We start from the raw sequence: 140,206 nt of genomic DNA on the forward strand, positions 1-140,206 counted from the left end.
CTCATTTACTGGACTGCTTTAGATGTTCTGTTGAAAAGAGATTAAAGGAAGATAATTACTTATAAGAGAAGATAAAACACATTTTATTTTTTGTGAACATACAATATCTCTATAAAAGCTTATCTCCAAATCCTCTAAAACATTAGCTTGGTCTTTAAGAACCAAGGAGAAATTACTCTGATCTTCGTTTAGATGGGTCTGACGCAGAATTACTAGCCTTGAAGCGAAAATGTAGATCATTGGAAAGAGGATGGTGAAAACATACATCCATAAGGAGAAGTGGAAACTCACTAATAAGGAATATAAGAGCACCTTAAAATTAAAAAAGAAAGAATTATTATTCAATGTTAACGGGGAATCAATGGATACTAAGCTGCTTTTTAAGGTTCTTTCCCATCTTAACAACAGGGATAAACTTATATCTTTACTTGATGATAAACAGCCAGCTATTCAATTAGCGATTTATGTTAGTTCTAAAATCGCTAATATTAGAAGCCTTTTTAATCAGACCAACCTTGAATGGGATCCTTTAGATTATTCTTTAAATTTCATTCCACTAGACAAAATCTGGGAAGAGTTTTCCAATATTTATTTATTTATTGCATTTGTATCCCACATTATCCCACCTCTTTGCAGGCTCAATGTGGTTTACAATTCATCATGGGTACTGGAAATAGAAGAGAATATACATTTGGTTTACAGAGGGTTTTGTGTTACAACTCCAGGCTCCGCTCATTCTGCCTCGCCTCACCCTATGCTTGGAACAACCTTCCTGAGCCCATACGCCAAGCCCCCTCCCTGCCCATCTTCAAATCTCTGCTTAAAACCCACCTCTTCATTGCTGCGTTCGGTACCTAACTCTTACCGTTCAGTAAATCCAGGCTGCCCCAATTTGACCGTTCACTTGTCTACTAGATTGTAAGCTCTTTTGAGCAGGGACTGTCCCTCTATGTAAATTGTACAGCGCTGCGTAACCCTAGTAGCGCTTTAGAAATGTTAAGTAGTAGTAGTAGTAGTACATGGTGGTGAATACATGACAGTGTTAAAGCAAAAGACATTATAAGACAATTCTGGAAGTTTTAAGATTGTACAGTTACACATGTTGATCTTTGTGATATATCTTGTCGAAGAGATATTTCTTGGCTTTTAGTGAATACTTTATTTAAGGTACAAATGCAACAAATAAAAATTAAATTAAAAAATTCCACAACTTTGTAGCTTTGCAGGCAAAGCCTGCAGTATGAATAGATTTATAATGAAGTTTCTTACAGCCTGAGTTACTTACAACCGATGTAGGAGAGTAGATCCAACTGCGAAGTTTTACTCTGAGGAAACCTTTGGGTGTTCAGGGACAGAAACAACTAAGCGTGCATTCTTATAACAACTACGTGATTGATAGGTTTTGTATGACTTCCCAGAGAGAATTCTAAAAGTTAACAAGCAGTATTCTCACTGGCAAACGAAACAACTGAGTAAAACAGAGTCTTGCTGTACCTTCTGCATGGTTTCCAGCTCAAGATTTCCTCAGTTGACAGAATTTTTTCATTTTTACCAACCTTTTAAATGAATGGTGACTACAAAGTTCAGGATATAGTTTTCATCTAGGAATAAACATAGAAACAGATATGATCACCAAGCCCCTCTTTTCTGTTGTACATATAAGTACTTCACCCCTATACTGCCCTACTCTCTCAGGTTTTACCTGCCCAAATGTATGACCCTGCATTTTTTTTAGCATTACACATTAGCTGGAAAATTCTAGACGATCAAGTTTTGTTAAATCCCCCCTCACCTTGTCATCGTAAGATGGTCAAACGGGTAGAAAAGTCATAGGGAAAGGAATGGCCAGCAGATTGAAGGAGATGATGATTCCTTTGTATAAGCCCTTGCTGGCCATTCCTCTCCCTCTGCCTTTTCTACTTTTTTGACCACCCTAAGTCATCAGATATGATCACCAAGTCTCTCAGATTTTCCCTACCCAAATGTATGACCATGCATTTTTTTTAGCATTACATATTAGCTTAAATTCCAGACCATCAAGGTTTGTTAAATCCCTCCTCATCTTGTCAATGCCATTCAAGGTGTCTACTCTTGCATATTTTGATTTCATCCATAAAGAGGCAACCCGTATCAAACAGCTCTTCTGCAATATCACTTACAAAAATGTTTAAAAGACCCAGACCAAGGGCCAGTCCCTATGGTACACTTTTCCTCAAGAGTCAATTTCATTTACAGTAGGGTTCTGTTGTCTTCTACTCAACCAGTTTTAACCTAGTCATTACCTTTAAGGACTATACCAAGGGTGTTCAGTTTATTTATAAGGCACTTATGCGAAACCTTGTCAAATTCTTTCCTGATATCTAAGTTTATTGTGTCTAGTGCTCTCCCTCAAGCCAACTCTCTGGCCACCCAGTCCCAAAAATGAACCAGATTCATCTGACAAGATCTACCTCTAGTTAAAGCATGCAGCCATAAATCCTGCAATCCAAAGAATTAACTGACAATGAAACCCAGAATCAATTCTCAATCATCATCTCTAAGTATAAAAACATACTTTGATCTCCATATTCATTCTTTCAAATCATTTCCTCTGCTCTTGATTCACAGTATCCTGGCATTGACTGCTACACTGAGGAATATTCTTAATTTTATAATAATATTACACACCAGTTATGTAGAGAAAGCAAAATACATGTGGAAGAACATTTTCGAAAGTACATCTAAGTTAGAACATTCCAAATAGATGCCCATCTCCCATGTAGTTTGAACCAGAATACAGCCTTAAAATCAAGTTCTCTCTCCATCCCTGGCAGCCATACTCATACACTCTTTGTGACCTACACTGTGGATTTCACACCGACCCGTTCCACCTTGTTGAACCTGGAAGTTGCATCAGAATTGGCAGGATGGGTCAGTGAGAAAGCCCCAGATGGAGAGAAGATTTAAGTTTAAGGTATACTGGGGGAGGAGGGAAGGAATGAGAGAGCTCTGTGGAACTGCTGTTGGGGTAGGGAAGTTAGGGAGAGATGAGCAGAAGAAAGAGATAAGGAAGCTGTAGAAATCATCCACCTGTCTCCCTCCTCAGACTTAGCCACAACCAAAGGTCTCATTGAAGATGTAGGTCTTTAGAATCACTTTGGATTTTGTGAGTAAATGCTTAAGTTGTATGGGCGATGAAAGAAGATTCCATAAGGTGGGTAAAAGAAAAAAAAGGGCAGAGTGTCTAGTTGTTTTAAGACCAGCCAAGGAAGGTGGCAGTATGTAGAGTCAAAATGTAGCAGATGAACGAAGGAAATGAAAGGAGGAGCAAGATGTCACGTCTGTCAGGAATGGTGAGCCCTTAGACCAAAGCCGGAGCTTTGGCAGACAAATCGTCGGGGCTGGCACAGGTAGGAATCAGAACAGACTGGATTAGGATAAACTAACAGACTCAACAAGGCAGGACAGAGGTAACTAAACACAATGGACAACACAAGAACCGAATCCAGATGAGGCAAGGAAAAGAAGGCAAGGGCCAGAACTGGAACTCAGATAGGAGGCAAGACTCGGAACTGGATTAAAACTGGGACTGGGGCCCAGAAATGCAAAACAAGGCAAAACATGGAAGTAGATTAAAACTGGGTCCAGAAAACGGCAAGACAAGGACAAGGCAAGGACTGGATCCAGACAGGAATAGAATGAAGGAGACAAGACAAAGCACAACTAGACAGGCAAGACAGGATAGGAGCTAGGCAACAAGAATAACAGAAGCAAGACAATATACAAGGCAGGGACAGGATTCAGGATTCTCGAACAGGCTTGGCTGGAACAGGATTCAGGATTCTCAAACAGGCTTGGCTGGAACAGGATTCTGAAACGGGCTTCGCTTGGCTGGAACAAGATTCTGGAACAGACGACTGGAATAGGATTCTGGAACGGGCTCGGCTTGGCTGGAACAGGATTCAGGATTCTCGAACAGGATTCAGAATTCTCAAGCAGGCTTGGCTGGAACCAGATTCTGGAACGGGCTTGGCTTGACTGGAACCAGATTCTGGAACGGCTTGGCTTGACTGGGATTCTGGAATGGGCTTGGCTGGAACTGGATTCTGGAATGGGCTTGGCTGGAACCGGATTCTGAAAGGGACTTGGCTTGGCTGGAACAGGATACTGAAAGGGACTTGGCTTAGCAGGGAACTGGGACAGAACTAGCTCAAACATAGAGCAGGAGAAGAACCTGGCTCAAACACACACAGGAACAGAACTTGGCAGAAACAGAGCTCAATAGCCAGGAAACAAACATAGCAGGCAAAGGATTAAGCAGACTAAGGGAAGCCAAACAAAGAAGCAACATGCTTACCAGCATCCACAGCTGGAAGGGAAAAGCTAGGCAGATTGAGAGGCAGCAGACACACCTGCATACCAGTGAGGTAATTAGGACAATGCTGGCTTCTACAGACTCTCAGAATTAACATATAATAACTACACACACAGGAAACAGAACAGGGAACACAGAAAATGGGAACAGAGCTTGGCTAAACACAGAGATTGGCTTAAACACGGAGCTTAACTATAGCAAGAGTCAAAAGCAGGGCTAGACTAAAAGCTGAAGCCAAGGGAAGTCAAACAGATACAGACACCAAGGGCAGGGTGTGGCTCTACAGCCAGGCTTTCAGGAAACAAGATTCAAAAGCAAACTCACAGAAACAAAAGGAAAGCATTGAAACACAAGACTCAGAAAAATACAGCACAGACTTTCAGGAGTAAAACACTCAGGAACGAAGCCAAGCATGGATATGATCTAAACAGGTAACACAAGTTTAAGAGACCTCTTGCAAAGACAATGTAGCAAAGCTCCCTGGGTCCTTATAAATGAGTAGGCTGCTGATGTCACAAGTAGGAAATGAAGCAGAAGCATGGAGACCAAAGCGAGGCTTGGCTTACAGGAAGAACAACAGGAAATGAAACAGAAGCAGGGAGATCAAAGTGAAGCTTGGCTTACAGGAAGAACAACAATAAGGAAAAAGGCAGACTGGAGAGGTCACAGACCTAGATACTGAGAAAGAGTAGGTCTGAACATAAGGGCATGGCCACAACCGTGACACAAGGGGTTAAGAGTGAAGATAGGGAGGGAGGGCAGCCCATATAAATAACTTTATAGGCAAGGACCAACATTTTAAATTTAACTAGAAAGGCAATAGAAAGTCAATGAAGCTGATAGAGGTAAAGGGTAAAGTTTATGGATTTGATATACCACCTTTTTGTGGTACTTTCAAAGCAGTTTACATTTAATACATACCAGTACTTTGTACCTAGTGGGCCAAAATCTAAGTGAGATAGTAACATAGTAAATGGCAGAGTTGCATCAATGGGCATGACTGAGAAGATGAACAGTAGTTTCGGAACTGACTGCAGGCATTTCGGGAGTTCCTGCATATACAGAGTTACAATAGTCTAATCTTGATGTAATGTGTGCATGGAGCACAATAATGTGGAAGTCGTAATCAAGAAAAGAACATAATGACCTGAATTAAAAAACGAAACTGTGTTAGGTATCTGAGCCTTGTATACATAGATATAGATATAAATGTCTGAGCCAAATATATATAGACAGAACGTTGAAGGACTCCACAGCAAAGATGATGAGGGAGGGAGGATATGGGATACACAGTAACGCAGTAAATGATAGCAGGCAAAGACCTGCATGGTCCATCCAGTCTGCCAACAAGTTCTCCAGAGCTGCATCTTCCACTCTGTGTGGGCGCCTGTCCCCTATGCCTAAATGCTGGTTGTCAAGTATCTACCATGTTAACCATACAGGCATCCAAGCATGAATGGGAATGGTAGGTGGTTATAACCAAGACTCCAAGTACCAGTCAAGATGTCATCCCTGTCCTGAGAAATGCACAGCAGTGCAGGAAGTTTGAACGCGTTGAAATTGTCTGGTTTACTCACGCCTTGGGACAGCTAATATATAGCGAAATTCTGGCCAAGGTCGGTGTGTTGGACCGATTACCTACACGCGATATCTTCCCTGCATTTGAAAATTTGAAGTTAAGTTTCCTGGATCCATAGTCAGTTCTGTGAAGGTTTAGCATCTTTTGCACTATAAAATGAAAGGGTTTTTTTTTAATGTCAATGATGATAAAGGAACCTATGATCTCTTTCAACCTGTGTCATTAAAGATAATCATTTGGGTTGGAGGTTGGGTGGATTTCAGAGGCGTTTTCCCTTTTCATACTTTTTGAAATGTTGATGCACTTCACAGAACTTTCATCTTTTCTAAGCACAATATTTGCCTCTATTTTAGAGAGAAATCTTTTGTAATAATAAAGTGATCTACAACACTGGAGTTAAGTGTAACATGGTAACATACCCTCCCCTCCCCCCCCCCCCCCCCCCCCCCCCCCGTTTACAAAGCCGTGCTAGGGGCTGCCACACAGCAATGCTAATGCAGCTTTGTAACCAGGGGGGATAGTAAGTGACAGCAGATAAAGACCAGAAAGGTCCATCCAGTCTCCACCATTATTTGACAAGGCTGGGCAAAGGGATGAATGTAATATTTCCTTTATTGATTTATTAGGTACTATAGTATTTGCTGACGTATCTGAGCAGAATATCAGCCACAGAGGATGTCGTAAGAAAATAACTTTACAATAGAAACATGACAATTTAAGAGGACTTTGGTATTCCATTACGTAGTGAGTTAAGCAGAAATCCAACGTTGGAGCAATGTAAGAGTTGAAGACATTGGAAGTGTCATTGGAATGTTTGTATTAGTCCAAACCAAAGATTATCGCTACACGCTATATATATATATAACACATTTATACCCACATTTTCCCACTCAGTTGCAGGCTCAATGTGGCTTACACAATACCGAAGAGGCAGGCTCCGGTTCAGTAAGATACAAATACACAACATAGTAGTAAGCATGTAAGAAACATAAGTATAAGGCAACAAAGAAATAACGAGGGGGGTGGTGATAGAAGTCCAATACGGTCCATAGTTTTGCTATGTCACAGGAAGTAGAAAGTTAACTTGGGTCAGGGGGGTAGGCCTTCTTAAACAAGTTGGTTTTCAGTAATTTCCTGAAGTTAAGATGGTTATGGATAGCTCTCATGGTTTTGGACAGAGCGTTTCACAGTTGTGTACTTATGTAAGAAAAGCTGGATGCATAAGTTCATTGGTATCTAAGTCCATTGCAGTCTGGATATATATGGGTGTTTTTTTCTCCAGGACCACAGACCATAAGAGCTTAGCCCTACTACTTTTTTTGCTGTAATGTTTTAGACATCTCAACCAAATGCGTTTCGACATTAGACCATTATTAAAATGACTTGGGGAGAATCCACTGCTTATTTCTGGGATAAGCAGCATAAAATGTATTGAACGTTTTTTGGAATCTTGCCAGGTATTTGTGACCTGGACTGGCCACTGTTGGAAACAGGATGCTGGGCTTGATGGACCTTCAGTCTGTCCCAGTATGGCAACACTTATGTACTTGGGATTCTGAATGGAATCTTGCTACTCTTTGAGGTTCTACATGGAACGTTGCTACACTTTGAAATTCTGCATGGAACCTTGTTATTCTTTAGAATTCTAGAACCTTGCTACGTTTTGGGGTTCTACATGGAATGTTGCTACTCTTTGGGTTTCTACCAGGTACTTGTGACCTGGATTGGCTACTGTTGGAAACAGGATGCTGGGCTTGATGGACCTTTGGTCTGTCCCAGTGTGGCAATACTTATGTACTTATGTGCATTTCTGGTCCGGTTTTTATTATTATAAGATAAGAACAACTAAAGAGAATGCATAAACTTAAAAAATATAATAGTCTTAACTAAAAATGTGAAGTGGTCAGTAGCTAAGAAAAAATCAAGTTCATTGCAGTTGAATTAAATGAATGTCCAAATAACTACAGGGGCAAAAAAATATAGAAGTCAAATATGTAAAGAAGCAATCTAGCAACTTGGTAATAATATAGTGAGGCCTTTGTACCAAAGGTACTAAAAATGTCAACTGAGAGGTAGGAATAATAGCTACTGCCCCACCCAACTGCTCACGTCTTATCAAAGTTTCACTGAAAAGTGTTTAGAAGAGCAAATATATTCTATTGATTTAGGGCAAAAACTGGAAGAATTGATGGGGTTGCAGTTTCCAGGACATGAAGTGTAATTTGATAAGTTACCTAATGGTTGGAAAATAGCATGGCTACTCAAATGAAAGATCTACAGAACAGAGTCATCAATTGATCACGTACTTTAAGCGATAAAAAGACTGAGAAATTAAAACATCAGCAGAACAAGGAAGAGAGATAGAGAGTCATGGGGAAAAAATGAGGGAGAGAAGTAGATATGAAGAAAGAGAGAAGCTTACTTGTTTCATTGAACCATTTGAAGGCTCGATACTCATGAGTTTAAAGACTGTACAACTTTCCTAACATGGTTTAAGAAGCATTCTCTTCTGCTCATCATTGGACTTGAGATGGATCCCCTACTGGCAGTAAAGGTGGGATGCTTGGTGGGACTGATGATTTTGACCATTGTTTGTGGTCTTATACCAGCTCATGTCAAGTGGTTCCAGAACAGATCTTCAAAAGGTAATAGTTTTGTCTTTGAACTGTGACTAGGTAATTTTACAAGTGGAGGAAGGAAATATCATTAAAAGTGTCTAACACATTATGGAAAAGCTGCAAGATTCCAGGTCACAAGTACCTGGGATCTTGCCAGGTACTTGTGACCTGGATTGACCACTGTTGGAAACAGGATACTGGGCTTGATGGACCTTCGGTCAGTCCCAGTAAGGCAATGCTTATGTTCTCGTGTAGGTCTGAGCTAAATCACTCAAAGATAAAAAAAAATATTAAGAACAGAACAAGAATTACATAGATAAGTTGGGAGAAGTCAACTACAATTAAATGCAATGAGTATAAAAAAAGAAGAAATGCAGAGATTAAAGGAATAAGAAAAGGAAAATATGAGTACAAGAATAAAGAAAAAAAGGACAACAAAAAGGTAAATAGAAAGAAAATATCAAGAAAGGAACATAAAAATGTTGAGGACAATATCCAGAATGAACTGGCCACTAAAATGGAATTTAGGCGGCTGTCCCTTCCTGAAAAAGTACATAAGTATTGCCATACTGGGAAAGACCAAAGGTCCATCGAGCCCAGCATCCTGTTTCCAACAGTGGCCAATCCAGGTCACAAATACCCGCAAGATCCCAAAAATGTACAAAACATTTTATACTGCTTATCCCAGAAATAGTGGATTTTCCCCAAGTCCATTTAATAACGGTCTATGGACTTTTCCTTTAGGAAGCCGTCCAAATACTGCCAGTTAGCGGCCAAAAGATAGCAGGTTATATTCCATGATATAACTATCTGCAGATTTTCGAAGCTAGGCTGGCCAAGTTTGGCAGCCATATTTGGCTGCCACAATAGTTGGAATAATTTTGGCCAGTCCGATTTTAATCGGCCAGTGCTAAATATCAGTTTGGCCAGTTAAAATCAGACCGGCCAAAGTTAAACCGGATATTCAATGCCGGTCACCAGAAACAGCCTGGCATTGAATATCCAGGTCCAGCGTGGCTGATCTGATATATTTCTCAGATGAGTAGAGCAATGAAATTAGTTTTTTTTTTCCTTACTGTTCCGTAACTTAGGAATGCGAACACCCGCGCAGTCAATGATTGCCTCTTTTGGTGCTGGGATCTTTCTTGGTGCCGGCTTGATGCATATACTCGCTGATTACCTCAGGGATATTGACGTGGAACTGAGAAACAGGTTGGGGAAAGTGAGTAACAAGACGTGGTCTGGAAACTTTTTCTTTTTTTACTCTTCCAGTTTTAAAAGTGATTTTTTTTGTCATCTCATTATCAAATTTCTGCGTATTATTAATTTCGTCAGAATAAGCTTTGTTATAGTAATAATGGGCTAAATTCAGTAAAATGCATATCCCACCGATCCAACATAAACCCCCACACCCAGCAACACAACATAATCAATGATCGTACTGGACAATTTATTATCCTCCTTACCCTCGAACCCCTAACCTCTGATTCACTTCTACCTCTTTTGACCACAACATAATCTTGTATTTATTATCAACCGAAAGCCACATTGAGCCTGCAAACAGGTGGGAAAATGTGGGATATAAATGTAATAATAAATAAAATAGGGCTGAAATTTTGACACCCAAAAAAAAATGAGAACTAACCGCTAAGGGAAAAATTACACTGGCTTCCACTTAACAACGCATCGCATTCAAAGTATGTTCTCTAGTTCATAAAATCATTCACGGAAATGCCCCAGCCTACATGCCAGATCTGATAGACCTGCCACCCGGGAACGCTAAAAGGACATCCCGCACTTTCCTTAATCTTCACTTCCCCAGTTGCAAAGGCCTAAAGTACAAACTAATGCATGCGTCAAACGTTTCTTACCTGAGTACACAGTTATGGAATGCATTGACGCGCAATTTAAAAACTATTTATGAACTAACTAACTTTCGCAAATCCCTGAAGACTCACCTCTTCAACAAGGCACACCAATAAGAACAGCTACTATAAATGTAATATACCGCCACCTTACCTATTATCAGCACTGTTTTCTACTTTTATCTAATGTTTAAACTTCGACTACGCTATTCTTTATGTTCCAATAACGGTCATCTCCCAATCTATTATCTACCAATAACGATACATTGTAAGCCACATTGAGCCTGCAAAAAGGTGGGAAAATGTGGGATACAAATGCAATAAATAATAATAATAATATTCTATGAATGGCATCTCTGACTTGAGCGAAGTATACAGAATAGCGCTTACCCCTGGATTCTATGTAGCACAACTAGAAATCAGCGCCAAAATCCAGTGCATGTAGCTTAATTGGCTTAACAAGGTAATTAGCATTGATAACGGCAATTAACAAGCAATAATGACCACTAATTGTCAATAATTTGAATTGATATGCACAATTCACTAAGTGTATTATGTAACGCGGTGTATCTAATTTCTATTGCACGCAGGCAAAAAGGGGCGTGCTTATAAGCGAGGAAATGTGCATTTCACGGACGTACTGAAACGTGCACACATAGTTATAGAATATGGCCCTCTGCACCTAAATCTATGCACTGGGATTTACACCATGTTTTCATTGGTGTAAATGGAAGAGTGTAGTTTTAGGCGCTGGGATATCAACCATGCGTATTCTATATATTGCACCTAAACCTAGGTACAGATAACACTGGACTACCGGTGTCATATGAAGCGAGGATGCCGTTGCTTAAGGCATCGTGATTTGCCGTAAGTTACTTGGCCCCCTGAGGAAGCTAAATTGCAGAGTGAAACAGAGAGCCCCATTGGGCAAAATTGAAAAGCTAAGTAACATTATTTGTTTAAGCATTCGTTAAGCATCACAATTTGGATGTCGTTGGGGACCAGCTTGCTCAAACTTCAAACGGGAATGCCAAACACACCAAAAAGTGTTCCCTATGAAGGAAAATGTTGTCCAAGGAGTAGGGAAGGGACGTGGAACAATGAATCCAGGCAGGATACCAAATGCTGAGTGGATAATTTTTTTTATTGCCAATGACTTATGTTCTTATTTCTAACTTCCTAGAAACTGTCCAGATCTATGTTTTTCTGTAAACCGCATGGAACTTCTGTGGGCTATCATAGTACATAAGCCCTATATCCAGCAGAAAAGAATGAGGGCTTCTTCTCTAGATGTGGATTAATTAGTGTCAACTGGAACGTAATACCTAACAGGCAGACTGTGAAAAATAATACAAGGAATCGAGGACTGTTCCAGAGTTTAAAAAGGCATGAGATAAGCATGTGGGATCACTTAGGAACAGGAAGAATTAGGGGTTACAGAGGATGGGCAGACTGGATGGGTCATATGGCCTTTATCTGCCGCCATGTTTCTATGAATCACAATCACAGCCACTTTTAGAGGGACATATTGCAAGTTAACACCACAATGATTCATACACCTGAAGCTGCCTGGTTTGTCTCTTTCTAAATGTATACTCATTGATAGAGTAAAATGTGGCATGGACCTTGAGTATTTCCTTTCTCCTGGATTTCTTGGGGAAAGTAAAGACATGAAGACCCAAGGTCAGTGTCAATATGTCCTTCGTCACCTAGCAATAAAAAATACCATAATCAAATTCTGGAGATTATCCGTAGATAGTCTGAATTCATGTACAGGTAATGTGGCTGTTTGAATGTATTTATTTATTTACTTACTTATTTTTTTCATTCATGACGATATACCGCTTTAACTGACAAACAGAACAAAGCGGTTTACAAATAAAAATTAAAAGCAAGGAAAAGAACTACAATGATCCAATAGGAAAGGTAAACATTCATTCGAGATCTGCATCACCCACTAGTATATGCCTGTTCAAATAACCATGCCTTCAGAATTGCCTTAAATTTCTTTAAATTGGGTTCACTATAGATGGCTCATGGCATGGAGTATAAAACAAAAAGTGAGGAGAATGGATGAGGATACCAACACTTGTATATTTATTCACTTAAAAATTAAAAAATAACAATGTACATGAAGATGGCATGGAGTTCCACAAATATGATGCTACAATGAAAAAAGCACTATGACGTATGCTTTTTAACTGAGCTAAACTTGGCCCTGGCAAAAACCATATGATGATCATTAATAGATCGTAACACCCGAGGTGTGAAATATGGAATGATCAATGAAGATAGATATCAAGGTCTACCTTGAGGGAAAGATTAAAAGCATGAAACAAAATTTTGAACCAGTGATGATCTTTCAAAGCAGATGTGACGTGATCAAATTTCCATTGTATGTTTTCCAGTTCTTCTTACCCTGGCCACATAAGATAGGTATTGCTGATAGTTTATATCCCTATAAGGTAGTACGTTTTCCTGTTCAGTGGCCCAAGAATCAGGGGAGCCAGGTCTGATTCCCAAGGCAGCTTCTTGTGACTCCGGTCAAGTCCTTTAATCCTCCATTGTCCCAGGTACAAATAAGTACCTGCATATAATATGTAAACTGCTTTGATGGTAACCAAAGAAAGGTGGTATATAAAATCCCAACCCCATCCCAACAATTAGATTCATATTTACTGATCTAGTCCTTGTTCTATCCAACTACAGTATGAATTTTTAGTGTTTCATTTCTCGGAGAAGTCAATTGGGTCACTAGAACTGCAAGCCACACAGAAAGCGTGAATCCAACCAAGACTGGAGTGAATCAACCTATCCTGAAAAGCTGGAGTCAGTTGGCGATCTTGCTTGCTAGATATATTTCCTTTGGTAGATTTTTCTGCCTGGTCTGTTGAGGTACCTCTGGAACATGTGTAAGATGCAATGTGGTGTTGAAGAGCTGGGCAACAGGAAGAGTAGTCACCACCAATCAGCTTCTGCAATGATAGTCTTCTCAAATAGTTGACAGAGGGCAGAGAGAGATGAAATAAAGGAATTGTGTCAGGATCCTGGGTAGCTGACAAACATCTTTAGATGGTTCTTCTGTTTATCACATTCACAAATAATACTACTTTCTGTTCCTTTTCATGAGAAGGCATAAGTGCAACTTGATTGTAAAACATTAGTAGATCTCAGAGTCATGTTAGGTTCCGATTTGGAAATCCTATATAATTCCTAATTTGTATTTGCATGGTTTGGAAAATCAGTTTTGATCTATTCAGCAAATTGCATCCAAGGGTTTTGAAAAGACCCAAAGAGATGAAAATGCAATGAGTTCAGGAATTTGAAAGCCTATCTGAGGGATTGAGGTCATCGTTTAACTCCTCATATAAGGTCATAATGGTCTGTGAGCTCAAGTAGTTCCTGTTGATCACCTCATCCTTAAGATGAACTAACACAGTATTCCAAGGCCTGAAAATCCAAAGCCATGTTTGCCTTTTTGCTTTCCTCAGCTATATCTCTTTCTTCTCTCTTTCTTGCCAGCTCTTCTTTTTCTCTCCTTCTTCTTCCTTGTCCTATCCTCTCTTTTCTTCTGTTGTCTCTTCTCTTTTGGTCCATCTTTATCCTTCATGTTTTTTTGCATATTTTGCAGCTAACGCGTCTTTAACCTCTACCACATATGCAATGAAGGCTTGATGTTTCTTACAGGGTACATGCTAACTTTTGACAATAATGTGTAGTCACTAAATAGCATGTAGTTCAGAGTAATAACTTCACATGCTCATTATATTCTCATGTACATACCTTTTGCTTATTAACATGTGGATAGATTTCATGCTTTAGTATTCATAAGATAAAGTGTTAGTGAATGTTATATACACATTAGATGGGCAATAATGACTAGGTTTAGACCAAGGCTGGACAAACAGTAAGAACTTAAGAGCCTTGACAAGGGTGAGGGTGTCTGGTGTGTGAGATTTAGGGCTAGATTTACTAAGACGCATACACATGTTAACCCACATTATTATTAATCAACCAACACAAATTAAATTTAATGAAGCATGTTAATGTTCAATAACACATTGGAATTGAAGGGCTTGAATACCCAGAAAAAAATGTGTTGACAGATTAAATTTAACAATCTGGCTGACAGAATCATATAAACGTAGATTTAAAAAAATATATCAGAAGGCTCCTAAATTTATAGAGCATGAAAGTGATGGTGCAAAAGATTGGAAGGGGAATGAAGCTCTTGTTGATCTTGAGCACTATATACCTCTCTTAAATGAGCTCATAGGCCTAACGTTCCACACCTGGGCCTAAAACACCAAACAGCAAGCTAAGCCCTAAATTCTGAAAAATATTTAGGTGCCTATACTTTATGGAATAAAATTCCCTAACTTCAGTGCCTAACTTAGACACTGAGCACTCTTTCAATAACATGTTTTAAATCTTTAGTGGATACGACGCTATCAAGCATCCTAAGGCCTTTTGCGCTTTAGAGAATCTACCCACAGTATTTCCCTTTTAGAAGTTGCATCATCTCAAAGCCAGCAAGAAAACGGCCTTGAAGGCTTTATTTTGTGTCATTAGTTTGACCTACATTCATCTGGTGTTTAAATCTTCATTCCGATTAACTTCAAAATAATTTCAACTCGTCTACCATAATGCATCCTCTAAGTGGAATGGGAGACAGCTGACATTCGAGTGCAGTCGTTATTAAAAAATAGCGCATAAGCCCTTATCGACACCTATTTTTTAGGTAAAGGGCTAACACGCTAATCAGTTAGCATATGGCAATGCAGCTGTGCCCACTTTCCATCCCCAGACATGTCCCCTCTGCGTGAAAATAAAATTTATTTTTAGCGTGTGGCTTGCAAGTACATAGCCTGTGGAAAGCCCTTTACAGCTACCCTTTGTGATACCTTTAGGAAAAATAAATGACTGTTTCTAAACATGCCAACATAAACATGTATATGCCAGCACATGAATATTAATGTTGTTATTTCATAACGTAAAGGGTCATGTGTCCATGTTGGCCCATTCATATTTTAGACATTTGTGGTTCTAAAATCAGATGCTCCTGCCACATGTAACAGGAACCTAAGTGTCTATTCTTAACCTGGATGTCTCAATTCTGATGTGTATAGCCTTTCTAAAATGTCACTTCACATTGGTACTAGGCTATTTAGTGTGACCATTAAGCACATCACCCTAAATTCAGTTAATCTCTAAACCATAGCAGTAGAGCTTCCGGGGTATGTACAACTTCATACATGCAGCTTTCTGTTCCTCCTAGCTGCTCTTCATCATCAAATATGGGACTTCCTAGTTGTAACAGGTCTTGAATAAGGCTAAGGACATGAAAATAAGCGACCTAATCAACTTTCGGAAATCACTGAAGACTTAGCTTTTCAATAAAACATACCACAACGACCCATCACTTGAACTGTAACGCATTACTACCTTAACTATCATTTCATTATCATTCTTGTTATAACTAATGCTTTATTCCAATACGTTAATCTTAGTCTTCTGTAATTATTAATTGTATCTTATCTCTGTTATGGCAATAGCCAGAGCGGATTATTGTAAGCCACATTGAGTCTGCAAATAGGTGGGAAAATGTGGGATACAAATATAACAAATAAATAAATAAATAAAATAACTTTTTAATGACAATCTTTCTGGGCTGGAGTCAGCTGGTCAGTATTTTGCCCGTGAGGTTTTCTTGAACTTTATATGTTTTTGTTGTTGTTTTTTTTTGTTGGTTTGTTTTTTTGTTAACCTGGTCATCTTTTTATATTTCCATCTGTTGATGGAAACGTGCCAAATTCTTTTCAATAAAAATCTAAATTCTGTGAAAGTATAGCTTTATATTATACGGTACATTCAGTGCTTTCAGATCCACCTGCTTATTCAGTATGTTGGCATGAATCCAAAGCAGCGTCTTTTTTTTTTTTTTATGTTAGTCAAATTGCCGATATCATTCTTCAGGTCTGCTGCTAGCTTTACTCAGCTAATTGGCCAGGAGCCCTGAGGAGACTTCCAAAGCCTTGACGGGTATAATTAGTGTTAACTAACCCTTAAGGAATTAATCTGCAAAAGTTATAATTAATGCTAGCTTTTTTGTACTCTGTTTCTACCAAACTTTCCCCTAGGTCCCTGTGAAACCAATTAAACAGGGAAGCAACCTTAACAGCACGATTTAATGAGGATTTGCTAAAGTTAACTTTAGAAATTACACTGAACACTGTGTACACAGAACAACTGATTTCTGCCTGTCTGTGATAGGCCTCAGAGCAGAAGAAAGATGTTTGCCTTGAATTTTTCTGACATTCCTGCAGTGTGTAGAAAGGTCACTATTTTTTTTTTAATGAGACTTACTAATTAATTATAAAGACACACTGATCAGATCCAGGAAAACAAGGTAGTTATACCTCAGAAGGGATAGCTTTGGTCATTCCTGGTTTTAATCGCCCGTCTGCTGTGATTATTGGGGGCTGATGATTGACTTTCAACTCTTAACCCCTAATTCACCAGTTCAGTATCCATGGTTGTTTTAAACATTCGTTCTCATGGACCCATATACTCAACAAATATCCAGGAGACAACGACAATAACCCAAACTACATCTCCCACTAAATTCCCTTACACGTATCCCATGTACCATCCCCCCTCCCGCCTCCACTACCCTTCTCCTACGCTCACCTACCCCTTGCTCACACCTTCTCCTACTCCCTTCTCCCTTGCCCATCTCCACCTACCTATCTCCTCTTTCATTATTCTGCTATACTTATATTTTCATGTGAGCCGCATTGAACCTGCTATGAGCGGAAAATGCGCGGGGTACAAATGTAATAATAAATAAATAATAAATTACTCCATAATCCCTTATTTGTCCTGTCTCAAATAGATTTTAAGCTCAGTTGAACATTGACTGTCTCTTGCATGGGTTGTGTATAGCTAGATTCTATTAATGGTGTTGAAAATATTGCTTCCCCCCCCCCCCCCAAATAAAATGCTGAGCATTATTCTATAAGCTACGCCTAAAGTTAAGAGCAGTTTATAAAATAGCACTTATGTCCAGGGGGTTACACTTAATTTTAGGTGTGTCCATTTGCACTAACTAATTCATGGTGTACACGCTTTAGGTACAGAGCTTCCTTATTCTATAATTGCACAGAAAATCATGATCTGCCCTGAACCACCCATGACTCTCCCATTTCTTCACCCCCTTTTTCGAGATGCGTGTAAAATGTAGCTGCAGACCACAGGTCTAAATTTACATGTGTACCTCTTAGTTATTTCAATTAGTGCCATATCTGGATTTTCAGAAGGCGTTTGACAAAGTGCCGCACGAAAGACTCCTGAAGAAATTGCAGAGTCATGGAATCGGAGGTAGGGTATTATTATGGATTAAGAACTGGTTGAAAGATAGGAAGCAGAGAGTAGGATTGCGTGGCCAGTATTCTCAGTGGAGGAGGGTAGTTAGTGGGGTCCCGCAGGGGTCTGTGCTGGGTCCGTTGCTTTTTAATGTATTTATAAATGACCTAGAGATGGGAATAACTAGTGAGGTAATTAAATTCGCCGATGACACAAAATTATTCAGGGTCGTCAAGTCGCAGGAGGAATGTGAACGATTACAGGAGGACCTTGCGAGACTGGGAGAATGGGCGTGCAAGTGGCAGATGAAGTTCAATGTTGACAAGTGCAAAGTGATGCATGTGGGTAAGAGGAACCCGAATTATAGCTACGTCTTGCAAGGTTCCGCGTTAGGAGTTACGGATCAAGAAAGGGATCTGGGTGTCGTCGTCGATGATACGCTGAAACCTTCTGCTCAGTGTGCTGCTGCGGCTAGGAAAGCGAATAGAATGTTGGGTGTTATTAGGAAGGGTATGGAGTCCAGGTGTGCGGATGTTATAATGCCGTTGTATCGCTCCATGGTGCGACCGCAGCTGGAGTATTGTGTTCAGTACTGGTCTCCGTATCTCAAAAAAGATATAGTAGAATTGGAAAAGGTACAGCGAAGGGCGACGAAAATGATAGTGGGGATGGGACGACTTTCCTATGAAGAGAGGCTGAGAAGGCTAGGGCTTTTCAGCTTGGAGAAGAGACGGCTGAGGGGAGATATGATAGAAGTGTATAAAATAATGAGTGGAATGGATCGGGTGGATGTGAAGCGACTGTTCACGCTATCCAAAAATACTAGGACTAGAGGGCATGAGTTGAAGCTACAGTGTGGTAAATTTAAAACGAATCGGAGAAAATTTTTCTTCACCCAACGTGTAATTAGACTCTGGAATTCATTGCCGGAGAACGTGGTACGGGCGGTTAGCTTGACGGAGTTTAAAAAGGGGTTAGATAGATTCCTAAAGGACAAGTCCATAGACCGCTATTAAATGGACTGGAAAAATTCCTCATTTTTAGGTATAACTTGTCTGGAATGTTTTTACGTTTGGGGAGCGTGCCAGGTGCCCTTGACCTGGATTGGCCACTGTCGGTGACAGGATGCTGGGCTAGATGGACCTTTGGTCTTTCCCAGTATGGCACTACTTATGTACTTATGTACTTATGTACTAATAATTGGCACTAAGAGGTAGAATCTAAATATGGCGCCTGGAAAATCGTCGTGGAAATAATTTTTGCCTAAGCATATTCTATAAGATTTAGGCGCAGTATATAGAATACGCTTAGTTGATATCCCGGCACCTAAAACTAAGGCGTCCAATTATACCGATGAAAATATGGCGTGAATCTCTGCATGTAGATGTTCGCAGACTGGGCAGTATTCTATAACAATGCGCATAAATTAGGAATGCCCATTTCCCCGCCCATAACCATGCCCCTTTTTGGATGCACACATTAGAATTTTGACGCAGCGAGTTACAGCATACGCTTAGCGAGTTATGCATGTAAATTCTAATTATTGCCAATTAGTGCTTATTATTGCTTGCTAAGTGCCGTTAACAATGCTGATTGGCTTGTTAAGCTAGTCACGTTATGCACTTTGTTATGGAATAGGCTTAGATTGAGGCACAAAACGCTAGGCACAATATATAGAATCTGGCAGTAATTGGCAAATTTTATGCGTGGGATAAACATAAAGGAATCCTGTTCAGAAGGAATGGATCCTCAGAAGCTTAGCCGAGATTGGGTGGCGGGGCTGGTAGTTGGGAGGCGGGGCTAGTGCTGGGCAGACTTCTACAATCTGTGCCCTGAAAATGACAGATACAAATCAAGGTCAGGTATACACAAAAAAGTAGCACATATGAGTTTATCTTGTTGGGCAGACTGGATGGACCGTGCAGGTATTTTTTCTGCTGTCATCTACTACATTACTATGTTCAATTATGATGTGTGTGCAATTGGGGCATTCACCATTTGCGTGCATATCTCAAAGCATCCTTTAAAGAATTAGGGGGAAAGAAACACCACAGAAATAATAAGTAGTAGTACTAGTAAAGGGAAAGGGGATGGGCCTTTCTGTGGTTACAATCACAGCGGTTTAGGTGGTGGGAGGCAGGGATAGTGCTGGGCAGACTTGTACGGTCTGTGCCCTGAAAAAGACAGGTACAAATCAAGGTAAGGCATACACAAAAAAGTGGCACAGTGGGAGGCGGGGCTGGTGGTTGGGAGGCGGGGATAGTACTGGGCAGACTTATAGGGTCTGTGCCAGAGCCGATGGTGGGAGGCGGGGATAGTGCTGGGCAGACTTGTACGGTCTGTGCCCTGAAAAAACAGGTACAAATCAAGATAAAGTATACACAAAAAAGTGGCACATTTCTTAGGCAGACTGGATGGACCGTGCAGGTCTTTTTCTGCCGTCATCTACTATGTTATGTTACATATTATATACAGGTACTTATTTGGTGCTAATAGCAGCTCAGCTTAAATAGGCTCCAGTATGAAAAGAGTGTGAGGTCGATAATCAAAGCGATTTAACGGTCAGAAACAGGTCCTAGCCAGTTAAGTTGCTTGTTTGGGGGGCTTAACCACTCATTTTCGGCAGCACTCAACTGCTCAGTGCCACTGAAACATAGCAACATAGTAGATGACGGCAGATGAAGACCCGTATGGTCCATCCAGTCTGCCCAATAAGATAAACTCATTACATATGACGTGAAGTGATACATCACATGTATAACTGATCTTGATTTATCCTTGCCATTTTTAGGGCATAGACTGTAGAAGTCCGCCTGGCACTGGCCCCATCCCAAGATTTCTGAAGTTGCTGTCAAAGCCCCTGAATAGCTCCGCTCCAGCCCATCCAAATCTATTCAGCCTCAATCAGGGCACAGACCATAGAAGTCTGCCCAGCATTGACTTTCCTACTTAATCTCCGCTACGTTTCTTTGGATCCAATCCTTCTAAATAGGATTCCTTTGTGTTTGTCCCACGCATTTTTGAATTCTGTTACCGTTTTCATCTCTACCACCTCCTGTGGGATGGCATTCCAGGTAAATACCACCTTCTCAGTGAAAAAGTACTTTCTGACATTATTCCTGAGTCGGCCCCCTTTCAACCTCCATTCATGCCCTCTGGTTCTACCACCTTCCCATCTCTGGAAAGGTTTGTTTGCGGATTAATGCCATTCAAATATTTGAACATCTGTATCATATCACCTCTGTTTCTCCTTTCCTCCTGGTTAGGGCCTGGTATTTTGGGTGCATTCCTGGGGTGTAGTGAACATTTAACTGTTTAAGTGCCTTTAATAAGCACGAAGCCACTAAGATTAGGTAATAAGCCACTTAGACTACTGCAATGGAATTTACGCAGGATGCAACGAACAGACCTTAAAGAAGCTTCAGACCACCCAGAACACGGCAGCTAGGCTTATATTTGGAAAAGCGCAATATGAAAGCGCAAAACCCCTCCGCGAAAAACTACACTGGCTCCCCATCAAAGAACGCATCACCTTCAAAATCTGCACTATGGTTCACAAGATAATCTACGGCAAAGCCCCTGGACACATGACAGACTTGATCGACTTACCAACCAGAAACACATCAAGATCAACCCGAACATATCTAAATCTCCACTACCCAAGCTGCAAAGGCCTCAAATACAAATCAACTTACGCGTCCAGCTTTTCCTAAATAAGCAAACAACTCTGGAACACATTACCAAAAGCCTTGAAAACGACGCACGACCACCTAACCTTCCGGAAATCACTAAAAACTAACCTATTCAAAAAGGCACACCCTGCCGATCCAACCTAAATGCCTGACCTCAGCGACACATCAAAATTAAAGTACGTAATGGACATAATTCAACTCCTCCGCTGCACATTTCCCTAAATGTGACTCCACCACATGAACTTTATCCTACCACGATATCACTTTGTATTTGGTCTCACCGGAGCCGGCAAACGCCTCCCGGTACTATGTAAGCCACATTGAGCCTACAGATATGTGGGAAAATGTGGGATACAAATGCAGCAAATAAATAAATAAACCAGCCAAGGTGAATGCATAAAAGTCAGTACTACTTAATGTGGTACATCATAGCCAGATAAATGGTAAATATCGTATGTAGGGCCTCTTCCATCAAGCCACGCTAGCAGATCCCATGTGGCAATCCCAACGAAAATCGGTCAAAGTGAATGGGCTTTATTGGTATTACTGCACCGGAGACTGCTAAAAGAGCTGGTGGTTGGGAGGCGGGGCTGGTGGTTGGGAGGCGGAGATAGTGCTGGGCAGACTTATACGGTCTGTGCCAGAGCCGGCGGTGGGAGGCGGGGATAGTGCTGGACAGACTTATACGGTCTGGGCCCTGAAGAGCACAGGTACAAATCAAAGTAGGGTATACACAAAAAGTAGCACACATGAGTTGTCTTGTTGGGCAGACTGGATGGACCGTGCAGGTCTTTTTCTGCCGTCACCCAGAAATCAATTCTTGAGCCTGGGCATGACCTGGTACTACATTTCTGGCCATAATGCTGGTAGCGTTCAGAAAAAGGCTGAGTGCCGCTGGCTGAATACTACTACTACTACTTAACATTTCTAAAGCGCTACTAGGGTTACGCAGCGCTGTACAATTTAACATGGAAGGACAGACCACTGTATCTCTATTTGCCTTGGCCTGTGTCTGAAAACTTAAAACAAGTTGCTATCCTTATTTGCATTGGTCAGTCACAGTATCAGTGACATAGCTGTCCTCCAGCATATGTATGACATTCGTGCAGATCCTAAGCTTCACCACTGCCTCTGGTAGGTTATCCCAGGCTTTGTTATCTTCCTCTTTGATTCTAAGAAGACCAATATTTAGTCTAATATCCAGGCCTTTTCCCCTTTCTTACTACCGAGTTCTCTCATAATCCACACATCTTTCCAACATGGTGAGGCTATGGCCTTCCTCAGGCTCCTAGAAGGTTGGGCTTTAACCATGATCTCTCTGTAAAAGTTACCCCGGCCTTTCTAATGTCTTTTTACACCTGTACTATTGGTATTTAGGATTGCAATTGTGCTATTTTTTGTGCAGATTACCCTAGTTTCTTTGGAAACCTGATGTAGACATTCAATTGGCTTTGCATTCTCTTTCTTTTTGGCCATCTAAAGTTTTGTATTGCTAAGACAACAACCAATCTCCTTCCTTCATATTTTTGCTAAACAATAGCTCCCTAACCAATACAATCTTTGAGAGAGAGAGAGAGAGAGAGAAAGAGAGAGGGAGAGGTTGACCTTAGTCACAATCCCATTATTGATAATAATTTTCTATCTTATATTCCAGGTTGGTTATCCAATGGCGGAGCTGATCCTGTCTCTGGGTTTCTTATTGGTGCTAATCATAGAACAAGTAGTCATTCAGTTTTTCCACCAGCAGGTACCAGAGCAGAATGGGGTGAACATTGTAGTGACACCTGGAGCTGCTCATCTAGAGACCAAGCAAGATCTCAGTAGGAAAACTGAGCCACTGGAGGATCCGAGTGATCCTCATGTTCACCTCAACTTTGAAGTTCATGTATCATTTCGGTCTTTAATCCTCTTTTGCTCTTTGTCCATCCATTCGGCTTTTTCAGGCCTCTCCATTGGATTACAAACTAATTATTCTTCTACCATTCAGATCTGTATTGCTGTGATGATCCATAAGGTTATTATTATTTTTAGCTTGTCCCTTAAGTTGGTCAACAGCAGGATCCGTCCCCAATGGTTGTTGGCCTACATTTCCATATTTTCTCTCATAACACCAGTTGGCATTGGGGTTGGCATTCTGATTTCCATGAAGCGGGCTGCAGAATTTGCCTTGATTCAAGCAATCCTAGAAGGCATAGCAGCAGGAATTTTTCTTTATGTTACCTGTTTGGAGATTTTGACCCAGGAATTGAACGCTCCAGGGAAGCCACTGCTGAAAACCCTGTTCATAGTCCTTGGATTCTCAGTTATGGCTCTTATTGCCATATGGACATAACAGAACGATAATGGTATGAGCTAGACCTGCAAGGAATTGTTTTTCAACCCAGAGACCCATGTACATGTACCTAAAAGAACTGAACTGAGTCTATTCAAGGTCAATAACTAATAATTATAGACATGAGGTTATAGAATTACCAATTATGGAGGAAATTCTATAAATAGGCACCCCGATGCTATACAATGAGAGCTAATTCTATAGCAGCACCTGGAATCCCAGATTCTACTATAGAAGATTAGAATAACCCAGTATCAACACATATTATATTTATATGTCCACAGTTATACCAGCCATAGACTTGGCATAACCATGGACGCTTTGATGCACATCTTAACATTATTCTGTAAGTTATGTGTGTGGGAATCTCACCCATTTCTTGCCCATCTGTAGACTCCACTTGCATGTATGCACTATAGGAGCTAATTTTCAAAGCACATAGATTTACGTGGCAGGGCATAATTGAAGATGGGCGGCCATCTCTAAGGATGGCTATCTCTAATGGTGGCCCCGTGAAGCGGCGTACCTGACCGTATTATCGAAACAAGATGGCCGGCCATCTTTCATTTTGATAATACGGTCGGGGCCGGCCAAATCTCAACATTTGGCCCGCCCTTAGAGATGGCCGGCGTTAGGGATGGCCGGCCTTGGTTTTCACCGATAATGGAAACCGATGCCGACCATCTCAAATCTGGCCAAATCCAAGGCATTTGGTCATGGGAGGAGCCAGCATTTGGAGTGCACTGGTCCCCCTCACATGCCAGGACACCAACCGGGCACCCTAGGGGGCACTGCAGTGAACTTCATTAATTGCTCCCAGGTACATAGCTCCCTTACCTTGTGTGCTGAACCCCCCCAAATCCCCCCCCCCCAAAAACCCACTTCCCACAACTGTACATCACCACCATAGTACTTATGGGTGAAGGGGGCACCTACATGTGGGTACAGTGGGTTTTGGAGGGCTCCCATTTACCACCACAAGTGTAACAGGTGGGGGGATGGGCCTGGGTCCACCTGTGTGAAGTGCATTGCACCCACTAAAACTGCTCCAGGGATCTGCACACTGCTGTCATGGAGCTGGGTATGACATTTCAGGCTGGCATAGAGGCTGGCAACAAAATGTTTTTAATTTTTTTTATGGTGGGAGGGGGTTGGTGACCACTGGGGGAGTACGGGGAGGTGATTCCCGATTCCCTCCGGTGGTCATCTGGTCATTTGGGGCACCTTTTTGAGACTTGGTCCTGAAAATAAATGGACCAAGTCAAGCCAGCTATATGATGGCCAGAGCCGGCCTTCTTTTTCCCATTATCGGCCGCAGGCGGCCGTCTGTTAACCACGCCCCTGTCCCGCCTTCTGCACACTGCCAAAACGCCCCCTTGTACTTTTGCCGGCCCCGCGACGGAACGCAGTTGAAGCCGGCCAAAATCGGCTTTCGATTATACCGATTTGGCCGGCCTTAGGAGAAAGCCGACCATCTCCCGATTTGTGTCGGAAGATGGCCGCCCTTCTCCAAAAATAAGCAAAAAAGTTGCATAGTAACCCATGTAATTTTGCAAGTCTATGTGCTTTGAAAATTAGCCTCCATGCCACTTGCATGATTCTGGAGGAGTTGTCTAGTGGTTAGTGCAGTAGGCTAAAACTCTAGGAATCTGGGTTCAGTTCCCACTGCATTTCCTTGTGACTTTGGACAAAGTCTGTTAACCATCCTTTGCCACAGGTATAAAAGATTGTGCGCCCCCTAGGGACAGAGAATGTATCTGCATATAATAAATGTAAACTGCTTTGATTGTACCACAGAAAGGGTGTATACCATATCCTAATATCCTTACATTAATGCATGCGAGGGGCAGGCAAATGCAAGCACCCAGTTATAGAATTGCCTTTTATAAGGGGAGTTCAGTGCATGGTGTCCAAAGTTAGACACCAGAAAAATCTGTTCTAAGCTAGTACAGTAAAGTCTCGATTATCCAACGTAAATGGGACTGACTTGTTGTCGGATAATAAGTATAACAACAGTAGCCCTTCAAACATTACATAAGCAAAGGCAATAAAGTTTCCAATTTTGCGGTAAAAGTAGGGACCCGGGTTTGAAACTAGTTGTCTCAGATGCAAACCTTTCCTCTGTGCTGCCTCTGGACTGAACTCATCAGATATTTCCTACATATGATGTATGAGCGTCAAATGGTTCATCATTCAAAGTTTGAATCATCATTCAAAAGATCCTACCCATTGTTGATGACCTGTCATATTCCATCATCATCTTCAAATCTGCATCTCAACCTTTCGAACTGTCAAAGACACAAGCCAAGCTGCTAGACATTGTCCTTACTATTGCTCAAAGGCAAATTTTACATCATTGGAAATCTGCAAAACTATTGAATGCTCATTTTTGGTGGAATACAGTCCTATACACTGTGTCTTAATTTAGAAGTGTCTCATAGAATACGCCTAGGTGCCACTACCGGACCCAACGAGATTCTAAGTGCCATATATAGAATTGGGTCCTTAGTGCCTTCTACCTAATTAGAAGGTGTTATATGTTCCCCCATTAAATCCATATTAGTGTATTCTAATCAGAGCGCACTCGCTAGATAATGCTTCCACGTCCATGCCACACCCCCTCCCAAAATTTACGTACGTAAAAAGTAAAAAGCACACGATTTGCATGCAATAAAAGGCCCTTTTTTTTCCACGTTAAAGTGTGTGTTAGGGCTTTGCATGGTTTAGTAAAGGGCCCTTTAAGGGTGAATTGTACATATATTGCCAAAAAATCAGCCGTGAAAAAAGCGTTATTCTATATGCCACGCTTAAAGTTAGGCACAGTTTATAGAACAATGCTTACACCTGGGAATCATGCTTAAATTTAGGCATGGACAGTTGCTTCAACTGAAATGCAGTGCAAGCATATGCACCTAAATTAGGTACATAGTAGATGATGGCAGAGAAAGACCTGCACGGTCCATCCAGTCTGACCAACAAGATAAACTCATATGTGCTACTTTTTGTGTATACCTGACCTTGATTTGTATCTGCCTTTTTCAGGGCACAGACCCTAGAAGTCTGCCCAGCACTAGCTCCGCCTCCCAACCACTAGCCCCGCCTCTCACCACTGGCTCTGCCACCTAATCTCGGCTAAGCTTCTGAGGATCCCTTCCTTCTGAACAGGATTCCTTTATGTTTATCCCACGTATATGTATCCTCCCTCATGCACATAAATGCTGGGAACACCTCCATTCTGCCCCGACCCACCAATTTCCATGCCCTCTGTTATTATTTGCATGTAAAATTTAGGCACGGAACCCGCGCCTAAATAATGAAATCTAATTAGTGCTAACAACTGCTTGTTAAAAAGCCAATTATTAATGCTAATTTGCTTATAATTCAATTACAATGCATGTGCAAATTGGAATGCTTGCCCATTCTTGGTGACTTTTATAGAATTAGAGGGTTAGCTTGCATAAATTTAGCCAATAGGAGGTAGGACGCTTTTGTCCGATTTTTAATGCTAAGCTTCTAACTTAGGTGCTCAAAGTTAGGAATTCATCAGTCTACTACAGGGGGGTACAACCACAGTCCTCGAGGGCCATAATCCAGTTGGGCTTTCAGGTTTTCCCCAAGAAATATGCATGACATCCATTTGCATGCACTTCCTCTGTTATATGCAAATAGATCTCATGCATATTTACTGGGAAAAACCTGACCTGGCGAGGGCCGAGTTTGGACATCCCTGGTCTACTACCTAGATGCCTATGTTTGGCTGCAAACTGTCTTACATTTAAGAAAGAAAGATTTTACTGCCCATAGTGAATAAAGTGCCAGGGTTTATTTTGCCTTTAACTTGACTTCCATTTTCTTCACTAGAGTCCAGGAACTGCTCTAATAATCCATGTTGTAATCTTTTATTTGAAGCTCACATGAAGGATTGCAAATGTCATAAATCATTGACTGACTGCTGCGTTTGTTCTATGTACCTAATTGATTATTCTGTGAATTAATGGCTTCTTAGTTTATCTGCTATTGCATGATTGGTGGATAAATAGCTTTAAATCAGAATGTGTGCGATTCAATTTTAAATGAAAAGAAAAAATACATTACTTTTTTCAAATAAAGTTAATTGGTAAGTCTAAAGAAGTTACAAAGGCAATTCATAAGAATTGGAAACAAAACCTGAATGAATGCAATAAGAGGAATGAACAACTTCAGAACACAGTCTACTGCACATGTATGAATGATTGAAATATATGTAGCACAGAATCATACCATTATCTAGGATTTGTTCACTGGGAACTTGGGGTGTCTTTTACTAATGCGCGCTCATGTTTTTAGTGCGCTTTAAAACTGGGCATATGCAAAACGCTAGAGTCCCCATAGGAATCAATTAGCGTCTCTAATGTTTAGTGCGTGCCTATTTTTAGCGCACGCTAAAAATGTGAGCACGCCTTAGTAAAAGACGCCCTTGAAAAATAAAGACTACCAACCCATATAACATATACCATGTTTCTTGACCCCCCCACCCTACTCTGTGGAATTCTTTTCAATTGGAACCACGCAAAGAGAATTCATTTTCAAAACTTTAAGGGCTTGAAGACCTGATTTTTTTTTCATCAGGCTTTTCCATAGTTTGCATCAAGATTTATGACAGAGGGCACATCCAGACAGTGTCCCTGTGTGGTTTTGTAAAAGGGGGGGGGGGGGGTAAGTGTATTGGAAAGACCTATGTAAGGGCATGCTAAGGCCAATGTTTACTGCAGCTTAGTAAAAGAGTCCCTAAGTTACTACCCCCAGTCTGATTACGCCTCAAGTCTCATCCAGAATTTGAGGAGTTCAGTATAGCAGGTTAGTGACAGTGAATTGTCATAGCTGCGGACTTAGACACCATATTGGATGACTAGATGCATTGGAGCCGACTCTGTGGGTGCTTGAGCACCCCCAATATTGAGAAAATTCCTTGTATGTGTCCAGGGAGGGGTTATTTTCATTGGGCTTAGTACCCCCAATAATTTTGAAAAGTTGGTTCCTATGACTAGATGGATTTGAAAATTGACCCCTTAGGGCCCGATATTCAGCCAACAGTGATCAACGTTTTGTTGACCATCGCCAGCGTTATACCTGCAAATTCAATGCCAGGCCATATCTGGGCTCCGACATTGAATTTCTGGGTTTACAGAGCTGGCAAAAAAACATATCCAGTTAAGGGGATATTCAACACTTAACCGGTCATGAAGAATCATATACAAATAGGACTGATTCTTCTGTGGTTCTATTTATGCTGTCACCTTAGTCGTAGAAATCACTATTAGATAAGATAATGTACAATGATTTCTTCCCCTGTGACGTTTCCCAGAAGGATTCCAGGGAAATAAGAACGTATCTGTGACTACTTAAGAGCTTCAGGGAGAGTACAGGTATAAAAAGACAAGGTGATATGTTAGTAGAAAGCATTGTTTCTCAGACATTAACAGCATAGGGTTGATTGCACTAGGGATTGTCTTCGTTTGTGCTTTGGTTTGCTCTGTTGGATTCTTATATCAGGAAGAAAAAAATTGAAGCTACTATTTATCTTGCGTTTTCCTTAGATTGAGTAGATTGAGTGTCTCTAATGTGAAATAGGGCCTCTTTCTCCTGATATAAGTTGATGTTTTTACTTTATTCTTTTGTTGTTTCTGTTGAGTAAAGTGGAGTTATTTATGTTCTAAGTCTGGAGCTATTAATCTGTGACATCAACTGTGTTGTTTGAGGGCGGGAACTTCTCGCTGATCTGCTTATTGATTCTAGATAAAAATTAAGCAATGCAGGTATCATTCTGGAACCTACACACCATCAAGCTGCCAGCTATAAGTGATCTAAGACTTCTGTCAATCAAAGGATATAGACAGTGAGTACCGAAGTGTTAATAACAGGTTACATGTAGTAAGTTTTCAACTTCACGTTAATTAGGGTAAAGTAGAATTATATATATATGTGTGTGATATACAGAATTGCATATTATTTTATCAAGATCTAACTTTCAAGTCATAGAGGACCCAAATATATCTTCTTCGTAAACTGTACCATCATTATCCGTGATAGAAGTGTACGAGACATAAGAGAGAGAAGGGACAAAAGCAAAGGCAACAAGGAACGAGAAAAAAAAAAAACCATGACCCAAGCAGCATAAAGTATAAGATCATTATCCATGAATCACAGTATCAGGAAAATATTTCCATATATCATAGCAAATAAAGTACTCGGGAGATTGGTTGTTCACAGGTACAATTTTCCCTTTCAAAACTCATTATATACGTTAAGAAGGCCTAAATGACTATAACCAAAGTGTACTCCACAATATATTTGGTCAAATGTTTGCAGTCTTTCCCTCAATGTTTTGTATGGCACAATAAAATATAGTCCAAGGAAACAAATAGGCAGGCGATTCTCAAGATCCACGGAATAGAAAAAAAGATGCGACTCGCCAATGGCAATGTTGAGAAAAATAATTTATTCACCATATTATTTAAAATAGGCCCGTCACGGCTGCCTTTCGCCCTCCTAAAGGGCTGCATCAGGGGCTAGCATAGAACAACCCAGTGGTGCAGTAAAATCAATTCCACCGCGAAATGCTGCTGCTGGTTCTCAGGAGAGGAGTTGATTTAGTCCAGCAGGTGGAATTGGTTTTACTGCACCACTGGGTTGTTCTATGCTAGCCCCTGAAGCAGCCCATTAGGAGGGCGAAACGCAGCCGTGTCGGGCCTATTTTAAATAATGTGGACAATAAAATAAAGGAAAGTTATTAAGGTAGAGGGAGGAGAAATTCTATGTTCCTTGCGAACACAAATCAAGAAACACATTTTAGTCCATAAACCTCAAAGTCTTAAAATAAGATACTTCAGACATTTAGATTATTTTTATTTAAGATTATAGTAATCCAACCATTAAGCAGGACTAGTCAGTCACCTTGGGCAGTAGCTTCTGGTGGTGGTGGTGGGGGGGAGTGCTGAAGATCAGTTGCAGTCAAAGCAAAACAATAGATTTTGACAGCCACTCAACGCCCCCGAAAAACAGGGGCCGCTTTATTAGCAGGGAGAGTGGCAGTCTTCAAACAGTTAATTTACCCAGATTACTCTGGGGGAGAGGGTTTGATATCATGGTGATCAACAATTGCTAGGTTAGCCAAAGGGTCTAAAAAGTGATTGGTTTGTCTAGGTTCTAATGCCATTGCACCAGCCATGATTATACCCTACAATTGTTTTGGAACCAACCAGATAATGAAAGGCTAATGAGACTGCTTTAGAACTATTTCTGAATATTTATGGACAACGGGATCACTCAATGTATGATTAGACTCTGAAATTCACTGCCAGAGAATGTGGCGAAAGCGATTAGCATAGCAGGGTTTCCAAAAGGTTTGTACATGTTCTTGGAAAAAAGACCATAAACCATTATTAAGGTGGGCTTGAGGAAAATACACTGCTCATTTCTGGGTTACGCAGCATTTTTAATTTTTATTACATTTGTACCCCGCACTTTCCCACTCATGGCAGGCTCAATGCGGCTTACATGGGGCAATGGAGGGTTAAGTGACTTGTCCAGAGTCACAAGGAGCTGCCTGTGCCTGAAGTGGGAATCAAACTCAGTTCCTCAGTTCCCCAGGACCAAAGTCCACCACCCTAACCACTAGGCCACTCCTCCAGGTAAAAAAGGTAAATGAAATCTATTTACCTTTTTGGGATCATGTCAGTTACTTGTGTCCTGGATTGGCCAATGTTGGAAACAGGATACTGGGCTTGACCTTCACGCCGACCCAGTATGGCGATGCTTATGACTGGGAAGGGCCCACTGAGGCTCGGGGAACTTTAGTGTATGGGATGGGGAGACAGCGGTCGGGGGGAGGGACCCAACGAACTTTACTGCCCGAGGGCCAAATTCACTGTCAGTCTGTCCCTGCTGGGCACCTTGATTACATTATATACTAGCATAAGCCAACATTACATAAGTACATAACAACATAAGCACCGCCACGCTGGGAAAAGACCAAATGTCCATCAAGCCCAGCACTCTGTCTCCGACAGCGGCCAATCCAGGCCCCAAGAACCTGGCAAAAACCCCAAATTTAATAACGATCAATGGACTTTTCTTTAAGGAATTTATCCAAACCCCCTTTAAACTCAGCAAGGCCAGTTGCCGTCACTACCTTCTCCGGCAATGAGTTCCAGAGTCTAACTACGCGCTGAGTAAAGAAAACCTTTCTCCGATTTGTTTTAAACCTACCACATTCTAATTTCATCTTGTGTCCCCTGGTTCTATTATTGTTAGAAAGTGTAAACAAACGCTTCACATCTGTCCGCTCAACCCCACTCATTATTTTGTAAACCTGGTGTAACTGAAGGCACCTAAAATGTAGCAGGGGCACGTGTAACTTACAGTTTTCTGTAAGTTATCCCCTTTGATCTATAACAGTCATCAAAAATTGCAATGCACAATTTTATTTAATTGGATAATGAATCCACAGTTATAAACCTAAATAGAGGTATCCAGTTATAATATTGCCTGTTTTGTGTGGTCACTGTATCAGTATTAACATTTAGGTTAGGCCTTCTACTTGTCAGGCCTAAACTAAATGTATACGTTATCTGAATAGCAGCTAAACATCCTATCTGGATAATTTTGTGGCCGAACCTTGCTCCACTCTGCCACTGCCTCTTTTTTTAGAAGAATAGTACAGGGACATCCTGTCATATTTTTGGCCCAATGCATTTGGGTAAGGTCACAATTTTATGGATAAGCCAGTTAAGTAGTGGAGTGGAGGAGTGGCGTAGTGGTTAGGGTGGTGGACTTTGGTTCTGGGGAACTGAGTTCTTTTTCCACTTCAGGCACACGCAGCTCCTTGTGACTCTGGGCAAGTCACTTAACCCTCCATTGCCCCATGTAAGCCGCATTGAGCCTGCCATGAGTGGGAAAGCGCAGGGTACAAATGTAACAAAAATAAAATAGATACTGTTGGAGATTCTACATGGAATGTTGCTACTGTTGGAGATTCTACATGGAATGTTGCTATTCCACTAGCAACATTCCATGTAGAAGGCTGCGCAGGCTTCTGTTTCTGCGAGTCTGACGTCCTGCACGTACGTGCAGGACGTCAGACTCACAGAAGCAGAAGCCTGCGCGGCCACATTGCTGATCTGCAAGGGCCGACTTCTAGTGGAATAGCAACATTCCATGTAGAATCTCAAATAGTAGCAACAGTGGAGGAGTGGCCTAGTGGTTAGGGTGGTGGACTTTGGTCCTGGGGAACTGAGTTTGATTCCCACTTCAGGCACAGGCAGCTCCTTGTGACTCTGGGCAAGTCACTTAACCCTCCATTGCCCCATGTAAGCCGCATTGAGCCTGCCATGAGTGGGAAAGCAAAGGGTACAAATGTAACAACAACAAAAAAAAAAACTGCCACCAGTGACTGAATAACCAGCTTTGAATACTGATCAAAGATATTTTCAAAAAAAGAGAGCCATCACTGAGTTGCTTTTCAAATTTGCACATTTCATAAATAAAAAAGAAATTTGTTGGGCCTCTACTAGGTTCAGCATGACCAAATCAATCGGAAGAATGGCAATAAAAGTTATCACAGAGATACTTCAGCCCTTACTCACTTGCAAAGAACCCAAGCAATTTCAGACCTCTCTAAGGGGTCCTTTAGCTAACCAGTGGTACATAGGATGAGCGACACTCTCCGCCGTCCTACTGTAATGTCCTGATCTGTGCATGCAAACCGCATGTCTGGGAGTGTAGAGTGGGTAATTCTGTACTAATCAGTTAGAGGCCCTTTTACAAAGTGGTTGTAAGCCCAACGCGGGCTTACCGCTCGCTAAAAGGGAAGTACTGCTGGGCTAATTCAGCGGCCTGGTGGCAGTTCCCTCCCCCAGCACGTGCCATTTATGGCACTGCAAAAATATTTCAATTTTTGTAGCTTCGGTGTATACCAGGCGTCTAGCCAGACTTCAGTGGGAGGGGGGTCCAGAGCCCGAGGTGAGGGGGCACATTTTAGCCCCCCCCCCAGTGCCGCCACTGCCCCCCCCACCATTTTTGACCCTCCCCGCCACCGCCTCAAACTTTGACCCCCTCGGCGCCAACCCTATCAACCCCCCTTCCCGCCGCCACTGTCACCATCAGATACCTATGCTGGCAGGGGACCCCAACCCCCACCAGCCAAAGTCCTCTTCTTATGGTGCGGTCGTGTTGCTGGCTGATGTGCAAGACATCATTCTGGTTCTGAGCAGGATGTCACACTCACCAGAATGAAGCCTTGCACATCAGCCAGCAACGCGGCCATGCCGGAAGAAGAGGACCTCGGCTGGCGGTGGTTGGGGTCCCCCACCAGCAAAGGTAGCTGACGGAGACTGCGATGGAGGGTTGGTGGTGGGAGGGGGGTCGAGAGGGTCATCGGCAGGGGGGTCCAGGGCCCAGGCCACTCCTAAGCCCGTAAGAGTTATCAGCTTGGAGTTTTTGGCTCACGTGGAGGTTACATTGAATATCATCTGGAAGGCGTTCCAGGACCTAACGGTGGTGGTAAATAATTTTGCTTCAGATATGATCTTGTTAGTGAGCCACATGGATGGTCTGATCGAATCCTTTGAGAGTGAAAAGTTGATATAGCAAATGAAATTCTACTGAAGTAGGAAACGGTTGGGATTTTGAGGATGATAATAGACCCAAAAAATTTGGACAAAATGAATATTATTACAGATGATTAATATCAAGATTGTTGTTTTCCCAGAGTTCCAGGTATGACTCCTAATGTTTTTTCCTCTGAAATGATTCCTCTTAGTATATTAATTCAAAAGGAGTAAAGCCTGTGAAACTGGGATTACTTTAATCAGTGGGAATTGGATTGGAAATTCAAATCTACCCACAATACACAAACCCTACAGACAACCCATTTATAACTCACCAGAACAAAAGAACAACAACCAACTAAAAGGAAAAACAAATACATACGGAAATAACCAACAGAAAGGGAAGAAAGGAAACAACAAAACCAGACACCAAGAAGACAGACAACTAATAAAAATTAACACATCCACGATCCAAACCGAACAACACCATCCAATCCAAATAGGGTACGCAAACGCCAGATCGGTAGTAAATAAAACAGAGATTATAATAGACTGGATCACTACAGACAATCTTGACCTCCTATTCATAACTGAAACCTGGATCCACGACCTCAAAAATCCCATAATCTTAGATTTATGCCCACCAGGATACAAGATTACCCACTGGACAAGAAACGGAAAAAGAGAAGGTGGAATAGCCATAATATACAAATCCAAATTCACCATCACAACCACAGCTGAATCCATTCTACCACAATTTGAAATCGCCTCGGTAAGAATAAATCACCCAAACCTGCAGGAACACCTTAACGCAATCCTACTCTACAGACCACCAGGCAACTGGCAAGAATCACAAACACACTTCCCAAGGATCGTCTTCCGCAACCTGGTACAATCAATGGTATTCAGTCATCTAGATTACTGCAATGCACTCTACGATGGCTGCAAAGAGCAAATAATCAAGAAACTTCAGAATGCTCAGAACACTGCAGCCAGACTCATATTCGGTAAAACAAAATATGAAAGTGCTAAACCCCTGCGAGAAAAGCTGCACTGGCTTCCACTCAAAGAACGCATTACGTTCAAAATATGCACCTTAGTTCACAAAATCATTCACGGAGACGCCACAACCTACATGTCAGACCTGATAGACTTACCACCCAGGAATGCTAAAAAGTCATCCCGCACATTCCTAAATCTTCACTTCCCTAACTGTAAAGGTCTAAAATACAAATTAACGCATGCGCCAACCTTTTTCTACCTGAGCACACAATTCTGGAACGCACTGCCGCGCAACTTAAAAACGATCTATGAACTAACTAACTTCCGCAAACTACTGAAGACCCATCTCTTTACCAGGGCATACCACAAAGGTCAACAAAAATGAACTCCTATACATACATCCAGAAAAGCCTTACAATATCTGCTTAGTAAACTACTATCATGTTTTATCACTCTCACGCTCTAACCTGCACTATCATGCTTTATTATGCTCTATCATTATCTACCTTACAATATTTGCTTGTTAAACTACTATTGTGTCTTATCATTACTATGATACCTAAGATCCTTCTGTTATACTAAATGCATATTTTCTTACATAATTCCACTATTCATGATGTATTGTAAGCCACATTGAGCCTGCAAAAAGGTGGGAAAATGTGAGATACAAATGCAACAAATAAAATAATAAATAATAACAAATGTTTGTATTGTTGAATAATTTCTAGTTTTAAAAGGGAAAAAAAACGAAATTAGGTGTATTACTTCCACTAATATTGGACAATAAGTATGTTTCCAACGAGGTCGATAGACTATACACCATTTTGGGTTTGGGGAAGCCAACCAGACGATCAATGTGGAATAATGATTCAGATAAATAAATAACTGGGGATAATCAGGTTAATACCACATTTTCTTTGTTTACTGTTGTTTAATTGATCTCCTTGTCTTGTTTCACTCTCCCTATTTATTTTGTGGTCTAAGAAAGAGAAAGATGGTATATAATCCATTTATCTAGTTGAGATAGAACAAGGCACACCCATTAAGGGGTGCCACCCACAACCAGGCTGAAGGCCAGTGAAGACAGGGGAGGGGGGGAGGGAGGAGTGAGAAGTGAGAGGGACATGAGGGAGGCATTTCGAATCAGGAGGCAGGAGAAGAGCAGCGTTGTCCCACCCGCCCACCCAAAAGTGAAGCACCGTTGTCGCAGCGAGGCATTAGGCTACAATGCTTACGCACAGACAGCAATGGGTACACAGCAGCTTGACAGCTAACAGTTACAAGTGTTGAAGTAACTACTGCGGCATAATGAGTTGTGCGAAAGTTATAATGTTGATATTAATGTGGGGCTTGCAAGCTAGCAGCCTTATAATAAGCAAGCAACGTGGGCACAGCTTGTCACCTAGCTTAGACGGCCAGGAGGCCTAGAGCATGGCCTTGTAAAATGTGGTAGGTGCCTCCTTTCAACGGGAGGCACCCAAGTGACAATGGGAGCCACAGAGGCTTGGGACGGCCGGACCTGTGGCTCAGAAGATGAAACTACGTTTAAGAGCTGTGTCTGTGTACCCGGGTAGAAATATAGCCAAATGTTTATTTGAAGATGTAATGTATTACGGTTAATTTGTAATGTTCAATGTTCCTGGCTGCGGCCAAAATAAATCCAAATCGAACAAAGATATGGCGCACAGTCTAGTATTGGGGGGGGGCACGGGATGGTATGTCTGAGTGTGTGCCGAATGCCCGTGTTGTGTTTTCTTCTACTATTGTATTAATGTACAGTTATCTCTGTATTACTGTTTGCAAGTGACCCTTGTAAAATGAAAAACTGTAAATAAATGATTTTTAAAAATTTCAAGTTTTTTAGCATTTTTACATGTTTTGTGTTTTTTTTTTTTTTTAGATAATATCCAGTGAAAATGACTGGAAGAAGGAATGGTACGTCTATAAAGGAATTTACATTCTTGGGGTTTCCAAGCCTTCGACAGATGCACAGTTTAGTCTTCCTAATCGTCTTAATCATATACATTGTAACAGTATCTGGAAACACTCTTATCATTGTAGTCATTGGAAGACAACCTCATCTCCATACTCCAATGTACTTTTTCCTCAGTAACCTGGCTCTACTGGAAATCTTTTATACAACCAATATTGTTCCTAAAATGCTTGAAGGGTTTCTGGTAGAACATAAATATATTTCTTTCATTGATTGCATGGTACAGTTATATTTCTTTCTTTCCATGGCTTGTGCTGAGAATTTCCTCCTCACTGCGATGGCCTATGACCGATTTGTGGCCATCTGCAAACCACTGCATTATGCAACCATAATGAGCAACAGAGTTTGCTTCAAGCTGGCTTTATGCTCTTGGGTTTTGGGTTTCCTGATTCCCATTGTGCCCGTCTTAATGGTTACCAGAGTAGATTTCTGTGGCTCAAATGTAATCAACCACTTCTTTTGTGATGTTTCACCTTTAATAAAATTATCCTGCACAGATTCTTATCAGATCAAATTAGTGGAATTCACTGTGGCTTCTTCTGTATTGCTGACTTCGTGCACGATAATATTATTATCGTACATTTACATCATCTCAGCTATACTGAGAATCCCTTCTGTCTCTGGCAGACACAAAGCTTTCTCAACCTGCATTTCTCACCTTATCATTGTTTCAATATTCTTTGGTTCGGGCATCCTTATTTATATAGGTCCAACAGCGTACCAGTCTTTTGATCTGAATAAAACAGTGTCTGTGTTATACACGGTGATTACACCCTTATTCAATCCCTTCATCTACACTTTCCGAAATGAGCAAGTAAAAACTGCCTTCAGAAATACAGTGAGAAGAAGCATCCTAAGGCACAGAGGATGTTGCTACTGGTTGTATTGCAAAGAGGAAAGACCACAGTCAATGAAAGAGAAAGCAAGTACATGAAAAGGGAAAGAGACAAAAGTGGAAAGAAAATGAACAAAAGAGCACAAGAGCTGCCAAACTTGATTTCTCTGGCTCAACAGTGGTGTGGAGATTTGGAAGAAATACACATCAATCAGGACACAAGAAGAGTCAACCACTACCTTCATGACCAATACAATTTATAGCAGTCATGGTTTTGGGCATGCACTGAACCTGAGGGTATTGTGCCTGATAGTTATGCTTGATAACCCATGAATGAGATGTATTCTATAAATATATAACTTTCTGATGTCGTCTCCGGTGCTTATTTGAACCAGGCTGCTGAGTTTCCGACATAGCTGTTCACTGGGATGCAGTAATCAGTTGTTTTATTGCTCCTGCGTTTGCTGCTCTTGATGCCAATCTATCAGAGAGTTGAGCATGGGAGCGTGCTTTGCCTACTTCCTGACAATCTGGCACTTATTTGAACCAGGCGTCTAATAGTGTGCCACCATTTGGCGTGTCACCTAAGGCGCAAGTCAAAGGCGTGCACCCTTAGTACTCACCTTTGCGCATCAACTTGTGAAGGACTGGGGTTATCTTAAGTTGATAAATTATCTTTATGTATACTAAAGTTCTGTTTAAGTGGCTTGGTATTTAAGAAGTCAGCTGTAGCTCTTGTAGTTTATTTTTGAACTCAATAAGTGCTATTTTGTTTTTATTCATGTGGCTTACAGAGTCCTGTTATGGCATCAGATACAATTAGTGATGTACAAAGGTTAAATAAGGGGAAAAAAGAAAAGAGGTAGGTGGATCAGGATAGGTAGGCAAGTATAGAAGGTAGACTTTCTTAACTGGGTTGGGTCGGCAAAGTCATTTAGTAAGGCTATAGGTTTTCTTTGTAGGCCTTGTTGAAGAGATATGTCTTCAGAGATTTACGAAAGTTGGTTATTTCATCAGTGGTTAGGATTTTCCCTTTTAAGTTGTATTTTATTTTATACTTAATTTTTTTCTGGACTGCTTAGATCAGTCCTTTCTCAAAATGTGGAATTAATTCCTGTACTTGTTTCAATGGGGAGACATTACAAGATTTATGTCAGGAATTCTACTGACAGGTTCAGTCTGGTGGATTGATCAACTCAAATGCAAAGAAACATGGTAACATAGTAGATGACGGCAGAAAAAAGACATGCACGGTCCGTCCAGTCTGCCCAACAACTCATGTGTGCTACTTTTTGTGTATACCCTACTTTGATTTGTACCTGTGCTCTTCAGGGCACAGACCGTATAAGTCTGCCCAGCACTATCCCCGCCTCCCAACCACCGGCTCTGGCACAGACCGTATAAGTCTGCCTAGCACTATCCCTGCCTCCCACCACCGGCTCTGGCACAGACCGTACAAGTCTGTCCAGCACAATCCCCGCCTCCCAACCACCAGCCCCGCCTCCCGAACTTGACTAAGCTCCTGAGGATCCATTCCTTCTGCACAGGATTCCTTTATGCTTTATGCAGAGGATGGGCAGACTGGATGGGTCATAAGGCCTTTATCTGCCGTCATGTTTCTATATTTAAAATGATTTTATGGTAAAAGTTTCTATTGGTTATTATGATAGCTTACTGGTTGTGGATATAAATGTACATATGGAGAATAGATACAATGCAGCAGGATTTTCTTGATTCTATGGCCCTGACCATTACCAAGTTTAATTGTTCTCATGAACAAGGTCATTTACTAGGGGTTCCTTTTACGAAGCTGCAGCAAAGGGGGAGTCTGCACTAGCATCAGCGTGTGTTTGTGACCATGCCAAGGTGGCAGTAAGGGCTCCTGTAGTAACCCAGTGGTAACCACGCACTGCCCAATTACTACCAGGTTAGCGCCATGGTAAAAAGTCAAAGGCGTACCGGAAATGGCGCATGCATGAAGTAGAAGAAAAAGTGGGTTGTTTGACCACGGAAACCAAAAACTGGAAAGATGGATTCTTCAAGAAACAAACGTTTATTAAATCAAAAGACTCGACACAAATGCTGTGTTTCGGCCGCTAGGCTTGCATCAGGAGTCTACAAAAATATATATATTGTGAAGTCCTTCCTTCAGCTCACAGGTCAGGGAAAAGCAAGGCGCAGTGCCCCGTAGGGTGCACGGAGTCAAAAATAACATGGCGCCGTGCCCCGACGGGCATGCGCTATTAGGCCAGCCGGGAGCGAGCGAGGCGGGGGAAGAGGCAGGACCCCGACGCTCATGGCTCCCTGCTGGCCATAGGAGGGGCTACCCAAAAGGGGTTAAAAGCCCCGGAAGAGGGTTGGAACGGCCTCTTCGGTGGCCAGGGCAGCGGACGGCACCCAGCCCGCCCTCCCCAAGAAAAAAAAAAAAAAAATACCGGCCATGATGTACAAATGTATAAATTGTCGCAGCTTTTGCGGGGTACCCAAGCCGGATGGGGTTAAATAGGCAGCTAGCAGCTGCGATTACGGTACGGCCCCCTTGCTGTGCGGCGGGGGGCTCTGTATAAGCTTAGCCAGTCTTGCTAGTGCAGCGGACTTGGCTTGGGGGTTATTGAGCCAGAGGCTGAAGCGGCTTGGGTATGCCCAGGGTTAAGATATGTTTGTATTTGAAATAAAGCTGCGGCCTAGTTGTGCCACTTAAAGAAATACTATGTGTGAAGTCTTTATTGGGGGTCATGGGGGTAAAGAGAAGAACGGTGGGCCCGAGGGGTCTCGGTTGCCTATGTTATGGTTTCTAGCAGTCCCAGGCTTCCCTCCAGATCAGGTTAAGCATCACAGCTCTCACTTCCAGATCCAGTTCAACACCACACTGAAAATCCAACTGGGTTGTAAAGCAAAATCCACAAAAAGGAGAAAAAAAAAAACCCTCCAACCTCCTGGGTTACCAGCTCCCCCCTGAGCAAGGTGCTGGCTGGCTTAGTTCAATTGTAAAGAAAGGGAAAAAAAAACCTACTCAGTTCATCACTTCAGCTCAGCGCAGTTCCACCAGTCAGCTGAAGTGCAACCCACCCCCTCCAGAAAAAGGAAAAACTATAAGCCAAAGTGTTCAGTTCACTTATTTCATCAAACTCTAATGCAAAAGTTCAAAGTCAAGTCTCTCAGTCTCTCACCAAAACACTGTAATGGTCCTGCACACTGCAGGACTAGCAGAGCACCACCCTCTTCACAGCATTAACCTCTGTGACCACCCACCCTCTGCCCTCCAGTGCTGAAAAGGTTACCTTTTAGGTGTTTGCCTCCCAGCCCATATGGGACAGATCCTCTGAGCAGGGCCATTCACTGGGGAACTCTCTCCCTTTCTCTATACAGTCCATGGGCTCTGCTCCCTCCTTCTCTCTGCTCACTGCTCACCATTCTCAGGGACTCAAGCTCCCCTCCCCTCTCACAGCTGGGAGGTATCTTGTACCGATTGCATACCCGGGAATTGTGCTTCATCTTTCAGTGGCCCCCTGCTGGTGACTGGCTTCAATGGCATCCCTTTTCCCGAGCTGCATCCCTTCAGCCTCCTGGGGAACTCTGGGTAAGGTAGTTCAGGACCCGCCCGCCCTTGGCTGGAATCACTGTGCTTAGCTCTATCACTATATATATATATATATATTTACAGTTTGAAACAATATATAAAATGACAAAGAGGACAAAAAGAACAGGAATATTAAGACATTAAAAAATGTATTTTAACATAACCTTAAATGAAAATAAATATTTTTTTAAAAACGTATAAAAATATATATTTGTATTGGGAATAGCAAAGAATATATACATAAATATTTTGCATGACGATATTTGTGTGCGTGAATAAAAAATGTATATACTTCCAAAAGTATAATTAGAATAAGAGACAATTATCTATACATATACATGTGCATAATGTCATCATACAATTATGTTAAAAAATGAAAAAAATGAAAATCAAAAAATAAAATTATTTGCTTTATGCAAATCATCTTGCACCGAGCGAGACCAGTGACAAAAACATAATAACAAAATTGTGCCTTGGAATCTGCAAAGTATCTGAAAGCTTTGCCAGAACTACCACCAGCGGCCTCGTGGGGCCGGCTGTAGCTCCAGGTTACTGCGTGGCAAGCCCATTGCACCACCGTAACCCTTTCATAGCGGGACCCTTATTTTCCCTCTTTCCGTGGACTTTTTAGTCTTGGATTCCCCTCCTTCTGTGGACTATGATTAAGACTTTATTTTCTGACGTTTGAGATTGTATTTTCCTTTTGACATGTTTTCTGAATGTCTTCTCAAAGTGCATTTTTGTCTTTGATGTATTTTCGAAATGCAAATAAAAAAAATAAAAAAAAAAACAAAGTTCATTGGATCAGTGAATTCCAAAGTTTATGTGCTAAACTACCATCTTGTTCTTTCTTCCACCTGATATTCAGGCAGCAGTGAACAGCATTTTTTTTTTTGTCTGCCACGGCGCTAAAACTGGGAATTCAATGCCAGACTCTGTGCAGGCTTTGGCATTGAGGGGGTCTTTTACTAAGGCATGCAAGGATTTTTAGCGTGAACTAACATTTAGGGTACACTAAATGTTAGAGGCGTCCATATATTCCTATGGATGTCGTTAACATTTAGGAAAGCCTAAAGTGACTAGCCAGCTCATTTTCAAAAGAGAAGGCCGGCCATCTTCCGACACAAATCGGGAGATGGCCGGACATCTCTCAGAACCAGCCAAATCGGTATAATCGAAAGCCGATTTTGGCCGGTTTCAACTGCAGTCTGTCAGCGGCGTAGCGAAGGCGGGACATGGGTGGGCATGGTCGTGGTTAACAGATGGGCGACTTCAGTCCATAATGGAAAAAAAACAGCGATGACGAGCATTTTGTTGGCTTCGCTTGGTCCCTTTTTATTCACGACCAAGCCTCAGAAAGGTACCCCAACTGACCAGATGACCACCGCAGGGAATCGGGGATGACCTCCCCTTATTCCCCCAGTGGTTACCAACCCCCTCCCACCCTAAAAAAAAAAAAAAACTTTAAAACATTTTTTGCCAGCCTCTATGCCAGCCTCAAATGTCATACCCAGCTGTCACGCTTTCACAGCAGGAAACTGGGTTTGTGAGCCCTTGGGCCACTGCCGAGGAGTGGCAGTGGCAGGAAAAACCACCCCACACCAGAAGCAAGGCAGAACAGACGTACCAGCAAATCCAGGCTAGGTCTCTAGGCAGTCAGCCAGCAAGCAGAAGACAGGTCCAGGCAAAGGTTCAAAAGGGAGGTGGCAAGCAAAGCAAAGTCCAGGTCCAGGCAAAGGGTCAAAAGGCAGGCGGCAAACAAAAGCAAAGTCAGGTCCAGGCAGAAGTTCAAAAGGCAGGCAGCGAGCAAAAGCAAAGTCAGATCCAGGCAAAAGTTCCAAAGGCAGGCGGCAAGCAAAGTCTAAGTCCAAGTCCAGGCAAGATTCAAAAGGCAGGAAACCAGCAGAAACAGAATCAGGTCCAGACAAAGTCTCTCAGGCAAAAGTGCACAAGCACCCACATACCAGGGCCTAAGAAGCAATGCAAAGGCAAAGCCAGAGAGTTTCAAAATGGCTAATAAGCCCAGACAGGTAAGACTCAGCTGCAGCAATCACCAGGAAGCTATGGTGGCTGTGTACGCTCAATCCAAGCAAGCAAACCTGGCAGCCTGGAAGATCCGGACTGGACTCAGCTAAAATCTGGAATGGGTGATGGTCCATAGCAGCCACCTGTTCTGGCCACCAGAGGGTGAGGAAAGCACAGACGTAACACCAGCTCCATGACAGCAGTATGCAGGTCCCTGGAGCAGGGCAGTGGGGTTTGGGGGGGGGGGGGGGGGGGGGGTTAGGGGGCTCAGTACTCAAGATAAGGGAGCTATGAACCTGGGAGCAATTTGTGAAGTCCACTGAAGTGCCCTCTAGGTTGCCCGGTTGGTGTCCTGGCATGTGAGAGGGATCAGTGCACTACAAATCCTGGCTCCTCCCACGACCAAATGCCTTGGATTTGGCTGGGTTTCAGATGGCTGGTTTCGGTTTCCATTATCGCTGAAAATCGATGCTGGCCGTCTCAAACCGGCCCCAACCGTATTATCGAAATGAAAGATGGCCACAGGCCACCCATCTCGATAATACGGTTCGTCCTGCCCCATCGCGGCGTCGTTCTCTGAGATGGCCGGCTGCATTCAGTTATGCCCCTCTAGGTCTCTTCAGCTTGGAGAAAACACGGTTGGGGGAGATATAATAGAGGTCTATAAAATAATGAGTGGATTGGAACGGGTTGACGTGAATCACTTGTTTTTTTCTCTCTCTCTAAAAATACTAGGACTAGGGAGGGCACGCAATAAAGCTAGAAAGTAGTAAATTTCAAACGAATCAGAGAAAAGATTTCTTCACTCAACATGTAATTAAACTCTAGAATTTGTTGGCAGTGAATGTAGCAAAAACAGGCTTTAAAAAAGGTTTGGATGGCTTTCTAAAGGAAAAGTCCATAGACCATTATTAAAATGGACTTGGGAAAAATCCACTGCTTATTTCTAGGATAAACAGTATAAAGTGTATTGTACTGTTTTGGGGATCTTGCCAGGTACTTGTGACCTTAATTGGAAAAGGATGCTGGGCTTGACGGACCTTCACTCTGTCCCAGTATGACAATACTCATGTAACATATAGTAGATGACGGCAGAAAAAAGACCTGCACGGTCCATCCAGTCTGCCCAACAAGACAACTCATGTGTGCTACTTTTTGTGTACACCCTACTTTGATTTGTACCTGTGCTCTTCATGTATTAGTGCGCGCTAAAATCGCTAGTGAGCCTTAGTGAAAGAGGCTGTAAATTACCAGTATTTTTAAAAGCTGGATAGTGCATTACTACTACTACTACTACTACTTAACATTTCTAGAGCGCTACTAGGGTTACGCAGCGCTGTACAATTTAACAAAGAGAGACAGTCCCTGCTCAAAGAGCTTACAATCTAATAGATAAGAGTGAGACAAATATAGGACAATCAAGCCATTGTGACATCACTGATGAGGTTGGCTCTTAGGCATTGGTGGAATGAGGCATTATGACATCACAATCTCAGCTCGGGATACCAGAGACTGAAACTCTTCACACTAAGGGGGGAAGTGGGCCAAGTATAGGCAAATCAAGCCATTGTGACATCACTGATGAGGTTGGCTCTTAGGCATTGGTGGAATGAGGCATTATGACATCACAATCTCAGCTCTGGATACCAGAGACTGAAACTCTTCACACTAAGGGGGGAAGTGGGCCAAGTATAGGCCAATCAAGCCATTGTGACATCACTGATGAGGTTGGCTCTTAGGCATTGGTGGAATGAGGCATTATGACATCACAATCTCAGCTCTGGTTAAATCACTGCTATATGTAATACTACTACTACTACTTAACATTTCTAGAGCGCTACTAGGGTTACGCAGCGCTGTACAATTTAACAAAGAGAGACAGTCCCTGCTCAAAGAGCTTACAATCTAATAGATAAGAGTGAGACAAATATTGGACAATCAAGCCATTGTGACATCACTGATGAGGTTGGCTCTTAGGCATTGGTGGAATGAGGCATTATGACATCACAATCTCAGCTCTGGTTAAATCACTGCTATATGTAATACTACTACTACTACTACTTAACATTTCTAGAGCGCTACTAGGGTTACGCAGCGCTGTACAATTTAACAAAGAGAGACAGTCCCTGCTCAAAGAGCTTACAATCTAATAGATAAGAGTGAGACAAATATAGGACAATCAAGCCATTATGACATCACTGATGAGGCTGGCTCTTAGGCATTGGTGGAATGAGGCATTATGACATCACAATCTCAGCTCTGGTTAAATCACTGCTATATGTAATACTACTACTACTACTTAACATTTCTAAAGCGCTACTAGGGTTACGCAGCGCTGTACAATTTAACAAAGAGAGACAGTCCCTGCTCAAAGAGCTTACAATCTAATAGACAAGTGAACGGTCGGTCCGATAGGGGCAGTCATATTGGGGCAGTCTGGATTCACTGAACGGTAAGGGTTAGGTGCCGAAGGCAGCATTGAAGAGGTGGGCTTTAAGCAAAGACTTGAAGACGGGCAGGGAGGGGGCTTGGCGTAAGGGTTCAGGAAGGTTCTCAGAAAAGTCAATATTCAGACTTAACTGGCCATGGGTTAGCATATAAAGACAGGGCAGCTATTTTAGGCGGTCCTGTTTATGCCTGTGACCATGTCTGTCTGGTTAAATAGCTTTGAATATTGAGGGGTGAGTGATATGTTCTTTACCTGCTAGCTGTGTTTAGTCTCTTCTGTCTTATAGTTTGAAGAAAACAAAATCAATTACAGAACTTAACTTTCTATCAAAATAATACAGTCGGTCTCCTGTGTGTGAACGCCTCAAGCATAGTTCTCAAAGTTCAATCACCTCCCAAGGGTGATTTTAGAGTTTAAATGTGCAGAGAATGATTTTACTCATCCAAAATGTGGAAGAGCACAGAACATCAGACAGCCATTGAATGAATATATCCGTGCCGCCGCGTCATCCTCCACCATACGAGAGAGAAATTTATCAGAACAACAACACGAAGGGTGATTATTTTTTTTTTATTACATATTTGCTGTCATTGCTCTTATCATTTCAGATACTTCAGAGCATCTAAGGAACCTCAGTGCAGTCAATCACACCTAGGGTATTCAAATTTAGGGGGGGATAAGAGGTGAGAGTTGGCAAATTAGTCAGAAAAGTAGGATTTCTGGACGGGAATTTGAAGAAAGTTGGTGATGATTCATAGGACTTTACGGCACAGTTTGGTAGAGCTAAAGAAAACCATAAAGGTTGGGGTTTGATGATTTTGTCCCGACAGGAGCATGTTGGGTTCTTTAGCAATAGGGATAGTGAGATAGTCAGAGGTGGTATGTCTCAGTAAACATGCACAGTTAGGGAACAATTCTACAATGTGGCACTTGGGGACACATGGTGAGAACCCATACTGTAATGGGATCTGGCACCCAGATTGTGTTAATACCAGCATAACCAAAAGAGAATCCACAGACGTGGAGAACTCAAGAAGTCCCATGGAGAAACTCAAATAGCAAAAGGAAGTGGGAATGGAAACCTGGATTCCCGAAGTCTGGACCACAGCGGTTGTGAAAATAAAATAAAGTTTATTAACCAATAAAATGACTCGACACAATGTTGTGTTTCGGCCAGAAGGCCTACATACTAATAGCATTTATATAGCGCTACCAGACGCACGCAGCGCTGAACATTTGACGTAGAGAGACAGTCCCTGCTCAAAGAGCTTACAATCTAGGTAAAACAGACAGACAAAACATTACGAGCAAGGGAATTACAAGGTAAAGAGGAACAGGGGAGGAGGAGGACAAATGAGTAGCGGCTAGGAGCCAAAGGCAGCAGTGAAAAGGTGAGCCTTCAGCATAGATTTAAAAACAGGTAGAGATGGAGCTAGACGTATGGGCTCGGGAAGACGGTTCCAGGCATAAGGTGCAGCAAGATAAAAGGAACGAAGTCTGGAATTAACGGTGGAGGAGAAGGGGGACGACAAGAGAGACTTGCTCAGAGAGCGGAGTTCACGGGGAGGAATGTAGGGAGAGATGAGAGATAATGAGGGGTCATAGAGTGGATGCATTTAAAGGTCCGTAAGAGAAGTTTGAACTGTATGCGGAAGCAGACAGGGAGCCAGTGAAGAGATTTGAGAAGTGGGCTAGTGTGGGCATAGCGATTCTGGCGGAAAATAAGTCGAGCTGCAGAATTCTGGACAGATTGGAGAGGAGAAAGATGATTGAGCGGAAGACCAGTGAGAAGTAAATTGCAAACCCTCATTCAAATAACTGTGAATAAACCATTCATCTCCCAAATTAACAGTACAGTGGGGAAAAATGTTTTCTTAAGCTTTACATATTTAATGTCTGAACTCTAAATAACACATCCCCCTACAGATCTGAATTTTGAAACAGAAATTGTTTCTAATAATGGCAATGCAAGCCCCTCCCCTCATCTTTAATATACATCCAAATAACTTTATTGGCATGGCAATTTTACACAAGTTGCCAGATTAATGCATAACCCTCCCAAAAATATTTATTTTTAAAAGGGATGAAAACATTTCCTTTCTTGCCTTTTCCCCCCACCCCCAAATGGATTTTGGTTTACCAAAATTGATATACTGCACTTCCTGGCAAGCATAACAATCTATATGCTATATAGAGTTTAACTGGAAGACAAAAAAAAGACAAACTGTACAGCCTGGGCAGGGGGTAGGAAGGCCCGAATTAAGGAGAATAATCTCAACCTCTTCCCTGCAAAGTGCTTGGGAAGGAGGAGCTGGAGCAGAACACAACACTTGACAAGTGATGGAACTGCGTTCCGGGCCATTCCCCCAGAAACCAAGCCCTGTATTAGGAGTCTGTATTCTGTAGTAGAAATTGAAAATCCCAAAATAGGCGATGTTCGATCGGACTGATTTGTCTGCGATCTAGCAAGAGCACTCTCACTAACTATTACTACTACTACTATTTAGCATTTCTATAGCGCTACAAGGCGTACGCAGCGCTGCACAAACATAGAAGAAAGAGAGTCCCTGCTCAAAGAGCTTACAATCTAATAGACAAAAAATAAAGTAAGCAAATCAAATCAATTAATGTGCACAGGAAGGAGGAGAGGAGGGTAGGTGGAGGCAAGTGGTTACAAGTGGTTACGAGTCAAAAGCAATGTTAGAGGTGGGCTTTCAGTCTAGATTTAAAGGTGGCCAAGGATGGGGCAAGACGTAGGGGCTCAGGAAGTTTATTCCAGGCGTAGGGTGCAGCGAGACAGAAGGCGCGAAGTCTGGAGTTGGCAGTAGTGGAGAAGGGAACAGATAAGAAGGATTTATCCATGGAGCGGAGTGCACGGGAAGGGGTGTAGGGAAGGACGAGTGTGGAGAGATACTGGGGAGCAGCAGAGTGAGTACATTTATTGAGTATTAATGTTGTGTCGAGTCATTTTATTGGTTAATAAACTTTATTTTATTTTCACAAGCGCTGCGGTCCAGACTTCGGGAATCCAGGGTTCCATTCCCACTTCCTTTTGGTATTTAATACCAGCATAACTCCATTTCACCAGCAGTTACACCAGCCATAGACCTGGCGTAGCGGCAATCACATAAATGGAACAGGTACATGTGTAATATAGAATTCTATAAGTTGTGCACATAAGTGGGAGCCCTGCTTGTTGCCCACCTATTCTCCACCCATATGGGCGCCCCCTTGCATATACTATTGCAGAATAGTACTGAGGTGCCCTGTTTGCACTTCTACTGGTAACTGTTGACTTACACTCTTAAGTGCTAGTGATATTCCAAATATTTGTGTGCACATGGGGTGCACAAAATATGGGTTCCTAAGCTATAGAGTTGATGTTTTATTGCATAAATTAGTGTGCCCTGCAAATGCACGAGCATGGCAGTCTTTACTGATTTGTCACGACAGCAGGTTAGTTCATGTACTAACCGCACAGCCTGTTATGGGGTGGGAAACAGGTTACGGGCGGGGAATGGGCATGGACCTTGCCTTGCAGTTAGTACACAATACCTTACCGTGGTTTTTCTGTGATCCTACTTGCACGATTAGTTATCCAGGCATTGGCACTAAATAGGCAGTGGTCAGATAATGTTCAGGTCTGCTGCACATCTATTCCCAGGCCACTCCAGCACTAACCAGATAGCGCTGAGGCAGTCAGACACAATATTCAGAGACTCTAGTTGGTTAAGCGCCAGTAGATAATATGTTCTGACCTGGTCAATATTATTTAACCAGGTAGTCACCACTCCTGCCTAGTTAAGTAGCACTGAATATTGACCCTCTGGGTGATTTAAATAATGAAGATTAGTTAAGCACCTAGAGAAGCCAAGATTTATTATAGGGCTTATTTTTGAAAGAGAAAAATGTCCAAACAGTGTCATAAAGCAGCATCTGGATGAATTTATTCACAAAACATCCAAATCCAATATTTTTGAAAGCAGATGCCTAGTAGAAAAAGAACAACGATGGATTCATAGATTGAAATCTTTAATACCCAGCGGCTTAAATCACCGCGTAGAATGGAGAGTTTTTCTATAGGCCCCTTTTGCCCATTTCGTATAACGGAGGTTCCTTTAAATCATTATTGAATCTTGATTGGCTAGTGGAAGTCAGAGAGCAAAACTTTAAAAACCTACCGCCATTTTGAAAGGTCTTTAAACTAAGAAAGCCAACGGTACCATAAGGTAGGAATGATAATGCATGTAATATATATATCCGAGAATTCTCTACTCTCTTTTGAAACTTTTGACGTTATATATTGTTACAGACTGCTGCGAGAAGACTTGGGAGTTCTGCTCCTTAGGGAGCAGTTAGCGAAACGGGAGCTCGCTGTCGGGCTTACCTAACAGTCTCTGAATACACCACAGCTAAGTACCAGTTTATCAAAGGCTTCAATATATATACATAAACTTGATTAAAAACATAGTAGTAGTGAGGTTTTTCTGACTTATGATGATACTCGTCAGCGTATTTATTTCATGAAATGATTCAAAGTATATGCTGTGCAAGGCGGTCTGTTTTTTTTTTTTTGTTACATTTGTACCCTGCGCTTTCCCACTCATGGCAGGCTCAATGTGGCTTACATGGGGCAATGGAGAGTTAAGTGACTTGCCCAAAGTCACAAGGAGCTGCCTGTGCCTGAAGTGGGAATCAAACTCAGTTCCTCAGTTCCCCAGGACCAAAGTCCACCACCCTAACCACTAGGCCACTCCTCCACTGTTGCTACTGTTTGAGATTCTACATGGAATGTTGCTATTCCACTAGAAGTCGGCCCTTGCAGATCACCAATGTGGCCGCGCAGGCTTCTACATGGAATGTTGCTTAGTGGAATAGCAACATTCCATGTAGAATCTCCAATAGTAGCAACATTCCATGTAGAATCTCCAGAAGTATCTATTTTATTTTTCTTACATTTGTACCCCGCGCTTTCCCACTCACGGCAGGCTCAATGCAGCTTACATGGGGCAATGGAGGGTTAAGTGACTTGCCCAGAGTCACAAGGAGCTGCCTGTACCTGAAGTGGGAATCGAACTCAGTTCCTCAGGACCAAAGTCCACCACCCTAACCACTAGGCCACTCCTCCACTCCAATTGTATTTACAATTTCAGTTACAGCTGGAGCCGGGTGTCTGAAGTCTTTTCCTCACAACCATAGAGAGTTTCACTTGCTGATGTTGAATTATAGTCATTTTACTATCTATGCAATTAGTCTGCAGTGCATCTAAATCACATAGGGGTGTGCCAGGGTATTTCAGGGGTGGATCAGGGTGGGCTTCGGGTGTTCCTAACACTTGGATATTTTATAGCCCTAATGGAACAAAACAAAAACGTCTAGGGCTCGAACTTCAAAGTTTTGATCTAGACCTGCTTTTAAAACGAATAAGGTCCAAAGGTGCCCTAAATGACCAGATGAGGACTAGAGGGAATAAGGGATGTCCTTCTCTCACTCCTCCAGTGATCATTGACTCCCTCCCATCCACTCCTAAAGATGTGAATAAAAATAGTACTTACCAGTACAGTTTCAGATGTCATAGCCAGTTCTATTGCAGCAGCAAGCAGGCCCCTGGAGTAATCTAGTGGTCAGTGCAGTAGACTCAGGCCCAATTCTCACTCTACCTTTCACACTTGGGTTGGAAACTGTGAGCACTTCAAAACTCACAAAAAAATCGACTATACCCACATATAGGTGACCTCTTCACCAGTAAGGGCTATCGTAGTGGTGTACAGTTGGGGGCAGTGGGTTTTTGAGGGCTCAGTAGACAAGGTAAGGGGGTAACAGTGAGGTGTATATTTGGGAGCTTTTATACGAAGTCCACAGCAGTGCCCCTTAGGTGCCCCATTGCTGTCCTGGGATGTCTGTGTGGCCAGTCTACTAAGAATGCTGGCCTGCTCCTACATCCAAATGGAATGATTTTGTGTGTTTTGCACTTACACTTTTTTTTTTCGAAAAATGGAACAAAAAGATAATTGCACAGAGCACAAAAACATCTAGCATGTGGCCATTTTTGAAAAATAAAAAATATCGACATTTTGCTGTTTCAAAAATGGCTATATTTCCTATTCAGATTTGGGACTTTTAGCGCAAAACGCCCAAAGTCTGACTTACACATAGAAATGAATTTTCAATATGGTGTCTGTTTGTGAAATATAAATAGAGCTAGTAAAAATATTCAGGTCTGTAAACTTTGTCGAATTGTTTTGGCAATCATTGATTTAAGACGGTTCATTAGTATTTGCATATACCTATAATAACATCGTTAGGTACGTGGTGTGAACATTTATTATCAAGTTTCAGCCATTCATTACTAAACCATGCCAGCTGTTGAATAGGGATGCACATTCATTAGCATGCATTTGGTTCATTAATGCGTCAATTTATGCAGGCACACGTGGAGGGGCATAATTGAACGGGGCGCCCAAGTTTTCCTGAGGGCATCCTCACAGGACGTCTCCGCGAACGGGCGGGGAAGCCCGTATTATCGAAACAAGATGGGCGGCCATCTTTTGTTTCGATAATACGGTCGGGGACTCCCACATCGCAACATTTAGGTTGACCTTAGAGATGGTCAACATAAATGTTGAGATGGTCGTCCCTGGTTTTCGGCGATAATGGAAACCGGGGATGCCCATCTCAAAAACGACCAAATCTAACTCATTTGGTCGAGGGAGGAGCCAGCATTTGTAGAGCACTGGTCCCCCTGACATGTCAGGACACCAACCGGGCACCCTAGGGGGCACTGCAGTGGACTAACTGATGCACTAATTGAATGGAAAAAGCCCTTCCCTTACCAATCTCTTAGTGATTCGGAAAGGAACGGGCATGCATGAAGGAAATTGCATGAAAATGAGCTGCTCGCTGTTAGCTCATTTGCACACGATTTCCTTCCTAAGGAGGGGAAGCCAGTGCAGAGCAGCCAAGCGTTATGCGTGGCTGCTCTGTGCATGCCAAAGACGGCTTCATACACACAGACAAGCTGCGTGTATAATAGCCGTCTATAACCTTAAATAAATTGCCATCTACAACCTTAAAAAAAACATTTCCAGGTGAAAATGTCCTTCTCGTCAAGGACATCTTTTTTTTTTTTTTAGTATGGGTGAAGGATGTCCAAGAGGATGTCCAAAATGTGGATGTTTTTGTGAGAAGGATGTCCATGCCTTTGCTATGCTTCCGACACCCCCTTTATTTATTTATTTATTTATTTATTTATTTGGATTTTGGATCACAAGTAGCAGTAGTGGGATTTAAACTGGCCACCTCTGGATTCCAAGACCAGTGCTCTAGCCACTAGGCCAGTCCTCCACTCCACTCCCTTGAAATTTGGCCGTCCCTGTGGGGGGGGGGGCAGTTCAGGACATCCAAAATATTTGAAAGAAGGACGTCCATGCCTTCACTATGTCTCCGCTGACACCCCCCCCCCCCCCCCCCCAGGGACATGCATACTGCTGCGATGGACCCGAGTCTGATATTTGAGGCTGCAAAAAAAGTTTTTAAAGTTGTTTTTTTCAGGGTGGAAGGGGGTTAGTCACCACTGGGGGAGTCAGGGGAGGTCATCTGGTCAGTTCGGGCACCTTTTTGAGGCTTGGTCATAAGAAAAAAAGGACCAAGCAAAGTCGGCCAAGTGTTCATCTGGGACGCCCTTCTTTTTTCCATTATCGCTCGAGGACGCCCTTCTGTTAGGCATGCCCCAGTCCCGCCTTCACTACGCCTCCAACACGCCCCCGGGAACTTTGGTCGTCCCCGCGACGGGAAGCAGTTGGGGATGCCCAAAATCGGCTTTCGATTATGCCGATTTGGGCGACCCTGAGAAAAGGACGCCCATCTCCCGATTTGAGTCGAAAGATGGGCGCCCTTCTCTTTCAAAAATAAGCCTGATAATGTTATTACAATTGATTTGCATTTGCTTTAAAAACTTCAACTACATTAAGAAAATGTCATTAAAATGAATGTTTGCAATAAGCAGAAAAAGGCTGAAAACTTGCATGAGCTCGGTCTTCACCCGGTGAAGGCATCTATTTTGATTACTCATATTGAATCAGTAAAATGTTTTTACATGAAGCACTACTTTCTCCAGTGATTGCTCTTTTCAAGGCACAAGGTCTAGACTCCTGAAGCACGACTCGTGTTGAGTCAAGCCTTTGTTGATGCAATAAAGTTGTTGCGTGTTGGCCGTGGAGGAGGCGTCGGGTTACTACTCTCGCCCTCCTGTAGCTTCCAACCCCTCCTCCTACCACAGTCTCACTGCTTCTCATCCTTTGAAGTCCACTCCATCCGTCTATTCTACCCGTTGCCACTCAGAGTGGCAGTCATTTACCGCCCCCCTGATAAATCCCTCCCTTCCTTCCTCACCGACTTCGATGCCTGGCTTTCTGTTTTTCTTGAACCCTCATCTCCATCCCTCATTCTCGGAGACTTCAACATACACGTTGATGACCTGTCCAACTCTCACGCTTCTCAGTTCCTCACTCTAACATCCTCCTTCAACCTCCAGCTTTGTTCCACCACCCCTACTCACCGTGATGGCCATTGCCTTGACCTCGTCCTCTCCTCTTCCGGCTCACCCTCCAATTTCCACACCTCAGCTCTTCCTGTCTCTGATCATCACCTGATCACCTTCACACTTCTTCACCCTCCCCCTCAGCCCCGCCCAACATTAACCACTACTTCCAGGAATCTCCAGATTATTGACCCTCCCACCTTATCATCTACTATTTCTAATCTCCTCCCCTCCATCATGTCCTCCGAGTCTGTTGACGAGGCTGTCTCCGCTTACAATGCCACTCTCTCCTCTGCTCTGGACACCCTTGCACCATCCACCTCCCGTCCCACAAGGCGTACTAATCCCCAGCCCTGGCTGACCCCTTGCATCCGTTACCTTCGCTCCTGCGCCCGATCTGCTGAACGCCTCTGGAGGAAATCTCGCACCCATTCAGATTTCCTTCACTACAAATTCATGCTATCCTCCTTCCAGTCCTCACTATTCCTTGCCAAACAGGACTATTACACCCAATTGACTAATTCTCTCAGCTCTAACCCTCGTCGTCTCTTCGCCACCCTTAACTCCCTCCTCAAAGTGCCCTCCGCTCCCACCCCCCCGTCACTCTCTCCTCAATCACTGGCTGACTACTTCCGCGACAAGGTGCAAAAGATCAACCTTGAGTTCTCTACCAAGCCACCTCCTCCTCTTCACCCTTCAACCCTCTCCCTCAACCAACCAACCCAGACCTCCTTCTCCTCCTTTCCTGATATCTCCGAGGAGGAAACCGCCCGCCTTCTTTCCTCCTCAAAATGCACCACTTGTTCCTCTGATCCCATCCCCACCAACTTACTTAACACCATCTCTCCTACTATCACCCCCTCCATCTGTCATATCCTCAACCTCTCTCTCTCCACTGCAACTGTCCCCGACACCTTCAAGCATGCTGTAGTCACGCCACTCCTCAAAAAACCATCACTAGACCCTACCTGTCCCTCCAACTACCGCCCCATCTCCCTCCTACCCTTCCTCTCCAAGACACTTGAGCGCGCAGTCCACAGCCGCTGCCTTGATTTTCTCTCCTCTCATGCCATCCTTGATCCGCTTCAATCCGGTTTTCGCCCTCTTCACTCGACAGAAACAGCACTTTCTAAAGTCTGTAATGACCTGTTCCTTGCCAAATCCAGAGGCCACTACTCCATCCTCATCCTCCTGGATCTATCCGCCGCTTTTGACACTGTCAATCATGACTTACTTCTTGCCACACTGTCCTCATTTGGGTTCCAGGGCTCTGTCCTCTCCTGGTTCTCCTCCTATCTCTCCCACCGCACCTTCAAAGTTCACTCTCATGGATCTTCCTCCACCCCCATCCCCTTATCTGTTGGTGTTCCCCAGGGATCGGTCCTTGGACCCCTTCTCTTCTCAATCTACACCTCTTCCCTGGGCTCCCTGATCTCATCTCATGGTTTCCAGTATCATCTCTATGCTGATGACACCCAACTGTATCTCTCCACACCAGACATCACCGCGGAGACCCAGGCAAAGGTATCGGCCTGCTTATCCGACATTGCTGCCTGGATGTCCAACCGCCACCTGAAACTGAACATGTCCAAGACCGAGCTTATCGTCTTTCCACCAAAACCCACTTCTCCTCTTCCTCCACTTTCTATCTCAGTTGATAACACCCTCATCCTCCCCGTCTCATCTGCCCGCAACCTCGGAGTCATCTTTGACTCCTCTCTTTCCTTCTCTGCGCATATCCAGCAGATAGCCAAGACCTGTCGCTTCTTCCTCTTTAACATCAGCAAAATTTGCCCTTTCCTCTCTGAACACACCACCCGAACTCTCGTCCACGCTCTCATTACCTCTCGCCTGGACTACTGCAACTTACTCCTCACCGGCCTCCCACTTAGCCATCTATCCCCCCTTCAGTCTGTTCAGAACTCTGCTGCACGTCTCATATTCCGCCAGAACCGATATACTCATATCACCCCTCTCCTCAGGTCACTTCACTGGCTTCCGATCAGATACCGCATTCAATTCAAGCTTCTCCTTCTTACCTACAAATGCACTCAGTCTGCTGCCCCTCACTACCTCTCTACCCTCATCTCCCCTTACGTTCCCGCCCGTAACCTCCGTTCACAGGATAAATCCCTCCTCTCAGTACCCTTCTCCACCACCGCCAACTCCAGGCTCCGCTCATTCTGCCTCGCCTCACCCTATGCTTGGAACAACCTTCCTGAACCCTTACGCCAAGCCCCCTCCCTGCCCATCTTCAAGTCTTTGCTTAAAGCCCACCTCTTCAATGCTGCGTTCGGCACCTAACCCTTACCGTTCAGTGAATCCAGACTGCCCCAATTTGACTGCCCCTATCGGACCGACCGTTCACTTGTCTATTAGATTGTAAGCTCTTTGAGCAGGGACTGTCTCTCTTTGTTAAATTGTACAGCGCTGCGTAACCCTAGTAGCGCTCTAGAAATGTTAAGTAGTAGTAGTAGTAGTAGTAGTAGTGTGCTTGCGTTTCCATCAACCCTACTGTTCTTTGTTTTCCTTATAACAGTAGGGCTGTGTTTGGCAGATATATCACCTACCGGAGGACTCAATTAATGAAAAGTCTCACTCAACTCTGAGCTATCTTTCACCACTCCATTGAAGCCTTGAATTTAATCAAATTAACCCATCACACAAACACCTCTACCTCCTCCCCCTACCCCTTCCTATTTTCTAGTTGATCTTACTCTGCCAACCCCAACCCATGGAGACAGCAAGAGGTATGCTTGCCTTCTCCCTGATCACAGCTCATAGTTGAGAATGCTGTGCTAGCATTCAAAACTCAGCCTTGGATCTTGGAGAAAAACATATATGAATGATGTTACCATTAAGCACAATTGGATTTGGGATGAAGAAGAGGGGGAGCAATCCCTTAAGGGAAACATGCTGATGTGTATAATGTCATGCAAGTAGACTCTCATGTGTCTTTATACAGGTAAGTGACTTGATAAAATGTAATAAGGCATAAATATCAATGGTAACTAGTCCATTTGTTTTTAGAGTAGAACGTAGTAGAGAATAGAAAGATGATTAATATTATACAGTCCTTCAGCTTAAACTTTTGGAAAGATTGGCCATTTTACTAAGCCACGAAGATGTCTATGCATGCCCAATGCACGCCAATTCGGAGCTACCGTCCAGCTACTGCGTGGCCCGGGCAGTAATTTCAGTTTTTACGCATGCCCACTACACGTGCTGGAAAATATGTTTTATTTTCCAGCACATGGCGCTAACCAGGCGGTAATCGGCATTGTGCATACACTGATGATTACCGCCTGGTTAATGCATGAGACTTTACCGCTAAGTGAATGGGTGGCGGAAAGGTCTCAGGCCCAAAATGCACACGTGCCAATTTTCATTTCACCGCACATCCATTTTTGGCCCCCGAAAAAGACCTTTTTTTGCAGGTACACTGAAAAATGGATCTGCGTGCATCCAATAAATACATCTACACCAGCACAGGCCACGTTTTGGTGCACCTTAGTAAAAGGACCCCATAGAAACAAGGTCAAAATAGTGTCTACAAGAAAGGTACAAATGTAGTCTGTCCTCAATCATAAATTTTAAGAATTTAAATGATTGTAACATGCCAATATGCTTATTTTGCAGAATATGAGCAACCAAACTCATGTGAAAGAATTCTTCCTCGTTGGACTCCCAGTTCTTCCCGAGCTTCAGATCTTAGTGTTCTGGATGTTTCTTCTGATGTACATTATAACTATTAGTGTGAATCTTGTCCTAATTACCATAGTGAGGATGTCCCGCCACCTCCACAGACCCATGTACTTTTTCCTCTGTAACTTGTCCTTTCTTGAGATTGGGTATGTTTCTGTTACAGTTCCCAGAATCTTGTTCAGCCTTCTAACCCATAAGAAAAATATTTCCTTTGAGGGATGTTTCTTTCAGGTGTTCTTCTTCACCTTCCTTTGTGCTACAGAGACTGTCCTTCTTGGGATTATGTCTTTTGACCGGTATGTGGCCATCTGTCACCCCTTGCGCTATGCCATCATCATGAGCTGTAGAGTATGTCTCCAGTTAATCATTACAACATGGGCATTCGCCTTCCTGGCTACTTCGTTTCCAATCATTTTGATTTCCAAGTTACCTTTCTGTGGACCCAACGTCATTGACCATTTCTTCTGTGAATGTTCTCCTCTGCTGAAGTTAGTATGCGGTAATGCCAATTTTGGTGACTTAGCAGTTACTGTTTGTGCAGCTGTTACGATACTGTGTTCGGTCATGGTAACCTTGCTGTCCTACATTTTTATTATAACTTCTATCCTACAAATGTCTTCCTCAACAGGGAATCAGAAGGCCTTCTCTACTTGTGCCTCTCACCTAACGGTCGTGATCATTTTCTACAGCACCATTCTTGCTATGTACATTAAGCCAACGGCAAGAGATGCCCATCAGAACAAAGTGATGGCTGTACTGTATGCTGTCGTCACTCCCCTAGTTAATCCTTTTATTTATAGCTTAAAAAACAAGGAAGTTAAAGACGCTCTATATAAGTACTTTGTTAAAATTAGAATTATTAGAAGATTCTAACTGATGTATGATCTAAGTATTTCCCCATAGACAGGAAATAGGAGAAACTCGTGTGTAGATCAGGTTATAGGAATACAAAATATATAGAATCAGTCCTCCAAATATTGAAAGCCATGTAACCAGCCAGAAGCGGCACCCGGTCAGTTAAATGGCACTTAATTGGCTATCCAGTGATATTCAGTAGGGAATAGCTGACTGCCCCCCCCCCCCCGCTAAATATTCCCAGTTAGTGGCTAGGAGATAACTGGCTACATAGCATGACTGTACATTTGTCCTTTAGATTGTAAGCTCCTTGAGCAGGGACTGTGCTTCTATGTTAAACTGTACAGCGCTGCGTAACCCTAGTAGCGCTTTAGAAATGTCAAGTAGTAGTAGTAGGTTTAGCCAGTTATCCCTGAATATTCAGCTCATAGCTGGCTATTGTAAGAGGCCACATTGGGCCACTTAAATAGCAGGAATATCTTTGGCCGGTTTAAAATTAACCAGCGATATCTCTGACCATTAACTTTGGGGTCATTTTACTAAGATGTGTAAGACCTTACCGCAAAGTCAATGGGTGGCAGTAAGGTCTCAGGCCTAAAATGGATGTGCGCTGATTTTTATTTTGCCGCATGTCCATTTTCGACAAAAAAAAGAGACCTTTTTTGCAGGCGCACTGAAAAATGGACCTGTGCGCGTCCAAGACATGCATCTACACCAGCACAGGCCATTTTCAGTGCACCTTAGTAAAAAAAAGCCCCTTAGCTGGTTAAGTCTAGCCTAGCCAAAAATAAACTGGATATTTTTAATGCCTTTCACCAGAAATGACCCAGCTTTGAATATCCGGGCTGACCGCCAACCGCGAGAGTTAGCTGGGCTCCCTCCTATAATCTGAATAGCAGCCCCATGATAAATACCTTGAAATTTCCCTTGATGTTGCTTTGACTACAGAATAGCAAAAATTCATTCAGACAGACAGTCAGCTAGAATGACTAATATGAGCTCAGTTACCGTGCTAATGCTCCTTTTTACGGTCAATGCATATTATTTTACACATGTCCAATTTTATGTAAGGGTATGAAATTACTAAAAATGTATGTTAATACAGTTAACACTCATTGGGTCCCCTTTCTAGATGTCTTTTAAAGTAACCGCATTCTCCAAGAGACTAGTTTGAGAAAAGTTGAAAAATGGACCATCTTCTAAAAAAATGTGGGGGGTAATAATCAAATGGTGGCAGTGAGTGTTTTATAAAATGGTAGCCACTACTTCCATAATTGTGTCTGTATATTCAGTTCTGGAACCCTACTATTACTGCTACTACTTATCATTTCTAAAGCGCTACTAGACGTACGCAGCGCTGTACACTTGAACATGAAGAGACAGTCCCTGCTCCACAGAGCTTACAATCTAATTAGGACAAACAGGACAAATAAGGGATAAGGACAAAGAGTAGCAAGATTCCGGAATCCCAAAGAGTAGCAAGATTCCGTGCAGAATCCCAAAGAGCAGCAAGATTCCGGAACCCCAAAAAGTAGCAAGACTCCATGCAGAATCCCAAAGACTACTACTACTTATCATTTCTAAAGCGCTACTAGACGTACGCAGCGCTGTACACTTGAACATGAAGAGACAGTCCCTGCTCGACAGAGCTTACAGTCTAATTAGGACAGACAAACAGGACAAATAAGGGATAAGGACAAAGAGTAGCAAGATTCCAGAATGCCAAAGAGTAGCAAGATTCCGGAATCCCACAGTAACGAGATTCTGTGCAGAATCCCAAAGAGTAGCAAGATTCCGGAATCCCAAAGACTACTACTACTTATCATTTATATAGCGCTACTAGACATACGCAGCGCTGTACACTTGAACATGAAGAGACAGTCCCTGCTCGACAGAGCTTACAATCTAATTAGGACAGACAAACAGGACAAACAAGAGAAAAGGGAATATTAAAGTGAGGATGATAAAATAAGGGTTCTGAACAAGTGAATAAGGGTTAGGAGTTAAAAGCATCTGGATACCGGCATTTAATATCCAAGTAGTTGGTGGCCTGCCAAGAGTTACCTGGGTACTGCTTATGTTGAACAAGGGGTATCCAAATTGCTACCAGTTAACTTAGGATACATGCTATTCATTAGGACCAGCCACTTATTCTCAGCAGCCTTATCCAGATAAAGCCACTCAAGATCTTTATGGATCATCCTAGCACTATCCAGGTAGTGTTGGTGTTGTCCTAGATGCAGCTAAGGCAGAACCACAAGTTATGGTGGAGATTCTATATATGACGTCTAAACAATCAGTGTGGAAATCAGTGCTGACTCAGCTTATTCTATAAACACTGCCTAGATTTAGGCATGGTATATAGAATACACTTAGTTATAGAATATGGCCCAGTGTGCCTAAATCTACGCACTATGATTTTTGTTGGTGTAAATGAAGGCACATACTTTTAGGTGCTGAGATATCAACTAAGTGCATAAATTTCAGAATACCCACAAAATGTTGGGGGTCCGGGACGTATTTAAGGGAGCTGTGTTCACCACCTCTTTGCAGTTGCAACAGGTCCCTTGGCCATGCTCAAGTGTGTGCTACAGAGTCTTCAGTTCCAGCTCCAGTACATCAGCTATCTTCAGTTCTGACTCTCTCCAGTCTCCAGCTCCTGCATGTCTCCAGTCTTCTGTTCCAGCTCCAGTACATCTGCTACCTTCATTTCCAGTTCCCTCCAGCTCCTGTGCGTTGACCAGTCCTCAGATCCAGTCTACATAGTCGAGGCATGACTCACCAGCTGCCAGTCGGGGCCTGTCTGACCTCCGAGTTGGGTGGGCAGTGTCAACTTGACTGCAGCCTAAGGGCTCACGAACCCCTAGGTGTGACAATATCATTGACATTTCCTATATCATTGCAAACAACAGCCCAACTCTACTATCTATTAAGATATTTTAATATGAATTCTGATAACATTTTAAGTATCATATTACGCTATAATGTGTATTGCTATTTGAATAGATTTACTCTTGAAATCGTCTATTGCCTATGTCTGACTTATTTTTCCTGTACACCACCTTGGGTGAATTTCTTCAAAAAAGCAGTAAATAAATCCTAATAAATAAATAAAATGAAATTGGGCATATGAGCATGAATAACTGGACAGATTTTCTGCTTTCATTCACTCATCTCTCTATGTTATGCTATTATATTTTCGGCATTCATTAACCTTATAAGCATATTTCTTATCAGCTTTGCTGATTGTTTTCTGTCTTTCAGTTTGAATAAAATAACTTTCTAAAAGAGATTCATGACTTTTAATTTGCACAAAAAAGTACTTTTCTACTGTGCTAACAGTAATTAGTAGTCAGTCTCCAGTGTATAACTGTCCCTGGCACCATGTAACTCTTTCCAAACTTCGTTTCTAGGAAGGAGTTAAAAAGTGCAAGTTTGCCTACTGAGACGTTTGCTGAGCAATAGTGTGGTGTAGTGTGGAATCAGCAACCCTATAAAGCTTTCTTTGAACTTCAGAACTTTCTGCGTAATTACAATCCTGCTGTATCCATGAGTTCTTCCAGCTTTAAAGAGATTAAATTATTTGAGCTCTACCAGGTAATTAACATTCATTTGTAACTATTGGTATTGCTAGAGCTTCACCCAGGCAAGGCACTAAGATCATTCCATGGAATTATGCTCCATCTGCTTTCAGTGAACGTATCAAAGCTACAATGTACCTGAAACAGAGCGTTTCATTTGCATGTCCAGCCATTTGCAAGTTCTCTATCTACGGCTTGTCAAAAAGCGACAGATCTGCAGTCTTTCAGGATACAAACCTCTTTGGATCCGATATCCATCTAGCAGTGTGCAGCGCTTTTGCTGTCCACCGCCAGTGTTAAAGCCGGATATTTATTTATTTTTGTTACATTTGTATCCCACATTTTCCCACCTATTTGCCGGCTCAATGTGGCTTACATAGTACCGTAGCGGCGTTCGCCGGTTCCGGTCTGAACAAATACAAAGTGTGCACAAGTACAAGGTGTGATTGTGGTAGAATATGGTTCATATGTGGTAGATACATTGGGGAAACATTAGGTAGGAAGAGGGAGAGTTGGGGTGAGTCCATTACGTTCTTGGTGTTGTTATGTAACAGGTACTCTGGTTCTTATGTTGGGTCGGTGGGGTATGCCTTTTGGAACAGGTTTGTCTTTAGTTTTTTCCGGAACTTTAGGTGGTCGTACGTTGATTTTACTGTTTTTGGCAGTGCGTTCCATAGTTGTGCGCTTAAATAGGAGAAGCTGGATGCATATGTTGTTTTGTATTTGAGTCCTTTGCTGTTTGGGTAGTTGAGATTAAGATATGTTCGAGCTGATCTTGTTGTGTTTCTGGTTGGTAGGTCTATCCAATGCCAAGCCATTTCCAGTGACTGGTATTGAACTTCTGGAGCTTTTTTTAACTGCTAAAAGGTTAACAACCTGTTACAACAATATTCAGCTCTAACCAGTTAACCTTTTAGCGGTTAAAGATAGGTCTGTTAAATAGCTTTAAATATTGGTGATGATGATGGGGGGGGGGCGTTGTTTTTGGAGATAATGGTCTATAGCTTGGTGGTAAGGACTGAGCTGGTTGGAAACTAACTGAGCTGTGTTTTGTTTGATCTCCATTTCTGTTCTATGTATTTTTATTTTATTCCTATGTTTAAAATGTTTGGATTTTATGTTTTAGGTAGTGTTTGAATTTATGTATTTTCATATTCCTTATTTTTACACTACAGTTAAAATATGATAATGTGAATGATTATATATAAATTTCAATTAATTATTGTTCAATGATTTATTTATTGTTCATAGTCTATTTTGTCAGCCATTCTCATTTGCATTTGCTGTAGAGCGAGCAAACATTTTCATTACCGCATATAAGAGAGTAATTATTCTATAACTGGTCTATTCATGTGTTACAGGTATACATTCGTTTATTTTTATTTATTTATTTGGAGCATTTGTATCCCACATTTCCCCACCTATTTGCAGGCTCAGTGTGGCTTACATTATGCCGTAATGGCGATCGCCATTCCGGAATGAGAAATACAAAGTAATATTACATTTAAAGTACAGAGATAAAATAAGTCATAAGAAGTAAATAGACAGTTCAATTCAGGCATTAAAGATCAAGGGTAAATGTAGAACATTCAACAGTAATAATGTGACTAAACAGACAAATAAATAGAGTTCAATGTTAACTTGTTTAGGTAACGTTTTGATGTCTGGTCATTTATGAGGGATCCTTTAGGTAAGTCTCTTTGAACAAGTTTACAAAATGGGGATTTTATAAAATAGGTTCTAATAGTTATTTGCCTATTTCCCCTAATTCTATAAAAAGTGCTAAAAGTGTCCAAGCAAACGTGGGGTCCTGTTTACAAAGGTGCACTAATGATTTTAGTGCATACCAAAAATTAGCAAGAGCTAACCATATAGACACCCATAGCAATATTATAGGCATCTACCTGGTTAGCTTGCATTAATTTTTAGCACGTGCTAAAAACGCTAGCATGCCTTTGTAGACAGGGCCCTTAGATAAACCAAAAATCAATCTTATTGCCGCATTTTGTATGGTTTGAAGATTAGGGACTCCGTTGATCAACCTAAGTAAATCAAATTACATTAATCAAGAGATTAATATCAGTGAATGCACCAACTGGTCATATTGATCAAATTCAAAACATTAACAAATATTACAAAGCTTCTTTATTAAAAAAAAAAAATTTCTAAACCACTGTACTGACGTGGTTCCGATGAGATAGAATAATCAACTCGAACCCCTAAGATCTTAATAATTGCAGAAAGTGAAAAGTCAACCTTATTAAAAGCAGTGCATTTTTTCTAGCGAAAAAGGTGCTGGTACTCAAATGCTAGGCCACCCTTCAGGGGTGAGGTGATCACTGAGGGACCCACCCCACAATAGCCAGGACCCTGCAACCAGTCACAGAACCTATGACAAGGCAGGATTGACGTGTAGAGCCTGAGATCTTTCATTAAAACTTGGAGACCATGGGTCAATTTTAGTAGACAATGGAAAAGGTGCCGGTACTCTGTACCCCCAAGTACCACCCTCAAAAAAAGCCCTCATTAAAAGTAATCATGGAGGTCAATGGAACCATTCCATTTGGTGCAGAATGACAAATGATATATAAGCGAAGAAGCAATGACGTACCACTACTTAGCTTAAGGATTTAGAGAGATTGTTTTCTCTTGTGTTATAGTACAGACAGAGAGGGTAATACAGTATACAATCAGAGAAACCAAAAGAAAAAAGCAACACTGGGCCTTCAAGACTAGGACAACAGGAGTACTTTATTAGTCAAAGACCAGACACGGGCCTTGTTTCGGCGCCAACAAGGCGCCTGCCTCAGGGGTCTGCAGTCTTTTCTGCATTGCAGAGAGCACTTAGGGGCAGAAAAGACTGCAGACCCCTGAGGCAGGTGCCTTGTTGGCGCCGAAACAAGGCCCGTGTCGGGTCTTTGGCTAATAAAGTACTCCTGTTGTCCTAGTCTTGAAGGCCCAGTGTTGCTTTTTTCTTTTGGTTTCTCTTGTGTTATAACAGCTCTAACAGAGAAATGGAGTATTTTTGTCTTAGAATATAGATATTAAAATTTAAAGTATTAGTAACATGTGAATATGCTTAATTTGCAGGAAAAGCTTTTATCAAAAGATGAACAACCAAACCTACGTGAAAGAATTTCTCATTGTTGGACTTCCAAGTCTTCCAGAGCTTCAGATACTAGTGTTCTGGATATTTCTGCTGATGTACATTGTAACTATCTGTGTGAATCTCGTTCTAATTACCATAGTGAGGATCTCGCACCATCTTCACAGACCCATGTACTTTTTCCTCAGCAATTTATCCTTTCTTGAGATGGGTTATGTGTCTGTTACGGTTCCCAGAGCCCTCAACAGCATTATGACACATAGGACAAACATTTCTTTTGAGGGCTGCTTTCTTCAGTTATTCTTTTTCACATTCCTTGGTGCTACAGAGAATATCCTTCTCGGGCTGATGTCTTTTGACCGGTATGTGGCCATCTGCTACCCCTTGCGCTATTCCACCATTATGAGCAGTAGAGTATGCCTCCAACTAATGATTGCAACATGGTTTACTGCCTTTGTGACTACTGCATCTCCAATCATTTTGATTTCCAAATTACCTTTCTGCGGACCTAATGTCATTGATCATTTTTTCTGTGAATGCTCTCCTCTGCTAAAGTTAGTATGTGGCAATGCCTATTTTGGTGACCTAGTGGTTACCGTCTGTGCTTCTGTTGTGATACTGTGTTCTGTTATAGTTACCGTGGTATCCTACGTTCACATCATAGCAACTGTCCTCAAAATGTCTGCAGCAACAGGCAAGCAGAAGGCCTTCTCCACTTGTGCCTCTCACCTCACGGTTGTCATCATTTTCTATACCACCTTGCTCGCTATGTACATTAAGCCAACTGCAAGAGATGCCCGTCAGAACAAAGTGATGGCTGTACTTTATGCTGTTGTCACTCCCTTACTAAATCCATTTATTTATAGTCTAAAAAATAAAGAAGTTAAAGAAGCCATTTATCAATATTTCACTAAAAAGAGAATTTACTAAACACTTTAAAAGGGCTTATGTACTGAGATGCAATGTACTCTTTAAGATGCAGAGTCCTCCACTCCAATTCCAACTTTCGGGTGTGAGCCAGTCATACTGTGGTTTTTATCATGAGAGACAGGAGAGTTCTGAGTGATTCATAAGGGGTATGTCTGTCTTTCATAATTGAAACCACTGTTGCTTTACCACTCCCAATGATAGGAGTGGCAGTGGAAGACTCCTATCACGTATCCTAGAGAGAACATTTCTTGGAGTTACCCAGGCAAAGCTTGGTTTTTGGAGTTCTGCCTGCTTATTGGATATATTATATCTGGACAGCAATTGGTTGGACAAAATATATGCTGGAGAAGGAAAAATAGAATTGTGCATATCAGCGATATGATTTTAGATTTGTTCTACATGGTTAAACTTATCTGGTTAAGTCTGGTTTCTCAAATAACAGGTTTAAGCTATCCAAATAATTTAATCCAACAGTTTAAGTTATCCTAATAAACTCATCTAGGTCACTCACAATGCTCAATGTGGCATGGAATATCGGCATCTAAGCGCATTTCTCATGGACACAAAATGGAGAAATCCATTTAATGCATCCGCCACGTGATAGGTAATTCTACGACAGGGACCAACTAAAAGCACTGTTTAGAGCACCATTTTTAAGCTGTGATATCCATTTCCTAGATTATAGAGTGGTCCTTTTGTTTATTTACTAAAGAAGAAATTTCCTGTAAAATTGAACAAAACAATCAAAGTAAAAAAATAAAACATATAGAAGTCTGTCAATTGTGTTATCAATTCTCTATATGTAACCATCCCACCTTCGCAGAGTTGTCCCATATAAATATATGCAACTTGAGCTTTCCAACAGATTCTGTTGAAAACATGCTAAGATTTCTCTCAGAGAAATTAGGGGTCAATACTCGACCAGTGCTGCTCAGCAGTTTTTTGACTGTTGCTGACATCATCCCTTGATATTCAATACTGGACATGTCCGGCACTGACACTAAGTACTGTTGTTTGTGCAGCCAGTTATCTTGTATCCATTAATGGGTGATATTTATTTCTTTCGTTCTTTATTTTATTTATTTGTTGCATTTGTATCCTACATTTTCCCACCTATTTGCAGGCTCAATGTGGCTTACATTGTTGCACCATGGCTATCGCCATACCAGAGTAAAAGATACAATTAGTAGTTACATTAGAATATGGGTAACATAGTGGAATGAAGCATCAGGTAAAAAGAGAACACAATTGGAATACCAATTAAAGCAGTAATGCGCTAAAGTTCAAATGATGGATCGTTGTGGTATGCTCTGTTGAAGAGGTATGTCTTCAGTGATTTCCGAAAGTTGATTAGGTCACGTATTTTTTTCACATCAAGTGGTAATGCATTCTAAAGCTGCGTGCCTACGTAGGAAAAGCTGGATGCATATGTTAATTTGTATTTTAGTCCTTTGCAGCTGGGGAAGTGAAGATTCAGGAATGTACGTGAGGATCCCTTGGTGTTCCTGGGTGGTAAGTCTATGAGGTCTAACATGTAGACCGGGGCATCTCCGTCAATGATTTTATGAATCAGGTTACAAATCTTGAACGTAATACGTTCCCTAAGTGGGAGCCAGCGAAGGTTTTTTCTTAGGGGTGTGGCACTCTCGTATTTTGTTTTACCAAATATGAGTCTGGCTGCAGTGTTTTGGGCAACACCTAACAGCCTAAGTGAAACCATATAAAGATAGGATTGAGTTTTATGCGGTCCGATTTGTCCACTTAACTTAGGGGGTCTTTTACGAAGGAGTTCTAGTATTTTTCGCATGTGTTAATATTAACATGCGCTAAACGTATAGACGCCCATAATATTATTATGGGCGTCTACACATTTACCCTAGATTCTATGTATTTTGACTTAACTTGCACGCACAAATCCGGTCATATTTTGGCTTGTCGCACGCAACTTAGCAAGCTAATCAGCGCAGGTAAAACACCATCAAACTACTTCTAGCAATCTACTCCTTATTTATTTATTTATTGCACTTGTATCCCACATTTTCCCACCTATTTGCAGGCTCAATGTGGCTTACATTGTTCCGTCATGGCGATCGCCATTTCCGGAGTGAAGATACAAGTGTTATTACATTAAAGAAATTGATTGACGTGGAGGGGCATAATCGAACGGCGCCGGCTAAATCGATGGGCGGCCATCTTCAGGGCCGGCTCCACAAAGGGGCGGTGCCAAGCGTATTTTCAAAATACGCTTGGCGCTGGCCAAATCGCTCATTGGGGTTAGATGAGATGGCCAACTCCGATTTTCAGCCATAATGGAAACTGGAGCTGGCCATCTCAAATTCGGCGAGATGTAAGGCATTTGGGAGTGGGAGGAGCCAGCATTTGTAGTGCACTGGCCCCCCTGACATGCCAGGATATCAACCGGGCACCCTAGGGGGCACTTAAAATAATTAACTAAAAAAACAAAATTAGCTTCCAGGTGCATATCACCCTTCCCTTGTGTGCTGAGCCCCCCAAATCCCCCTCAAAACCCACTGCCCACAACTCTACACTATTACCATAGCCCTAAGGGGTGAAGGGGGGCACCTACATGTGGGTACACTTTTGCTTACTCCTTATGCTGTCTATTAAAATGTTTTATTGTGCATTGTGTTGACAATTTAAGCAGCATACTCTGCCATACTATGTACTGTTATTTGAATATTTCTACATACATACTTAGGCATGTGATCAGGAATAAATGGAGGGACAAGTGGGCTGGATCATCTTTTTCTACATTCATTGGGCTCATGTCTCTATGTTATACTTTTACATTTTCAAATTTCTTTTTTTTTAATTTCTTTATTTATCAATTTTAACATTCATAATATTTACTTATGAGTGATAATACACAAATATGAAAATTACAAAAAATCAAATAGAGTCTGCAAATTAACATTGTGAAATAATATTCTATTCTAACGCCCACAATTTAGGTAATCGATCCAAGACTTTAGGAAATACAATATAACACCAAACATTTTATATCAAAAAGAACAGCTTGATTCCCAAGCGGCTAACTCAGCTCTGCCATACAGTGTTGCATATGTGACTAAACTTGTACATTAACCTCTTCTCTGCTTAATAAGAAATCTTCCAACTGTTTTGGGTCAAAAAATTGATATTGCTTAGACTGAAATTTTATCCTACATACACATGGAAATCTTAGAAGAAAATCTGCGCCTATAGCATTAACTCTAGGGCGTAAAGATAAAAAAAATCTTACGTCTCTGTTGAGTATCTCTAGCTAAATCAGGTAAAACTCTAATTTTTGAACCCAAAAACAGGGAATCTAAATGCCTCAAAGAAAGCTTAAGGACAGCGTCCCTATCCATTTCCATCGCAAAAGTTACCAATAATGTGGTTCGTTGAGTGATGACCTCTAGAGAGGATTCTAGGAATGCCGTAAGGTTCATTGCATCTTGTTGTAAATTTTCTGGTGGATTCCCACCAGTTTGAATATAATAAGCACGTGTTATAGGTGGCAACGAAGTCTCCGGCATTCCCAGAGTTTCCATAAAGTATTTTCTAGCCATTTGAATTGGTACCACCATAGGAGACCGAGGAAAATTTATAAAGCGCAAAGTCAGTCTTTTAGATTGATTTTCCAAAAACTCCAGGCGTCGTGAGGTATAGTTTACATTTTCAAATTTCATTGAAACTGAGTGGAGTAGCCTAGTGGTTAGTGCAGTGGACTTTGATCCTGGGTTCGATTCCCACTGCAGCTCCTTGTGACTCTGGGCAAGTCACTTAACCCTCCATTGTCCCTGGTACAAAATAAGTACCTGAATATATGTAAACCGCTTTGAATGTAGTTGCAAAAACCTCAGAAAGGCCGTATATCAAGTCCCATTTCCCTTTCCCTTCCTTTTTAAGACTGTCTATTACTTGCTTTGCTGATGGTTTTCAGGCTTCCGGTCTGAATGAAATAATTTTGTAAAAGAGATTCGTGATTTTTAATTAGCAGAAAAAGTAGTTTTCTTTAACAGTTGCCACTGATAGTTGCTGATAGTAAACAGAAGACATTCTCCTGTGTATAAATTTCCCTGGCACCGAGTGAAGTTAGTTGCCTTTGCCCACTCAGAAGTTTGCTGGTCCCGAATGTGGGCAACACAGTCAGTAAACTATAAAGAGTTCTTTTTTTAAACTACAGAAAATCTTTTTATATTTACAATCATGCTTTATCCATAAGCTCTTCCAGCATTAAAGAGATCAATTTATTTCGACTGCAGCGGGTAATTAATATATCTATTTATTTAAATATCTTTTTTTTATAATTGTCCTTTATGATATTTTACAGTTGAATTAAGCCTCGAAATTATATTTAAATTAGAGATAAGTAAGGATAAAGGGGAAAATAAATCATAATGATGTGTGTTGGAGGGGGACAGATCATATTTGACTTTCAATATGAAGTTGGTGACATTTAGGGTCAGACGGACTTTAGCTCTTGGCAGGTATCTGTAAGAAAAGAGATTAGTACATCTGAACCCCTTGTTGAGATGCAAAGAGAAGAGGGGAATTTATGTTTCGGTAAAGCAAAATTGTAAGAGATGACTGATGTGTCTTCCATGGTGGTGTCCTGAGAGGAGGGTACTTGGATCTTTCGCATAGGAGATGGAATGGAGGACAAGCAATGAGAGATGCTCAACCTGTGAATGTCCTTGGTTAGCACGCATACAGCTGTTATCTCAACTTTATAATGAAACTAGGGATTAGTGGCAGAACCTGGACAGTGAAGTAAAATGGGAAAACATATGAAACTAACGGACAGGGTGACCAAAGTTTCTATATTCAGGAGAGGGCATGCAAAAAGAGGAAAGGAACCCCGAGAGTTCAACAAACGGTGACTTGTTTCTCCTTATTTTGTGATTAGGTATTGCAATTTATCCTTTTACAACAGCTGAAAAGTTCTAACATCATCAAACAACTGATGTTAGAAAAGAGGAAGCACTGCTATACTGTATATGATTAATGAAGATTGGTCAAAAACCAAGGGGATCTTTTACGAAGCAGTGGTAAGCCCAACGTAGCCTTACCACTTGCTGATCTGCAGTTACTGCCGGACTACCCCTAGCGCTTTCCGTTGCGGGTACAACCAAAGTTCCCACGGGCGTGTTGGAGGCGTAGTGAAGGTGGGACTTAGGCGTATCTAACACATGAGTGTCCTTGACTCATAATGGAAAAAAAAGGGCAACCCTGACGAGCACTTGGACAACTTTACCTGGTCCTGTTTTTCTTACGACCAAGCCACAAAAAGGTGCCTGAACTGACCAGATGGCTACTGGAGGGAATTGGGGATGACCTCCCCTTACTCCCCCAGTGGTCACTAACCCCCTCCCACCCTCAACAAAAAAATTTTTTGCCAGCCTCAAATATACCCAGCAGTATGCAGGTCCCTGGAGCAGTTTTAGTGGGTGCAGTGCACTTCAGGTAGGCAGACCCAGGCCCACCCCCCTACCTGTTACACCTGTGATGGTAAATGTGAGCCCTCCAAAACCCACCAGAAACCCACTGTACCCACATCTAGGTGCCCCCTTCATCCATAAGAGCTATGGTAGTGATGTACAGTTGTGGGTAGTGGGTTTTGGGGGGGGGGTAGGGGGCTCAGCACACAAGATAAGAGAGCTATGTACATGGGAACTTTTTCTGAAGTCCACTGCAGTGCCCCCTAGGGTGCCCACTTGGTGTACTGGCATGCCAGGGGGACCAGTGCACTACGAATGCTGGCTCCTCCCTTGACCAAAGAGCTTGGATTTGATCGTTTCTGAGATGGGCGTCCTTAGTTTCCATTATTGCCAAAAATCAGACACGACCAAGTCTAAGGACAACTATCTCTAGGGATGAGCTAAATGTCAAGATTTGTGCATCCCCAACCGTATTATCGAAACGAAAGATGGATGCCCATCTTGTTTTGATATTATGGGTTTCCCCGCCCCTTCACGAGGACATCCTGCGAGGACGCCCTCAGGAAAACTTGGGCGCCCCTTTCGATTATGCCCCTCTAGGGTTGCCAAGTAAAAATGATGACTGGTTGGCTTACATCATTATTGTTATTTATTTACTTTCTTAAAACCTGTGCCATACACAATGGATCCCTTTCCTAGACAGCTTAGTCTACATGACAACAGTTGTTAAATTTGTATGTTGGCCAGTAAAAGGGCCTGGGAGGGTTTTCTATGACTCATTAGCCCTTTAAAGGGTATTACAACATATGGGGTTCTTTTACCAAGGTGAAAAATGGCTTGTGATATTGTAGGCGCAAGTTTTGGGTGCACGCCGATCCATTTTTCAAAGTGCCTGTAAAAAAGGCCTTAGTTTATTTTTCCCGAAAATCAAAATTGCCCGCATCCATTTTAGGTCTGCGACATTACCGCCAGCCGTTGACCTAGTGGTAAAGTCTCATGTGGCAACCGGGTGGTAATGACCTACGCACATCAAATGCCACTTGGCATGTGTCCGATACGCGCGTCTGAAAGTAAAAATTATTTTTCGGCCGCGTGTACCAAAAGTGAAATTACCACAAGAGCCACACGGTAGCTGGGAGGAGGGGGGTGGTTACTCCATTGGATTAGTCAGTAGCTTGATAAAATCTTCATAGCCATGGAAGTCAATGGAACCATTCTATTTGGTGCAGAAGAACCACTGGTATCTAAGCAAAGAACAGATGACCTACCATTACTTAGCTTAAAGATTTAGAGAGATTGTTTTCTTTGCTGTTGTGATCTAACAGTTCGAAAAGTTGATTATAAATGTGGTCTTGTTTTCTAGAATATAGATGTTAAAAACTGAAATTCATGTAACATGTGAATATACTTAATTTTCAGGAAAAGATTTCATCAGGGGATGAGCAACCAAACCCATGTGAAAGAATTCCTTATTGTAGGACTCCCAAGCCTTCCCGAGCTTCAGATCTTAGTGTTCTGGATGTTTCTGCTGATATACATTGTAACGATCTGTGTGAATCTCGTCCTAATTACCATAGTGAGGATCTCGCACCATCTTCACAGACCCATGTACTTTTTCCTCAGCAATTTATCCTTTCTTGAGATGGGTTATGTGTCTGTTACGGTTCCCAGAGCCCTCAACAGCATTATGACACATAGAACAAACATTTCTTTTGAGGGCTGCTTTCTTCAGTTATTCTTTTTCACATTCCTTGGTGCTACAGAGAATATCCTTCTGGGGCTGATGTCTTTTGACCGGTATGTGGCCATCTGTCACCCCTTGCGCTATTCCGCCATCATGAGCAGTAGAGTATGTCTCCAACTAATGATTGCAACATGGTTTACTGCCTTTGTGACAACTTCATTTCCAATCATTTTGATTTCCAAATTACCTTTCTGCGGACCAAATGTCATTGATCATTTTTTCTGCGAATGTGCTCCTCTGCTAAAGTTAGTATGTGGCAATGCCTATTTTGGTGACCTAGTGGTTACCATCTGTGCTTCTGTTGTGATATTGTGTTCTGTCATAGTAACCCTGGTATCCTACATTTATATCATAGCAACTATCCTTAAAATGTCTTCAACAACAGGAAAGCAGAAGGCCTTCTCCACCTGCGCCTCTCACCTCACGGTTGTTACCATTTTCTATGGCACAATCCTTGCTATGTACGTTAAGCCAACTTCAAGAGATGCCCATCAGAACAAAGTGATGGCTGTGCTTTATGCTTTTGTCACTCCCCTTGTTAATCCTTTTATTTATAGTTTAAAAAATCAAGAAGTTAAAGACGCCCTTTATAAATATTTCACTAAAAATAGAATTAAGGGACTTAAGTAACTAAGGTCCAACTTAGATTCCATCCACGCTTGCTCTTACATTCAAGAGTGGCACAGTGGTACTGGGATTTCAGTTGTGAGGGGAAGCCAAGTTCTGTAGGACTACCAAGGTACCTGGGAGCCCCTCACAATTGAAACTACAATGTGGCTACATCACTTCAATTAGTAAGTATGCTGGTGGAGGATTCATGTGTGCGTTAGAAGGAACACTGCTGAGAGGTCAGTATTCAGGGCATTACCCAAGCAAATATTGTTTTTTTTTGGAAATTTTGCCTATTGCTTTGATAAATTTTGACTGGAATACTTTTGCTTGGACAAAATTTATTTTGGTTAAAGAACGTTGGAACCTGGGCAATTCTAAGGATATGTTTTTAGTTTACAGTCACCTGAATAAGCTTGCCCAATAAATTTAATTATGCTCAGAGCATGAACTTAACTGGCTTGTGTGGATAACTAAGCACTCAAGTGTGGCATGGAATATCAACTTGTAAACACATTTCCTATAGGCATAAACAGGGTCAATTTTTAAAGAAGGTACTAACGATCTTATCTAAATCTGCACTACCCAAGCTGCAAAGGACTTAAATACAAAACAACCTACGCATCTAGTTTTTCCTACATAAGCACACAACTGTGGAACGCATTGCCAAAAGTCTTGAAAACAACGCACGACCACCTAAACTTCTGGAAATCACTAAAAACCAACCAGTTTAAAAAGGCATACCCTACCGATGCCTAATCTCTGCAACACAGCCAAACTAAAGCACGTAATGGACATAACGTTCTCCGATTCCCTAATGTGGCTGTGCCACATGAACTTGATGTTACAACATCACCCTGTATTTGTTCACACCGGAGCCTGCAAAGGCCTCTCCGGTACTATGTAAGCCACATTGAGCCTACAAATAGGTGGGAAAATGTGGGATACAAATGTAACAAATAAAATAAATAAAATAAAATAAATAAACATTTATGTGCTAATTACCCATTCTATTTTGTTACTTGCATATGTTATATGGCATGTATTTTACAGGTGAGTATACACACGAGCAGAGCCTGGCAAAGCTTTGGTGGGGTGCAAACTTACATACATGCTTAGGGCACTTTTTACCAAGCTGCAACAAAAGGGGGCCTGCGCTGACATCGGCGTGTGTTTTTCACATGCTCCGAGACCCACTTTTACCACAGTGGGTAAAAGGGAAGTCTCTCTTTCCTGCAGGAAATGGCTGTGTGGCAGGTAAAGCACTTGCTGCGTGGACATTTTGGGGAGGGGATCCCTTACCACTGCCCATTGAGATGGTGGTAAGGGCTCCTGTGCTAACCCAGCAGTAACCGGGCAGTGCACAGCACTGCCCGATTAACGCCGGGTACACTCCGACGCTGTGTAGCGCTGTGTAGCGCAGATATCATGGCACACTAGGGGTGGGAAGTACCGCCAGGTTGCTGTGGTAGCCTGGCGGTACTTCCTGTTTAGTGACCGGTAAATCCATGTTGGACTTACTGCCGCTTAGTAAAAGCGCGCATCAAACAGAATCTACCACAAAGGTAGCATGGACGCTGTGTAGTGGTTTCGAAGTTGGTGTGTGCTGTTTCCCTTGGTAGAAAATAATTTTCTGCTACAGGGGCGTTCCAGGCAGTAATTGGCAATGCAGCCACATTGGCGTGTGCTGCTTGATTACATGGAGGGGCATAATCGAACGGGGGAGCCCATCTCTAAGGCCGGCCCTGTAAAGAGGCGTCCCCGAACCATATTATCAAAGCAAGATGGGCGGCCATCTTTTGTTTCGATAATAAGGTCGGGGCTGGCCAAATCTCAACATTTGTGTTGGCCCCAGAGATGGCCGCCCTTAGAGATGGCCGGCATTGGTTTTTGCCGGTAATGGAAACTGAGGCCAGCCATCTGAAAAGGACCCCTAAGTTACTCTTCTACTCTGCTTACTTTCTGTTATAGAACAGACTCCTAATAAGTGCCCTCTAGGCACCCCCTTACAGAATTGCCCCCAAACCCCAAATTCTATAAAAGTCACTAAATATGGTGTGTGCAAATTTGGGCAAGTGCCTACTTTGTAGACACAATTTTATTGAATAATCACCTAATTAACACTAATTAGATTTAATTGGAATTTGCGCACGTAAATTTAGGTGCAGGAATCTGCACCTAAATTTTATTTGAAAGTTCAAAAAATAAAAAGGACACAGAAATGGGAGGGTCATAGACAGAATGGGAGCATTCCTAGAATTAATGTGTGCAGTTATAGAATAAGAGGGAAACTTCCCTAATTTAGGTGCAAAGAATTGCACCGTGTTTTAATTTGTGCAAATGGCCGCACCTAAAGTTAGGCGAGATTCCAGGGCCTAAGTGCTATTCTATAAACTGCACCTAACTTTAAGCACAGCTTATAAACTAGTGCTTTTTTCAGAGCCAAATTTAGAATTCACTCAAAAATGGGTAAGCTTCTTTACTATATCAGTGATCAAAACAGTAATTTCATAAACCATTTTTAGGAGTAAAAGTGCCAATTTTAGGCAAGAGAATGAACTCTTATATAATTAGGTCATACTGAAATTTAGGTACAGTGCAAGCTGGAGTGCAGTTGTACAGTAGGAGGAGTCATGATTTATTCAGGTATTTTATAAACTATTCACAACCAGACTTGCAATATGTACCTCCAGTTAGATATCTGCTCTTGGGCCAGAGTGAGCTCTGCACTTTCAATCTGGTCATGAGTTAGTATTTTATTTTTTAAAAACACATAGAGGGGCATTTTTGAACGGGGACGCCAATCTCTGAGGACATGCCTGCGAAGGGGCCGGGTATCCTGTATTATCGAAACAAGATGGGTGTCCATCTTTCATTTCGATAATATGGTCGGGGACGCCCAAATCTCAAAATTTAGGTTGACCTAAGAGATGGTTGACCTAAATGTTGAGATGGTCGACTTTAGAGATGGACGACATTGGTTTTCGGCGATAATGGAAACCGAGGACACCCATCTCAAAAACGACCAGGGACCTGCATACTGCTGTGATGGAGCTGGGTATGACATTTGAGGCTGGCATAAAGGCTGGAAAAAAATGTTTTTTTAATTTTTTTGGGGGGTGGGAGGGGGTTGGTGACCACTGGGGGAGTAAGGGGAGGTCATCCCCCATTCCCTCCGGTGGTCATCTGGTAAGTTTGGGCACCTTTTCGAGGCTTGGTCGTGAAAAAAATTGGACCAAGTAAAGTCAGCCAAATGCTCATCAGGGACGCCCTTCTTTTTTCCATTATGGGCCGAGGATGCCCATCTCTTGACCACGCCCCATCCCGCCTTCGGTACACTGCCGACACGCCCCCATGAACTTTGGTTATCCCCGTGACGGAAAGCAGTTGAGGATGCCCAAAATCGGCTTTGGTTATGCCGATTTGGGTGACCCTGAGAGAAGGACGCCCATCTCCTGATTTGTGTCAGAAGATGGGTGTCCTTCTCTTTCGATTATACCGCTGATAGGCTTCTTTGTACTAAGCTTCAGTAAGTACCATAAGCATTATGTGTATTTATATAAACTAGGTGCCTTCCTATTCTATGACCTTTTAGGAGTCATAATATACAGAAGCAAGATAAAAGCCTCAACATTTTGTTATGCTAAATTTTATTTGGACTAGATAATGGCAGGATCCTTGTATTTTTAGCGTAACATCATTCCCCAAAGGAATAGTCTGAGAAAAGTGAGCTAATAAAGCATGAAATTGGATTCGTCTCCCCTACTCTGACTCAGGCTTCATACATATGTGTCATGTTTGTCACAGATCTTCACATGCAAAAAACACTCAGGGGTCCTTTTCCTAAGGTGCGCCGAAAAATGGCCTGCACTGTTGTAGAGGTGTGTATTGGATGTGCGCTCCAATTTTTAGCGCACCTGCAAAAAAAGGCCAAAAATGGACGTGCAGTAAAAATAAAAACTGGTGCGCGTCCATTTGGGGCCTGAGACCTTACCGCCACCCATTGACTTAGCAGTAAGGTACACTGCTGATTACCACCCGGTTAGTGCCAGGCGGTAGAAAATAAAAAACTTTTCGCATGCGCATATCAGACGCATGTAAAAAATGGAATTACTGCCCAGGGCTTGCTGTAGCTGGGTGATAGTTCCAAATCAATGCATGTTGGATGCCCGTAGGCGCCTCATGCGTATTAGTATTAAGGGCCCCTCAGTTTTGACATGATTATTCATTTGGGCGTACACACTATCCCAACCCTTCAACCAACATACATTCCCAAAATTATAATTAATTACTATTCAGACTGAGGAATAGTAGCACACATGGTTGCAGCTTTATTTAACACAGTATTTTTTGAAACATTTCATCAATATAAACAAACAATATTTAATACAACTTAACCTGATATGATTAGATGGTGCCATGCTAGACATAAGTGTTCCCAAACCTTATCTATATCCTCCCCCACTCAGCCTGCAGTGTCACAACAAATGTCAACCAATCCTATCAAATTCCCGTTCAACTCACATGGTGGTATCGCCCATGGTAATTGTATGTTAAGGATTATCTCACACGCCTTCTGATAACCCAATTTCAATTCAAACTCAAGAACGTACCAGACCTCTTTCATTAAATTCTGCCAAAGATAATCACCCCCCAATTCCCTTCAAATTTAAAATTAAACCCTAATCCACCTCATCCTACTAATCCAGTTAGCGTTGGTCATGGGCAGGTGGGCAAACTCGCTCATTTCAGCATCCAGCCTGTCGTAAAATACCCTCACAGACTATAAAACAAAGTTCACTGAGCTGAAGCCTTCCTGCCCACACTTCTACGATGCTTCTCCTCCCAACCCGAAAACAAATGATTCCTCATTCTTTAGCCCTAGCAATCTATCACCACGCAGATGGGATCAGCCAAGTTAACCGAGCCCTTCGCCAACTGAGTAGTGGTATGGCAACTCACTGCATCCCAGAAGAATATTTATTGGTACAGTGCTACAACCCTTTACCATGCTAAGGGACTGGTTATATCTCAGGAAAGAGGAATTTTATTTAACGTTTCCAGCAAGCTTAAGCAGATTGCAGATCTCTAATGTCTGATTGCTGTGAGCTGTCATCAAGCTCGCTGCTATTGTTTTTTTTAATCAAGAGTATTACTACTTGAACTGTAACATCTGTAACTGAGGGAACAGTATTTAACATCTTTGGAAGCAGTTTTTCAGTAGTGGAGAGGAGGATTAACGTAGATGTGATGTAGATGAACTGTTATGATGTTTTGCTTCATCAATCAAAAGTTCAATTAAAGTTTGTAGACTACCTTATTTTGGGATATGCTTACTAAGGCGCGTCTTTAAAGTTAAGGCACGTTAAAAGCTAACACGCTAATACATTCCTATAGGCGCATTAGCGTTTGACGCGTGTTAGCATTTAATGCGCATTAAAAATGGTAACACGCCTATAGTCTGACGCTGTACTTGTCTGGCTTGACAGGATAATCCTGAGCCCAACAAAAAATAAAATTCTTTGTGTGCCCTTCGTCCTACCATCCCGGGCAGTAACGTGGAAGCTTTTGGACCACATTTACAACCAGGGGTTACACTTATAAAGTACATTGATTTACTTTGGTCTTGAATGAGCTAAATATAGATATTTACACCTGCTTGAGAGCTGACATACATGTCTGTGCCTGCAAAGTAGGTACAATTTCTGATGCTTACGCTAGTGATATGTGGAGTGGAATTATAGAAAGGGCGTCCAACTCAGAATACGAAGGCCCATTTTTCATGTATTTTAGAACAGGGCAAAACAAGGGACATGGACGTCTGTTTAACAGCATAGGGATGTCCGTATTTTAAAAAGGCCACAAGACATCCATGCCAATGAGTAATGGTTAGAACATCCAGCTGAGAACTAGAGCAAAGAAACTGAGGATATTGATTCAAATCTCATTGCAACTCTTTGTAGCTTTCTTTTTTTACATTGTTAGCCCTCTAGAGACAGAAACATTCCTTCTGTGACTTCTCTTACTCCCTCCAGTACAGAACTGCACAATCAGAGAACCCTTCTGGAACCCGGACATGCTGAGTACCAGGTCTAAATATGGATGTCCATCTTTTTGGACATAAATGTCCCTTCCCCTTCTGCAATCAGAGATGAAAATCCGTATTTTGACCCCTTCCTTATCCTGCCCATAACACACCAATTCATACCCCTTTGCCGTAAGGGTGTAATGTGGTTTTAGATGTCCATTACCTGACTTTTTAAAATCAGGATTTGGACAGCCATGAAAATATGGACATCTAAATGCCTGTTTTCAGACATTCAAAAACACCATAGGCTCATAAGGGTCTTTGTAAAACAGTGCTTAGGTAGGCACTTACTTGCACTCTTAAACCAGACAGCCTGTTTTAAAATTACCCTCTTAAAATACATGAAGGAATGCAAATGCATTTGTGAATCTAGAAACTTAACTAGTCACACAGTTAAAGAACCTGGACCAGATGGTAGTGTGGGAAAAATCCTGCATAATTGATTTATGAGGTTTATGACCAGAACCAGATGCATTACTTCGGCAAAATATTGACTAACCCCACCCACCCCATTTACAAGTCATGCTGGTGGCTGCCAATGCGGTAATATCGACATAGCCCATTCACTTGTAAAGGGCTATGTCGGCATTGCTGTGTTATAATGTATACAGAGGGGCATAATCGAACGAAAGCATCTATCTCCATGGGCGTTTATCTCCGAGAACGGGTCCATGAAGGGGTGGACCGAACCGTATTTTCGCAAAAAATAGACGTCCATGTTTTATTCGACAATTTGTGAGCTGGGCATTTTTGTTTTTCAGCAATAATGGAAACCGAAAGTGCCCAGCTCAAAAACGAATAACTCCAAGACATTTATTCTTGGGAGGGGCCAGGATTCGTAGTGCACTGGTCCCCCTCACATGCCAGGACACCAACCGGGCACCCTAGGGGGCACTTTTACAAAAACAAAAAGGTAAAACAGCTCCCAGGTGCATAGCACCCTTCCCTTGGATGTTGAGCCCCCGAAATCCCCCTCAAAACCCACTGCCCACAAGTCTACACCATTACTATAGCCCTAAGGGGTGATGGGGGGCACCTACATGTGGGTACAGTGGGTTTGGGGGGCGGTTTGGAGGGCTCCCATTTACCAGCACAAGTGTAACAGGTGGGGGGATGGGCCTGGGTCCACCTGCCTGAAATCCACTGCACCCCCTAATAACTGCTCCAGGGACCTGCATACTGCTGCCAGGGAGGTGGGTATGACATCTGAGGGAGAAAATAAAAATTTGTGAAATCGGCATATTTTGTGGTGGGAGGGGGTTTGTGACCACTGGGGGAGTCAGGGGAGGTCATCCCCGATTCCCTCCAGTGGTCATCTGGTCATTTAGGGCACTTTTTGGGGCCTTATTCGTGGAAAAACAGGGTCCAGGAAAAGTGCCCTAAATTCTCGCTAAAAACGCATATTTTTTTTCCAGTATCGGCAAAAGGCACCCATCTCTGATCGGCCGATAACCACGCCCCAGTCCCGCCTTCACCACGCCTTCGACACGCCCCCATCAACTTTGTCCGCATCCGCGACGGAGTGCAGTTGAAAACGTCCAAATTCGGCTTTCGATTAAACCGCGTTATTCGTTTTTGTGAGATAAACGTCCATCTCTCGATTTAGGTCGGAACTTGGGCATTTTTCTCGTTCGATTATAAGCAGGATAGTGTCCCAAACATTCATACTTCAGCAATAGCTTTTCTTCAAACTTAATACAGAGATATATCATTTTTTTATGTGGATCATCAGATATTACTGCAGCTCACACCATAGGAACTCATCGTTCCTTCTTCATTTGAAAAAATGGTTGCGGTGCAAATCGTCATTGGATCACCCTCGGATCACTGTTGTGTGGCAGCCACAAGCATAGCTTGGTAAACGGGGGGTAAGTTACAGTTCAATAGCGATTGGTTTCTTTTCTTTTTCAGAGTAGTAAAAATTGAATGGATTTGTAAAGATATTTCAACTATTTGCCCAAATGCAGAGTTTTGCAGTACTTCCAATGAATGATTACGTGACTTTTCAGTTTATTGTTACTACTTCTTTAATTTGATTCCCTTCATTGATAAGCTGGTCTATTATCTAGCTAGGATTCTTTACTGTGACAGTATCAGAGAAAATTCTCATTCTTGTTGTCATCTTTTTCAGGGCATTCTTTACTTCCTTATTTCTGAGGCTGTAGATGATGGGGTTTAACATAGGGGTTACGATACAGTAAAACACAGCCGTCACTTTGTCCACATCCAATGAACTGTCAGCTTTTGGCCTTACGTACATAAAGATAATTGTACCGTAATAGATAAGCACCACCATGAGATGAGAGGCACAGGTAGAGAAAGCTTTTTTACGACCTACAGAAGAGCTAATTCGCAATATAGTTGAGAAAATGTGGATGTAAGACACAGTGATCAAAAAAAATGTTCCAACAACCATTATGATTGCTGTGATCATATTGAATTTTTGAAGTCGACGAGTATCAGAGCAGGACAATTGTACTAGGGGAGAAACATCACAAAAGAAGTGGTTAATGACATTAGATGCACAGAAAGGCAACCTAGATATCAGTACTGTTGGCGTCAAAATACACATGAAACCACTGAACCAGCAACCAATCACCAGCTGGTTACAAACTCTTTTACTCATGAGAACGGCATAACGCAAGGGATTGCAGATGGCTACATAACGATCATAAGACATTACAGTCAAGAGGAAAGACTCAACACCCCCCAGAGATAAAACAAAATATAATTGCAAAATGCAACCGATGAAAGAAATGGTCCCGCTCTCAGAAAGGAGGTTTGCTAACATTTTAGGAACAGTTGATGATGTGTACCAGATATCTATGAAAGATAGGTTGCTTATGAAGAAGTACATGGGTGTGTGGAGATGGCAGTCAGACCTTATAACTGTTATAATGACAACATTCCCCATGCAGGTGATTATGTAGATGAGTAAGAAGGTTAGGAAGAGGATAATCCGAAGCTTCAGGGTACCTGGAAATCCCACAATGATAAATTCCCTTACTATGGTGATGTTCTCTCTTTCCATTTGTACTAATGTGTGGTTTACTGAACCTGCAAATATATAATAAAAAATAAAACATGAGAACCACATGGTCACTGAAATTCTATGGAGGACAAGAAATTCACTTCTGGTCAACTAAAATATTTCCAGATTACATCGTGGTGGAAATGGGATTCAGAACCAAATACGAACCTTTTCAAAATTACTTGTTATTTATGTAATCTGTTTTGCAAATCATTCAAATGAGTTAATCCTCCCCCTCATCAACCTCATCAACACACATGCTTTCATAAGATAAGAAAACACTATGACCGATGAGATGGACTGAGTTGGGAGTTGTTTTCTGATCCAATTTCATCTAATCTAAGGCATTTCCAGCCTGCTCACACCCACAGTTGGTCCAAGGAGGACAACGTAAAAGAGACCAATTAAACATTGCAAACACTACAGTCAATAATAAAATCAACCCAATCTTGATAGATACTAATAATGTGGTGAATCAGGGCTTTTTTTGAGGGGGTACTTGGGGGTGATGAGTACCGGCACCTTTTTCATTGTCTGCTAAAATTGACTCATGGTCCCCAAGTTATAGTAAAAGAGCTCAGGCTCTACACACCAATTCTGCCTTTTCATAGATTCTGTGACTGGTTGCAGGGAGCCTGGCTATTGTGGGGTGGGTCCCTCAGTGATCACCCCACCCCTGAAGGGTGGTCTGGCATTTGAGTACCGGCACCTTTTTTGCTAGAAAACACACACTGTGATGAATTAAAATATTTATGAAATAAGAAGGGGTTAAGATGCCTACAGAGGGAAAGATAAGAAGGTTGTTGATTTATTCTCAGTGGTAGACTACCCCAAATGTTTGCTGCTTGAAAAGAAAAGGAACAATCTGATACCTGCTTCCTAAGCTGCTAAAAATGCTAGCACACCGTAAAATAAATTCCTTTAGAAGAGGGGTGTTTAATAGAAAACCAGCTAAATAATTAATACTGTAGTCAGATGCCAGTACTCCAACATAAAGAGTTAAATATAAAGAAGACTTGCTTTGTAAGATGTTATAGATCAAATAGGAAGCTGAAATATTAGCACCATGGTACTTCTAAAACTGATGCATCAAACAGTCACACAACCAAAAATATACCCAGGGAAAGATTTTTCCTCTCCCAACATTCTTCTCTGGTCTGGCCTTATTCACATTATACTACACTCATAAGTACATAAGTAATGCCACACTGGGAAAAGACCAAAGGTCCATCGAGCCCAGCATCCTGTCCACGACAGCGGCCAATCCAGGCCAAGGGCACCTGGCAAGCTTCCCAAACGTACAAACATTCTATACATGTTATTCCTGGAATTGTGGATTTTTCCCAAGTCCATTTAGTAGTGGTTTATGGACTTGTCCTTTAGGAAACTGTCTAACCCCTTTTTAAACTCTACCAAGCTAAATGCCCGCACTACGTTCTCCGGCAACGAATTCCAGAGTTTAATTATGCGTTGGGTGAAGAAACATTTTCTCCGATTTGTTTTACATTTACTACACTGTGGTTTCATCGCATGCCCCCTAGTCCTAGTATTTTTGGAAAGCGTGAACAGACGCTTCACATCCATCTGTTCCACTCCACTCAATATTTTATATACCTTTATCATGTCTCCCCTCAGCCGTCTCTTCTCCAAGCTGAAAAGCCCTAGCCTCCTTAGTTTTTCTTCATAGGGAAGTCGTCCCATCCCCGCTATCATTTTAGTCGCCCTTCGCTGCACCTTTTCCAATTCTACTATATTTTTCTTGAGATGCGGCGACCACAATTGAACACAGTACTCAAGGTGCGGTCGCACCATGGTGCGATACAACGACATTATAACATCATACAACTATTTTGACTTCAGAGGTGTCCCCTTGACAAACATCAAAGATTTCCTTTTAATTTTCTATCTCCTCATACCCCCCATCTGATCTCTAGTTTTATCCCTTTAAGTGTTATTTCTCACATACCCCACCAGCGTACATTATATTGGCTAAGACAATTCACAAAAGATTAATAAATAACTTGACTGATGTAATAGGTGGGCAGTAATGGAAACATGTACTTATTGTTTTGAGAACAGTGACTCTTATTCAAGCTGACCATGTAGAGTGACATAAAAAGGACAGTCTTGTGGTTCTTCAAGTCATAACATCTGGGACAATCAGGACTGTTGTGATAACCTTTGGAGTCATTGTCTCTTTCAAGGACTGAATATAAGGAGCTTCTCGTGGGGCAAAGAACTTAAAATTCTACCTGTAGAATGCAGCTGGAACAACAGAAGGGATGCATAAAGATCGTATTTCACCACGGTTATCAGGGTTTTTACCCTTATGTGCTCATGAAAATATGTGAACCAGCTTTGACATTCATAAATAGTTGTCCATTTGAAGAAATGCAAAATAGCATTCCAAGTCTAACAAGATGGTACTTGCAGCTTGCAATAATGGAAGGCTGAGCAAACAAACGGATGACGTTTTTTTAATTCTGAGTGTAGCTTCTACAAGGATAAAGTCATTTTGTGCAGTGGTTTCCACAACATTAGGTCCAATATTTCCTTATCGCTTCTATTACAAGCTGTATGTTTGATACAACTTCCAACATACAGAGGTCAAAAGTCCAAAAGCCAAACCATCACAGGCAAGTAACTCCATGGTACTTTTTCTTGTATTCATAATTCATGTCCATAAATTATATTTAGCGACTTCATCAGTAATGAGAATGAGAGAGAGAGAGAGAGAGAGAGAGAGAGAGATCAACGTTTATATACAGAAACGCATACTGCATCCACCCCATCACTCCACCTCTTCAAATTGTTTTTCTCCTTTCTAAACAAGACAATTAATCATTCTTCTCAACACATCTCATGAGTGTTGGTCACAAATTACTACTCATACCCTTTAGATTTACTAAAGGCCTTTAGCAAAATATAGCAGCCATTAATGAAGATTTATGTTATCTTATGGTAGCTAAACCAATTAGAAGAGATAAAGAATTGAGAAATTAAACAGAGTTATTTCTACATCCATAATATATATTTGAAGAAAGAAAGATTAATGAGTTTTGGAGGGGCACCATGGTTTCTGCTCTTTCTACTGAGGACCATTGCAATGACAGAGGTATTATAGAAGGAGAAGGACTTATCCTTAAAATGTAATGTGGTTTTTTTTAAGGTCAGATTTCATAAGTGCATAAGTATTGTCATACTGAGACAGACTGAAGGTCCCTGAAGCCCAGCATCCTGTTTCCAACAGTGGCCAATCCAGGTCACAAATACCTGGCAAGATCCCAAAGAAGTACAAAACATTTTATACTGCTTATCCCAGAAACAGTGGATTTTTCCCCCAAGTCCAATTTAATAATGGTCTACGGACTTTTCCTTTAGGAAGCTGGCCAAACCTTTTTTTAAACCCTGCTACAACCCTAGTTGTACTACATTGTCTGGCAACAAATTCCAGAGTTTAATTACACGTTGAATGAAGAAAACTTTTATCTGATTCATTTTAAATTAACTACTTTGCAGCTTCATTGCATGCCCCCTAGTCCTAGTATTTTTGGAAAGAGTAAACAAGTGATTCTCGTCTACCCATTCCAGTCCACTCATTATTTTATAGACCTCTATCATATCTCCCCTCAGCTGTCTTTCCTCCAAGCTGAATAGCCGTGGAGGGGCATTTTCGACCGGGGGCGCCCATCTCTAAGGGTGCCCATCTCCGAGGACGGCGTCGCAAAGGGGTGGGGCCAACCGTATTTTTGAACGAGATGGGCGTCCATCTTTCGTTTCGATAATACGGTTGGGGGCACCCAAATCTCAACATTTAGGTCAACATTAAAGATGGTCAACCTAAATGCTGAGATCACCGGATTTAGAGATGGGCGCCCTCGGTTTTCGCCAATAATGGAAACTGATGGCGCCCATCTTAAAAACGAACAAATCCAAGGCATTTGGTCATGGGAGGGGCCAGGATTCATAGTACACTGGTCCCCCTCACATGCCAGGGCACCAACTGGGTACCCTAGGGGGCACTACAGTGGACTTTGCAAATTGGTCCCGGGTGCATAGCTCCCTTCCCTTGGGTGCTGAGCCCCCCAAACCCCACTCCCCACAACTATACACCACTACCATAGCCCTAAGGGGTGAAGGGGCACCTACATGTGGGTACAGTGGGTTTCAGGTGGGTTTTGAAGGGCTCCCATTTTCCACCACAAGTGTAACAGGTAGGGGAGGATGGGCCTGGGTTCGCCTGCCTGAAGTCCACTGCACCCACTAAAACTGTTCCAGGGACGTGTATATTGCTGTGATAGACCTGAGTATGACATTTGAGGCTGGAAATTTTTTTTAAAGTTGCTTTTTTGAGGGTGGGAGGGGGTTAGTGACCAATGGGGGAGTCAGAGGAGGTGATCCTCGATTCCCTCTGGTGGTCATCTGGTCAGTTCGGGCACTTTTTTGGGACTTGGACCTGGAAAAAAAAGGGGCCAAATAAAGTGGACCAAATTCTCACCAGGGACACCCTTCTTTTTTCCATTATTGGCCGAGAGCACCCATCTCTAAGCACGCCCCTGTCCCGCCTTCGCTACCCTTCCGACATGCCCCCGGGAACTTTGGCCGTCCCGGCAACGGAAAGCAGTTAGAGCCGGCCAAAATCAGCTTTTGATTATACCGATTTGGCCGGCTTCAGGAGATGGCCGTCCATCTCCCGATTTGTGACGGAAGATGGCCGGCCATCTCCTTCGAAAATAAGCTGGCTAGCCGCTTTAGCCTTTCCTCATAGGAAAGTTGTCCTATCCCCTTCACTATTTTTTGTTGCCCTTCTCTGCACCTTTTCTAATTCCACTATCTCTTTTTTGAGATGCGGTGACCAGAATTGAACACAATATTCGAGGTGCGGTCGCACCATGGACCGATACAAAGGCATTATAACATCCTCATTTTTGTTTTCCATTCCTTTCCTAATAATACCTAACATTCTATTTGCTGTCTTAACTGCAGCCACACACTGAGCAGAGGGTTTCAACATATCATCAATGACAACACCTAGATCCCTTTTCTGGTCGGTGACACCTAATGTGGAACCTTGCATTACGTAACTATAATTCAGATTCCTCTTTCCCACATGCATCACTTTGCACTTGATCACATTAAACGTCATCTGACATTTAGGTACCCAGTCTCCTAAGGTCCTCTTGTAATTTTCATAATCCTCTTGTTATTTAACAACTTTGAATATCTTTGTGTCGTCAGCAAATTTAATTACCTCGCTAGTTACTCACTAGTTACTCCCATCTCTAGATTAAATTCAGCATTGGTCATATAAACGGGTTGGTCTTTTGAATGAACTCTTAATATACTTTGAACAGGTATATATATAGATCCCTACAGGATCACATGTCTTATTTCTCTTCTTCACATACAGATAGGAGCCTTTTTACAAAACTACTTTAAGCACCTAACGTGTGGTTTACCATGTGGAAACTACTAATGCAGAACCCCTTTAAATAGCTTTGCAGTAATTTAACAGTTAAATGTTAAGTGTTTTCTGTGTCAGGGGGGGTGGTATGGGTGGGAAGTTGACACAGAAGGTGTTTGACAATTAACATGTTACACTTACCGTGTGCTAACTGATTAATGTGGAGTTAACGGGGAGCCCAAGTTTTCCTGAGGGCACAGACACAATTTACGGAGTGTGAATACCCGTTCCAAAGCAGTCCCGCCACCAAGACCCTGACGCAGCGAGACGAAACGCTGGCCATCGTTGGCTTGGGGCGAGGGGAGAGAAGGAACGAGTTGGAATCATTGAATACCCTTGTGCTAGCAGTTTCAAAAGATAAGTGTTCTTTTGAACTATATATATTCGGAGGAACACCGTGTTGAGTAGCTCTTTCGAGTACCATAGTGAGAGAGAAATATTTATTAGTCTACATATTGAGATATGTCGTGTGAAGGATATTAGATTACTACACATTTTTGAAAGTTTTGGCCAGTGATGAACAGAGGGTCATTATAGATCCGTTTTAGTTCCGATAGATAGTTACATCTAGGAGCTCTATGAGGCCTTTTTTCCTTCTTTCATATTATACATACAACATCACTGGTCAGGAATTTCAGGCCCTTATCTCATCAGCTGGGAGGCCCCTTGCAGCGAAAGTCCAAAGTCTCCTTATGACCAGCAACAAGTCCTATGCGCGATACGTCTACCCACAGATGAGCATCAAAACTCTGCTGCAACAAGCATCAACCATGTTTCCCATTATCCTTATTGCTATCTCATATCTATTCCTCTCCATCTTCCTACGCCTACCTCCTAACGCTCATTTCCTTCTGCACCCAGTTCCTCCTATGTTCAATTTACTTATCCATTACATATTACATTTACTACAAATTGTACATTCTTCTTACGACTTTGTAATTCTTTTTATTGTTACTATGTAAGCCGCGTTGAACCTGCTATGTGTGGGAAAGCACAGGGTACAAATGTAATAAATAAATAATAAGCTTATGTTCAGAGCTAAGGAAAATTACAGAATGCTTCTCTGTTTAGGTAAACAAGCCATACTGTGGGAACATGGTCACATGTTTTCCAAGTCCAGGTGGCCAGGCTGAACTCCGAAAATAAGCACCATCCTCCTCTTCACACACCAAATTAATTAGAGCTGTGTCTTCTTTTCTGCATTCCAACTTATTTTTACACAATCAAAGTTAAACAATCATTTTTAAACAGAATAAATTCTAATCAACAATACAGACTTTTATTACAAGGTGATACATTTATCTTGGACAAACTTCATTCATTTCTATACTGTTCGGTAATGTACTGCCATTTTCTATAGTATACTATTTTCTGCTTTAATGTATCCCACTAACCATGTATACATTTCACGAACTAGACATTCTAAATGTTGACTTGCAAAAGTATTGTGAATGCAGTGTCAATTCACTTAGATATGTCAAAATAAAAATCAGCAATCAAGTTGTAGGTGATACTTGTTTATTAGACTAAAAGTAAACATTATCAAACTGTCAAGAGTTATGCTCCCTTCTTCAAGCAAAAAATTTCAAAAACAAAATGTGGAAATGCAATAATTTTAATGTTTTATAGTTTTGGTTTAGGGAAAAGGCTTTTTCATTGAGAACCAGAGGTTTATCCATTTTGCATTCCATTTGTAGCCATTACAGTGACAATCCACATCCAAAAGACACTCTTACATATTTCCAGAGCTAACTATGTGTATGTTTCATTTTCAACAGCAGTTGTCACTATAATAAATGTTTATTTTCCCCCGTAAACCAGGTGTCACATTATAAAATTACGTTCTTAAAGCATACAAAGCCATGCAAATGCATTTATGAATGCAGAATCTTAACTAGTCACAAAGTCAAAGATCCTGGACCAGATGGATATGGGGAAAAGTTCCATAGCATTGTCTGATCAAGTTGACGGACAGATAAGAGGCATTCCTTAGGCAAAATATGTATCATTTTATAGATCATTAGCATGCTATTTTTTTTTTCTTTTCAGAGTGGTGAAAATTGAGTGAATTCAATTTTAACCATTTCCCAAATGTAAAGTTGCTCGATAACAATTTTGAAGTTTTAAAGGACTGCCCATAACTGATCTATTTACTCTTTAGTTTTAATATTGCTACAAAATGACCTGATCCCCATCAGTAATAGGCTAGCGTACTATCTAGCTAGGATGTTTCACTACAACTGTTTGGGAAAACATTATCATTCTTGTTGTCATCTTTTTCAGGGCGTTCTTTACTTCCTTATTTCTGAGGCTGTAGATGATGGGGTTTAACAAAGGAGTTACGATGCAGTAAAACACAGCCGTCACTTTGTCCACATCCAATGAACTGTCAGCTTTTGGCCTTACGTACATGAAGATAATTGTACCATAATAGAAGAGAACCACCACGAGGTGAGAGGCACAAGTAGAAAAGGCTTTTTTGCGGCCTACAGAAGACCTGATCCTCAGGATGGTTGAGACAATGTAGATGTAAGACACAGCGATCATGAAAAATGTTCCAAGAACAACTACGATTGCAGTGATCAAATTAAACTTTTGAAGCACGTGAGTATCAGAGCAGGACAATTGAATTAGGGGAGAAAGGTCACAAAAGAAATGGTTAATGACATTCGATGCACAGTAAGGTAACCTAGATATCAGTACTGTTGGCATCACAATACTCATAAAACCGCTGAACCAGCAACCAATCACCAGCTTGATGCAAACTCTTTTGCTCATGAGAAAGGTATAACGCAAGGGATTGCAGATGGCTACATAGCGATCATAAGACATTACAGTCAAGAGGAAATTCTCTGTAACCCCCAGAGATAAAACAAAATATAATTGGAAAATGCACCCACTGAAAGAGATGGTTCCTCTCCCAGATAGGAGACTTGCTAACATTTTAGGAATAGTTGATGAGGTGTACCAAAGATCTATGAAAGATAAGTTGCTTATGAAGAAGTACATAGGCGTGTGGAGATGGCAATCAGATCTTATAATTACGATAATGACAACATTCCCCATGCAGGTGATTATGTAGACGAGTAAGAAGGTTAGAAAGAGGATAATCCGAAGCTTCAGGGTACCTGGAAATCCCACAATGATAAATTCCCTTACTATGGTGATGTTCTCTCTTTCCATTTGTACTAATGTGTGGTTTACTGAACCTGCAAATATATAATAAAAAATAAAACATGAGAACCACATAGTCACTGAAATTCTATGGAGGACAAGAAATTCACTTCTGGTCAACTAAAATATTTCCAGATTACATCATGGTGGAAATGGGATTCAGAACCAAATACGAACCTTTTCAAAATTACTTTCATCCTCCCCCTCATCAACCTCATCAACACACATGTTTTCATAAGCTAAGAAAACACTATGACCGATGAGATGGACTGAGTTGGGAGTTGTTGTCTGATCCAATTTCATCTAATCTAAGGCATTTCCAGCCTGCTCACACCCGCAGTTGGTCCAAGGAGGACAACACAAAAGACACCAATTAAACATTGCAAACACTACAGTGAATAATAAAATCAACCCAATCTTGATAGATACTAATAATGTGGTGAATCAGGGCTTTTTTTGAGGGGATACTGAGTACCGGCACCTTTTTCATTGTCTGCTAAAATTGACCCATGATCCCCAAGTTTTAGTGAAAGAGCTCAGGCTCTACACACCAATTCTGCCTTTTCATAGATTCTGTGACTGGTTGCAGGGGGCCTGGCTATTGTGGGGTGGGTCCCTCAGTGATCACCCCACCCCTGAAGGGTGGTCTGGCATTTGAGTACCCGCACCTTTTTTGCTAGAAAACACGCACTGTGATGAATTAAAATATTTATGAAATAAGAAGGGGTTAAGATGCCTACAGAGGGAAAGATAAGAAGGTTGTTGATTTATTCTCAGTGGTAGACTACCCCAAATGTTTGCTGCTTGAAAAGAAAAGGAACAATCTGATACCTGCTTCCTAAGCTGCTAAAAATGCTAGCACACCGTAAAATAAATTCCTTTAGAAGAGGGGTGTTTAATAGAAAACCAGCTAAATAATTAATACTGTAGTCAGATGCCAGTACTCCAACATAAAGAGTTAAATATAAAGAAGACTTGCTTTGTAAGATGTTATAGATCAAATAGGAAGCTGAAATATTAGCACCATGGTGCTTCTAAAACTGATGCATCGAACAGTCACACAACCAAAAATATACCCAGGGAAAGATTTTTCCTCTCCCAACATTCTTCTCTGGTCTGGCCTTATTCACATTATACTACACTCATAAGTACATAAGTAATGCCACACTGGGAAAAGACCAAAGGTCCATCGAGCCCAGCATCCTGTCCACGACAGCGGCCAATCCAGGCCAAGGGCACCTGGCAAGCTTCCCAAACGTACAAACATTCTATACATGTTATTCCTGGAATTGTGGATTTTTCCCAAGTCCATTTAGTAGTGGTTTATGGACTTGTCCTTTAGGAAACTGTCTAACCCCTTTTTAAACTCTACCAAGCTAACTGCCCGCACTACGTTCTCCGGCAACGAATTCCAGAGTTTAATTATGCGTTGGGTGAAGAAACATTTTCTCCGATTTGTTTTACATTTACTACACTGTGGTTTCATCGCATGCCCCCTAGTCCTAGTATTTTTTGAAAGCGTGAACAGACGCTTCACATCCATCTGTTCCACTCCACTCAATATTTTATATACCTTTATCATGTCTCCCCTCAGCCGTCTCTTCTCCAAGCTGAAAAGCCCTAGCCTCCTTAGTCTTTCTTCATAGGGAAGTCGTCCCATCCCCGCTATCATTTTAGTCACCCTTCGCTGCACCTTTTCCAATTCTACTATATCTTTCTTGAGATGTGGCGACCAGAATTGAACACAGTACTCAAGGTGCGGTCGCACCATGGTGCGATACAACGACATTATAACATCATACAACTATTTTGACTTCAGAGGTGTCCCCTTGACAAACATCAAAGATTTCCTTTTAATTTTCTATCTCCTCATACCCCCCATCTGATCTCTAGTTTTATCCCTTTAAGTGTTATTTCTCACATACCCCACCAGCGTACATTATATTGGCTAAGACAATTCACAAAAGATTAATAAATAACTTGACTGATGTAATAGGTGGGCAGTAATGGAAACATGTACTTATTGTTTTGAGAACAGTGACTCTTATTCAAGCTGACCATGTAGAGTGACATAAAAGGACAGTCTTGTGGTTCTTCAAGTCATAACATCTGGGACAATCAGGACTGTTGTGATAACCTTTGGAGTCATTGTCTCTTTCAAGGACTGAATATAAGGAGCTTCTCGTGGGGCAAAGAACTTAAAATTCTACCTGTAGAATGCAGCTGGAACAACAGAAGGGATGCATAAAGATCGTATTTCACCACGGTTATCAGGGTTTTTACCCTTATGTGCTCATGAAAATATGTGAACCAGCTTTGACATTCATAAATAGTTGTCCATTTGAAGAAATGCAAAATAGCATTCCAAGTCTAACAAGATGGTACTTGCAGCTTGCAATAATGGAAGGCTGAGCAAACAAACGGATGACGTTTTTTTAATTCTGAGTGTAGCTTCTACAAGGATAAAGTCATTTTGTGCAGTGGTTTCCACAACATTAGGTCCAATATTTCCTTATCGCTTCTATTACAAGCTGTATGTTTGATACAACTTCCAACATACAGAGGTCAAAAGTCCAAAAGCCAAACCATCACAGGCAAGTAACTCCATGGTACTTTTTCTTGTATTCATAATTCATGTCCATAAATTATATTTAGCGACTTCATCAGTAATGAGAATGAGAGAGAGAGAGAGAGAGAGAGAGAGAGATCAACGTTTATATACAGAAACGCATACTGCATCCACCCCATCACTCCACCTCTTCAAATTGTTTTTCTCCTTTCTAAACAAGACAATTAATCATTCTTCTCAACACATCTCATGAGTGTTGGTCACAAATTACTACTCATACCCTTTAGATTTACTAAAGGCCTTTAGCAAAATATAGCAGCCATTAATGAAGATTTATGTTATCTTATGGTAGCTAAACCAATTAGAAGAGATAAAGAATTGAGAAATTAAACAGAGTTATTTCTACATCCATAATATATATTTGAAGAAAGAAAGATTAATGAGTTTTGGAGGGGCACCATGGTTTCTGCTCTTTCTACTGAGGACCATTGCAATGACAGAGGTATTATAGAAGGAGAAGGACTTATCCTTAAAATGTAATGTGGTTTTTTTTAAGGTCAGATTTCATAAGTGCATAAGTATTGTCATACTGAGACAGACTGAAGGTCCCTGAAGCCCAGCATCCTGTTTCCAACAGTGGCCAATCCAGGTCACAAATACCTGGCAAGATCCCAAAGAAGTACAAAACATTTTATACTGCTTATCCCAGAAACAGTGGATTTTTCCCCCAAGTCCAATTTAATAATGGTCTACGGACTTTTCCTTTAGGAAGCTGGCCAAACCTTTTTTTAAACCCTGCTACAACCCTAGTTGTACTACATTGTCTGGCAACAAATTCCAGAGTTTAATTACACGTTGAATGAAGAAAACTTTTATCTGATTCATTTTAAATTAACTACTTTGCAGCTTCATTGCATGCCCCCTAGTCCTAGTATTTTTGGAAAGAGTAAACAAGTGATTCTCGTCTACCCATTCCAGTCCACTCATTATTTTATAGACCTCTATCATATCTCCCCTCAGCTGTCTTTCCTCCAAGCTGAATAGCCGTGGAGGGGCATTTTCGACCGGGGGCGCCCATCTCTAAGGGTGCCCATCTCCGAGGACGGCGTCGCAAAGGGGTGGGGCCAACCGTATTTTTGAACGAGATGGGCGTCCATCTTTCATTTCGATAATACGGTTGGGGGCACCCAAATCTCAACATTTAGGTCAACATTAAAGATGGTCAACCTAAATGCTGAGATCACCGGATTTAGAGATGGGCGCCCTCGGTTTTCGCCAATAATGGAAACTGATGGCGCCCATCTTAAAAACGAACAAATCCAAGGCATTTGGTCATGGGAGGGGCCAGGATTCATAGTACACTGGTCCCCCTCACATGCCAGGGCACCAACTGGGTACCCTAGGGGGCACTACAGTGGACTTTGCAAATTGGTCCCGGGTGCATAGCTCCCTTCCCTTGGGTGCTGAGCCCCCCAAACCCCACTCCCCACAACTATACACCACTACCATAGCCCTAAGGGGTGAAGGGGCACCTACATGTGGGTACAGTGGGTTTCAGGTGGGTTTTGAAGGGCTCCCATTTTCCACCACAAGTGTAACAGGTAGGGGAGGATGGGCCTGGGTTCGCCTGCCTGAAGTCCACTGCACCCACTAAAACTGTTCCAGGGACCTGTATATTGCTGTGATAGACCTGAGTATGACATTTGAGGCTGGAAATTTTTTTTAAAGTTGCTTTTTTGAGGGTGGGAGGGGGTTAGTGACCAATGGGGGAGTCAGAGGAGGTGATCCTCGATTCCCTCTGGTGGTTATCTGGTCAGTTCGGGCACTTTTTTGGGACTTGGACCTGGAAAAAAAAGGGGCCAAATAAAGTGGACCAAATTCTCACCAGGGACACCCTTCTTTTTTCCATTATTGGCCGAGAGCACCCATCTCTAAGCACGCCCCTGTCCCGCCTTCGCTACCCTTCCGACATGCCCCCGGGAACTTTGGCCGTCCCGGCAACGGAAAGCAGTTAGAGCCGGCCAAAATCAGCTTTTGATTATACCGATTTGGCCGGCTTCAGGAGATGGCCGTCCATCTCCCGATTTGTGACGGAAGATGGCCGGCCATCTCCTTCGAAAATAAGCTGGCTAGCCGCTTTAGCCTTTCCTCATAGGAAAGTTGTCCTATCCCCTTCACTATTTTTTGTTGCCCTTCTCTGCACCTTTTCTAATTCCACTATCTCTTTTTTGAGATGCGGTGACCAGAATTGAACACAATATTCGAGGTGCGGTCGCACCATGGACCGATACAAAGGCATTATAACATCCTCATTTTTGTTTTCCATTCCTTTCCTAATAATACCTAACATTCTATTTGCTGTCTTAACTGCAGCCACACACTGAGCAGAGGGTTTCAACATATCATCAATGACAACACCTAGATCCCTTTTCTGGTCGGTGACACCTAATGTGGAACCTTGCATTACGTAACTATAATTCAGATTCCTCTTTCCCACATGCATCACTTTGCACTTGATCACATTAAACGTCATCTGACATTTAGGTACCCAGTCTCCTAAGGTCCTCTTGTAATTTTCATAATCCTCTTGTTATTTAACAACTTTGAATATCTTTGTGTCGTCAGCAAATTTAATTACCTCGCTAGTTACTCACTAGTTACTCCCATCTCTAGATTAAATTCAGCATTGGTCATATAAACGGGTTGGTCTTTTGAATGAACTCTTAATATACTTTGAACAGGTATATATATAGATCCCTACAGGATCACATGTCTTATTTCTCTTCTTCACATACAGATAGGAGCCTTTTTACAAAACTACTTTAAGCACCTAACGTGTGGTTTTCCATGTGGAAACTACTAATGCAGAACCCCTTTAAATAGCTTTGCAGTAATTTAACAGTTAAATGTTAAGTGTTTTCTGTGTCAGGGGGGGTGGTATGGGTGGGAAGTTGACACAGAAGGTGTTTGACAATTAACATGTTACACTTACCGTGTGCTAACTGATTAATGTGGAGTTAACGGGGAGCCCAAGTTTTCCTGAGGGCACAGACACAATTTACGGAGTGTGAATACCCGTTCCAAAGCAGTCCCGCCACCAAGACCCTGACGCAGCGAGACGAAACGCTGGCCATCGTTGGCTTGGGGCGAGGGGAGAGAAGGAACGAGTTGGAATCATTGAATACCCTTGTGCTAGCAGTTTCAAAAGATAAGTGTTCTTTTGAACTATATATATTCGGAGGAACACCGTGTTGAGTAGCTCTTTCGAGTACCATAGTGAGAGAGAAATATTTATTAGTCTACATATTGAGATATGTCGTGTGAAGGATATTAGATTACTACACATTTTTGAAAGTTTTGGCCAGTGATGAACAGAGGGTCATTATAGATCCGTTTTAGTTCCGATAGATAGTTACATCTAGGAGCTCTATGAGGCCTTTTTTCCTTCTTTCATATTATACATACAACATCACTGGTCAGGAATTTCAGGCCCTTATCTCATCAGCTGGGAGGCCCCTTGCAGCGAAAGTCCAAAGTCTCCTTATGACCAGCAACAAGTCCTATGCGCGATACGTCTACCCACAGATGAGCATCAAAACTCTGCTGCAACAAGCATCAACCATGTTTCCCATTATCCTTATTGCTATCTCATATCTATTCCTCTCCATCTTCCTACGCCTACCTCCTAACGCTCATTTCCTTCTGCACCCAGTTCCTCCTATGTTCAATTTACTTATCCATTACATATTACATTTACTACAAATTGTACATTCTTCTTACGACTTTGTAATTCTTTTTATTGTTACTATGTAAGCCGCGTTGAACCTGCTATGTGTGGGAAAGCACAGGGTACAAATGTAATAAATAAATAATAAGCTTATGTTCAGAGCTAAGGAAAATTACAGAATGCTTCTCTGTTTAGGTAAACAAGCCATACTGTGGGAACATGGTCACATGTTTTCCAAGTCCAGGTGGCCAGGCTGAACTCCGAAAATAAGCACCATCCTCCTCTTCACACACCAAATTAATTAGAGCTGTGTCTTCTTTTCTGCATTCCAACTTATTTTTACACAATCAAAGTTAAACAATCATTTTTAAACAGAATAAATTCTAATCAACAATACAGACTTTTATTACAAGGTGATACATTTATCTTGGACAAACTTCATTCATTTCTATACTGTTCGGTAATGTACTGCCATTTTCTATAGTATACTATTTTCTGCTTTAATGTATCCCACTAACCATGTATACATTTCACGAAATAGACATTCTAAATGTTGACTTGCAAAAGTATTGTGAATGCAGTGTCAATTCACTTAGATATGTCAAAATAAAAATCAGCAATCAAGTTGTAGGTGATACTTGTTTATTAGACTAAAAGTAAACATTATCAAACTGTCAAGAGTTATGCTCCCTTCTTCAAGCAAAAAATTTCAAAAACAAAATGTGGAAATGCAATAATTTTAATGTTTTATAGTTTTGGTTTAGGGAAAAGGCTTTTTCATTGAGAACCAGAGGTTTATCCATTTTGCATTCCATTTGTAGCCATTACAGTGACAATCCACATCCAAAAGACACTCTTACATATTTCCAGAGCTAACTATGTGTATGTTTCATTTTCAACAGCAGTTGTCACTATAATAAATGTTTATTTTCCCCCGTAAACCAGGTGTCACATTATAAAATTACGTTCTTAAAGCATACAAAGCCATGCAAATGCATTTATGAATGCAGAATCTTAACTAGTCACAAAGTCAAAGATCCTGGACCAGATGGATATGGGGAAAAGTTCCATAGCATTGTCTGATCAAGTTGACGGACAGATCTAGAGGCATTCCTTAGGCAAAATATGTATCATTTTATATATCATTAGCATGCTATTTTTTTTTTCTTTTCAGAGTGGTGAAAATTGAGTGAATTCAATTTTAACCATTTCCCAAATGTAAAGTTGCTCGATAACAATTTTGAAGTTTTAAAGGACTGCCCATAACTGATCTATTTACTCTTTAGTTTTAATATTGCTACAAAATGACCTGATCCCCATCAGTAATAGGCTAGCGTACTATCTAGCTAGGATGTTTCACTACAACTGTTTGGGAAAACATTATCATTCTTGTTGTCATCTTTTTTAGGGCGTTCTTTACTTCCTTATTTCTGAGGCTGTAGATGATGGGGTTTAACAAAGGAGTTACGATGCAGTAAAACACAGCCGTCACTTTGTCCACATCCAATGAACTGTCAGCTTTTGGCCTTACGTACATGAAGATAATTGTACCATAATAGAGGAGAACCACCACGAGGTGAGAGGCACAAGTAGAAAAGGCTTTTTTGCGGCCTACAGAAGACCTGATCCTCAGGATGGTTGAGACAATGTAGATGTAAGACACAGCGATGATGAAAAATGTTCCAAGAATAACTATGATTGCAGTGATGAAATTAAACTTTTGAAGCATGTGGGTATCAGAGCAGGACAATTGAATTAGGGGAGAAAGGTCACAAAAGAAATGGTTAATGACATTAGATGCACAGTAGGGTAACCTAGATATCAGTACTGTTGGCATCACAATACTCATAAAACCGCTGAACCAGCAACCAATCACCAACTTCATGGAAACTCTTTTGTTCATGAGAACGACATAACGCAAGGGATTGCAGATGGCTACATAGCGATCATAAGACATTGCTGTCAAGAGGAAATTCTCTGTAACCCCCAGAGATAAAAAGAAATACAACTGGAAAATGCACCCACTGAAAGAGATGGTTCCTCTCCCAGATAGGAGACTTGCTAACATTTTAGGAATAGTTGATGAGGTGTACCAAAGATCTATGAAAGATAAGTTGCTTATGAAGAAGTACATAGGCGTGTGGAGATGGCAATCAGATCTTATAATTACGATAATGACAACATTACCCATGCAGGTGATTATGTAGACGAGTAAGAAGGTTAGAAAGAGGATAATCCGAAGCTTTAGAGAACCTGTGAATCCCATAATGATAAATTCTCTTACTGTGGTAATGTTGTCTCTTTCCATTTGTGCTAATGTATGGTTTACTGAACCTGCAAATATATAATTAAAAAAGAAAGAAAGAATGAGAGTCACTGAAATTCTATGTTCATATTTGGGAGGGCAAGAAATTTAATTCTAATCAACTAAAATCATTCCACTTTCCATTTGTGGTGGAAATGGGATCCAGACAAATATGAACATTTTCAAAATTACTAATTATTTACCCATTCTGTTTTGCTCAGAGTTGAAATGATATTACCATCTCCCTCTCCTCATCAATACACACTTTGTACAATATATGAAAATACCGTGATTAATGAGATGTACTAAGTTGGGTATTGTTTTCTTTCTTTAGATTTTGGCCTTGTCTTTCTGTTCCTTCAACCACATGGTTGTCTCTTTTACTTGCTCATACTGTCCCCATGCTTCCTTCAATAAAGTATGGTCATATTTAAGAATTGAGTAAGATTCTTTCAATGTATTAATGTATCTCAGAGGATGTAGAATTATTTTGTGTTGTAGAAAAGTTTTCTTATAGGCAAAAATTGCACAAGTCATTAATTTGCTTCATGTTTTTATGGATTTCTTTCTACAATGCATGCTTTTCCACTACAAAGCAGAGGATATGACATGCATTTTTTCCCATAAAACCTTAAAAGTGCTGGGTAACTTAATGGACCCTTTTATTAGATTGCATTAGAATCTGGGCTTAGCCCATCTTTACACAAGACATTCCTGTGCACTAAGCCCAGATTCAACATGACATACGTTAAGGCATTTTCTAACGGGGGGGGATTTGCGTTAATGTTAGCATTAGTGCGTACTATCTGAAAAAGTTATGGGCCCTTTTACAAAGGCACGTAAGGGCCTATGACCGTCAAGTGGGAGCCCAGTTGGCATTACTGCCTGGCTACCACGTGCCCCGGGCAGTAATTCTGAATTTGGTAAGCGCCAAAAACACGCGGTAGAAAATATTTTTAATTTTCTACTACATGGTGCTTACCTGGTGGTAAACATCAGTGGGCACGTAGTGTGTGAGACCTTACCGCTAAGTCAATGGGTGGCGGTAAGGTCTTAGGCTGAAAATGGACACGCGCTGGATTTTAGTTTGCCGCACGTCCATTTTCTGGCCCCTTAAAAAGAGGTCATTTTTCCAGGATGTAGCAAAAACTGGCCCGGCACGCGCCCCAAAGGCACGCTCGCACTGCCGCAGGCCATTTTTCTTCAGACATTTGGATGCAATGTTTTAGGATCAAAAAAAGATGTTTAGGCAAGAAACAACTTAGCTTTGACATAAGCGGTGCAAGAAAGACCAATAAGAAGAAAGAGACAACAGACAAAGCTAAGTTGTTTCTTGCCTAAACATTCAAAAGTGATTAAACAATTGAGCCACTTAAAAAGGCTAGATTTCATGAGGTTTTTTGGCCAATGATGAAGCAGTCCAGCCCCCCGAAGCTAAATATTTAGAGTTAAATAGTTGGGGGCTTCTTGAGGCCTTTTCCTCACATCACACGATAGGAGTGAATGTTTAAGTTGTCGCGCCGATAGTACAGATTTAAGATCTCCCATCTTTCTAGATTTTCAGTTCATTTTAAGAGGAGATAACCTTCGATTGTGCTTTTAAAATGAGACTACTGCCAGGCTACTATGCTCCCTGTCAGTAATTTCAGATTCGACACACGCCCACGCCACCGGGAAATATTATTTATTTATTTCCTTCTGTAATCGGTAGTTGGCTTGCACCAACCGGTCACGGCGTGTGTAGCGCATGAGCCCTTACCGCTAGAAGAGTCATCCATGTCTAGTTCTGTCCTCTGTTAAAGTCGAAATAGCCACTCACGTCTGTGCAGCATCAACACATTGGGGCTCATTTTCAAAGCACTTAGACTTAACAACGTTCCATAGGTTAAAATTTAACTTTGTAAGTCTAAGTGCTTTGAGTTTAATTTCTTTATTATTATATCATTATACAGCTCAAAACAATATAATGTTAAAAAAATTATTTTGTCTAATGTATTGTATTTCAATTTTTCAATAATTCGAAATATATCTTAATCTTTTTCGTCCTAAATATTATGAAATATCGATCCAAGAAAGGAAAATAATATACGTCTAAATAATATTAAACAAATTTCAATCAAACTGGGAGTGCAGCTGACCCATTTTCTTCCTCCGAGCTATCTTATACAGTGTTCCATGCCAAAATCTAATAATATTCTATAACAACGCACGTAAATTAATTGGCTTAACAAGCTACTCAGCGTTGTTAACAGCACTTAACAAGCAATAATGAGCATTATTTGGCAATAATTAGAATTTACGCACACAACTCGCTATGCATAATCTGTAATAAACTGTGTCTAAATTCTAAAGTGCGCAGTTCAAAAGGGATGTGGTTAGGGGGCATGGAAATGGGCATTTAGTGGGCATTCCATCATTTATATGCGTAGTTATAGAATATGGAGCACCACGTTTTCATTGGTATAAATGGAGGCACATAGTTTTTAGTTGCTGGGATATCAACTAAATGTATTCTATATACCGCGCCTAAATCCAGGTGCCGCTTATAGAATGCTCTTAGGACTTTTTAGGTGCCTTATATGGAATGTGGTCCTTAATGTATCACCTACTCTGTCCCCTTCCCCAAGTCTACAGCATGTCTTCGATCAAGCTTGCTGCTACCTAAGTATCCCACTGCCTACATACCAGTGACCTTACTGGACATTATCGGCTTGGATGGTTTAGAGAATTGTATTCTATTGATGCCAACCTGGTCATCCCATGCTCTGCAGTGTCACTGTCTCGCTCATGCTTCCTTTGGCCATCCTTTACTATCCACATGAACTCTCCCCTCTGGCTTCTGGTCATGAACAGTGCAATACTGCAACTAGTTGGTAATCAGGGCTTTTCCCTTTACGGGCCTATGAAAAAATGTGACCCGATTCTTCGTAATGAATAAATAGGTTTCCGTTTGGAGATATGCAAAATCGCATTCCAAGAACAACAAGAAGCTAGTTACAGTATGGAAAAACGCATTGCTGAGTAAACAAACTGGTGCAGTTTTAATTCTAAACTTAGTTTCTACCGGGATAACGTTATCTTGTTCAGGGTTTTCCACAACATTAGATCAAATATTTACTTACTATTTATATTTTACGCTATCTGTTTGATACAGCTTCAAACGTACAGAGGACTAATGTCCAGAAACCAAACCATCACAGGCAAAAGGCATTCTTGACTCATCTCCTGATCTCACTCGTACTTTTTCTTTAATCCAAATCTCATATCAATAAATATATTTAGTGACCTCAGCAGAAAAGAGAAAACAACATTTATATACCAATATGGACACAATTCATGGTTCCCACCCCACCACTCCAGCTCTTCAAGTTGTTTATTTCTCCTTTATAAATGAGATAATTAATCGTTAGATCATTTCAACTCATCTCATGAGTGTTGATCACGAATGACTATGCATACCCTTTAGATTCACTTAATTCCTTTAGCAAAATGAAGCAAGCAGCCATTAATGAAGATTTACCTTATACCCCTAATTCTATAAAAGTTGTGAAAGATTGTGCATGCAAATTTGGGGGTGTGACCAATTTGCACACACAATTTAATTGAATAATGCGCTAATTAGTGCTGATAGTTGGCTTATTAACAAGCATTTATTGGCACTAATTAGATTTAATTGAAATGTACCTAAGTAAATTTATGTGCAGGTTCTGTACCTAAATTTCGGGGTCCTTTCACTAAAGTGCGCCAAAACATGGCCTGTGCTGGTGTAGACCTGTGTATTGGGCACGCACAAGTCCATTTTTTAGCGCACCTCTTTTTTTAAAGGCAAAATGGACGTGCAGCAAAATAAAAATTGGCGCGTGTCCATTTTGGGCCTGAGTCCTTACTGCCACCCATTGACCTAGCAGTAAAGTCTCACACGTTTTATATATATATATATATATATATATTTTTTTTTTTTTTGTAGTGCTGGATATGACGGCACACTAGGGGTGCAATGTACCGCCAGGCTGTTGTGGTAGCCCAGTAGTACTTCCTGTTTAACGAGCGGTAAACCTGTGTTGGGCCTACCGCCGCTTAGTAAAAGGGACCCTTAGAGCGATATTCAGTGTGATTACCACATAAAGGGGTCCTTTTACTAAGGCACGCTAACATTTTTAGTGTGTGCTAAAAATAAGTATGCACTAAATGCTAGAGACATTCCTAGGAATATACGGGTGTCTCTAGAATTTAGCTCACGTTGAAACTTGGTGAGTGCTAAAAACGTTAGTGCACCTTTGTAAGAGACCCCTAAGTATGATATTCAACACTTAACTGGCTATGGATTACCACATGAAGGGGCCATTTTACTAAGTTGGGCTAAAAAGTGGCCTGCGTTACAGTGGCGTAGCCATGGGTGGGCCATGGCCCACCCTATTTGGACTCCTGCCCACCCAAAATTGTGCACTTTTGCTATGGCTTGCAGAGGTCCTCAAACCCCGTCAGCTGAAGATTTCCTTCTTCTCAGGAAGCCAGTGCTCTTTCAAACGGCAGCTGACAGCACTTGCCTCAAGCTGAAACCAACACCAGCCCCTCTTTATATGCCACTTAGGGCTCAGGCCCACCTAACAGTAGCATACATTTAGCAGTAGCTGGTGGGGATCCCAAGCTCTGCCAGCTGAAAACTTCCCCCTGATGGTAACAAAAACGCTACTCTCAGTACCTGCGCATGCTCAGTTTTGAGCGCATGCCTGCTGCAGATTGCCAAGGTGGAAAGAAGCATTTTTCCACCAGCTGAGATAATTTTTTGGGTGGTTGGGGGGGAGCGAACACTTAGTGCCCGCCCACTTCTTGCCTAGGCCCACCCAAAATCTGTTGTCTGGCTACGCCCCTGGTGTGCCCGGCAACAGTAGTTGTTAACCTGCAGTAAGCATGCGTTAGTGCTTACTTATGGGGGTCTTTTACTAAGGAACATTAGTGTTTTTAGTGCACGCTAAACACTAGAGATAAAAACTAGGACCCCATAAGCTGGCTGGTTATATGTATATATTTATTATTTGTTGCATTTGTATTCCACATTTTCCCAGCTACTTTCAGGCTCAATGTGGCTTACATTATGCCGTAGTGGCGATCGCCATTATCAGAATGAGAGATACAGAGTGGTATTGCGTTAAAGTTCAATGGTGACAGACTAAATTAAGCAATCAAGTATCGAGGGTTCAGTTTTGTCCAGTTCTGGTGTAAGTTTTGTTATCTGCAATTTAGGATGGATCATTGTGGTATGCCTTTTTGAACAGGTTGGTTTTTAGTGATCAGACTGTTATGACTGTTGGAAGGGGTTGTGGGGCCCTGAGCCAGGTATGGGCAGCTCCTTGAAGTTACCTAGGTGCGCCAAAATTCAGTGGCAGTATCCAAATAACTAAGCAGACATAGTTAAAACTACATTTAACTAGTTAAGCACTGATTCCATTCCCAGAATACCCCCCCCCCCCCCCAAAAAAAAAAAAAAGACTAATTTCAGTTTAACGCTAACTGGTTATTTTCGGAGGCACTTACAAGTTAAGAGCGACTGAAAATGACCGGTTAGCTCTGAGCAAGTGATTTAACCAACCAGGGGTCATTTCTGTCTGGATAAATTATGTTAAATATCGACCTCTATGTAGTTTAATTTAATACATGGTTTTACAGCCCGCAACTTTCGTTTTAATAAACTATACAGATTGAGTTACAGAAAAACGTAATAATTTAATACATGGTTCATTAGTAAATTATATATTTTTTCTTTTCATAATGATAAAAATTGAATGAATTTTTACAAACAGTTCAACCATTCACCGGAGTGCAAAATTGTTTGAGCACCAACGATTCTCGCAGTTTTGCAGGACTGCTCATGACTGATCACAATTCTTCAGATTATTTTGGTTATGGCGTAGCCTTGCTAAGATGCCTCACTGCAACTGTGTGGGAGAAAAGTCTCGTTCTTGTGATTCTCTTATTCAGGGCATGTTTTACGTTCTTATTTCTGAGGCTGTAGATGATGGGGTTCAACAAAGGAGTCACAATGCAACAAAACACGGCCATCACTTTGTTCGATTCCAATGAACTGTCAGCTTTTGGCCTTATGTACATGAAAATGATTGAACTATAGTAGAGGAGAACCACCATGAGGTGAGAAGCACAGGTAGAAAAGGCTTTTTTGCGGCCTACAGAAGACTTGATCCTCAGGATGGTTGAGACAATGTAGATGTAAGACACAGCGATCATGAAAAATGTTCCAAGAATAACTACGATTGCAGTGATCAAATTAAACTTTTGAAGCACGTGAGTATCAGAGCAGGACAATTGAATTAGGGGAGAAAGGTCACAAAAGAAATGGTTAATGACATTCGATGCACAGTAAGGTAACCTAGATATCAGTACTGTTGGCATCACAATACTCATAAAACCGCTGAACCAGCAACCAATCACCAGCTTGATGCAAACTCTTTTGCTCATGAGAAAGGTATAACGCAAGGGATTGCAGATGGCTACATAGCGATCATAAGACATAGCTGCCAAGAGGAAATTCTCTGTAACCCCCAGAGATAAAACAAAATATAATTGGAAAATGCACCCACTGAAAGAAATGGTTCCTCTCCCAGATAGGAAGATTGCTAGTAATTTAGGAATAGTTGATGAGGTGTACCAGAGTTCTAGGAAAGATAGGTTGCTTATGAAGAAGTACATGGGAGTATGAAGATGGTGGTCAGACCTTATAACTGTGATAATGACAACATTGCCCATGCAAGTGATTATGTAGATGAATAAGAAGGTTAGAAAGAGGATAATCCGAAGCTTTAGGGAACCTGGGAATCCAACAATGATAAATTCCCTTACGATGGTGATGTTCTCTCTTTCCATTTGTACTAATGTATAGGTTATTGTATCTACAAATATATAGTAAATCATAAAGAAAGAAAGAATGAGACCCATGTGGTCATTGAAATTCTAGGTGCATATTTTGCAGAACAAGAAAGCGAGTTTTGGTCAAGTAGAATAATTCCAGATTACATTTGTGACGAAAGTGGGTTTCAGAACATATTGAACATTTTCAAAATTACTAACCATTTTCGCAGAGTTCAAATGATATTACCCCTCCCCGTCACCTCATCAAAACACACCTATATTCTTTGTATATGAAGACACTGATTGTTGAGATGGACTGAGTTGGGTGTTGTTGTTTTCCTTCTTCAGATTATGGTTTGATCCTTCTGTTCCTTCAGACATACGGCTGTCCCTTTGACCTCTATACACTGTCCTCATACTCACCGTAATAAAGCAGGGTGGACAGTCTTACCCAGCAGGAAATGTCTGTCACCTTTTGGCTGTAATTTTGTATCTCTCAACCACCTACAAAATACTGATAAGATTTTGTGATGTGGAACTACAATGTAGGAATTGCAGCTCTTTTACATCTCTTTCATGTTTTTACATTTGATAGAGTTTCTTTGTAAAATTTAAGCACAGAAAAATCATAGCAGTGCACTGATGTATTATGGGGAAAATTCTACATATGATGACTAAGGGGGTCCTTTGACTAAGGTGCACTGAAAAATGGGCTGCGGTACTGTAGGCGTGTGTTTTGGGCGCACGCAGAATCATTTTTCAGCGCACCTGTAAAAAATGCCTTTTAAAAAAAATTTTGACCGAAAACGGACGTGCGGCAAAATGAAAATTGACACACGACCATTTTGTTTTTGAGACCTTACCACCAGCCATTGACTTAGCGGTAAAGACTCATCCAGTAACTGGTTGGTAGTGGTTTATGTGCGCCCAAATGCTGATTACCGCCTGTGCGTCAGAAAATAAAAATATTTTCTGATGCGTGTATTGGACGTGCGGCACAAATGAAATTACCGCAGGGCCACGCGGTAACCGGGTGGAAACTCAGAATTGGCGTGTGTTGGGCACGCCTAGATGCTTATCCTGCTTATTTTCGAAACAGATCGCCGCAAACCGATGCCGGCCATCTCTAAAGCCGGCCCAAATGCTGAGATTTGGCCGGCTTCAACCGTATTATCGAAACGAAAGATAGCTCACTATCTTTTTTCGATAATACGGTTGGGGCTCTGCTTTATGGCGCTGGCCATATAGATGGTCGACACCGTTCGATTATGCCCCTCCACGCGGCTTAGTAAAAGGGCCCCGTAAATTCCACACACAGTTTTGGCCGTGTGGTAAGGCTTGATAGCTGTGAAGGATAAGGGCAGCGGAGAGTCCTGTTCCCCAAGTATCCAGCACTGATTTTTACTTATAACCTAGTCCCTGGCTTCTGGTCTAGAACAATGCAATAATGCATAATAGGTCATTATTAGGGTATTTCCTGTCATGTGCTTATGAGAGACAGTGTGTTGACTGTTGATGTTACATAGGTTCCCCTGCCTCTGGATTTTAGACATACCCATCCCCCTTCCCCCACCCCCCATACCTTTCTCTGGTTTCCTTTCACTTTGGCCCTCCTAGGAACTGTTTACTCCGTGTAAACCATTTTTCTGTATTTTTAGGTGATCTGCGGCATATCAAGCACTTGTAAATAAATGAATGAAACACATAAGTTACCATTCGAAGATATGCAATCCACATTCCAAGGCTAACGAGAAGGTACTTACAGCACGGAACAATGAAAGGTTGAGTAAACACTCTGCTACAACTGTAATTCTGAGTTCAGCTTCTAGGGTAAAGGTATCTTTTTCAGTGCTTTCCACAAAATTAAAGGAAATATTACACTATTATATTAAGCCATTTCTATGCTATAGACGACAACGACACAGAAGCCGAACCGTCACAGGCAAAGGACTTTCCTGACTCATATCCTGACCTCAGTGGTACTTTTTCTTTAATTAGAAAGCTTTATTTATATATAGACAGAGACGTAATTCACTGTCTCCACCCCTCTGCTCCAGCTCTTCACATTGTTTATCTCTTTTCTAAACAATACAATTAATCATTAGTTCTCTTCAACGTGTCTCTTGAGTGTTGATCACAAATGACTATGCACCCTTTAGATTTACTTACCTCCTTTAGCTAAACATGACAGCCATTAATCAGGAATTACATGATCTAATATGGCAGACAACCACTTAGAATGAACAAATAATGCAACTTGAGAAAGTCAATCAAGGTAAGCCCTTTACCGCAGCTTGGTAAAAGGAACCCGAAGTTTAAACCACATTAGCATCTTAATGTGAAATCTTTCCTCATACTAAGCCCTTTTCTAACTAGGCAATATTTTAGACATTTTTTTTCCATTTATTTTTGCTCAGGTCATGTGCTAATGTTCATATTACCGTGTGTTACCAGAAAAACAAAAATCCAGGAGTGGTAACTGGGCCTACATTAAGGGGTAATTTTTTCTAAGCTAAACTAACAAATGGCCTTAACGAGCCCTTATGTGGGCTAATCCCATGTGCTAAGGCCATTTTTACAGTGGTCACAGAAACCCTCTTTTCCATTTATTTCATTAATGGTCCTGTGTTAATCTTACCATTTAGCACACGGGCATTTTTAAACATTTTATTTATTTATTTTGCACATTTATACCCCACGGTTTTTCCACAGTTTTGCAGGCTCAAAGTGGCTTTCAATATACTGATAGGCTATTGCCAGATCAGCGGTGATACGGTTACAATTACATTTGATAGCATAGAAGAAACAGGGAAAGAAGAAAATAGGGAAAGTAGAAGAGAGTCTAACATGGTCCACAGACACGTTGTTAGGAAGGACTTCAGGTTATATAATGAATCCTTGGAGTAGGCTGAACCTCTGACGGCTGGAAGCGATGTAAATGGACCGGACACACCAGGATGACCTTGCATGATGAAAATGGGAGTTGAAATCCGCTCCTTTATCCGTCCACATGATGGCAGCCAACAAGCCTGCCAGAATGAGAGAGCTCTTCGGCTGTAGGTCCACTGCATAAGGGGAGTTAACTGTCCGGCGAATGGACAAATTGGGAGGTCCGGGAGGCAGGCTGAATCAGGGCCAATTCGTCGTAGTTGGATGACGGTTGGGGCGTGGAAATGTCAAAGACGAGCAAATCCGGCTGTTTTTCAATGATTTGCACTTCGGATCACCTCGGCCAGTTAAAGATCAAGCAAAGACGGGCCAATTCAAGACCGAGTGACTGTCCTAACTGCTTGAGCTCTTTCCGCCACCTGTTTTTGAGGCAGTAAGAGGTCCCATGTAATCCTTGTGCTAACCACTTGGCGTTCAGTAATGTAGATAATGCACACTCTCCAAATTTCAAGGGGACACAAAGGGGTCCTTTTACTAAGGTGCGCCAAACAATGGCCTGCACTGATGTAGACACATGTATTGGATGTGTGCAGGTCCATTTTTCAGCGTGCCTGCAAAAAAAAAAAAAAGCCTTTCTTTGGCTGAAAATGGATGTGCGGCAAAATGAAAACCGGTGCATGTCCATTATGGGCCTGAGACCTTACCGCCACCCACTGACTTAGCGGTAAGGTCTCACGAGTTAACCGGCTGGTAATCATCAAAGCCGATTACCACCCGGTTAGCGGATGCACGTAAAAAATGAAACTACCACCTGGGCCACGCAATAGCCGGGCGGTTGACACGCGTAGGACGTGCATATGCACCTATGCGGCTTAGTAAAAGGGCCCCACACGCTTTCACATATGAGAACAGCATAACGCAAGGAATTGCAGATGGCTACATAATGATCATAACACATTGCTTTCAAGAGAAAAGACTCATGTATTTATTTTATTTGTGACATTTATATCCCACATTATCCCAAACAAATTTTGATTTCAATGTGGCTTACAATAAACAGTATAGGATACATAACAAAGAATAATGCATAAGAAAGTAATTTGTTGTAAGAATCCAATTTCACAATACAGTATCATCAACGTACTCATCACCTCCCAGAGATAAAAGGAAATATAATTGGAAAATGCACCCAATGAAAGAGATAGTTCCTCTCTCAGGATCCCTTTTACAAAGTGGCAGTAAGCTCTTCTTACAAGGTCTACCTTGTTGTTTTACCTTCCATATTGGATTTGGTTGACCTTCTGCCTTGTTGTTTTTTGCCCCCCCCCCCCCCAAAAAAAAATGGCTATGCGGTAAGATAACTCTTATCACACAGCCATGGAGCAGGGAGCCCTTACCACCACTCATTCAGGTGGCAATAAGGGGTCCCACAGTCACCCAGCGGTAACCAACAGATTAGTACCATGCTACGGAAAAAAATCTGAGGCGCCAGAAATGGCACGCACTTCAGCTGGAACCACCACCGGCAGCTGCGTTGGACCGGCGGTATTTCCGTATTAGTGAGCGGCCTGCATACTTTGCCATGTTGGAATAGCACTACTACTACTACTACTGCTTATCATTTCTATAGCGCTACTAGACGTACGCAGCGCTGAATTTGGAACCTCTGTGGGAAGAAATAGGTGTATGTCACATTGCTTGTTCTTCATCTATCTTAAGAATCTATCGGGGACGGGGAATTTGACTGAAATTGGCCAGACATTGATAACATTGATTCCTTTTTTCAGTGTACATGATACCAATAATTCATAATCTAGCATGCTCTAATTTTCAGTTTTTTAAATCACACAATTGCAGTGCTCACCATTATCTCTATCTATATACATTTTTTCTATAATCTAGTATTATTCAAATTTTTTTCTTTCAAACTACACTTTTGTAGTACTTACTATCATCGCTATTTATGTGCTTTGCCCTATTTCTGTTTTTATTTATGCATCTCTGCACCATAATTGTTTGATTGCCTCATGGTGTCAACATATTTTTTGCTTTTATTATTTTCACTTTATCATTTCTTTACTTTTTGCCCCTCTTTCTCCTATATCAATACTTTATTTTCATTTTTACTACAGGTGTTTGGCATAACATTTATGTACCTCATACATCTTTCCTCGTATTTATTTTTATTTTTATTTTATTTTTATATATTTTTTCCACCTACGTTTTTTGTTAAAATAATTTTTGTCCAGTTTCTGTTTCCCAGATAGTATCAACCGTCATTTTTTACTTCACATAGTGTTGATTTTGATTTCTCAGAATTGGTGCACCGTCATCTTTTCTTTTCTTTTTAATTTATTTTTTTATTCCTTTTTAGCTCCATTGGAGGAGCAATTTTTTATACCATCATACTCTTTTTGTTTTTAATATGCTGAGTTTATTATACATCACTACACAAGTATCAATCTCTCTGAATGTATGTCATTTCCGGTTTAGCGCTGGTTTTTATGATTGTTTTTTAAGTAACAGCGCACCCGCACTCATTCTTTATTTTACAAGTATTATTGGAAAGTTTCACTATATGTTTTCAGTTTTTTTGCGCGTTGTAGCATTTTATATATGTTTTTTTAAATATTATAGGTCCGGTTTTCCCTCACACGTCACTTCCGGTTTAGCGATGTTCTGTTTCGCGATCTTTGTCGGTTTTCCTTTTGGCGCCTTTTTTTGTTTAAAGTACAGCTCCTTTGGGATGTAATTTTTTTATCTGCATTACCAATTGTGCGTGCAGCGCTTCTGACGAACTTTTTCAAATAGTCTTTCTAAAGGTTAGTAGCACTATGTTATGTGGGCGATTTTGCGCTTTTTATCTATAATTATTGCCTCTGTTGGATCACATTTTTATTCATATCTGCGCTCTTTTTCTTTTCTTGCTGTCTAAGTTTGTTTTTGTTCCTTTGCGTTTTTTCTCCTGTGAAATACTTTCTCACTTCTCTATTCCCAATAGACTACTACGCTATTTCTGAAGAATCAACCTCATTAGCATTCAGTAATTCTCCGTGCAAGAGGTCAGTGCTCCTTATTACATTATACACCATTTTTTTCACATTCCATCAATGGGTAAGTTTTTTTTCTCTTCATTTTTTTTCTCTCTTCATTCTTTCCATGTATCGTCTGATAGACTTCTGCAAAATCTTCAGAGGATTTTCATCGTCATTATTCTGCAGAACACTGCATAGTAGGTCAGTCTCATCAATAAACACAATACTGCTTTTTATTAAGGATTCTTTCAATTTTAATTCTGTGATCTTCCTTGTCCGTTTGAATTTGCCATTTTTCCTACATACTCCTTTTCCCTAAGTGATGCGGTTATGTATTATGTTAACTAACAAGATCCTTTTCTCATAAGTTTCCCCATACTTTTATCTATAGCTGTTTCTCCATTCATGTGGTTGGTATTAAATCTTTGACTATTATTACCATACTCTTCATATGTATGTGATTTCAATGTAGTATATATATATATGTATGTATATACATCATAACATTATGATATTATTATTAATTTTAATTTTAAAATCCACAGTTTTAAATGGTCTTTTTATTTAATATGTATGTGCACCTTCCATCACTTTACTTTTACTATTCAAATTTATGTGTGCATATACATTTTTTATTGTTTATTATTCATATAAGATATGGATGGTTTCTTTTGTACATTGCATTATTATTTCACAAATTTATACACAGTATTCTTTCATGACAAGTTTATTATATGTATGTGTCTCATTTTCAATTATTATTATCATTTTTATATTATCTTACAAAATTGTCACATATATATACCTTTAAAGTTTATGAGTTTATATAATTTATTATATTTATTGTTTTAACTTTTTTTGAATAAATATTTTTTTTCCTGTTCTATTATCATACATATCTTATATAAATGTATTTTTTATAGACTCCTGATGCAGGCCTGACAGCCGAAACACGACGTGTCGAGTCTTCAAACCTTTAATAAAGTCTTATTTATGAACATCTTCCAGTTTCTGGTATCCTTGGTCGTACTCCCACTCTTTATATAAGAAATAGGTGTATGTCACATTGCTTGTTCTTCATCTATCTTAAGAATCTATCGGGGACGGGGAATTTGACTGAAATTGGCCAGACAATGATAACAGGAAGGAGAGGAGCGTGATGGAGAAGGTCACTGTCTTTATGCAGATGAGAAAACTTATGTCCCTTCATCTTACTATGTATTTATACACCATAAAGCAATAATTATATCAGAGTGACCACCCTAGCATAATACATGATGGCTCCACACTGAGCAGTGAAAGAGATTGATTTTGTCTACTACAGGACAGACAAGATCCAGAAAACAGGGAATATAGCTAAGCTCTTAATTGATGAGTTCCATCTTTCCCAGCTGAATTTATTGAGGTTGTTGATCCCAATCATAAGTGTTGAATTAAAGGACTATCTGGCAATTAATTTACCATTGAATTTCAAATTAATAAATTCAATAATATACCATGGTATGAAAAAGACAAGTAAGTATATACCTGCCAGCTTGCCCAGTTTCCTTGTTTATTAATTGGCAAGGTTAATAATACTTGATAAATACAAATACTTGATAAATAAAAAGGGTATACAAATTTTCATCCATTCAGTGAAAGTCCAAATATGGAAAGATCCAGATGCCACTGAAGAAGACCCAAGTTTCATCCCTGAAGAATTTAAATGCCTAACCTCATATCGTTACCATTATTTTAAAAGGATAAGTTTTATGACAGAAATGAAGACGCTGGTGAATCTTTTCACATAAAATGCAGCAGTTGTTATCTTGAGTTAGACGTCAGTTATCCTGTCTCTTTAATAATAATAGAAAAATATACCTACTTTATAAAATTCTGTTTCTGCCCATTGCCTTCTGTACAGCCCTGGCCACATCTTTGTTTCTGAGGCTGTAGATCAGGGGATTTACCAGAGGTGTTATCACAGTGTAGAACAAGGCAATTACCTTGTCCATGTTAAGGGCAGCTTTTGCATTCGGTGGTCTCACATACATAAATATGAGGGATCCATAAAAGATCGAAATGACGGTGAGATGAGACGTGCATGTGGAGAAGGACTTTTGTCTCCCCGAAGTGGACGGTATCTTCATGATGGTGGTTACAATGGAGGTATATGATAGGATTGTCAGTAGAAAGGCAATCAGAATCATGGTTGTGGAGAATGTGTAGCAAGTACACTCAGTGATAAATGAACGAGTGCATGTCAGTGCAAAGAGAGGTGACATATCACAGATGAAATGGTTCATAACATTGGTTCCGCAAAAGACTAACTGGCTGATCAAATATATGGGCATCACAATCCACAGAAATCCAATTGCCCAGCAGATGGTGGCCAAGATGGTGCACATTTTATTAGTCATTATTGTTCCATAATGTAGAGGGTTGCAAATGGCTACATAGCGATCATAACTCATTACTGTTAGCAACGCACACTCTACTGTCCCTAGAGACAGAAAGAAATAGAGCTGAGTGAAGCACTGTGCCAAAGAAATGGTTCTTCTATCTGCCACAAAGCCCAGGAGCATCTTAGGTGTGGTGGTAGTAGTGAAGATGGTTTCCACAAAAGAAAGGTTACTTATGAAAATGTACATCGGTCTGTGAAGTTGACGGTCTAAGACGACCAAAGTAATGATGGCAAGGTTCTCCAGGACGGTTGCAATGTACAAGATCAAAATCAACAGAAAAAGAACAATCTGCAGGTTTGGTTGAGTTGGGAAACCTAGGAGCACAAATTCCGTCACCAAAGTGAGATTGTCCATCTCCGTAAATCAGAATGAGTGAAATCTAAAAGAGAGTATATGGTGTGCAGTATCTCATGAGTGAATGCAACAAAGTTTTCAAGGGTTAATGAATTAAGGGGCCCGTTTACCAGTTACCATGGCTTAACCTGAGATTTGAAACCAGTACGCTAGGAATTTGCGTGAAATTTACCATGCAGCAGCCACAAATTGAATGTACCAATTATTATAGGACACACTAATTTCTTTATTACAGGATGTGCATTAACATGGAGTTTATATGTTAAAAATTCTATGAGTCAAAGCATTTTTATTAAATCAAATATGTGAAAGCAATTGAAAAAAAACACTCTATAATTCAGAAAATGCCAATTTGCCTTGACCATGTTTGCCTGTCATTTTCACAAATCATCCCTTTCTCAATACATTTCAGGGGAAAAAAAAACATGTATATATTAGATCCCTTGTAAATGGAAGGTATTTTTTAAACTAGAGTCACACCATTCATTGGTAATTTAACTCCTGGTGCCTACCCACTTTCTAACTTTCTCAACAAAGTCAAGCTGATTTGTATTCAAGGAAAGACTATCTTCTAATTCATCTTTCTCTGAGGTATTTTGCCATTTTCTGCTTGTTTTTTTTTTTTTGTAATGAAACATGACTTACTTCACTTCAATATTTCCAAGAAGCAAATGATCTGTATCTTCCAAGAGACTGAGCTGCAAGCTTCTTCCCTTGGTGATTATAGTAAGCCATCACGGTGATGCTGCTTAAATCTCTATCAGTCTGTGGTTACTAGGGCCTGGTCTCAAACTAATTTTATTAAAAGTTCCTCTCTCGGGGCCATTGTTGGTTTTTTTTTTTGTTTTGTTTTAATATTAAACAACTATCTCCTGTGCTTTAGTTAGAAAAGTTTCAAAAGCGACACAAATAAGCATGGTAATTAGGGAACGGGAGGAAGAAGAAAGAGAAAATGATCATAAACCTAGTGGATTTTCTTTGACATGAAGATTCACATTGGCATCAGTTTGTAAATCTATTCCTTACGAAAAGAGGCAATTTGGAAATTGAATTTGATTTTCCATTAATTTAGCATGCAAATATTAACATGAGCATTAATTACGTTTGTGCTGTCTCAAACTCATCAGGAAGATATATTATGACAAACAAGAATAAACTTAAAAAAAAAAAAAGCAATGAATTAAGTCACTGAGAAAAACAAAGACTTCTGCTAACTGTTTGAATGAAAGACAAACATAGTTGGCTATTTCTTTACAGAACTCAAATTGCCCTTTAACGTCTCATGAATCAGAGTTATTTATTTATTGTATTTGTACCCCACATTTTCCCACCTTTTTGCAGGCTCAATGTGGCTTACAGAGTATAGATATGATAACGTCGTTACATGATTTAAAAAACAGTCGATCATAAGCAAAGGTGAAAGAGCATTTAGATGGAAGGGTGTTAGATAAGGTCGTGTGAGAGGTGTTTTTTGGTGTACTTGGGTGGTTTAAGGAATGATTTGTTTCATTGAGGGTGACTTTTGTAGGCTTTGTTGAAGAGATGTGTTTTCAAAGCTTTGCGAAAGTTGGTTAGATTGGTTATGGTTTTCAGGGCCATGGGTAGTGCGCTCCAAGATTGTGTGCTTTTGTACGCAAAGGTAGTAGCATATGTTGAGTCCTCCAACCACAAGGCAAGATGAAGAAAGGGACGGAAAGAAGAAGGGTGCAAAATAGAAAGGAGAAGGAAACGAAGGACATGTTAGCTTCCATGGTATTGAACATGGCATTTTTCTTAACTACTAGCATCAGAAAGGTGTCCAGGCACACGGGTTCTTTTACCAAGCTGCGGGGAAAAGGGCCCTGCTCTAGTGGCAGGGGCTGTTTTTCCCACACAGCAGGACCCTTTTTAACCACAGCGGTAAAAAGCACCCAGATACACATGGCCACGCGGTAAGAGAACTCTTACCGCATGGCCATGTGGCGGGGAGCCCTTACCCTCACCTACTGAGGCGACAATAACGGATTCCATGCTAACCCGGCGGTAACCGGGCAGCATGTGTCGATGTCCGATTACTGCCGCGTTACGGCTACACAAGCCATTTCCGGGGGTTTTCTTTTTTTCCCCAGAAATGGTGCGCATTCAAGGCGGGACTGCCTGCAGCTTACTGCTGCTCTGTTAAAGGGACCCACAGAGAACTAAGAAGTGCCCAAAAAGAGCAGACCCCACAAGATCAAGACATGGATAGAAACATAGAAACATGACGGCAGATAAAGGCTAAATGACCCAGCCAGTCTGTCCATCCTCCATATCCACAAATTATTCCTTTTCCTAAGGGATTCCACGCGCTTGTCTCACGCTTTCTTAAATTCAGGCACAGTTCTCGTCTTCATGACTTCCACCAGGAGGCCATTCTACGCTTCTACCACCCTTTAATGTGGAGCTGTTTAAATGGCTTCATGCCCACATATTTTCTATATGATATGGAAGAGGTGCAGAGAAGGGCAACAAAGAACTTCCCTATCAGATTAGCCTGAAGAGGCTGGGGCTCTTCAGCCTGGAGAAAAGGCGGCTGAGGGGAGATATGATAGAGGTCTATAAGATAATGAGTGGAATGGAACGGGTCGATGTGGAGCGTCTGTTTACGCTTTCCAAAAATACTAGGACAAGGGGGCATGCGATGAAGCTGCAGTGTGGTAAATTTAAAACGAATCGGTGGAAATTTTTCTTCACTCAACGCGTAGTTAAACTCTGGAATTTGCTGCCGGAAAAGGTGGTTAAGGCGGTTAACTTAGCGGACTTCAAAAAAAGGGTTGGACGGCTTCCTGGAGGAAAAAGCCATAGAGTGTTATTGAATGGATGAGGGAATAATACAGTATTTCTAGGATGAGCGGGACAAATTGCTTGTTCTTTTGGTCGCTGCCGGTGACAGGGTGCTGGGCTCAATGGACCCTTGGTCTGTCCCAGCATGGCAATGCTTACGTACTTATGTAGGGTGACTGGGGCTTCTGGAGACCAACAATGTCCCCCAAATCTTTGGGTACTCCAATAGTCCGCACGCCTTCATTTTGATTCACTGTTATTCTTTGAAGGCTTGAGAAAAAAACAGTTACACAGGATGACCATCAATGGCAGAAACACCCAATGGGTATCGCATCCTATTGCAAGTATTACCAATAAAGTGTTTTGTCATTGATGAGGCTCCTCTGACCGTTCGCGGGACATTGTTGTTCTTTCCACCATTGCGGTTGTGTTTGCTCCGACATGTATCAGCCATAATTTTGGGAACCTGGAAGTGTAGCCACCAAACAACACGCAACCTATCTCCCCGACGCTATACTAAAATTTAATATATGATACTTTTTTTTCTGTACTGTAACGTCTATCTATGGTGCTTATGTCTCTGTTACTGAATTGTTAGAGTAAAGTGGCATGGTAGACATGTTAGTCCACTTTTAAAAGTAATAAATAGAAACAAATCAAAACACAGAAAAGAAAATAAGATTATACCTTTTTTTATTAGACTAACTTAACGCATCTTTTGATAATACAACTTTTTGAATTATTTGAGAAACTCTGATAATGATTTGTGAAAAAATGGCTCCATCTGGTGGTCAACTGGTGTATTTCAGAACTCTGCTTATGATGTTTCTGGTAACTGGCTTTTAAAGCTGCTCTAAAGAACAGGGTAGATTCACCAAAAGCTTCTAACAGTAGTCGGTAGTGATTTGAGGTAGATGAAAACAAATGATAAATTATGCATGCATAAAACATATAAATACGGTGATAATGAGCTCACAATCTTTTATTTCTTTAGTCCAGAGGGATGGCAAAGGTTTCGGCTTCAGAGCCACAGTGAAGTAGAGATATTGTATGATGGGCCAGACCTTACCACCCTTTCTCTCTTTCACCCTCATATCAGACTGTATCACACTGTGTTTTTCTATGATTACCCCCCAGTCCAGAACCTACAGCCTTGTAAAATCTTGGAAGTAAGTCTGGGCCGTTGTGCTATTAAATTTTCCAGGATCCCAGCCTGTCTGCTTATCCTTTCACAAAAGTGAAAAAGGGCGCCCTGTTTTCCTGAGAGGACGCCCCCTCGAAGGGGCGGGGAAACCAGTATTATCGAAACAAGATGGACGGCCATCTTTCATTTCGATAATACAGTCGGGGACGCCGAAATCTCAACATTTAGGTCGCCCTTAGAAATGGTCATCCCTAGAGATGGTCGTCCCCAATTTTCAGAGATAATGGAAACTGAGGAAGCCCATCTCAGAAACAACCAAATCCAAGCCATTTGGTCGTGGAAGGAGCCAGCATTCCTAGTGCACTGGTCCCCCTCACATGCCAGGACACCAACTGGGCACCCTAGGAGGCACTGCAGTGGACTTCAGAAAAAGCTCCCAGGTGCATAGCTCCCTTACATTGTTTGCTGAGCCCCCCCAACCCCCCCCAAAACCCACTCCCCACAACTGTACACCACTACCATAGCCCTTAGAGATGAAGGGGGGCACCTAGATGTGGGTATAGTGGGTTTCTGGTGGGCTTTGGAGGACTCACATTTACCACCAGAAGTTTAACAGGTAGGGGGGATGGGCCAGGGTCCGCCTGCCTGAAGCGCATTGCAGTACCCACTAAAACTGCTCCAGGGACCTGCATACTGCTGTCATGGAGCTGGGTATGATAATTGAGGCTGGTATAGAAGCTGGAAAAAATATTTAAATTTTTTTAGGGTGGGAGGGGGTTAGTGACCAGAGGGGGAGTAGGGGGATGTCATCTCCGATTCCCTCCGATGGTCATCTGGTCATTTAGGGCACATTTTTGTGGCTTGGTTGTAAAAAAAAAAAGGACCAAGTAAAGTCGGCCAAGTGTTCATCAGGGGCGCCCTTCTTTTTTCCATTATCGGCCAAGGACGCCCATGTGTTAAGCACGCCCCAGTCCTGCCTTCACTATGCTTCCAACACGCCACCCTGAACTTTGGTCATCCCCGCGATGGAAAGCAGTTGAGGACGCCCAAAATCGGCTTTTGATTATGCCGATTTGGGCGACTCTGGGAGAAGGACGCCCATCTCCCGATTTGTGTCGAAAGATGGGCGCCCTTCTCTTTTGAAAATAAGCCTGATAGATAACCACGAGGGTGGGGACAGAACCCCTAGGGATGGGATGGAGACAGAGACTGCGAGGACGAGGCAGGGGCATACACAGAACCCACAGGGATGGGGTAGGAATGGGGAAAAACTTTGTCCCTGTGTCATTCTCTAGTCAGAAGCTTGAAACTAGCCTTAAGAAGTCTGTTACATCTAGATGGAACTGAATCTACAAAATGTTTGTATCAATGTGTAAAAACTTGACGCAACTGAATTCAATGATACAAAAAACTGCAGAACCTGCTTTTGGATTTAAATGAAGCACTGTTAAATGGTACCATTTGGGACTTAGGACCAAGATGGCGTTTTGAACGGACGCACCTGAACTTGCTCTTGAGGAAGCTCCGGTCTTCAGCTCCGTTGGTGCCTCTGCCGCCTCGTTTTTTCAGATGGGGAAGCGGAGGGGAAAGGTCAGGGAACTTCCCTCGGTTCCAGAGACCATCCCAACGTTGAAGCAGACGACCCTGCCATTCTCAAAACAACAATCGGGGCCTCGGGGAACCTCGACCCCCACTGCAACTCTCGACGCATTGCCGTCGATCGAGAGTCCTAACGGGGCTTCCTTGAGCCCTGTGGATCGTACTGCCCCGCCTCAGCCTGGGAGTGAGTTGTTTGCAACCCGAATAGCGACGGAAGCCGAAGGGGCTCAACTGAACCTATCTGAGGGAAGGTTTGCAGCCACAGAGACTGGATCCCATGAACGAGAGTAGTTAATTCATTCAGCCTCACAGGTATTACCTCAAGATATTGTTTTAAAACTATCACGAGCTGAGGCCCAGTCTCAATCTCTCCCAGCTTCAAGTGGCATGGTTAGACCAGCAGTAGTGACACTTGAGTCACTGTGGGACATGGTGTATAGCATTCAGGTCTCTATGCAGAGTACATTGAAAGAACATACTGGTGATATTAAAGTTTTGTCTGAAGCTGCGCTGCTCCAAGCGCAAGTGACTGCACAGCAGACCTTGAAACTAGATAAAGTGAATAATGAGCTTCAAGAAATGGGGAACTTGGAAACTGCATTGGTTAAAGATAACAATTTCATGCATAAACGAATGGAGTACCTGGAGAACCAGGTTAGGAAACTTAACCTTAGGTTTCTAAATTTCCCCAAATCTCCTTTAATTTCTCCTATTGAGATGGCAAAAAAATATATGGTTGATATTCTTGGAATGGATAGAGACTCACTACCTCCCATTACTCGGGCCTATTACATCTGGAATCCGAAGGGGACTATTGGAAATCCCCTAGAGGTGGGGGATGGGATGAATCTTACCTCCTTCCTGGAAAATTCATTGGAAGTAATTACACAGAGGTCAACTATGCTGGTCACTTTTGCACTGGAGCCTGACCGCAATGCTGTTTTAAGACTTTCCTTAAGACACTTAGAAAATCTGTTTTTGGGCTCAAAGGTTCGAATTTTTCCAGATCTCTCGAAGGCCTACACAAATAAGGCGCAAGGCTTTTCTGGAGCAGCGCCCTAGAGCGTTGGCATTGGGAGTTAATTTTGTATTACGTTTTCCTTGTATTTGTAATATATTGCTTGAGGGTAAACAGTTTCAGTTTGTAGACCCAAAACAGTTTAAAGAATTTCTAGATACTAGAGCCGATGTGAATGTAGTATGCCCACCATAATAAGCAGGCTTGGGTCGATAACCCGAGGCGGCAGCCGTTAATATTCTTTAATTTCTTCTTAAATTCTTTAAATCTTGGTACCTAATTTCTTAGTTTGTGGACAAATAGGCACTTAAGAATTTTTCTTTCAATTGTTTAATTGTATTTTGAATTTCATTTGTAAAATAATGCCGATTTCATATTTACACTTTGTTGTGAAAATTGAATTTATTAATAAAGATATAAAATAAAATAAAAAAAATGGTACCATTTGTGCCTTGTCTGCCTTTGATGTGGCAACAAGTGTCTTTTTGGTAGGAGTCTGTTGATCAGACTCCTACCAACTGCAAGGTCCTTCCATCACCTGCCCCATTGTTCAAAAACCTTACTGTTACTGCAACAGATTCATTCAGTGTTCATTTCCAACACTTGATTGACACTTATTTTCCTGTTCATCCACTAAACAGTGCAGTTTTCTTTTAGACCCACATCTCAAAGACAATCCAATTATCTTCCCAGATGATGTAAAGACACAGGCAACCAAATCTTTGTGAAGGTTGAAATGGAAAGCCCAAGACCATGGACATCAACAACGCAGGATTCTCTACAATCCATATTCCCAGAAAGCATCACATTTGTGGAAGAACCCCCCCCCCCCCCCCCCCACACACACACACACACACATACCTTCATAAGAATGCAAAATGGATGTTAGCAGTTTTCTGAGCGACTTTTATGAAACAATACCACCTTTGATGCAAAGATTTTGATTTTTTTTTTTTTAACAGGCAAAAGTGTTGGTCAAAACTGGCAAAACGTGCACGGAGGATGCTGTGCATTCCTGCTACCAACACCTCATCTAAGAGGACATTTTCTATTGTGGGAAGGACTGTGGAAGACGGGAGAGCTAGATTGAATCCTGAGATTGTTGATGACTTATTATTCATCTGTAGATTAAAAAATCATGACTATGTTTCACGGGGCATATTTCTCCCCCACTAGGGCATACAGAACGGATTCTATTTTGTCCCCTGAACATTTTAACAGGGGTGGATTAGGGCAGCTCCTTGTGACTCTGGGCAAGTCACTTAACCCTCCATTGCCCCATGTAAGCCGCATTGAGCCTGCCATTAGTGGGAAAGCACGGGGTACAAATGTAACAACAACAAAAAAAAGTCTAATCCATTCTATAACACTAGCCATGTTAACATGTTATTGGGCAACTTAAGTCTGTTAAAACATGTCAATGTGACTTTTAACATTACATAAGTACATAAGCACCGCCATACTGGGAAAAGACCAAGGGTCCATCAAGCCCAGCATCCTGTCTCCAACAGCAGCCAATCCAGGCTTCAAGAACCCAGCAACCCCCCCCCCCAAAAAAAAAAAAAGTAATAATGTTCAATGGACCTTTCCCTCAGGAATCTGTCCAAACCCCCTAAAACTCAATAAGGCCAGCTGCTGTCACTACATTCTCCAGCAACGAGTTCCAGATTCTAACTACACGCTGAGTAAAGAAAAACTTTCTCCTATTTGTTTTAAATCTACCATATTCTAGCTTCATCTTGTGTCCCCTGGTTTTGTTGTTGTTTGAAAGTGTAAACAAACGCTTCACATCTGTCTGCTCCACTCCGTTCATTATCTTGTAGACTTCTATCATAACACCCTTCAGCCGCCTTTTCTCCAAGCTGAAGAGCCCTAACCTTCTCAGCCTTTCTTCATAGGGAACCCGTTCCATTCCCTTTATCATTTTCGTCGCCCTTCTCTGCACCTTTTCTAATTCCTTTATATCTTTTTTGAGATGCGGCGACCAGAACTGGACACAATACTCGAGGTGCGGTCGCACCATGGAGCGATACAACGGCATTATAACATCCTCATGTTTGTTTTCCATCAAGGCCCAGCACACAATTAAAACTGTTAACTACGTCACATTCAAATGCAAGCAAAGTAGTTGAAGACTAAGTAAAAAGCTTTCACTAAACCCTTTGCCAGGCATACGGGCTGGAAAGTTAACAATACCTCTAAAGGTTTGGCTAAGTTTTCCCTTAAAGCATTAGCTCTTTAATAGAGGAGCCAATGATCCCCAGAAAATTCTTAAAGGAGCTAGATTTCTTAGAAAAAATATCTCCCCTGCCTTCCCCCAATATAAATATTAACATACCTCAGCTGCCTTCCCACATCCTGTATGAAAGAACCCCTCCTTCTGGGGGTGGTGCTAAAATCCTTGATGGGTCAGTGGGCCAAATATCCACCCACCTCAACTATATCTTTAACGTGGTGCAAAAATTAATAAATTAAGAGCCACCACTTGATAGCCCCACATCAAGAGGCACAGATGCCACCCTCGGAATCTGACTTACCCTCTACCCTACAAGTGTCCCAGAACTGCCATGTTTAATGTAGATACCATTCAAAGCAATTTATGAACAATAGTGAAAAAGCAATTCAGTTGTTACGAATTGGGATTCTGCCAGGTACTTGTGACCTGGATTGACCACTGCTGGAAGCAGGACACTGGGACAGACGGACCATTGGTCTGACCCAGTAGACTATTCTTACGTTCTTAAGATCTTATAAAAGACAATGATGTGCATAGTTCTGTGTTTCCAAAATTCACGTGGGGTTTTTTTTTTTCGTTGGGGGTTTTTTTTTTGAAAGAGAAAACCTATGCTCAGAAAAATCTAGCTGTTCTACTTTCTCCCAGTGCAGTTCTTTCCATTTGAGAATTAATACAAAGTGTAAAAGTCAATGCACCCATGGGTTTTGTGAGGTGAGTGCATGCATACTTTTGCAATTCAGTCGCAGGATATCGTTTTGGACCTGCATCATTGTCCTTTCTTTCTGAATTTCTCATTGTCATTTTCTGAGAAGTCAGAAACGATTGCATTACTTAACCTAGAAAATGTAATTTGTGTTTTGGCAATTCCGGGAGATAAAGGAACTTTGACGACAAAAGGTGAAAACTTTTTTTTTTCTGTGGATTTATTAATCAGTCTTTCTTTGCCATCACCTACTATATTTTAATATCTTCCCCCGGGGCAAGCTCTTGTGACTTAGGAAAGTTGAAATGATTGCCTAGGATACAAATCTCTGTGGCAAGGCCATAATGACCTCTGGGTGATACAGAAACACTTATAGGAATGTGTACTGTTAGCAATTCTCACTGCCATCCAGAAGCGGGGAAAACAGAATTTTATTGCAGGATTAACTCCTCCCGAACACCCCGAATTCCGCTTGAAAGGAGCATCTTGGCAGAAGATTTCAAGGTACTGCATCCCTTGCCTTGTTACTTAATGATTTTGCTGTAATAGCAGTAAAATCAATCACCTGCACTTAAATAGTGGATTTCATCTGATCGGGAAATGTGCAGGGCTTTATAAATTTGACCTATGAATATTGGTTTTGATTATAAAACGCACTGTGGCGTCATTACTCTGGTATCGGAAATACTGTTCTAGATGAACCTATAGAAGTTGAGGGATGGGGCAGCCCAAACATCTACATTTCGTTATGTTTCCCAACATTGTTTCTTTTGGTTTGGTTTATCTTCATTGTCATTTCAGAGGCAATGACGACAGGGGTGCACATCCTTTCAAAATAGCGTGCACTCTCGGGAAAGAGGGTGCAATCTTTGCAAATAGTTTGCTTTTTTGTTCATTTTCATTTAGCAATATGCCAAAACATGGTATAAGCCACTGACATGTCCCAGGTCATTGCAAGAGACAGTCCGTCCCTATTGGAGACAGGATACGACGGTAAAAATGCTGAAATGCAATGGGGAAAACTAAGATATAGGTAAATTTCTATCATAACCAATTTGATTTCCTAGTTTCCTTCTAGATTTTGGCAGAAATCCATTTTATATATGGGTTATTTATTTATTTGTTATATTTGTATCCCACATTTTCCCACCTATTTGCAGGCTCAATGTGGCTTACATAATGTCGGAGTGACAGTCGCCACTTCCGGATCTGAAAAGTACAGAGTGGTATAACATGAACATTATAAGGTACATAAGTACATAAGTAATGGCACACTGGGAAAAGACCGAGGGTCCATCGAGCCCAGCATCCTGTCCAAGACAGCGGCTAATCCAGGCCAAGAGCACCTGGCAAGCGTCCCAAACGAACCCAAAGGAAGATTACAAGGTGATATTGTAGTAACGTTCATGGATGAAAGAATGATTTACATTATGCCGTAACGGCGGTCACCTTTTCCGGATCTGAGAGATACAAAGTGGTGTAGCATTGTTATTCGTGGATGATAGCATAAATTGCAAGGTGGTATTGCATGAAAGTTCATAGATGATAAAATAAAGTAGAAAATAATTAGACAGTTAAATATAGAAAGTTCATTTAGGGTACGGGCAAAAGGCGGTGGTGTGTAGCACATTACAAATGTCCGAATAGGTAAGGTAGTCCAGTGTTGGGGTTCGGCTTTGTTTAGTTTTGTTGATATTTCGTCGCCTAGTATTCAGGATGAATCATTGTAGTATGCTTTTTTGAACAGGTTGGTTTTCAGTAGTTTTCGGAAGATTGTTAGGTCGTGCATTGTTTTTATAACATTAGGCAATGCGTTCCATAATTGCACACTTATGTAGAAGAAATTGGATGCATAGAGTGATTTATATTTAAATTTCTTTATTAATTTTGAACAAAGATAACACTCTTTGAATGATACATCAATGTTTTAAATAACAACTTTAAAGTAAATTATTCCAAATATTAAATTCCAAAGGGAATTTATACAAACATTGATTTTCAGCAGTCCACAAATTAGAGAGAGTCCAATTGTCACCAAAGGAAGTTGGTTAAAGTGGAAATAATAAATATTTCAAAGTTAGAGCAGGCGGTTTTCTAAATTTTCATCTTGACCATAATTCCAACATTTATTTGGTCAGTTCTTTTTTCCCCATGCATAAGTAAGAATCTAGACAATTGTTCAGGTTCATAAAATATATATCTGTTATTCTTGAAGAAAATTAAACATTTGCATTAAACATTTCCGATCTGAGGAAGAAGGGCAACCTTCGAAAGCTAATCAAGAAATGTATTAAGTTATGTCCAATAAAAAAGGTATCATCTTATTTTCTTTTCCATGTTTTATTTTGTTTGATTTCTATAGATTCTACATGGAATGTTGCTATTCCACTAGCAAAATTCCATGTAGAAGTCGGCCCTTGTAGATCACCAATGTGGCCGCGCAGGCTTCTGCTTCTGTGAGTCTGACGTCCTGCACGTACGTGCAGGACGTCAGACTCACAGAAACAGAAGCCTGCGCAGCCTTCTACATGGAATGTTGCTAGTGGAATAGCAACATTCCATATAGAATCTCCAATAGTAGCAACATTCCATGTAGAATCTCCAATGGTATCTATTTTACTGTCATAGTAATGCTTGAATGTTTTCACTTATATACACTGTCAGCTAGCACATTTGCTTATTTCCGATCTGACGAAGAAGGGCAACCTTCGAAAGCTAATCAAGAAATGTATTAAGTTATGTCCAATAAAAAAGGTATCATCTTATTTTCTTTTCCATGTTTTATTTTGTTTGATTTCTATTGATAACCTTAAGAGTGGACTAACACATAAGTACATAAGTACATAAGTGCATAAGTAGTGCCATACTGGGAAAGACCAAAGGTCCATCTAGCCCAGCATCCTGTCACCGACAGTGGCCAATCCAGGTCAAGGGCACCTGGCACGCTCCCCAAACGTAAAAACATTCCAGACAAGTTATACCTAAAAATGCGGAATTTTTCCAAGTCCATTTAATAGCGTATCATCGACGACGACACCACACTCCTCTACTTAACATTTGCATGGAAACCTCAATTGAAAAATAGCTTCTATTTCCACTGATTTCTGCTTCAATTCCAGAAATTTCTTTCTCCTTTGCCGAGTCCATTTAGAAATATCTGGGAACATCAAAATCTTATCTCCCATAAACTGAGGCTGTAAATTCTTAAAATACAATCTTAATAGAGCCTCTTTATCTTGTATAAAGACAAAGGAAATTATCAAAGTGGCACGAGTTTTAATTTCTTCCTGAGATTGCTCCAATAAATCCGGATACATCCAGAGATTCAGAAGATGTTTGTAACTCAGTAGGAGCCGATTGAGAATTTTTTCCCTTGTAATTTAAGGTAATATATTTTTTGCAGTGGAGGCAAAGAATCTTCTGGATATTTGAAAATCTCCTTCAAAAGTTTATTAAACAGCTCTCTAGCAGACATATACTGTGTTTGAGGGGAATTTAATAAGCGTAGATTTAAATTTCTTGAAGAATTTTCTAGATTTTCAAGTTTTCTATGGATAATCAAACGATCTCCTGCCATTTGAGATTGCTGTTCTTGAATTTTTACTATATCCGTTTCCATTGCAACTTGTTTAACAGAAATCGCTTCAACTTTTTCTTTAAGGTCTTTTACTTGTCTAGAGTTATTCAATGAAACTGAAATAAAAGAAGTACAGACCTTGTGTAGGGCTTCTACAGCCGTCCAAATAGAGTCCAGGGATATTTCCTGGGGTTTCACCAGGGGCTGAATCGCCATCGCACACAGTGAGGCTTCCTCCTCAAGACTACCGTTCCGGGTCCCCCTCGTCGTCGCTTCTCCTAACGCCGATCCTGGCGAAACCTGGATATCCCCCAACAAAGACAGATCTTCTGCCATCTTTTTCGACGGGGTCTGCCGTCCCTTCGAGTCTATACTTTCACTCGGTACTCCGGCCCCGTCTATTTGTGGCGGCGGGGAAGAGTTGTTGGTCCTTGCGGGCTGAGCGAAGTTTCGCTCTCCAGGCCGGGGCTCTTCCCCGCCCCGGCAACAGAAACGCCCGTCGGCGTAGAAACCAAAAAAGCAGAAATGGAAGTTTGCCCCAAAGAGGGGGTCTCCAGCCTAGAGAGGGAAGGTCCCTTCGGCTTGCCCTTTCTCTTTGGCATGCTCGTGCAGTCAGAAAGAGAGTAAGAAAATTAAACTCAAACAGAGCGTTCCACTCCTGCTTCCTGCTCGATCGCCATCTTGGATCATAGAGTGATTTATATTTGAGTCCTTTGCAACTAGGGTAATGGAGGTTCAAAAATGTACGTGCTGACCTTCTTGTGTTCCTAGTTGGTAAGTCTGTTAGGTCTGACATATATATCGGGGCTTCACCGTGAACAATTTTGTGAACCAAGGTACAGACTTTGAAAGTAATACGTTCTTTTAGTGGGAGCCAGTGTAGTTTTTCTCTTAGGGGTTTGGCGCTTTCGTATTTCGATTTTCCGAATATGAGTCTGGCTGCTGTGTTTTGGGCTGTTTGAAGTTTCTTGATGATTTGTTCTTTTATGGTTCCGATTTCCCACAGGCAAAAGCAGAATTGTTTCAGCTTATCCCAGCTGCCAAGAAACCATCTGAAAATGAGTTCCAGAGAATGGTTTATCTTAGATTTGGGCAGATCTGTATCCAGTTAAGGTCATCTGTAGCTGAAAAATCAAACTACAGAACTGCATTAACTCCCATTTCTTAGTTCAGACAAAGCTGAATTTTCATAGGAAATTAGACCATTTTGTTTTAATGCAAAATTACCATATTCTATAACTATGACTGTCTACAATATTTATTCAGTGGGGTTACCTTTCTCTCCTATCAGGCTTAAGATTACTTAAACTTTACTGAAATGCAGTCCTTCCTAGGGAGGGTCTGCAAACATTTTCTCAGTGATGTACATACTCGTGTGTGTAAGTGAAAAGGTGAAAATGATCTTCTGGGATGCACTAATCCTGAATTTTTGAGGATGTAATTTTCAAAGTAAAACTTATTTTCTTCTTAAAGAAAACATTAGCCCAGAACGCTAAACCCAAACGCTGCCGGCTTAAATCATGAATTTAGTTAATAACATGTAATAGAAATTTCCTTAGAATGTGTCGAGGGGCATTTTCGATATAACATTTAAATCTGATTTGAGATGTTTTACAAAAACATCCCAAAATCCAGTGGCACCCATGGCCATTTTCAAACCAGAAAAAAAAAATCCAACTTTTTGTTTTGAAAATGGCATTTGCTAGAAGAAACAAGCCATCGGGATGTGTGGTGTGGGGGCAGGGGGCAGCATTCTTAGTACACTGGCCACACAGACATCTCAGCAGAGCAGTGGGGCACCCTAGAGAACACTGCGTGGACTTCACATAAAACGTCCCAGGAGTGGCCTAGTGGTTAGGGTGGTGGACTTTGGTCCTGGGGAACTGAGGAACTGAGTTCGATTCCCGGCACAGGCAGCTCCTTGTGACTCTGGGCAAGTCACTTAACCCTCCATTGCCCCATGTAAGCCGCATTGAGCCTGCCATGAGTGGGAAAGCGCAGGATACAAATGTAACAAAAATAAAATAGATACTATTGGAGATTCTACATGGAATGTTGCTACTATTGGACATTCTACATGGAATGTTGCTATTCCACTAGCAACATTCCATGTAGAAGGCTGCGTAGGCTTCTGTTTCTGTGAGTCTGACGTCCTGCACGTACGTGCAGGACGTCAGACTCACAGAAGCAGAAGCCTGCGCGGCCACATTGGTGATCTGCAAGGGCCGACTTCTACATGGAATGTTGCTAGTGGAATAGCAACACACCATGTAGAATCTCAAATAGTAGCAACAGTGGAGGAGTGGCCTAGTGGTTAGGGTGGTGGACTTTGGTCCTGGGGAACTGAGGAACCGAGTTTGATTCCCACTTCAGGCACAGGCAGCTCCTTGTGACTCTGGGCAAGTCACTTAACCCTCCATTGCCCCATGTAAGCCGCATTGAGCCTGCCATGAGTGGGAAAGCGCGGGATACAAATGTAACAAAAAAAAAAAAAATCTCACCATTAATCCCTTATATTGTATGATGAGCCCTCCAAAACCCACCAAAAACCTATTGTACACCATTATAAAAGCCCTTATGCCTGCAGGTGTCACCTATATACAGGTTTTTGGTGGGTTTTGTAGGGTTCAGACTTCCACCACAAGTGTAACAGAATGGAATATAGGCCTGGGCCCTCTTCTCTAATAGAACTGGCCATAACATCTGAACCTTTCATAGAGACTGGTTTCTTTAAACATCTTTGGGGGTGAAAGGTGATAGAGGGTCAGTGAATATTGGGGGAGTAAGTAGGGTCATGCCTTAATCCCTCTAGCGGTCATCTGGTTATTTAGGGCATCATTTTATGACTTGGTCATGATTGAACCAGGTCTAGACTTAAATGTCTAACGTTCAGCCTCGGACATTTTTGCTTTGTTCTATTATGGAAGAAAAAGTCTCTGTTTTGAGAAGGCCCAAATCCCACCCCAACACACCTCCAACATGCACCCTTGTGATTTGCATGCACTGCAGAGAAAAATGTTTCAAATCTTCATTTCAAATATTGTGATTTGGATGCTTTTCGGTGAAAAATGCCCAAATGCCACCTTACGCCATTGGTCAGCATTTTTTAAATGAGTCATATCTGGCTACTGGCATTGAATATCTGGGTCTAGGGTAGCCCCAGAAGATATCCAGGTACTCCCAATATTCAACAGCTATACCAGGATAGCTACCCAGTTAACTTTGGATAGCCTTTTTTCTGTCATGTTAACCGGTAGATATCCGGATGCCATTACTAAATATAACTGGTGCCTGGATAACTCTGGATCCCAGCTGGATAAATCTGCCCTCAGACTGCCCTGGCACTAACCCAAGAGTACTGTGGAGGTCTGCCCAGATTTTAAGTGGCAATAATGAGGTAAGTGTCATTGAGAATCCCAGTTAAAACTGTAAAGTGGGAGTTATTTGGGTAGGTGTTGTTCCTACCTAGATAACTCCTTCTGGACATAGGAGCCAACTCTGTGGGTTCTGTGGGTGCTTGAGCACCCCCAATATTGAGCAAATTCCTTGCATGTGTCCAGGGAGGGGTTATTTCCATTAGGCTTAGAACCCCCAATCATTGTGAAAAAAAAGTTGGCTCCTATGCTTCTGAATATCAACCCTCTAGATTTTAGTCGGACTTCAATATATAATGCTTTATGTTCAAATCCACTATTTCATTTCCAAGATACATTTCTATACATGTTACTTGTATCTTCTTGGCAGAGAGACATTACATTAATGGAACAATGGAACAGAACCATCGTGACTGAATTCATTCTTCAAGGATTCCATTTAATTCCTGAACTGGAGATATGCCTCTTTGTGATCTTTCTCCTCATCTACCTGCTGACACTGATGGGAAATCTTTTAATAATTGTGTTAGTCTGCAGTGATCACCATCTCCATATGCCCATGTACTATTTCCTTTGCAACTTCTCTTTCCTGGAGATTGTGATCACTACAACTGTTGTTCCTAAAATGTTGACCAACCTCCTGGCTAAGAAGAAGACCATCTCTTTCTTGGGTTGTATGACTCAAAGCTTTTTCTATTTCCTCATGGGAACTATAGAGTTCTTTGTGATCTCAGCCATGGCATTTGATCGGTACGTGGCCATCTGTAACCCTTTGCATTATAGCACCATCTTGAGATGGAGAGTGTGCCACTATCTGATCCTCTGCTCGTGGCTTGGAGGCTTTCTTTCCATTAGCACGCCTACGGTTCTGAAACTTCAATTACCTTTTTGTGGCCCTAATGTTATAAATCATTTCTTTTGTGATTCAGGGCCCTTAATAAAACTAGCATGTACAGATACTCGCTTTATTCAATTGCTTGATTTCTTCCTCTTTTCTTTCGTGGTACTGAGTTCTCTGATACTAACCATGGTATCATATATATATATTACAGTAACGATCCTGAGAATCCCATCTAGCAGTGGACGTAAAAAGGCCTTCTCCACTTGTGCTGCCCATCTCATCATTGTAGCACTAGGCTTTGGTAGCACGATCTTTATCTATGTGACGCCTTTTCAAGGGTCTTCATTAGGAATAAATAAACTGATTTGTGTCCTAACTGTCTTTGTAACGCCTGCCCTAAGTCCCTTTATCTTTACTTTAAAGAATGAGAAAGTGAAGGAAGTCTTGAAAAATGCTATCGCCAAAAGGTTAATGTACATTTGCTGATGGAAATAAAAGTCTGCTAAAGATTCTGCTCAGACCTACTAGCTCTGTACATAGGCTAGAATAATTTGGGAGTTGGCAAATTCCAGAGTGGTCAAATATTATTGCATTTCACCTCCCCCCCATCCCCACACTGACTGCTGTGGTATGGGCAAAAGCTCCAGGCCTCCTGTGTGGCATTTATGGTGCAAGAAAATACACCGGGACCTTTTAACTAAGGCACGCTCATGTTTTTAGCACGCGCTGAAATTGTGGTGTGCTAAACATTAGAGACGCCAGTGCATTCCTAAGGGCGTCTCTAACGTTTAGCGTGCCCACAATTTTAGCGTGCGCTAAAAATGATAGTGCGCCTTAGGAAAAGGGGGCCACTTCTATTTTCTAGCACTGGGAGGTGTGCCTAGTGGCACTGCCTGATTACTGCCAAGTTACCACTGGAGCCCTCTCCACCTCCGGAAGCAGAAAGAATTCAAGGAGCCCATAGCAAAGACCCAGCAATAGAAAAGAAAAGAAAGCTTAACATGTTATGCCTATTACATAAAGCCAACTAACTAGTAGTTCCCACAATTGCCCCCAGAGATTTCGTTAAGGTCCAGAAAAGTTCTGAAGTTGTTCCGAGGCAATTCCTCCCCCCCCCCCCAAAAAAAAAACCTACCTTCAGCTTAGTATGAGGCATTTTGTGAGAAGAAAATCAGAAATGGCAGCAAAACACAAACAGTAGGTAAACACTGCCAATTCTCAGGCCGTCATCTTGGCCATCCCCCCCCCCCCCCCCCCCCCCCCCGCGATATGCCATTGTATGCTGTGTTAGATGTGCTTTAGTGTCTAACACATCTTTTTTTTTTTTTTGTTACATTTGTATCCCGCACTTTCCCACTCATGGCAGGCTCAATGCGGCTTACATGGGGCAATGGAGGGTTAAGTGACTTGCCCAGAGTCACAAGGAGCTGCCTGTGCCTGAAATGGGAATCAACTCAGTTCCTCAGTTCCACAGGACCAAAGTCCACCACCCTAACCACTAGGCCACTCCTCCACTGTTGCTACTATTTGAGATTCTACATGAAATGTTGCTATTCTTCCATGTAGAAGTCGGCCCTTGCAGATCAGCAATGTGGCCGCGCAGGCTTCTGCTTCTGTGAGTCTGACGTCCTGCACGAAAACAGAAGCAGAAGCCTGCACAGCCTTCTACGTGGAATGTTGGTAGTGGAATAACAACATTCCATGTAGAGTCTCCAATAGTAGCAACATTCCATGTAGAATCTCCAATAGTAGCAACATTCCATGTAGAATCTCCAATAGTATCTATTTTATTTTTGTTACATTTGTACCCTGCGCTTTCCCACTCATGGCAGGCTCAATGCGTCTTACATGGGGCAATGGAGGGTTAAGTGACTTGCCCAGAGTCACAAGGAGCTGCCTGTGCCTGAAATGGGAATCAACTCAGTTCCTCAGTTCCACAGGACCAAAGTCCACCACCCTAACCACTAGGCCACTCCTCCACTGTTGCTACTATTTGAGATTCTACATGAAATGTTGCTATTCTTCCATGTAGAAGTCGGCCCTTGCAGATCAGCAATGTGGCCGCGCAGGCTTCTGCTTCTGTGAGTCTGACGTCCTGCACGAAAACAGAAGCAGAAGCCTGCACAGCCTTCTACGTGGAATGTTGGTAGTGGAATAACAACATTCCATGTAGAATCTCCAATAGTATCTATTTTATTTTTGTTACATTTGTACCCTGCGCTTTCCCACTCATGGCAGGCTCAATGCGGCTTTCATGGGGCAATGGAGGGTTAAGTGACTTGCCCAGAGTCCCACTAGCAACATTCCATGTAGAAGTTGGCCCTTGCAGATCACCAATGTGGCCACGCAGGCTTCTGCTTCTGTGAGTCTGACGTCCTGGGCAGGACGTCAGACTCACAGAAACAGAAGCCTGCGCAGCCTTCTACATGGAATGTTGCTAATGGAATAGCAACATTCCATGTAGAATCTCCAATAGTAGCAACATTCCATGTAGAATCTCCAATAGTATCTATTTTATTTTTGTTACATTTGTACCCCTGCGCTTTCCCACTCTTGGCAGGCTCAATGCGGCTTACATGGGGCAACGGAGGGTTAAGTGACTTGCCCAGAGTCACAAGGAGCTGCCTGTGCCTGAAGTGGGAATCGAACTCAGTTCCTCAGTTCCCCAGGACCAAAGTCCACCACCCTAACCAGTAGGCCACTCCTCCACTAGCAACATTCCATGTAGAAGTCGGCCCTTGCAGATCACCAATGTGGCCGCGCAGGCTTCTGCTTCTGTGAGTCTCACGTCCTGCACAGCAGGACGTCAGACTCACAGAAACAGAAGCCTGCGCAGCCTTCTACATGGAATGTTGCTAGTGGAATAGCAACATTCCATGTAGAATCTCCAATAGTAGCAACATTCCATGTAGAATCTCCAATAGTATCTATTTTATTTTTGTTACATTTGTACCCTGCGCTTTCCCACTCATGGCAGGCTCAATGCGGCTTTCATGGGGCAATGGAGGGTTAAGTGACTTGCCCAGAGTCCCACTAGCAACATTCCATGTAGAAGTTGGCCCTTGCAGATCACCAATGTGGCCGCGCAGGCTTCTGCTTCTGTGAGTCTGACGTCCTGGGCAGGACGTCAGACTCACAGAAACAGAAGCCTGCGCAGCCTTCTACATGGAATGTTGCTAATGGAATAGCAACATTCCACGTAGAATCTCCAATAGTAGCAACATTCCATGTAGAATCTCTAATAGAAGCAACATTCCATGTAGAATCTCCAATAGTATCTATTTTATTTTTGTTACATTTGTACCCCGCGCTTTCCCACTCATGGCAGGCTCAATGCGGCTTACATGGGGCAATGGAGGGTTAAGTGACTTGCCCAGAGTCACAAGGCGCTGCCTGTGCCGGGAATTGAACTCAGTTCCTCAGGACCAAAGTCCACCACCCTAACCACTAGGCCACTCCTCCACTGACTTAGTAAAAGGGCCCCTATATGCATAATTATCCAGATAACCTCCAGCTCTGTCCAAGTTCTGCCCACAGACCATTCCACTACAGTCTGGATAGTGCCGAGGCAGTAAGATAATATATTCAATAACATAGTGCTGAATACCCTTCTCTATGGACCACCCAGATACTTTTTTTTCAGTAAATATATAAACCAGGGCTACTTATTTTACATTAGGTCACACCCAGGCCTTCTAATATTTTGCTGCCGCACCATTAACATTTGCAACATTGGAACATTCATGGTGCAAATTAATTTATCTGTAGATTCCATTCTTTTCAAGAAGATGTACATTTTACACCAAGCCAAAAATTACTTAGGCCCCCTTTTATCAAGTGGTGCTAGCGGCTGCCGCATGGCAAAGCCATTGGGCTTTGGTATTAATGCACCAGCAGCGTCTAGGGGGCCTGAAAGAACAGTTCAGACAATATTCATTGTTTGTACATGTGATACACTTTCATTTGCACACCAATATGGGTTTTTAGTTAAGTTATAGATATTAGTGTAATTTATTTGAACACCACCGGGTTTTTAAGAACATGAGAATAGCCATACTGGGTCAGACCAATGGTCCACTTAGCCCAGTATCCTGCTTCTAACAGTGGCCAATCCAGGTCACAAGTACCTGGCAGAAACCCTCTCTCTATAGTTGGCGCTTCACCCTTGTCATTTACCCCGTGATATCCCATGTTCCATCCCCTCCTGTCACATTCTGAATCTGGGTCAACTATGTATTGCATTGTATCCTCTTGATTTATTGTAAGCCACATTGCGCCGGCTCATGTGGGACAATGTGGGGTAAAAATGCACCAAAATAAATAAATAAATTATTAGTAGCAACATTCCATGCTACCAATTCCAAGGCAAGCAGTAGCTTCCCCCATGTCCATCTCAATAACAGACTATGAACTTTTCCTCCAGGAACATGCCCAAACCTTTTTTAAACCCAGATATGCTAGCCACTGTTACCACATTCTCTGGCTATGAGATCCACAGCGTCGAAGTTGAAGAGTTCTAACCCCTTTAACCTTTCCTCATATGAGAGAAGCTCTATCCCCTTTATCATTTTGGTCGCTCTTCTTTGGACCTTGTCTAATTCCTCTATATCTTTTTTGAGCTATGGCGACCAGAATTGAACACAACACTCAAGGTGAGGTCGCACCATGGAGCAATACAGAGGCATTAGAGTATTATTGGTCTTATTTACTATCACTTTCCTAATAATCCTAACATTCTGTTTTGTTTCCTTGGCTGCCGTCGCACACTGAGCAGACTATTTCAGCGTATTGTCTACAATGACACCTAGATCTTTTCTTGGGAGCTGACTCCCAAGGTGAACTCAAGAGCTAAAGTAATATCAAAAATAATCAGTAGAGATTGTAGCCTCTAAGTAGAGCCCTCTAGATAAGAATCCACAAATAGGATGGAATGGACTAGTGATATAGACCATGGCAATCTAGAAGGGAATGTTTCTGGGCTTCTACGATTGTTTCTGTTTGCATAACTTTTGCAGTTGTAAGACTGCCAACTGGATCCAGATTCACTTGAAAAGGGTTGATCCAGTCCTGCATTTACTCCTTTGCATGCTGGGATTTGTAGTTGTGGCTTCCCCATTGCATTCTCTAAGAAAAGCAAGACTCCAAGTCTCTCCATGCAATGGGATAAACCCAGGACAAAATTAACCCTGTTGGGTGAATCCAGTAGGTAAACTTATTCTTTTTGGTACTACTGCTGATTCAATAAAAAAAAGTTTAAATAACAGAAATGAATAAAAAAAAAAAGTTTGAGAAACAAACTGCCCACACCTTTGGTAATTTATTTTTTATTTGGAGTTACTTTTCATCTTCAGTGCGCAACAGCGCCCATTGCGACAGTCAGTAGAGAAGATTAGGGGTGGATTAAAGCATAGAAAAACTAGGCATGTCACCAAGGCCCACAGTTTAGGGGATCCCTGCCAGATATGCTCAGGACATTAGGACTGCAAAATGTCTAGAATTTTTTTTCAGGATTTTATAAGGTAAATTAAACAGTCTGGAAGACAGAAAGATGGCTAAAGTGCCCCCACCACCACCACCACCACCACCACCACCATCACCTTCAATGCAGAGACTCTGGTAGGAGTCAATCAATGGGAAGGCAGCACAAGTCATAGAATGGAGGGGCTGAGCTGGAGGAAGTCCTGAGCTCTGCTGAGGCATTTTGGAACAGCCAGTGGAACAAGTGACTCATCTGAGGTGAGGGATGAGAGAAAATGTGAGAGGTTTGCTTCTGTAAGCGGAGAAAAACATGTTGCAACAAACAAAATGATGTGGGCAGAGCTGGTTTGGAGCAGGGTTACTGGCTGAATGAGCGTTCGTACACGTGCTTATGTGTGTTACTGTACATCTGAAGAATAAAGTTGAAGAGTCAGAGTACATGTATGCTTTTGTGCATACTGTGGCAAGATAGAGGAGTCCTAAAAGGAGCCGAGATAAAATGCTAAAACAACCCCAAGAAAAGTTAGAAAATTCCCCTGGACTTTTTACAAGGCTTTTCTGCCCTAACACTGGAGGCTGGGGGAAACAGGGTAGTGCAGAGTAGCATAGCTAGGCTCATTGCTATGATGGTAGTCCAATCTAACACTGCTATCCGGCAGCTGGGATAGAGAAAGAGAGAGGTAGTTTAAGAGCAATACAACA

General features: G+C 41.6%; 10 protein-coding genes across 10 annotated transcripts in view; 4 read left to right on the top strand and 6 right to left on the bottom strand.

Moving 5' to 3' along the window:
* LOC115457146 (olfactory receptor 6J1-like) overlaps positions 1-5 on the bottom strand; it is a 930-nt gene extending 925 nt beyond the window's left edge. Inside the window, exon 1 of the mRNA XM_030186569.1 lies at positions 1-5. This exon is cut by the window's left edge and continues 925 nt beyond it. Coding sequence (XP_030042429.1) covers positions 1-5 — 5 coding nt within the window.
* An 8,458-nt stretch (positions 6-8,463) lies between these two features.
* On the top strand, positions 8,464-23,805 carry LOC115457147 (zinc transporter ZIP1-like). Its single transcript, XM_030186570.1, has 3 exons — positions 8,464-8,578; positions 9,643-9,773; positions 23,128-23,805. The coding sequence occupies exons 1-3, from the start codon at positions 8,464-8,466 to the stop codon at positions 23,803-23,805; spliced, it is 924 nt and encodes a 307-aa protein (XP_030042430.1).
* A 13,504-nt stretch (positions 23,806-37,309) lies between these two features.
* Positions 37,310-38,320, top strand: LOC115457148 (olfactory receptor 6F1-like). The gene has a single exon (XM_030186571.1). The coding sequence runs from the start codon at positions 37,310-37,312 to the stop codon at positions 38,318-38,320; it is 1,011 nt and encodes a 336-aa protein (XP_030042431.1).
* Positions 38,321-49,698: 11,378 nt separating this feature from the next.
* On the top strand, positions 49,699-66,991 carry LOC115457149 (olfactory receptor 6F1-like). Its single transcript, XM_030186572.1, has 3 exons — positions 49,699-49,731; positions 58,454-59,277; positions 66,046-66,991. Exons 1-3 carry the CDS (start codon positions 49,699-49,701, stop codon positions 66,989-66,991), a joined length of 1,803 nt encoding a protein of 600 aa, XP_030042432.1.
* A 15,950-nt stretch (positions 66,992-82,941) lies between these two features.
* Positions 82,942-83,907, bottom strand: LOC115457150 (olfactory receptor 6F1-like). The gene has a single exon (XM_030186573.1). It carries the CDS (start codon positions 83,905-83,907, stop codon positions 82,942-82,944), a length of 966 nt encoding a protein of 321 aa, XP_030042433.1.
* A 7,681-nt stretch (positions 83,908-91,588) lies between these two features.
* On the bottom strand, positions 91,589-92,554 carry LOC115457151 (olfactory receptor 6M1-like). The gene has a single exon (XM_030186575.1). The coding sequence runs from the start codon at positions 92,552-92,554 to the stop codon at positions 91,589-91,591; it is 966 nt and encodes a 321-aa protein (XP_030042435.1).
* Positions 92,555-100,183: 7,629 nt separating this feature from the next.
* LOC115457152 (olfactory receptor 6M1-like) lies at positions 100,184-101,149 on the bottom strand. The gene has a single exon (XM_030186576.1). The coding sequence runs from the start codon at positions 101,147-101,149 to the stop codon at positions 100,184-100,186; it is 966 nt and encodes a 321-aa protein (XP_030042436.1).
* Positions 101,150-101,476: 327 nt separating this feature from the next.
* On the bottom strand, positions 101,477-108,025 carry LOC115457153 (olfactory receptor 6F1-like). Its single transcript, XM_030186577.1, has 3 exons — positions 107,104-108,025; positions 105,097-105,134; positions 101,477-101,554 (listed from the first exon to the last, which is right to left on the bottom strand). Exons 1-3 carry the CDS (start codon positions 108,023-108,025, stop codon positions 101,477-101,479), a joined length of 1,038 nt encoding a protein of 345 aa, XP_030042437.1.
* Positions 108,026-115,799: 7,774 nt separating this feature from the next.
* On the bottom strand, positions 115,800-116,732 carry LOC115457154 (olfactory receptor 11H6-like). The gene has a single exon (XM_030186578.1). The coding sequence runs from the start codon at positions 116,730-116,732 to the stop codon at positions 115,800-115,802; it is 933 nt and encodes a 310-aa protein (XP_030042438.1).
* A 16,838-nt stretch (positions 116,733-133,570) lies between these two features.
* Positions 133,571-134,512, top strand: LOC115457155 (olfactory receptor 6J1-like). The gene has a single exon (XM_030186579.1). The coding sequence runs from the start codon at positions 133,571-133,573 to the stop codon at positions 134,510-134,512; it is 942 nt and encodes a 313-aa protein (XP_030042439.1).
* The last annotated feature ends 5,694 nt before the right edge of the window (positions 134,513-140,206 follow it).

The sequence above is a fragment of the Microcaecilia unicolor genome, chromosome 14 (assembly GCF_901765095.1).
Source record: "Microcaecilia unicolor chromosome 14, aMicUni1.1, whole genome shotgun sequence".
Lineage (NCBI taxonomy): Eukaryota > Metazoa > Chordata > Amphibia > Gymnophiona > Siphonopidae > Microcaecilia > Microcaecilia unicolor.

Bases quoted from the DNA above. Each gene is read 5' to 3' on its own strand.
- LOC115457155 (XM_030186579.1), top strand. From the start codon at position 133,571: ATGGAACAATGGAACAGAACCATCGTGACTGAATTCATTCTTCAAGGA.
- LOC115457153 (XM_030186577.1), bottom strand. From the start codon at position 108,025: ATGGAAAGAGAGAACATCACCATCGTAAGGGAATTTATCATTGTTGGA. The intron at 105,135-107,103 runs CGAGACTTTTCT...CATTGCACCCCT, and splicing joins GAATAAGAGAATCACAAGAA to AGTGTGCCGTCATATCCAGC. The intron at 101,555-105,096 runs ATATATATATAT...ACTTTATTGAAG, and splicing joins GCACTACAAAAAAAAAAAAA to GAAGCATGGGGACAGTATGA.
- LOC115457152 (XM_030186576.1), bottom strand. From the start codon at position 101,149: ATGGAAAGAGACAACATTACCACAGTAAGAGAATTTATCATTATGGGA.
- LOC115457151 (XM_030186575.1), bottom strand. From the start codon at position 92,554: ATGGAAAGAGAGAACATCACCATAGTAAGGGAATTTATCATTGTGGGA.
- LOC115457149 (XM_030186572.1), top strand. From the start codon at position 49,699: ATGGCAGTCTTTACTGATTTGTCACGACAGCAG. The intron at 49,732-58,453 runs GTTAGTTCATGT...CTTATTTTGCAG, and splicing joins CTGATTTGTCACGACAGCAG to AATATGAGCAACCAAACTCA. The intron at 59,278-66,045 runs GTATGCTGTCGT...CTTAATTTGCAG, and splicing joins AACAAAGTGATGGCTGTACT to GAAAAGCTTTTATCAAAAGA.
- LOC115457148 (XM_030186571.1), top strand. From the start codon at position 37,310: ATGACTGGAAGAAGGAATGGTACGTCTATAAAGGAATTTACATTCTTG.
- LOC115457150 (XM_030186573.1), bottom strand. From the start codon at position 83,907: ATGGAAAGAGAGAACATCACCATAGTAAGGGAATTTATCATTGTGGGA.
- LOC115457147 (XM_030186570.1), top strand. From the start codon at position 8,464: ATGGATCCCCTACTGGCAGTAAAGGTGGGATGCTTGGTGGGACTGATG. The intron at 8,579-9,642 runs GTAATAGTTTTG...TCCGTAACTTAG, and splicing joins CCAGAACAGATCTTCAAAAG to GAATGCGAACACCCGCGCAG. The intron at 9,774-23,127 runs GTGAGTAACAAG...CTTATATTCCAG, and splicing joins TGAGAAACAGGTTGGGGAAA to GTTGGTTATCCAATGGCGGA.
- LOC115457154 (XM_030186578.1), bottom strand. From the start codon at position 116,732: ATGGACAATCTCACTTTGGTGACGGAATTTGTGCTCCTAGGTTTCCCA.